Below are 134879 nucleotides of genomic sequence, written 5' to 3'. Positions count from 1 at the left end.
AATAATTAAATCTCGTTTCGATTGTCTTTTAAATGGAAAAACTCATTCATGCCCTTTGCGGGGTGTAGGTAAAAAGGAGGTGTGACAGCTCTGGCGACTCTGCTGGAGAACTCAACCCAGAATCTCTGGTTCAGGGTTCAGAATTCGAGCTTAGATAAATTGTTGTATTTAATTGTATCTGATTTTCCTACATGTTTTGTGCTGAATGTGCTAAATGTTACTACTTTGATATTATCTGAACTGTATATAAACTGTGCCGACACCTTTCTCTCTTCACCTCCGGGGATGTGCTTACTGGTTGAGACTCCCTATTCTGTTAGTGTCATACCTTGAAGAAAGAAAGAGGTCGGACAAGTTACGAAGCCGGATGGCCTTTTGGTTCCCGGTAAGTTGCCCCCTCCTCGACTCGAGTTGTCCGCTCGGGTACACAGTCTAGAACACTAACCCAGGTTTGGAACATAGAATAACGTGACTTCATGCCGGATCCCTAGTAGGAACGCTTATTTGCATCACGTTGCATTTGACTTAGGGGACTCAACACAGGGGTTGGGTCCGTCCAGGACTAGCAACCTGAAATGAAAAGACCATCCTGATGCATCCTACTTGCTCTGTATATATATTTGTTTCGAACCTGCATGTTGACCGGTTTCTGAATCTCGGGAATATTGGAAAATTGAGAAAAAAAAAGAGAAAAGAAGAAGAAAAAGAAATATCAGTTAGGGAGATAATTGATTATTTTAGAAATAAAAATCAATGACCAATTACTGGCGAAACTCTGTCGAAATTTTGAGGAAATAAAAAAAAAGAAAAATGTTTTATTTTGTTACTAAAAAAAACAAAGAAAAATAGAAAAAAAAGAGTCTTTTAATTTTGGAACGTTGGTTGTTGAAAAAGAAAAGGATAAAAAGAGTTTTTGTTTTAGTTTGAAAAACATAAGTTGTTTCATTATTTGTTGAAAAAGGAAAGGAAAAAGAGTCTTTTATTTTTAGTTTGGAAAAATAGGTTGTTTTATTGTCTGTGGAAAATGAAAAAGAAAAAAAAGAGTCTGTTATTTTTAGCTTGGAAAAATAGGCTGTTTTATTTGTTGAAAAGAAAAAGAAAAAAAGAGAGTCTTGTTTCTAAAAATAGTTTTTATTCGCTTATGAAATGCCAAAAATAAAAATGGAAAAGAGTCATGTTTTAAAATAGTTCGGTTAATTCACCCGAACTACGCATGGTTTGATTCTCACAGGGCGTGAGATACGTAGGCAACCCTCATCGGGTCCAACCTCCCCTTTGCAAAAATAACCAAAAAATATCAAAATTTTAATTTTTGTCATAAATAAACCAGGTGATGCCGTTTTTGTCAAAATAGCCAAATGTTCCCAAACGGGGCGCCGGAAGGCTGACTTTGCATAAACAGCCACCTTTGGTCGTATTTTGATTTTTGACCCTCACAGCCTTAAAATCTTCGCCCCGAGTCGCAGGAAGGCTGTATTTGCAATACCGGGTCATTTATTTTAATTTTAAAAAAAAAACAAGAAAAGAGTCAGTGGTCAAGTGAATACCGTTCGGATTTTTGGGTCAAAATTGGCATATAGGGGAAGGAATCTGTCATTTTGTTTTTGGTTTGTATTTCTTTTGATTAGAGTATATGGGTCGTTTGATTTTCGAGTCTGTATTGCATCGTTAAGTTGGTCAGTTTTGTCGTTATTATAAAAATGGAAAATTCCAAAAAACTATTTTTTATTGTCAATTACCTTTTATTTGCACGAACTACGCCTGGTCTGATTCGTGCGGGGTCACGATACGTAGGCAATCCACATAGGATTCGACCACAACCAAAAAAAAAAAGAATTGAATAAAAAAATGGAAATGATGTTGTTAATAATAAGGACCGACCCAATCCATTCTAACATGTTTTGTTTTGAATTGTGGAGAAAGTTGAGGTGGTCGGTTGTGGTAAGCTGGAAACACAAGATCCAAGGAAAATGATAACTGATATCGAAGCTGTTACGAGTGCTCAAGAGACTTAGGGTCAGAGGATTCAACAAGGGTCTACTGTGGTTGAGGAAAATAGAATACTGAAACAACAAATGACCAAAATGCGTCAAGCCTGGGCCAATGGCCAAGGACAGCCTTGTCACGAATCACGATTTGCTACACAGCAAGAACAGCACCACTCTCCCGAGTACCACTCGTACTCGTTTGAGCTTCCTGTAAACATCGAGAAGCCTGCACGAAAGAGAGTACAAGAAGAGATAACCCAAAGAGTGAAAAGATTAGAACAACGGTTGAAAAACACGCAAGCAATGGCAGGTCAAAAGAGCATTGCCTTCAGAGATCTATGCATGTTCCCCGATGTCCACTTGCCGCCTGGCTTCAAGATCCCCAAATTTGAAAAGTACAATGGACATGGAGACCCCACAGCCCACCTGAAAAGGTATTGCAACCAATTGAGAGGTGTGGGAAGAAATGAAGAATTGCTTATAGCTTATTTTGGGGAAAGCCTCACGGGTGTAGCATCTGAATGGTTTTTGGATCAAGACACATCTTGCTAGTACGTCTGGGATGACATGGCATGGTCCTTTGTCAAACAATTTCAATACAACATCGATATCGCCCCAGACCGCATTTCCCTTTCTAACCTAAAAAAGAAACCAACTGAAAGTTTCAGGGAATATGCCATCAAATGGAGAGAGCAGGCAGCTAGAGCTAAGCCACCCATGGATGACCACGAGTTAATCACTGTCTTTCTACGGGCTCAAGAGCCAGATTATTTTCAATACATGAGATCCGCAGTGGGTAAATCCTTCCCGGAAGCAATCAAAATGGGAGAAATGGTGGAGAACGGTCTTAAGACAGGCAGAATTATAAGTCAAACAGCTCTCAAAGCTGCAGCTCAAGCTTTCCAAATTGAATCTGGTAACACGAATGAGAGGGATGAAGAAATCATGGTGATATCAGGGTCGAGAAGAGGTCCTAGGAGAATATTTCGAAGGTATGTGCAGCCTCATCAGGTTTTCCATGACCCCCCTAAGCATTACTATCCACCTCCGAACCCTTCATACTCGCCACCAAATCACCCAAGAAAGCGAGCACGAGTATCACAAAATCTCCACCAGCCTCCTCAAAATTTTCAATTACCTTGTAACCCACATCCAAGCCAGGGGTATAGAAGGGAACAAAAGTTGAAAGATAGTTTTACACCAATAGGAGAGTCCTATGCAAGCTTATTTGAGAAGTTAAAACAACATGATATGATTGCACCCATTCCTCCAAATCAGGTGGACCGACGTGCGAGAAGCTTTGACTCATCTAAAAGGTGTGAATACCACTCCAATGCTCTGGGGCACAATGTGGAAAATTGTCGGAATTTGAAAAGAGAAATAGAAAGGATGATCCAGGAAAATTTGATTCAAGACAGTGGCACCCAGAATATCACACTGCATCCCTTACATGAGGAGGCACACTTGGTGGGGATGATGCCCGGTGACATGGGGTATGAGAATACTCTTGGGAACTTGTTGACTGAAGTTGAAGATACTGAAGCAGATAGTGGTCATGGCAATATGGATGTGAAGCTTAGTGGCTAAGATGTCGTGCTTCTAATTGGAAAGACGCTCCATTCCTAGGTCAGCTGGGTAGGAGCTTTGGTGGTCCATTTGGCTGTCATTTCTGTTGTCCGGATTATTTGCAGGGTTGTAATCCGGATATTGTCTTGTGTTCAAACCCTCCTATCCTTTCATTTTTGTCTAGCTTGTTTAGTCATAGTGGTTTGTCTAGGGCTGTCTAGGTTTGTTTCAGTTCATTCTAGGGTTGCAATCCAGTTTGTTTTGTTTTTGTTTTGTTATTCGAACTGTTTCATCGTTTGTCTAATGTAAATTCAGATCTGTTGTTACTCCAATCGTTTTCTTTGTTTAGTTCTTTTCTAACTTTTTGTTTTGCCTTTTGCTGGTTCTAGTGACATGACATGCACGCATAATTCTCAGTCTGATCTTCAAAAGTTGCGAAGCAATGAGACCATTTTGAAAACGATAAGGACACTTGAGGAAATGAGAACAGATTGGGACATTTTGAGATTGTTTGACGCCCGAATCATGTGAAACTGGGGCAAGTAAAACATAAAAATCCCCGTAAAAGCAAGTTGGCCAAATTGACAGGAGGCCAGTCGTGGTAATAAGAGTAAGAGTGTTGTCGAATGGCACATTATATCTAACAGATGTAGAAGGAAAATGTGTGGAAATGGCCGTCAATTCCGATGCGGTTAAGAGATGATGTGCATGGTTTTTTTATTCTGATTGTACTTGTTTTGTATTTGGCATATTTTGAAGTTTGAAATGACGAAGGTGTTTGTTTTGCTATCTAAACACTTTACCTTTTGTCAACCTCTTTGAGCCTTATTTGTTTTCTTTCATACCCCTCTTTCTGAATCAACGGCGCAATTAAAGAAATGCAAGTGCCGGAGATACGCAAATGGAAAAAGAAGGAAAAAGAAAAGGAAAGGAAAAAAAGGGAAAAGGAAAGAAAGGAAAAGGAGAAAGAAAGAAAGAAAGGAAGAAAGGAAAAGAAGAAGAAAAAAGAAAAGAAAAGGAAAGAAAAGGAAAGAAAAGAAAAGAAAGAAAGAGAAGAAAGAAAAAGAAAAATGAAGAAAAGAAAGGAAAAAGAAAAAAAAAGAAAAAAAAAAAGAAAAAGAAAGAGAGAGAAAGAAAATCGCAACAACGTAATTTCTATGTCGTGAACTACATATTGACTTGATCCCGAAAGGGTACGTAGGCAGCCTCTCTGAGGTTCAGTCATAACAAAACAAAAATCCAAGAGTCCCCAAGCAAGAAACCGGGGTAGAAATTGTGGTTGTTGTGAGAAGTTGGATTCCGAAAGTTGTAATTTTAACCCATTTCGAAATTGTTTTGAGCCTCTTATACCCTTTCTTTCTAACCCATCCAAAAGCCTACATTACGAACAAGTCAAAGTACTGCTACAACAGTAAATACACCGCAGCAGCAGTAGCCCCACTGCGACCGCAGTGCATTTGTTGCGGTCCGCGGTGGAAAATATCAGAGAGATGCAATTTTGGAAACTCAAGCACCGTGGTTCACGGCAGATTCTTCACCATCGTAGTAGCCTTATCGCGGCCACAATCCATTTTATGTGGTCCGCGGAGAGGGGATTCAGAGAGTTGGGAGTTTGGAAGTTGGAAGCCACTACGATCCGCGGTCCATTTTGTGCGGTCCACAGTGAAACTACCGCGGTGCATTTTGTGCGGTCCATGGTGGCCAGATTCATAGACTTATAAATGAATCCAAAAATCCTCACCGTGGCAGCAGTGCAATTTCTGCGGTCCGCGGTACCTCCGTCAGGGGTATTTTTGTCTAGAAAAGTCGTCCTTGTATAAATACTTCTTTTTCAGATTTTTAGGGTATCTTTATCTTAGCAGAGCATGTGAATGACGGTCTTAGTCTATTTTGAGTAATTTGTAGCTAGTTTAACACTAAATCTTCAATTATTAGTTTGTAATCATATTATATAGGTTATTCTTCATCTAATTATCTGATTTCTTCCACTATTATGAGTAGCTAGACCCATTAGCTAGGGTTGTGGCTCAACCCTAGTGTGAGTATTTGATGGATCTTTTATTTTAAGGCTTAGATATTTATGGGTAGTTGATATTTGGACTGCTTTGTATTTTCCATGTTGAATTAGTGGTTGCAAACACTAATTTATGCCTTTTTGACTTGGGCTCTTCTTGAGGAAGAGAGCTTGAGTCTAGGAAAATCAGTCCAACAAGGAATCGGGGTATATTCAAGGAATTAATAGTCCCAATTAAAGAGTTAAACCTAGAGATAGTAATACCCGACTTGAGCCTATATTTCTTGCACAATTTTGACACCCAATTGGTCTTAAGAAAGTCAATTACGGAAAAGTTACTCAAGCTACCGAGAGGTATAGAGTGAGTAGTTTCGTGCATTAGCTATATCACAACCCTCAACATAACAACTTTTCCTTAGGCTTTAGATCCCGTCAAGTATTCACCTAGGAGAAAGCCACTTCCCTAGTGCCTCTTTAACGATTTAGAAAACCTTACAAGCATTCATACTTAGTTTAGTTTCGCATCTCATTAGCATAAAATTAGAAGTAACAAACAAACAAATATGATTGAAAGTGTAACTAAGAGCACTACGCACTGGTAGTTTAGATAGGAATCCAAATCCAAAAAATTCTAGCTCCATGTGGATTCGATCCCGACCTTCTCGGGTAAAAGCTACATCGACCGCTCTTGCCACTTTGTAGTGGTGTAGGGTTGGACCTGATCACTTTTTGGCGTCGTTGCCGTGGAGCTAACGGTTTTTCTATCTATCTAAATAGTTTTGTGTATTGTTTTTCTTTCCTTCTATGTTACTAATTTGTGTGTGTCACCAACTCAGGTACAAAATGGCGGCAAACAACAACAACGCACCTCTTGGAGACCTTCCACCGGGGGAGGAGGTAGATGACAATATTGATGATGAGGTACCTATAGTGCCTCAAGCTCAAAGGAGAGGCCGCCAGGCCAATGATAATGTTCCAGAACCTCCTCGAGTGCTTCCAAACTAAGGATATGCTAGTGTAATTTTCCCACCCCGAATCCGGGCGAGCAATTTCCAAATTACAAATGTGATGCTGACTTTGTTGAAGCAGCGAGGGTATTTCACAGGTGCTCCCCATCAGAATACTTACAAACATCTTAAGGGTTTTGTGGATACCTGTTGGGGGAGCAAGCAAACAAATGTGTTAGAGGATGCACTTCGGTTGAGATTATTCCCTTTTTCACTTAGAGGGAAGGCCTTGGATTGGCTTGAAAGGCTTCCCAACCATTCCATCACTACTTGGGATAAGCTGGCGGATAAATTCATTGCAAAGTTTTTCTTGTTGGGCCACATGGCAACCTTGAGGGATGAAATCTTAGCTTTCAAGCAGAAGCCCAAGAACCACTGCATAAGATATGGGAGAGATACCGGACCATGGTAAAGGAATGCCCAAATAATGATATGACTGAGGCATTGATACAACAGACATTCTACCAAGGCATTAACACAACAAATCAGTGCATAGTGAACCAACTTGCTGGGGGCAATTTCATAAACACACAGTATGACAAGGCTAATGCAATATTGGATAAGATGGCTGACACGTCCTCCGTTTGGCAAAGTAGAGCCAATGTGCCACAGGGTGACCCCACGGTCATTCACTTGCACAAAGAGCTCCATGATCATGTGCAGGCAATAGCAGAACTGACAACCACAATGAACCAGCTAGCAAAGGCACAATTACAGCAGGTTCAAACTCCGCGATAAGTAAATGCTATGGAGGGTGTCAACATGTTAGTGAACAAAAGAAGATAAAGGGGTCAACAAAACCAAGGGAGTTCGGACCAATATGACTAAGATAGTGGTGGGTTCCAAGATGATGGGTATGATGAGCAGAATGAAGAAGTACAATATGTGAACAATTATCAGGGCCAAAGGGGCAATTCTTCCAACCAACAACAATGGAGACTACAAGGCAATTGGGAAAATCAACAACAACAAGGGAATAGTAATTGGGGGAATAACAATTAAAATTCAAATTGGGGCAACCAGAACAATAATCAGAACAATCAAGGTAACTGGAGTGGCAACAACAACTGGGGTAGAAACAACAATCAGGGTGGTTGGAACAATAGCAACCAAGGAAATCAGGGGAAAGGCGTTCAAAGGCCCTAATGTATCAACAACCGAACAATCCACCCTAAGTCCTAGTTCTTCCAACAATGAAATGGGGAGAATCGAAATGATTTTTGAACAGATGATGAAAAAGAATGCTGACTCTGATGCCCAGTTGGCATCCCATAATACTTCAATCAGAAACTTGGAGGTTCAATTAGGCCAAATCTCACAATCCTTGAATACTCGCCCTAAGGGGGCTCTACTAGTGATACAGTAGTTAACCCGAAGGGTGGGAATAATTCCAGGCATGTAATGGTAGTAACTACAAGAAGTGGATGAGGTAGTGATGTGAATGTCTCCAAACAAAAAGAAATTTAGAGTGATGAAGTTGAGTTGCAAGAGGATGAGATCCCTTTGATGGTTAAGAATGTGATTGATGAGAACGTGAATGAAGAAATGAGTATTGATATCCAAGATGTCGAGGTGGAAACTCAGAATGACGTGAACCCGTCTAGGGAACATGTAATAGACATGCCAGAAACGGTTGTGAATAAAGCCAAGTCCCCTTTGCCAAGGCCACCTCCACCTTATCCTTAAAGGCTTGCGAAGCAGAAAAATGAGAACCAGTTTAAGAAATTTATTGACATGATGAAGAGCTTATCAATTAATGTGCCTTTGGTGGAGGCTCTAGAACAAATATCGGGGTACGCCAAGTTCATGAAAGACTTGGTGACAAAGAAAAGATCCATGGATTGTGAGACCTTTAAGATGACCCACCAAGTTAGTGCAATAGTGCACTCGATGGCTCCGAAGCTAGAAAATCCAGGTGTTTTCACCATTCCTTGCACTATTGGGAGTGGAAACTTTGCAAAAACTCTATGTGATTTAGGGGCAAGTATCAACTTGATGTCTTACTCCATTTTCAAGACTTTGGGTATTGGGCAACCTAGGGCTACTTCAATGAGGTTGCAAATGGCGGATAGAACTATGAAAAGGCCGCTTGGTATTATAGATGATGTCCTTGTTCGGGTGGACAAGTTTATTTTGCCAGCTGATTTGTAATCTTGGATTGTGAGGTAGATTGTAAGGTTCCGATCATATTGGGAAGACCTTTCCTTGCAAATGGAAAGGCCTTAGTTGATGTGGAAGCAGTGGAACTTACCTTCCGGGTGGGTGATGAGAAAGTGATCTTTCATGTGTGCAGGTCAATGAAGCAGCCCAACAATTCTGAAGTATGCTCTTTTGTGGATCTTGTCACGGCAATGATAGTTGATGAAACTAGTGTAATGATCAATGTGGAGGACCCTCTAGAGGCGGTATTGTTGAATCTTGATGTAATTGAGGATGAAGGCCGGGTGGAGTATGTCAATGCTTTACATGGAATGAGCTCTTACTCTTATGAGCCTCGGAAACTCTCTTTGGATCTTGAGAATAGGAAGACTCTACCAACAAATCCCTCAATTGAAGAACCTCCTGTGTTGGACTTGAAGTCGTTGCCTCCACTCCTCAGGTATGAATTCTTAGGCCCTAGTTCGACTTTGCCAGTTATTCTTTCTTCTTGTTTTACTAACATGCAGGTAGATGTCATATTGGCAGTGCTCCAAAAATGGAAGAAGGCAATTGGATAGACTTTATTTGATATTCGGGGGATAAGCCCCGCCTTTTGTATGCACAAGATTATTATTGAAGATGATGCAAAGCCCTCCTTGGAACATCAAAGGAGGTTGAACGAGGCAATGCAAGAAGTTGTGAAAAAGGAGGTGATCAAGTGGTTGGATGTTAGGGTTGTGTACCCCATCTCTGATAGCTCTTGGACTTCGCCGGTGCAATGTGTACCGAAGAAGGGTGGTATGACTGTGGTTGCCAATACACAAAATGAGTTGATTCCTACTAGGACTGTCACCGGATAGAGGGTGTGCATGGATTACCGCAAGTTGAATAAAGTGACCCGCAAGGATCACTTTCTATTGCCTTTTCTTGATCAAATGCTAGACAGACTTGCTGGGCGTGCCTTATACTGTTTCTTGGATGGGTATTCTGGGTACAACCAAATTTTGATTGCTTCGGGAGATCAGGAAAATATCACCTTCACTTGTCCGTATGGTACATTTGCCTTTTCTAGGATACCATTTGGGTTCTGTAATACAGCGGCTACATTCTAGTGGTGTATGATGGCCATATTTACTGATATGGTGGAGGACATTTTGGAGGTGTTTATGGACGACTTCAGTGTTGTGGGTGACTCATTTGATGAATGTTTGAAAAATCTTGATAGTGTGTTAGCCCGTTGTGAAGAAACGAACCTTGTGCTTAATTGGGAGAAATGCCACTTCATGGTTGAGGAGAGCATAGTCCTTGGCCATAAAATTTCAAAGCACGGTATAGAGGCGGACAAAGCTAAAATTAAAGTGATTTTAAGGCTCCCTCCCCCTACTTCAGTCAAGGGAATTAGAAGTTTTCTTGGGCATGCGGGGTTCTACTGAAGATTTATCAGGGACTTTTCGAAGGTAGTGAGTCCCTTGTGCGTTATTGGAAAAAGATGCCAAGTTCATGTTCAATGAGGGATGTATGCAAGCCTTCGAACTTCTCAAGCACAAGTTGACCACAACTCCTATTATTACCGCACCCAATTGGAGCTTGCCTTTTGAGCTTATATGTGACGCGAGTGATGTTGCGGTTGGGGAGGTCTTGGATCAAAGAGTGAATAAAGGTATACTACGCGAGCAAGACATTGAATGATGCTCAAGTGAACTACACGGTAACTGAAAAAGAGCTTTTGGCTATTGTGTTTACAATGGAGAAATTTCGGTCGTATCTCATAGGTGCTAAGGTCATAGTTCATACCGATCATGTCGCACTCCGGTACTTGATAAAGAAGAAGGATTCCAAAGTTAGGCTGATGCGATGGGTCTTGTTACTTCAAGAGTTTGATTTGGAGATTGTGGAGCGGAAGGGTTGTGAAAACCAAGTGGCGGACCACTTGTCCCGCATGGAGGAAGAGGGGAGGCCTCGTGATGGACTAGAGATCAATGATTCATTTCCCAATGAGCAACTCCTTTCTGTGTCGGTGAATGGTATGCCATGGTTTGCGGACGTTGCTAATTTTCTTATGACTGGTATAATCCCGTGTGAGCTCTCTTCTAACCAAAAGAAGAAGCTTAAACGGGATAGTTTGGACTTCTATTGGGATGATCCGTACTTGTTTAAGATCTGCACTGACAGTGTGATCTGGAGGTGTGTCCTGGAGGAGGAGCAATTAAGTATCTTAGAGGCTTGTCATTCCTCTCCCTATGGTGGTCATCATGGCAGGGCGAGGACAGCTTCAAAGGTTCTTAGTTGTGGGTTTTACTGGCCAACTTTGTACAAAGATGCAAGTGAACTTGTGAAGAGATGCGACGAATGTCAAAGAGCGGGTAGAATTTTGAAGAACGATGAGATGCCTCTCAATACTATTCTCGAATTTGATATTTTTGATGTGTGGGGCATTGATTTCATGGGCCCATTTGTTAGTTCGTGTGGTAAAACATACATTCTAGTGGCAGTTGACTATGTTTCAAAGTGGGTTGAAGCCGTGGCTTTACCCAATAATGAGACCCGGAGTGTTATTGCGTTTCTCAAGAAGAGCATTTTTACTCGGTTTGGCACTCCTCGAGCAATCATAAGTGATGGGGAGTCTCATTTTTGCAATAGAGCTTTTGACACTTTGCTTGCAAAGTATGGTGTCAATCACAAAGTTTCTACCCTTTATCATCCTCAGGCGAGTGGCCAAGTTGAAGTCTCAAACAGGGAAATCAAGAGTATATTGTCAAAGACGGTCAATGCAAATAGGACCTATTGGTCAAAGAAATTGGATAATGCTCTATGGGCTTATAGGACTGCTTACAAGACTCCGATTGGTATGTCTCTGTACCGGTTGGTGTTTTGGAAAGCTTGCCATCTACCAGTTGAATTAGAGCACAAGACCATGTGGGCTTTGAGGAAGCTGAATCTTGAAAGGGATGTGGCAGTAAATCTTCATGTGGAGCAGCTTAATGAACTTGGTCAATTCTGATTTCATGTCTACTCCAGTTCGTCCTTGTATAAGGACAAGATGAAGTACCTTCATGACAAGTATGCTCGTGGCAAGGAGTTCAAAGTGGGTGATTTGGTTCTCTTGTTCAATTCTCGGTTACGTCTGTTTCCGAGAAAGCTTAAGTCAAAATGGAATGGACCTTTTGAAGTGGTGCTTGCGACTCTGTTTGGTGCACTTGACTTGAAAAACAAAAATGCGGAGGTTTTCAGAGTTAATGGGCACATAGTCAAGCACTACCTTGGCAAGATTGATGACAGCCACGTGGTGGCACTGATCCATCTAAAGTGATTTGATGGTAACCTGCGTCGTGCCGCGATGTTAAATCAGGCACTTCTTAGAAGGCAACCCATATGTCTTTCTTTTTGTTTTTCTTTGATTTTTCTTTTAGTGTAGGATTTGCTTTTGGACTAACTAGTTGTGAGATGTGTGTAGGGTTGTTTTGATGCAGTGCAGGACCAAATGGGAAAATTGTTGCACTCTCTGAAGTTTGGACCGCTGCTGCAATGCATTTTTCGCAGCCGCAATGGCCTTATTGTGGGGCAAAATTTCATTGTGGTCCGCAGTGTTGAATGGTAAAAATTGGGGGTTCTCTTAAGTTGTCACCGCGACCGCAATGCATTTTATGCGGTCCGCAGTCCTACCGTGGCCGCGGAGCATTTTGTGCGGTCCGCAGTGACGTCCTCCCCAGTTCTTCATGTGTTTAAGTACCGCGGTGTATTTTGTGCAGTCCGTGGTGGGTAGGTATCATGGGTCCCAGGTCTTTTTTCTATAAATAGGACCTCAAGCCCTCATTTACAGTTTTCGCTCATTTGCTCTCTAAATAGAAAAAAAGTGTTGTTCATCCCTACCCTAAGTGCATAAATTCAAACATTGTTTCTCGATCATCTGTGTTGCATCTCATTCCTGGTACTTCAAATTTTTCCCTAGTCTTTAATTTTGTTTTATTCTATTTTAATTTATTAGTTTGTACTTCTTTTTCTTCCCTTTTCTTTAAATTTTTAGCGTAGGGTTACATAATATTGTTTAGATTAGGGTTAATTAGTTAAAAATATGATTAACTACCTAGGGGGTTGATAATATGTGAATTTAGGTTAAAAATGAGAAAAATATTGAAACCCTAGGTTGGTGTTGCTGAGTTATGCTTACCGCGACCGCGGTGCCTCTCCGCGGCAGCAATGGTTTTTTCGTGGTCCGCGGTGGAAAACTTCAGAGGGGTTGTTTTTGAGGACCGCGGCCACAGTCGATTTTTCGCGGTCCGCGGTGCCTTACTGCAGCCGCATATCATTTCTTGCGGTCTGCGGTGCCCTGAATCAGAGAGTGGGTATTCTGAACCCCACTTCAATGCGGACCGCGGTGCCATTTTGTGCGGTCCGTGCTGGTTCCTTTGTGGCCGCACTGCTTTTTATGTGGTCCGCAATTAGCTGTTTACAATTATATTCTTCATTATTTCTCCTGGCACTGTGATGCTAACAAAGGTTAAATGAATTCTCTTTGCAGACAATGATTAAATCACGAGGCGGAGGTGAAAAACAAAAAGGCAAAGGAGAGTCCTCCCGGGGTAGGGGACGTGGTATGATCAAATTGACCCCCCTCCAAGTCCAGAAGGCAATTGGGGACACCAAAAAGTAAATAAAGGCTGAAGATAGAGTTGTTTCCCATTCAGATGGAAGTGAATATTTGCCCTCCCGGGAGGCATCTGAGTCTGATTCTGCGCCAGAGTATGTTCCTGACTGGCCGATGAGGCATATATTGAGAGATGTGCCTACACCTCCGGGCTCTCCTACTGCTCAAGCTTCAGTTCAAATTTATTCTAAGTCGTCTGAGGGCTCAGCAGAGAGCAGTGATAGTGCAGCATCAACTTCAACACCCGGGGAGGATCCCATTGCTGAAGAAGAAGGGGGAGAACCCCAAACTGGGGGAGTGGAGAGAACTAGAAACTCGGAGGCTTGGCAAGATAGATTTGTTAGTGATATAGCATACCACAAGTTCCGAGAGTGGTGGATCGAGAGGAAATTGATACTTGTGCGGAAATTCATTGAGAGGGACCTTCTGCCTCACAACCCTAATGTGAAGAGGCAATTCAGAGAGAGATCGGGCTGAGAATTTTTTACAAGTACAGTCGGAGGCAAATGAACACTTACTAAGGGAGTTCTACGCTAATGCTGCCCACATCAAAAAGGGCACTAAAGTGACTAAGGTGCGGAATTTGACAGTGAAGTTTGATAAAAAGACAATCAATGACGGCTTTACGGAGGAAGATGAATCATTGTACTTAGAAAAGGTAGCATCGGATGAGGCATCCCATCCGTGATTGGCAGAATACCTGGCACTCCCGGGTACCACCCCAACATGGTTGACATCAGGAATCCCAATTTTGAGGAGAACTTTAAACTTCGAGGCAAAGGGGTGGGAGACTTTCGTATGCAACAGGCTGGACCCCATTACTCATGAGAACTCTCTGCCTATCTCCCGGGCAATATTGGTGGCTTCTATCATGGCGGGGTACCCGATCAACATCGGGAATGTTATGTCTAGGGTGATCACAAGGGTGGTAAATGAAGGTGATAGATCCTATCCCTTCCCAAATTTCCTGACAATGTACTTTGAGGACCAGAATATGGAGAAAAGGAAGTTTGATGTGAAGGTGAAACCAAAGATGCCTTTCTCCTTATACAGCCTCAAAGGTAATGACAACCCCAAAGACAAAGATCCTAAAGGCAAAGCCACTACTTCTACTGGCCAGTATGAAGAGCCAGTAGTAGTAGTCGCTTCTTCTCAGCCTCCCTCAGCTACACCAGACATTGCCCCAGGACCCTCATCTACAACCTACCCTTTGACTACCCACCATTTGAGCCAAACCCTTGCCAGTATAAACAACTGGATACAGACAGCTACTTCAAGTTGTCTGTGCTTTCTAGCTCGGTGGCAGCCCAGTCCGTACCCCCGCAACCACAAGTTCCAGCCTCAGCGGAGGAGACTCTCAAGGAGCTTTTGGACAACCAGAAGAAGCTCCTGGAAAACCAGCAGTTGATATTGGAGGTTGTAAGTACTCATGGGAAAGCATTGAAGGAGCTTACAAAGGAAACAAAGAAGTTGAGAAAGACTCGAGCATCAAAAGATTCTGTGAAGGAGTTGAGAGTAGAAGTGGAGAAGATTAAGGTTGTTGACCATCTACCATTGGACCTACTGTTGCATGAGCAGCCTCTAGCAGCCTCTAGCAGCTCAGACTCAGCCAGAGTAGGAGCAGGAGATGGAGAAGGCACCATATAATGACCCGACCGGTCGTTTTGAGCTCTAGCGCGTTGTTCAGCAGTTGGAAGTCATGAACAGCTTCATTTCAGGTATATTGAATTATACGTATGGTCAGATTTGAATTTCGGGAAATTCGGAGTCAAATTGGAAAGAAACTTTTCATTACGACAACCTTAAGTTGAAGAAAATGTCTAAGATTGTGCTTTTGAGATTTTCTAGGGTCGATTTGAAGGGTCAAACGAGCTCCAATTTTTATGTTCTTTATATGTACGGAGTCGTGAGAGGACGAAGAACATTTTGGTATAAAAATTTCTGAGTTTTGAGACATGGGCCCGGGGCTCGGATTTTGTCAAATTCGTGAATTTTGATATTTTTCGATTGCTTTCGATTAGGTATTGTCCCTTTAGCATGATGCGACATATTCGTTGTGATTTTGGGCAGATTCGACGCACGTGGAGGCCAATTCGAGAGGCAAAGGCGTCGCGAGCTAAAGAAGTAGCCGGTTTAAAGTGAGTAATTGATGTAAATAATGTCTTGAGGGTTTGAAACCCCGGAATTTCACATCGTAACACTATATTGAGGTGACTTGCATGCCGGATAACGGGCATGAGGTAGAGCACCATTGGGGATTGTGACTTAGTCCGTCCCGAGAGATGTTTTTACCGTGTTTTCTACTTGAACTAAATTGAAAATCATCCTTACTTGGATTTAATTGTTACATTTGGGCTTCTTGCCAATTATTTGAATCCTTCAGGGATTGACATCACTGTTTTCGCATACATGCATATCATTTGATCTTAGTCCAAGGTTTTAAATACTGTTTTGCAAACTCAGCCATCTTTCTAAGATTTGAAAACTTAAATGATATTTCTAAATGATATTTTGGGCTGAGAACTACTGTTTTACAAATGCCCAAGGGGCTTATTATGATTTCTGGACTAAGCATGGATCGGGCTGCGTGCCGCAGCAGTGATTTGAAACAGTGGTAACAATGACATTGTATGATGTGACTTGAAACAGTGGTAACAATGACTAACCAGGACTTGATTGATGCCACGAGATGGCTTGTTATTGCGCTTGGGCTATAGGAGCCCCTCCGGAGTCTGTACACACCCCAGTGAGCGTCGTCGACGATAAATAAATATGGATGGCTCGGGCTGCATGTCATAGTGGGTACTAGAGGGTACCATCATATGTATTACATTGCACTCATGCATTTATTCCTCATCTGCATTATCCGCCATGATAATTATGTGCTCTTATTTCTTTGACTGGCTGCTTCATATTGTTCTGAGCCTGCGGGACTGATACTGTTCTGAGATACTGAGCCTGAGGGGCTGATACTGTTCTGAGATACTGAGCCCGAGGGCTGATTTCTACTTATTATTTTAATACTGAGCTCGAGAGGCAGATTTCTACTTATTATTTTGATATTGAGTCCGAGGGGCAGATTTTTACTTGTTGTTTTGATATTGAGCCCGAGAGGCAGATTTCTACTCGTCATTTTACTGCCAACTTATCTTCTTTTTTACTGGTTTAAAAGAAATTTCACATGATGTTTCACTGAATTATTATTTTAAATGATTTCACTACTTCTGTATAGAGTGTTGTGTGCCTTAACGTGTTTTCTTACCTTCAGTTATTATTTATATTTATTATTCACTGTGTCGGAGTACTCACATTACTCCCTGCACCATGTTTGTAGGTACAGGTATTCATGAGGCATAGAGCGAGTTTTCTACTGTTCAGTTTTCATTGGAGTTATCGATGTAGCTGCATGGCGTTCACAGACTCGTTTTCTCTCTTATCTTCTGTATTTATGATATCTTCAGATGTCGTTCCTAATTCCATACTTTGTAGAATTTCAGTAAACTCTATAGTAGCTCATGACTTGTGACACCCCGGTTAGGGCTGAGTTGGGTTGGATTTCCGTATTTTTATCTATACTTTCCGCTATTGGATATTATTAAACCATGTTTATACTATAATTGTGTTAATTAACTGTCTTAAAAGGATGAATTGGGTTGAATGGCTGGCCTTATCTTCATGAGAGGCGCCATCACGACCAGGTTCGGGAATTGGGTCGTGACAAGTTGGTATAAGAGCCTAGGTTACATAGGTCTCACGAGTCATGAGCAGGTTTAGTAGAGTCTCGCGGATCGGTATGGAGACGTTTGTATTTATCCTCGAGAGGCTGCAGAACCTTTAGGAAAACTTCACATTCTTGAATTCTTATCGTGCGTTCTTGATTCAGCTTGAAAAGTAACTCTTGAAATTCCTTCTACGCGTTCTCATGCGCGCATGAGCGCTCAGTATCAGATGTGCCTTGATGGCTTGTGATTCCCTGATTGAGGGGCGAGACGTGATCTCTATGAGTTGATGTTGGGCCAGTCTGAAGGACTTGAGGCCGGATCTTTTCCTACGGCTTAAGCACCGAGGTGCTGATTGTGTGAGCAAGTGTTTTGAACTTATATATCCGGTATTGCCCCTATTAGCGGGAATGACGGCTGGGTAGCAATGTGATGGGTATGTTAGTACTGTGAGATATTTCTATATGACTTGGAAGTGTCAAGGAAGATCTGCTAGATGATAGGTGAACTATTAAGTGTATGATTTCCATTGTGATTAGAGGTGTAGCTCTGAGTTATGGGCGTGAAGAATCTTTTCAAGTCTCCTGTTTGGAGTGAAGTAAATTTCATGTTACAGTATGAGTTTAGACCCAGGAAGACTAAGTGATTGTGTAATGTGTGTGACGGTGGAAGGTATACAAAAATGTTAATTGGAGTCAAAGTAGGTGGGTTATCTCATGCGGAATAATCTATGTAGGTGTGTTCCTTAGAATGTTGAGTAGAGAGTTTATTTTCTACTAACAGGGTGTATGTGTTGAGATTTGAATTTGACTCTAATTGAGAAATTTGAGTTGATTGTCACGATAATGAAGGTGATCTTAGTAGTGGAATTGAGGTATTTTATGGTCTGTGTTACCTAAGCTTGTGAAGAATTTTTGTTGAACTAGCTGTAGTAATATGGCAATATTTCTCAGTTTGATGACCTGCGTGGCCTGGTTGAATTGGAGGAATTTAGTTCTGATAGCTTGATTAGGAGAAAATGGATTTCCAAGTGTTCTTGATGGTTTCTACCATAGGTTAAAACAGATACTTTCTACAGGTATGGGGAACGTGTTGTGTATTGTGAGTTCCTGTATATTTCTTCATTATTGATGGGGTACGAAGGTTTTGGAGCGAGGTTCTGTTTAATGTGGGGTTTCCTACTGGTACTTGGTTGGTTTGAGTGGTTATGGTGATCGAGAATGGTGTTGCGAGTATACGAGTTGTGTAGTATGTTATGCGATTATATCTAGGGTTATTGTTATGGCTTGACACAGTTTGTTCGGACTTATACAGTATGTGTATGTGAGATTCGGGTCTTGAAAAGAATTTTGGATGTTAGAAATTGGGCTCCAAGGATTTGGGGTAAGGTTAAAGTAATGTTTATTATTCATTACAATGGGTTTAATGTGTTTCGGAATAATTGGTTCCAACTTTTTTTATGAATTATATGCCCTACCGGTATGAGGGTTCGTTATGTGCTATGAAAAAAAATGTTTACGAAATTTATTGAGAAGAAGAAAGAAAGGAAATTGAAAATTGTAGTTGGCACAATGTGAAATATTTAAACCGGGCTGCAAGCCGCGGTGAAGGTTATGTAAGGACAAGATCCTTGTGGTAAATAATTATGAGTTTAAAGTTTTCCTTTGTAAAGTTTAATTCGTACGATAATATTAAAGGGAGTCATGCCAGTTAGGTTGATTTGATAATTCTTGTATATTTTATGTTCATATTCAGCCATTTTCGTACTGTAAACATTGAGTTTTATCTTATGATATGAGTTCCCAGGTGGCGTTAAATGTGACTCATTAATCCGAATAAGTAATAATGAGGTCTTCATGCCTCACATTCTGTTGTCAGTATTGTGATAATTTGAAATGAGGTGGTGGTTAATATGAGATTTATTGATAATGATAGAATTATTTATGAACAACTATTAAGACCAGAAATGTGGTTATGATCATACAAATGATGCGTTTCATGTCAAAATATCATTGTGATAATGTCGGGCTTGTAATGCGGAGATTAGTGTTATTGATATACTTGTGGTGCTTGTTGGGTTGTGGACATGCTGTTAGGAGTTGTTTTGGTGTTACTCTGACAGGTGGATAGGCCCAATTACAAGGGAGACTCTGCCGAAATATTTGAAAAATCTAGGAGTTAGTAAAATTTTGGGGACTTAAGAAAGTTGAAATGTTGGAAGAATATCTAAGATCTATATGAAGTCGTTCGGTTCATTTGGTTGTGGATTGTGGGGTGTTGTCCCGGCTATGGTGGTAGTTCTTTCATGTTATGAGAAGAAATGACTTATTACGAGTCCAGGAAAGGCTATCAGCCTAGTTCAGTGCGAACAGAATCGATCTGAAATGGGTGAATGGATTTAAATAGGATTATGGGCTTCATGTGAGTCAGATGTGTTCATTTTAGTATAGTGCTCCTCAAGGAAGGGTGTTGGAATATCATATGTTGTTCCTTGTTTGTCAACTCATTTAATATTGTGATTGTGCCATGTGTGCTATGAAACGGCTTGATAAATTCCTATTCTCTGGGGAAAAGCCCATATTAGTTGTGTGAGTTGAGCAGTCCATTCCTGAATCATTTCCTTATGTATCTTGTTTGCATTATGGCCTATTGGCGCATTTTTGCATCATGTGAGACCATTGGTCATTGTCTGTGGTGATTGGTTGTCTGAGCAGCTCGTACTAGGTGAGGCGAGACTATTGGTAACGGGGACTATTGCAGTGGGATTATGTGAGGTATATTACAGGGCAGTTACCAGTATTTGGGTAGTAATGAGGTGATCATTTTAGTCAAAAAGGAGAGAATTAATGTTTGGTTAACTCTGCAATTGGTTAGAAATTTTTGCACATCTCCTCCGCTGTGGTTGTATCGTCAGCATTATAATAGAAGGTATAGGTATATCATCATATGCATTGGGAGCATCAAAGTCGTAGAATTTTGGCTATTAAGGTTCATGGAGTGTCATTGTGGTTAGATGGTGAATTATGCGATGCATTGTGCTAATTCAACAAAAGTACGCAGTCGTGTTCTGGTACCTCGTGTGGTAGTTGATATAGTGTTTATATACAGGGAACAGGTCTGGCAGAGAATTTCAGGTGTTGGAATTGGGTTCTGAGCTTATTGTATGGATAAAAGAGGATATCTGCAGATTTGATCAAACTAATGTGTCCATATGAGTTGTGGTAGCACGGGCAGGTGCACGAGGTGTTAAACAGTGATTTCAGATAACTTAAGAGCAGTTCTTGAAACGTTCGAGGACGAACATCTATTTAAGTGGGGGAGAATGTAACGACCCGACCGGTCGTTTTGAGCTCTAGCGCGTCGTTCAATAGTTGGAAGTTCAGGTATATTGACTTGTACGTATGGTCAGAGTTGAATTTCGGGAAATTCGGAGTCAAATTGGAAAGAAACTTTTCATTGCGGCAACCTTAAGTTGAAGAAAATGGCTAAGATTGTGCTTTTGAGATTTTCTAGGGTCGATTTGAAGGGTCAAACGAGCTCCGATTTTTGTGTTCTTTATATGTACGGATTCATGAGAGGACGAAGAACATTTTGGTATAAAAAATTCTGAGTTTTCGAGACATGGGCCCGGGGCTCGGGTTTTGTCAAATTCGTGAATTTTGATATTTTTCTATTGCTTTCGATTAGGTATTGTCCCTTTAGCATAATGCGACATATTCGTTGTGATTTTGGGCAGATTCGACGCACGTGGAGGCCAATTCGAGGGGCAAAGGTGTCGCGAGCTAAAGAAGTAGCCGGTTTGAGGTGAGTAATTGATGTAAATGATGTCATGAGGGTTTGAAACCCTGGAATTTCACATCATAACGTTATATTGAGGTGACTTGCACGCCGGATAACGGGCGTGGGGTAGAGCACAATTGGGGATTGTGACTTAGTTTGTCCCGAGAGATATTTTTACCGTGTTTTCTACTTGAACTAAATTGAAAATCATCCTTACTTGGATTTAATTGTTACATTTGGGCTTCTTGCCAATTATTTGAATCCTTCAAGGATTGACATCACTATTTTCGCATACATGCATATCATTTGATCTCAATCCAAGGTTTTAAATACTGTTTTGCAAACTCAGCCATCTTTCTAAAATTTGAAAACTTAAATGATATTTCGGGCTGAGAACTACTGTTTTACAAATGCCCAAGGGACTTATTATAATTTCTGGATTGAGCATGGATCGGGTTGCGCGCCACAGCAGTGATTTGAAATAGTGGTAACAATGACATTGTATGATGTGACTTGAAACAATGGTAACAATGGCACTGTGTGATATAAATTGCTTAGGTGACAATGACTAACCAGGACTTGATTGATGCCACGAGATGACTTGTTATTGCGCTTGGGCTGTAGGAGCCCCTCCGGAGTCTATACACACCCCCAGTGAGCGTCGTCGATGATAAATAAATATGGATGGCTCGGGCTGCATGCCGCAATGGGTACCAGAGGGTACCGTCATATGCATTACATTGCACTCATGCATTTATTCCTCATCTGCATTATCCGCCATAATAATTATGTGTTCTTATTTCATTGACTGGTTGCTTCATACTGTTCTGAGCCTGAGGGGCTGATACTGTTCTGAGATACTGAGCCCGAGGGGTTGATACTGTTCTGAGATACTGAGCCCGAGGGCAGATTTCTACTTACTATTTTGATACTGAGCCTGAAGGGAAGATTTCTACTTATTATTTTGATACTGAGCCCGAGGGGCAGATTTTTACTTGTTGTTTTGATATTGAGCCCGAGAGGCAGATTTCTACTCATCATTTTACTACCAAATTATCTTTTTTTTTACTGGTTTAAAAGAAATTTCACATGATGTTTCACTGAATTATTATTTTAAATGATTTCACTACTTCTGTATAGAGTGTTGTGTGTCTTAACGTGTTTTCTTACCTTCAGTTATTATTTATATTTATTATTCACTGGGTCGGAGTACTCATATTACTCCCTGCACCATGTGTGCAGGTACAGGTATTCCTGAGGCATAGAGCGAGTTTTCTGCTGTTCAGTTTTCATTGAAGTTATCGATGTAGCTGCATGGCATTCGCAGACCCGTTTTCTCTCTTATCTTCTGTATTTATGATATCTTCAGATGTAGTTCCTAATTCCATACTTTGTAGAATTTTAGTAAACTCTATAGTAGCTCATGACTTGTGACACCCCGGTTAGGGCTAAGTTGGGTTGGATTTCCGTATTTTTATCTATACTTTCTACTATTGGATATTATTAAACCATGTTTATAATATAATTGTGTTAATTAATTGTCTTAAAAGGATGAATTGGGTTGAATGGCTGACCTTGTCTTCATGAGAGGCGCCATCACGACCAGGTTCGGGAATTGGGTCGTGACACACCAAAGATGAGAAGAGTGATCCCACAGACTGATGATGCAGTGATAGAGTTAGAGGACCCGCAAGGAGGTTCCTCTAGCCAGCCTCAGGCCCCAGAGCAGCCTCAAATCCCAGTGCAGGCACAGGATACCGAGATCCAGTCACAAGTTCCCGAGCAGTCACAGGACCCAGGGACTCAGGCTCATGATCCCATGCAGACAGAGAGCCAATAGGGAGTTTCTCTTTACTCTCTATCTTATTCTTGAGCTATTTTTGGTTAGTTAGCATTGAGAACGATGCTAGCTTTCATTTGAGGGGGTAGCCCTATTTTGATGATTTTGGATTGTAAATATGATACTATTTTCGTTTTTATTATGCCTTTTCACTTTTGGTATATATATAATTTTACTAATTTATTTCACTTTTCATATTTTTCAACCTTGGTCTGTATATAAAGTTACTTTCTTATGTGTATATTCATTCCCTCTTATGTATATTCGTTTAAATCCCCTATTGTACATATTCAGTTTAATTTCTGCATTTTCTTTCATAGCTTCTTACTTCATTTTCGTAGCTTCTTATTTTGAGTTTTGCGTTCAATAAGCCTTTGATTTTCTTAATGTCACAGTTCTTTCCAAAGGTGGAATTTGTGTGAACCGGGTGGCTCTTCCCGATGATGGATGACATGACAACTTTCTTAAGGGTTTGAGGCTGTTTTATTTCTCGTTTTTGTGTAAATAGTAGCTAGTGAGTAATGGTGCCTCAAGCAAAGCTTCACTTGGGCCTAACACATTTGCCTTTGATCTTATGGTCAAAAATAAATTGGTGTGAATAGGATGATGAAAATTGTGACCTTGAGACTCTTATGTTGACCGACAATCATCAAGTGGTTTTTTGGGACCAGTTGTGTTTCTCAAATCTTAGCTAAGGTTGTTGTGGGCCCCCGACTCTGTATCTTTAGCAATCCTATAGCTTGTGTGGTGAGTTTTTGAATTGCAAGTTCAAGTCCCATGCCATTAGTCTAGAACTTGCCCTGAATGTTTGTCTAGGCGAAATCCTAAGTGTAGTTTGACTTGAGAGGTGATTATAGGCTCTTCTTGATCCGAATGTTATCTTGAAAACATCCATAGCCTACTAATGATAATATCCCTAGTCAACCCTTTTGAGCCATAGCCCTTTTTCTTTCAAAGACCGTGATACAAGCCTTTACCCATTCTAAAAAGACCCTCTCTTGGCACCCGATCTTTCCTTAGCACAAGGCAAAAACATAAGTTTGGGGGGAGAGACGAGGAATGCAACAAAGTGTTAAAAGGTACAAAATGAAGAAAAGGAAAGGCATAAAGAAAAAGAAAGAAAATCAAAAAGTCAAAAAGAATGAACAATGTAGAAGAAATGAAGGGATTCAATAAAAGTAAAGAGGTGAAAGGTGTGGAAAGTTTAGAATGAAGAAAAAGGGTTGAAATGAACAAGAAAGAGTGATAGTGTGTCTCTCTAACCCCTAAGAAAGAAGTAAATAACTCAAAAAGTCAAGAGAATATGTGCCAAAATGAAGCAAATGAAGTGCTTAAGGGAAGATGGAACCTACTTAGACCAAATATTTCCTACCCTGAACCAAAAGCCTTCACTATATATCCACAAAAGCCCTATATGATCTTGAGTTGAATGAAGCTTACATTAGTAGTGACTCACATAAGGGGCAAGCTTATGGTACTTAGAGTCGGACTTGTGACCTTTCTTTGAGAGAGATGAGTGTGTTTTCCACAATCCTCGTTCTGAGTGCTACAACCTAAAAGTGAGGTTTGCTTATAGAGAGTTGAGGAGTATGAGTTTGAGTTCCACAATGACCAAAGTAGTAGAAAGAGTTTCCTTGATGAGTTGAGTCAACTTTTGATGCTTTTGTGTCGCACTAAAACCATGGTGCTTAAAAGGTTGAATGTTGTTAATGATTCATTTGATTTGAGGGCAATTGTTAGTCTTAATTGATGCTAGATGAGGTCACTTTATGTCAGCTGAATTTTCTTGGTTTTATTCTTAAGGAGGTGGGAATTACTTTGTTTGCTTGAGGACAAGCAAAAGCTTAAGTTTGGGGGAGTTGATAACTAGGGATTCTAGTCTATTTTATACTCCTTTTTGCTTGAGTTTTGGACTAAAAATGTATTTAAGTAATCCCGAAAGCTTACATGTTGTGTTTGTTTGCAGTGTTTGGTCAAAAAGTGACAAGGAAGTCAAAACCAAATCAAAAAGGAGTGAAACTTGCTCAAGTACCAAGAACAAGTCAAAGCACTGCTACAACAGTAAATCCACTGCAGCAACAGTAGCCCCACTGCGATCGCAGTGCATTTGTTGTAGTCCGCGGTGGAAAAGATCAGAGAGATGCAATTTTGGAAAATCAAGCACTGTGGTCCGCGGTAGAATCTTCGCGGCCGCAGTAGCCTCATCGCGGCCGCAATCCATTTTATGTGGTCTACGGAGAGGGGATTTAAAGAGCTGGGAGTTTGGAAGTTGGAAGCCACTGCGGTTCGCGGTCCATTTTGTGCGGTCCGCAGTGAAGACACCGCGGTCGCGGTGCATTTTATGCGGTCTGCGGTGGCCAGATTTAGAGACTTATAAATTAAGCCAAAAAGCCTCACCGCGGTGCAATTTTTGCGGTCCACGGTACCTCCGTTAGGGGTATTTTTGTCCAAAAAATTTGGCCTTGTATAAAACTTTTTTCCCCACATTTTTAGGGTATCTTTATCTTAGCAGAGCACGTGAACGGAGGTTTTAGTCTATTTTGAGTAATTTGTAGCTAGTTTAACACTGAATCTTCAATTCTTAGTTTGTAATCATATTACATGGGTTATTCTTCATCTAAATATCTAATTTCTTCCACTATTATGAGTAACTAGACCCATTAGCTAGGGTTGTGGCTCAACCCTAGTATGGGTATTTGATGGGTCTTTTATTTTAAGGCTTAGATGTTTATGGGTCGTTGATATTTGAACTGATTTGTGTTTTCCATGTTGAATTAGTGGTTGCAAACACTAATTTGTGCCTTTTTGACTTGGGCTCTTCTTGAGGGAGAGAGCTTGAGTCTAGGAAAATCAGTCCAACAAGGAATTGGGGTATATTCAAGAAATTGATAGTCCCAATTAAAGGGTTAAACCTAGAGATAATAATACCCGACTTGAGCCTATATTGATTGCACAATTTTGACACCCAATTGGTCTTGAGAAAGTCAATTAGGGAAAAGTCACTCAAGCTACAGAGAGGTATAGGGTGAGTAGTTCCGTGCATTGGCTATATCACAACCCCCAACATAACAACTTTGCCTTAGGCTTTAGATCTCGTCAAGTATTCACCTAGGAGAAAGCCACTTCCCTAGTGCCTCTTTAATCATTTAGAAAACCTTACAAGCATTCATACTTAGTTTAAATTTCGCATATCATTAACATAAAAATTAGAAGTAGCAAACAACCAAATATGATTGGAAGTGTAATTAAGAGCACTACACACTGCTAGTTTAGATAGGAATCCAAATCCCAAACATTCTAGCTCCCTGTGGATTCGATCCCGACCTTCTCGGGTAAAAGCTACATCGACCGCTCTTGCCACTTTGTAGTGGTGTAGGGTTGGACCCTATTAGATACCAATTTGAAGGATTGAAAGAACTAGAAAAGGAATTTAGGCACAAGCAAAATATTCAGCAAAAGCTATATAGAAGAAATTTATTAAACTAGGGAGAGAACTTGGTAGATGGCTTTTTCACAACTCATAAACTCTTGAACCTCTATACATCGTAACTACATCTCCATAATATAAAATATATAATAGCACCCCTTTTTATAATACTACAAAATCAAAATGACTAGAATCTAGAAAATCTATTCCTGCATGATTTTGGTTGTGAATCCTAATTAGACATAAATTAAATAAACTAGTAAATACCAAATCCTAGACGACATAGGAATACTAATTAATCTTGGTTTAATTTCCAACAGATAGCCACTTGCAACACCTCTACTTAAAAGATATCTAATTTTAAAAATTATTTAAAATTTAATCAGTTTTGGCAAACTCCAAACTGAACATGCTTCTTCCAAATGTGCGCTCTACCAAAATTTAACATAATACTCGAGGGTCTAAAGTTTGAAAAGTCAAAGTAAATTCAAATCTTTGGGCATGAAGTTGGGCTCTATCAAAACTTAACTTTCAAATCTTAGGTTTAAACTTGAAATTTTTTCAAACTTCAGACCTCTAATTTAGATATAATTCAACTGCAGATCCGAAGGTGTAAATTTTAAAACCTCATACCTCGTATGTCTGAAGTTGATTTAAAAAGGCTATTTTAAGATGGTGGGGATGAGACATAATTAGAAGAAGATGATGTGTGGCAGATGATTTATATTTTAAATTTGCGAATGCAGTGTGTCTATCCATAAAGCTTGTTATGTAATTGAAGGAACACTAATGACCACAAAACACAATATGAAATTGATGCTCGCTAACCAAAAATAGTATACTTTAATTATCGTATCCAAGAGGATTGTATTTAAACAATGCTCAAGTAATTTATAGCTTAACGCTATTCAGGATGATTGACACTTTGGTTGGACGATTAATAACTAAAATTAACTTTGAAAATAAAATAATTAACAATTGATCACAGAAAGACAAGAGTTGAGCAACACTGAAATACCAATAAGAGAAATAAGGGTCATGGCAGGATATGTGCATGAAAACTACTTGGGATCTAACACTAGTTCAATTCACTCGAAAGTTCTAATGATTCTCACGAATTCACTCAATGATTAGTTCAAACGTATAGTCAAGACTTATATCTCGACTAAATCTTAACTCAACGAAGTGAACTAATATAAGCAATTTGAACATATGCAAGCATGTGTTAAAGGATTAGTCTTCAAAAAACGTCTCTCGAATATTCTCCTAACTTGATTTAATCAACAATTCAACTAGCTCTTTTAATAACTTAAAAGAATTAGTGAATTAAACCAAACAAAATAATGCAATGATAATCATCAAAATATTCCTCTTTCGATTAAATAAACTTGTGAATGAATTTGCAATCAATTTAAAGCTTTGTAAATGAATTCAAGCAAAGAACTAGAGTTGAAATCCACAAATATCAACCAAAATACCATATCCGTCAAACCCTAAGGAAACTACTCCATATTCATCGAGAAATTCATCACAAATAAAGTTGAATAATAAGAAAATATGAATTCAATCCAAACTCGGGTGTTTAGAGTTGAGGAAAGAATGATGAATCCTTATGCTCTGAGTCTCCAATGCTTTTCCAATCTTCCGTAGGTCAAAAGTCCCTTCAAAAATTGTTTCTAGTATATTCCTACCAAGTAAGAACGAACCTGAATAAACCTACTCTCTTTGAGCCGAAGTAGGAAAACCTACAAACTTCTTACACTTCATGTGTTTCACAGTGCTACACAGGGTGCGTCGCATTAGTGCAATTTGCTCGGAACTTAGCTTTGCTGACAAAATTTTGTACTAATGTGTCACACTATGCCACGCGCTATGTGTTGCACTAGTGTATATTTCTGTTAGACCCAACAATTAAGAGTCTCTGAACTTCTCAATTTTCTGAGTGACTTTTGTACTAATGCGTCGCTCCATGTCACGCCTTATGCGACACACTAGTACATTTTTCTCTAGCCTTTATGCTTTCTTCCAACTTTCGTATGCAATGCTGGTACACGAGCCCCGGATGCGATCCCTGTTTAATTTTTTGGGCTTTTACTCAGATTTCAAAGCTCCAAATTATTCAATTTAGCTCCAGAACATCTTCTGGAATCATCTCCTACAAGGCATAAAACACGTAATAAGTGCAAATTGCCACCATTTAAGCTCAAACACGCTCAAAGTGCAGTAACTAGAGCGCAAAATGCGGCTAAAACAAGTGTTCTTAACCTACCATCAATACCCCACACTTAAACCATTGCTCGTCCTCGAGCAATCAAACTACACTTCACATAGAAATGACCTTCTCATCAAACAACTTCCCTAACACATCATGCCAAGAATAATTAAAATTGACTAAGCCCCCTATCATAACATCCTAGCCTCAAGACTTGGCTCACACGCGCCACGTATTTCAAAAACCTACTTACTTACTCTAACTCAAAGGCCAAAGATATTACCTTGCCTTCACAAAATCATGTGCCCTCATACCAAAGATAGAGAGCATTTCCACACATAATAAAATTCAAGAACAAATAGGAACTCAAGATAAAAAGAATTCACTCACTCTCAGAATTAAAATTCATGTGCCACAGAAGACGTACCATATGTTTGGCCCGTTGTATCATACTCTAATAATTGAGCTCATTCAGTCAAAGATCAAGTAGGACTTTATTTGGTTGCAATGTAGGCTGCGGGACGGGTAGGATACATTTGGATATAGTGACTACACCTCCCTAAGCACTTTAATATATATATATATATATATATATATATATATATATATATATATATATATATATATATATATATATATATATATATAATTTAAACTCTACTGTGATGACCCGTTGTGTCATCATGCCACATAGGCACCATTTGGCATATATTAATGCTATGTGGAAGAATACAGAGGAGGAAGGTTAGCATTTGTGAGAATATGCTAGAGAAGTATGGACATTTCCTTAGGAAGATCCGAGATCCCTATAGATTTGCTAGGAAAGTCCTTGGAATCTTCTAGGTTTGGAGAGAGTTCTAGAGAAAGCCCTTATCTTGTAAAGAGTAAGGACTTATGTAACAATTAATTTATACACTAGCCCCTAGGAGACTAGTATATAAAGGGGGCCACTCATTTGTAATTCATCAAGCAAATAATTCAAGTTCTCGCTAATACAAAGCTTACTTTAACAATTCTCTTATGTTCTTTATTCCATTCTCTTAGCGATCTTGAGTGTAGTAAGGCTGACTTGACATAGCAAGAACGTGAGCAAGTTGTGCAAGATCGTGAGCGAGATGTCAAGTACCGCACGTGCACTTAGTTATAAACTAAGGACGTGACAACGTGGTATCAGAGTGAAGGTTTCAACTAAAGGAATGGCGAACGATGGAGAAATTAACGCTGTCAACACCCAAGCCAACATCATCCAGGATGTTGCTGGCAAGTGAGGCCCTTGTAAAAAGAGGAATTCCACCAACAAGAGCCAGGAGGTTCCACCCGAGGTTGTGTCAAACGAAAGGCTTACATCCCGAGAACCATCTTCCACTGAGGCAAGTGAGGATGAAGTGGAGGTCCTTCTAGAGGACGCCTTGCTCGGTAAAGAGTGGGTGATGAAGCTGAACGCGGGTATGGATGCCGTGGAGATCTTTGACTAATGATTGGGGAAGGAGGAAGGAACCTTTAGCGTTCTTGAGGGGCACACTCTTGAAGAGATTGAGAATATCCGAAATAACTTGGAGGTACGTACTCAGACTGAGATGGAACTAAGGCAAACCATCACTGCCTTAGAGTGCAGACTCATGGAGGCTTTGAGTACTATCGATGCTATGAAGGCAAAGATAGAGTCACTCGAGGAGCATGTCAAGGCTGGCGTGACCGAGGCAACCATCAATGTTGTGGTGACGAGGGAGGCCAAGATCGAGGCTCCCAAGCCCCCGGTGTTCAAAGGTGTTCGTGATGCACAAGAAATGGAAAACTTCCTTTGGCACTTGGAGAACTACTTCAGGCACGGCAAAGTGAGGGACAACGAGGCCAAGATCAACATTGTGGTATTGTACCTCTCAGAGACTGCCACGCTATAGTGGAGAAGGAAGATGGCCGACGTGGATAAAGGTCTATGTACTATTAGCACATGGGATCAGTTCAAAGCGGAGTTCAAGCGACAGTTCTTTCCAAACAATGTCTTGTATGAGGCAAGGTGCAAGCTTAGGGAATTAAAGCAAACAGGGAGCATACGTAACTATGTCAAGGAGTTCACTACCCTTATGCTTCAAATCCCCAACCTAACCAATGATGACTCGTTGTTCCACTTCATGGACGGGTTGCAAAATTGGGCTAAGCAGGAGTTGCAACACCGACAAGTCACCGATATAGACTAAGCCATAGTGGAGGCGGAATCATTGATGAATTTCAAGCATGACAAGCACGATAAAGGCAATGGCAAGGAGTCTAAGGTTAACAATGTCAAAGGTGGGGGAGACCGTGGCAAAGGCAAGGAGATACAACAACAATACTCCAAGACTCGAGATCCCAAAAGGTCGAGTGGTCATCAGGGCTACACCGAGAAGAAGGCACAGGCCGAGAAGAAGGGATGCTACATATGCAGAGGGTCGCACGGCTTCAGGAATTGTCCCGACCTCAAGAGCCTCAGTGCCATGGTCCGTGAACGGAAGGAGCAGCCACAAGGAGAGAGTTCGGGAACCACACAATTAGGTATGATCGAATTATGTGGTGCTATCACAAAGCAATCTATCCAACCTACCGAGAATGGCAATCAGTATGTGGATCTCACCATTGACAACAAGCCCGCTCGTGCAATGGTGGATACTGGAGCAACTCATAATTTTGTGACTGAGGTTGTCGCAAAGAGACTAGAATTGAAGCTTGTTCCAACCAACTCTCGCATCAAGACCGTGAATATTGAGGTACAAAATGCTCGTGGGGTAGCTAATAGATTTGGTGTCAAATTGGGAGCTTGGAAAGGTATGACAAACTTTACCATAACCATTATGGATATCTTTGACATCATACTCGGGCAAGAGTTCTTTAGACATTGCCATACTTTGATCGATCCCTAGCTCCAACGTCTCTTGGTTATGGAGATAGAATGGGCTTGCATGGTACCTACAGTGACTATGCCATACGGACAGATCCAAGCACAACTCTCAGCTATACAGGTTGTCAAGGGGATCAATAAAGGGGAGCCGACGTTCGTGGAAACCATTGCAAGTCTAGAGGAAGAAAAGAATTTTCAAGAGATAGTGCTGCCTTGCATAAAGAAGTTGCTTGAGGAAAACAAAGATGTCATGCCCGAGGAGTTGCCTAAGCACTTGCCGCCTAGGCGAGAGGTGGATCACAAGATTGAGTTAGAGCCAATGGTTAAGCCACCCGCATTTGCCCCATATCATATGGCACCGCCCGAGCTAGAGGAGCTCAAGAAACAATTGAAAGAGTTGCTGGATGCTGGTCTTATTTGCCCATTAAAGGAACCTTTTGGTGCACCAGTATTGTTCCAGAAGAAGAAGGATGGATCGTTGCGCTTGTGCATAGACTACCGAGCACTTAATAAGGTCATCGTGAAGAATAAGTACCCGATCCCGCTCATTGCTAACTTGTTCGATAGACTTGGGCTAGCCAAGTACTTTACCAAGGTAGATCTTCGAAAGGGCTACTACCAGATTCTCATTGCGGAAGAGGATGAGCAAATACAACATGTGTGATGAGATGTGGAGCCTTTGAGTGGTTGGTGATGCCCTTCGGCTTAACCAATGCACCGACCACATTTTGCACCGTTATGAACAAGATTTTCTATCCCTACCTTGGTCAGTTCGTGGTAGTCTACATAGAAGACATAGTCATCTACAACAACACCTTGGAGGAGCACATGGAGCACCTAAGGAAGATTTTCCAAGTCTTGCGGAAGAATGAGCTATACATCAAAAGGGAGAAATATGAGTTCGCACAATCAAAGGTGCACTTCTTTGTCCATGTCATTAGCAATGGCGAGCTACGCATGTACGAGAATAAGGTAAGTTATCCAAGAGTGGGAGGAACCTACAAAGGTAACACAGTTGAGATCCTTCCTTGGCCTTGTAAACTACTATCGTCGGTTCATCAGTGCATACTCAGCAAAGGTCGCACTATTGACTGAGTTGATAAAGAAGAACAAGCCACTATGGGTTTGGACAGAGCATTGTCAAAAGGCATTTGAATGCCTTAAGGCAAATGTAATAGAGGAGCCAGTCTTGGCGTTACTTGACTTTGCCAAGACATTTGAGGTGCACACAAATGCCTCAGACTTCGCCATTGGGGGTGTTCTGATGCAGGATAAGCATCTTATAACATTTGAGAGCCGCAAGTAAAATGAGACAGAGCGGCGTTACACGGTGCAAGAGAATGAAATGACTGCAATTGTGTATTGCCTTTGTACATGAAGATATTATCTGCTCGGGTCGAGGTTCTTGGTCAAGATTGATAATGTGGCTACTAGCTAATTTCAGACACAGAAGAAGCTCACACCAAAGCAGGCTAGGTGGCAGGATCTCTTGGCCGAGTTTGATTATGAGCTGGAGTATAAGTTGGGCAAAGGTAACGTTGTAGTCGATGCCTTGAGCCGGAAACCGAGCTTGCTGCAATCACTTCAGCGAGATGGGACATTCGGTAGGCTATAAAATAAGGCATGCAACATGATCCAGCAGCCAAAAAGCTTATCAAGTTAGCCAACAAAGGCAAGACAAGACAGTTTTGGATAGAAGACGGCCTACTACTTACCACAGGTCGGCGAATCTACGTGCCTAAGTTTGGAGACATTAGACGACGGATCATAAGGGAGAGTCATGACACAATATGGGCTGGTCATCCAGGTCAACGTCGCACTAGGGCATTGGTTGAGTCAGCCTACTATTGGCCACGCATGCGAGATGACATAGAGTGCTATGGGCAGACTTGTCTTGTCTATCAACAGGACAAGGTTTAACAACAACAACTCGAAGGACTTTTGGAGCCACTACCAGTTGCAGAGCGTCCATGGGAGAGCTTGACTATGGACTTTATCACTTGCCTACTGAAGTTCGACGGGTATGATACTATTATGGTGGTCGTGGATAGATTTTCCAAATATGCCACCTTGCCTGCCTCACCGGGTTGCACAGCTAAGGAAGCTGCCAAGCTATTCTTTAAGAAAGTGGTAAAGTATTGGGGCTTACCAAGGCATATCATCAGTGATCGAGACCCCCGCTTCACTAGGAACTTTTGGAGAGAGTTGTTCGACATACTTGGCACGGAACTGCACTTTTCTACTAGTTTCCACCCACAGACGGATGGACAAACGGAACGAGTCAATGCTTACTAGAATGTTACTTGAGGCATTGTCACACCTCCTTTTTGCACGCCTACCCCAAAGAATAAATGTGCGAGGGAGTTTTTCCAATTTAAGTGACAATATTCGAAATGGGATTATTTATTTAATTCAGAGTCGCCACTTGGGAAAGGTTTGGCTTTTGGTGTCCCAAGTCACCGATTTATCTTGAATCCCAAATCGAGGAAGATATTCGACTTTCCAAATGAAGTCTGCGAACTAGAAATTCTAAGTAAGGAATTCTGTTGACCCGAGGGAAGGTGTTAGGCACCCTCGAATCCCGTGGTTCTAGCACGGTCGCTTAAATTGTTATAATGGCTAAATATCTGTTTTAAATACATGTTATGACTTATGTGCTTTTATTAAGTTTAAACCGCTTTATTATTATTATTTTTTATAGAATTGCAACGTCGTGACAATGCATCTCGAACCGCGTCGCAATCAATGCACCCGTGGTTGTTAATACATTCCGACTCCGTTGAGATTTGAATTTGGGTCACATAAATGCGCACCCGAATTTAAGAAGGTATTTTAATTAAAATCGCGCCTAAAGAGTCTAACGCGTTATTATCTTTGGGGAAGGCAGTGAAATTCACTAAAGAGTCCATCCCAAATTCTAAGTATTTATTATGATCAATTATTGAGGGCTCCGCAATTTGCATTTTTATTTGGCAAGGCTCGTCTCATTATTTTTAAAAGGTCAATCCTAAAGCGACTATGATTCTCCTATTTATTTGTCTATAAAATGAAGAGAAAGGTCCTAGTTAGTCGTTGTTTAAGATATGTTATACTTAGGCCTATTGAATTCATACAAATCTGAATCTTAAACCAAATTGGGCCTCGAACGCAACGCTATTTAAAGAATCCTTGCCGGTCATAAACCAAAGGCCAACCCATCATGGGACTGGATCGCCTGTGAGAGACACTGAAGTCCAACAGCCCAAGGATGGACTGTTGCCAGTTCAAATACACATTAACATCTTAATTTCAAAACATTCCAGTAATTGCAATTAGTAACAAGGAAGAGCATTCCAATTTTAGGGCCTCAAATGAATGAACTAAGTTGAGTAATTTAACTAGATGATTTTATCCATAGCTTATTCGAACTATTTAACGGCTTAATTTCAAAATAGTGTATAAAATTTAGCAAGAAAAGCGTTATTAAACCATAATTCTCCAAACATCCGTGACTTTGAAATTAAAATTATTAAACCAAAAGGTTATCCAGCTAGACTTGAGCACATGTCCATACACTAATTAACAAGTCTGTTTCCAACTGTCATTAGACACATGAGGCGAACTCGATTCTGTTTCTAGCTACATTCTAACTCAAATTTTAAAAAAAAAAAAATTATGTCACTGCCCATCCAGATTAACAGTTTAACAGCTTGATGTCATGAACAATGTCAACTAATAGAGGGTATGGAGACAGATTTCACAACTTAACTAGTTTGAACTCAGTTTTCAGCCTACTACAGTCAACAAATTCACAGTCCAAAAATAAAAGTTCTAATTATTTTACAACACCTAAATGTCCCCCGCAAAAATAATGTAATTACAGCCCAAAAACAGCTGAGATCTTCTGAAATCACCCAAATCCAAAGCAATTGCAATTTTGATTGATATGGACATACAACGAGGCCAATATATTAAAACAACTTTTCACTTCATCTCATTCTCAAATTGGAAATCTACATCAAAGTCTTGAAGTGCACCTAGATTCGCAATAGAGGAGAAGTAAAGGATCAATTTGGCAGGAGCAACACAGCAACAACAATGATTTAGCACCCAGAAATGATTGACACCCAGACGGAAAACAACAAAACAAACAACCAACCACGTGAAATGCCTCCAAACAAATTCGACAGTGAACTTAAATTGCTTAATGAAACTTCTTGTAACAACACTTAACCAGAAACCAAACCAGGCAGATCCAAATATACTCAATCAAACTGCCAAATACTCCTAAATGTTGCTGAAATTAAAGGGAGATAGATTTTAGAGAGCTTTTGATGGCTGAAACTTCTGGAGTTTACAGGGGTGTCCTCTTCCTTTTTCAGCCCTTGATCTCTGTCCTCTTTATATGCTTATTAAAAGGAGAAGCCCCCCTCTCAAAGGCAGGCTGCCTGGGCTTAAAATAAACCCCCCATGGGTGTCATTTTCCACTTAGGATTGTCTAGGCATGGGGTTTTCTATATTTTTAATCTCTCAAAGTTCAAAATGTAGTGCATATCCTACTGTACATCATGTTCCACCACCATTTCCATGTGCATTTTCAGCCTTTTATTATTAAACTCATCTTACATCTGACCTCTCATCTGTAAAGATGTCAGCCAAGATGTATTTGCACTATAGATTATTCTAATGGTTCAATCCATACTCAAACTGGCAGTCCACTTAACTTAAACTCTGAAACTTTCATTAAAATTACAGGTATAACCAATCCTTAAGTGGTTCTTGACTCAAACTGAACAAACTACAAGCAGCTATACTCAATTCTTAATTGGATTCAAACGAAGCTTCAGCAGAAAACAAACAACACGAGTCAAATTACTACCATTCTAAACTAATTAACGACATATATCGAATCGACTACGCGAATTACAACCACACAATTAGTAGCAAATGGTTAGAACCCAACAGTATTAATCAGGTGATTCAAATTGTACTGCCCAAAACAAAAGTTGCCCTGGAAACTAATTGATCGACCAAATTCATTTCAATCGATTATATAGTTTAACACACATACACTCAATCAGTGAATAGAGAAAACTCGACCAAATAAAAGGTCCGGGCAAGGTGGACAGAATAGTCGACCAAAATAAAAACAAATCAACTAACATTTAAACACACGAACAAACATTAACAAAACAAACAACATGAACTAGCAAGGAAAAGAAAAATACCTTAAAGAATTGAAAATCAGACGACCATGTCTCGGATTTTGAATCGAACCTCTTTTGGGGTTGAACGGACTTTAATCGAAGTGTTCTCAATTGAGAACACTTCGATTAAGGTCTATTAGACCCCAACCTTCTCGTTTAATTGGACAAAACTTCAGATTCTGAATTTCTAGGGTTCTTGGGCTTGATTTGGGACTTGGGGTTTTCTGGTTAGATTCGGACCAAACCAAGCTTGGTTTGGTCGCGAGGGAGGTCAGGGGGGTACCTGGTAGGGATTTGGAGGGTTTGGCATAAGTTGGGGTCCGGCTTGAATCTTCAAACGAAGATTTGAGACGGTGGGGGAAGATTCGAGACCTATGGTTTGTAGATCCGTGTTTAGGGGGTCGAGGTGTACTAGGGGTGTTAGTCTGGTGGTCACCGGCATCGTTGCCGCCGGGTTTATGGTGAGGGAAAGGGGGGGCGGCGCTAGGGTTCTTGAGGGTGTCTGGGAAGGGGACGATGATGGGGGGTAGCTTAGGGCGCGGGGGTGAGAGGGGAAGGCTTATATACGGGACGGGGGTTGAATTATGGCCGTTGGATTATTGATGATCAACGGCCTTGATCTCTCAGCTTAAAGAGACGACGTCGTTTGGTTTGATGTTAGGGATGGGTCAATCCGGGTATCAGTGGGTCGGGTATCTGGGAAAATCTTGGGAGTCGTTGGATTGGGAGGGATGAACGACTCCGGTTGAAAACCCTTATGCGGCGTCGTTTGGTTAATAATGGGAGTTGAATTGGACCGTTAGATACGTTTGATCAACGGTCCAGATCTGGTATGTGTTAAACTACGTCGTTTGGTGAGGCCATGGAGATCAGGGGACCGTACTGGGTCATGAAATGAATTGGGCCTGATTCTTGGTCTCAATTTTAAACCCAAGTCCGAATTTCTTCAATTTTGAACTTTTTCCTTCTTTTAATTTCTAATCTAAACACAATTCCTAATTAAAATGTAAAAATCAAAATAAAACTACACAAATATTAATTAACACTTAACAACAATTATCACATACTTTAAACATTTAATTAAAATAAAATCACACAATCACAAACAAAAAAATGCATATTTTTTGTGATTTTTCCTTTTAAAACCAAATTATGGTTTGATTAATTCCTAACAGTAGAACGAAATCATAATTTTACACGTGACATATATTTTTGTATTTTTTAATTGGTAAAACTAAACAATCACAGATAAAAACTACAAATAACTATCAAAATGCCACGCAAATTCACAAAATTATACACAAACACAATTTATTTTTTTTATATTTTTTTTCTTTTTTGGAGTAATTGTTGCGTAAACAAAAATCACGTGCTCACAGCTGCCCCTCTTTGTTCGAAAACATGCGAGGTTTTCGTGCAAAGATAAAGTGAGCGGATATGAGCAATTTTTGCCTGTTGGACTACTCCGTGTGAAGCACATTTTTGAAAGATTCGACCGAATCTTTGCTTCAAAGATTTCCTACATATCCTGGGCTAAACAGGAATCAGGTCAATGTAGTTCGGGAAATTTTGGTAGATGGGACTACCATGGGATTGCAATGTTTGTTGTTACTGCTGTTGCTGTTGCCACTAACGCTTTACTGACCTCCTTATTACAACCAAAGGAAATTGAAACTGAACTAGCTACTTATGCCTGTCAACCGCTAGTTACAAGATTCCTATCTATAATTCTTTTGCAACTTGATCTTAGGTCTCAGCTGATTCTGCTTGTAGACTTCGATCCGAATCTTGATGCTCGCCAGTTGTAGGTGCTTGTTTATTTCTGCAGTATTGAGCGAAACGGGATTGGCGGAGCTCGGGAATTTGATCAAATTTTGAGCGACCTGCCCTTTGTTTGTTCCAATATTTGGGAACATCTTCTTTTGTTCTTTTCTTCTTTTCTTTATTCTGGATTGAGACTCAAACCGTAGGTCATCTCGATCCATGCGCCTCGAGGTCGGACCTGCTGAAACAACAAAACAAACGAATGAAATTTTCTGCCCCAGTTTCACTAGGAAAATTTCGTGAGTTAATTGCCATGAAACTTACAGAATTGGATTGGAAAACTCTAGTCTAACAAAACGCAACTCAGGGATTGGAGCCCTAATGTCACAAAAGGTAAAAATGCGCAACTCAGGGATTGGAGCCCTAATGCTGGCTTAAAGAAAAATTGTTCAACTCAGGGATTGGAGCCCTAATGCTGGCTGAAGGAAAGTCGCTCAACTCAGGGATTGGAGCCCTAATGCTGGCTTAAAGGGAAAAATGCTCAACTTAGGGATTGGAGCCCTAATGTTGGCTAAAGGAAAGTTGCTCAACTCCGGGATTGAGCCCTAATGCTGGCCAAAGGAAAGCGCTCAACTCAGGGATTGGAGCCCTAATGTCGGCTAAAAGAAAATCGCTCAACTCAGGGATTGGAGCCCTAAGGCCGGCTAAATGGGAATTGCTCATCTCAGGGATTGGAGCCCTAATGCTGGCTAAAGAAAACTTGCTCAACTCAGGGATTGGAGCCCTAATGTCGGCTAAAAGCAAATCGCTCAACTCAAGGATTGGAGCCCTAATGCTGGCTAAAGGAAAACGCTCAACTCAGGGATTGGAGCCCTAATGCTGGCTTACAAAAAATTGCTCAACTCAGGGATTGGAGCCCTAATGCTGGCTTAAGGAAAATTCGCTCACCTCAGGGATTGGAGCCCTAATGCTGGCTAAAAGAAAGTTGCTCAACTCAGGGATTGGAGCCATAATGCTGGCTTAAGGAAAAACGCTCAACTCAAGGATTGGAGCCCTAAGGTTGGCTAATAGGAAAAAATGCTCAACTCAAGGATTGGAGCCCTAATGCTGGCTAAAGGAAAGTTGCTCAACTCAGGGATTGGAGCCCTAATGCTGGCTTACAGAAAATTGCTCAACTCAGGGATTGGAGCCCTAATGCTGGCTTAAGGGAAATTCGCTCAACTCAGGGATTGGAGCCCTAATGCTGGCTAAAGGAAAAACGCTCAACTCAGGGATTGGAGCCCTAATGTGGCTAAAGGAAAAACGCTCAACTCAGGGATTGGAGCCCTAATGTCGGCTAACAGGAAAAACGCTCAACTCAGGGATTGGAGCCCTAATGTCGGCTAAAAGAAAAAATGCTCAACTCAGGGATTGGAGCCCTAATGATGGCTAAAGAAAAAACGCTCAACTCAGGGATTGGAGTCCTAAGGTTGGCTAATAGGAAAAAAAATGCTCAACTCAGGGATTGAGGCCCTAATGTTGGCTAAAGGAAAAACGCTCAATTTAGGGATTGGAGCCCTAATGTTGGCTAAAGGAAAAATTCGGGATTCTAAACCAACTCTCTTTTTTTTTTTGAATTTTCTCCTTTTCGTTTTTTTTGTTATTATTTATTTATTTTTTATTATTTTTTCATTCATTTCTTTTTAGTAAAATGCAGGAGAGAATGGGTTGATTCCTTATTGCAAAGTTGTTTCTTGCATTCACGTATTTCTTTTCCTTTTGGGCGGCACCTGCTTCTCGCACGGTTGCTTTGGCTCGCACCTGTCTCAATTTTCCAAACAAAGAACAATTGTCAGTTTGAAAAAGATGGTTGGTTCGGTGGCCTTGATTGTTCCAATTGCTCGGTCCCGTCCTTATTCCTGTTGAGAAACACTGTCGTTGATTGGTTTCACAAGCGATCCCCTTTAAAACTGATCAAACTTGCATTCCCGGATTTTGCGATGATTTGCCCGTGTAAGGCTTTGGTTCTTCCATCCCATTCTGCTTGGGGATTTTTACCGAGGCAGACTCAGTGGAGATTTTTATTGGGGCAGACTCAGTGGGGATATTTACAAGGCAGACTCGTTGGGGATTTTTATTGGGGCAGACTCAGTGGGAATTTTTAAAAGGGGAGACTCTGTGGGGATTTCCCGGTTTTTTTTTTCGAAAACAATCATCATCATGATCAGTCGGGATCGAACTGACGTACCGCTGAAGCGGGGTATTTTCTTCGCTTCTTATTAAATGGAACTCTGTGAAACCGGTCCTGCCACCTTTCTTTCCAGTATATTTGGAATTTGGGGTTAAAATGAAAGGGATTCAATGAAAGATAAAACAAAGAGCGGAGAAAACAAATTTAAAAAGAGAAGTGTCCCTTTCGGGACAAGAAAGACTTATCTGAGGAAACATGCTGACTTTAAATTGACAAGACATGCTTTTTGGACTGGATGCCCGACCTTCACGAACTTTCATTTCCTCATGAACCAAAACGGATCTATGTTTCCAAACCAGTGGAACCTTGCCAAGACTTTCTGAGGTGGAATCATCTTTTCGGCCGACAGCGCCCTTTGCGGGTTTTCGCTAGTCGAACTCTCTCATTTATCTCCTTGTTGTCGCTTGATAGCACTCTTTGCGAGTTTTTACTAAACAAGCTCTCTCATTTTCGATTTCTCTACTCCCGTCACCTCACGGTGCCTGAAGGTTTTCACCAACAAGACTCTCTCGTTTTATTTCTCTCAATTTGAATGTGCCGGCCTCCAATCATGATATCTCTTGGCTTCCCCTGCCTTTGGCAATTGATCTGAAGTACTTGTACTTGGTAAAAGAATTATGGATGAAATTACAACTTCTGAACCATTTGGTGTGCCCCAGTTTTAACTTCAGGGTAAATTGGATTTTATTTTTGGTGTGACTGAACCCCAGAGAGGCTGCCTGTGTATCCATTCGGAATCAAGTCAGACGTAGTTCAGGAACAATCAATGTTTGTTTGTTTTTTCTTTGATTTTTTTTCATTTTTTTTTTCATGTAAGGTAGCCAAAGAAATGTAACCGGCTCAAAGGGCTTGTGGAGAGAGTTGATAGTGTTTGGGGTAGTGGGAATAAAACCTTCATCATCTCAAATGTGCCAAGACCACTGAAGTAAAACTCAGACATAGTACCTTTTGACGGCATCCTCATTCACTGCTGTTTCAGGATCATTTCCTTCAATATCACCCAGATACAATGCTCCTCTCGGCAATATCTTCCTGACGATGTATGGGCCTTTCCAATTAGGAGCAAATTTTTCTTTCGCTTCCTGGTGATGTGGCAGAATGCGCCTCAATACCAGTTGACCCACTTCAAAATTCCTGGGTCGGACTTTCTTGTTGTAAGTACGGGCCATTCTTTGTTGGTACAACTGCCCGTGACAAACCGCAGCCATTCGTTTCTCGTCAATCAAAGTCAATTGCTCTAATCGAGTCTTAACCCACTCGCTATCTTCAATTTCTACTTCGACAATGGTGCGGAGCGAAGGAATTTCCACCTCTGCTGGTATCACAGCCTCGGTCCCATAAAGCAACAAGTAAGGGGTTGCCCCTACTGATGTGCGTACAGTAGTGCGATATCCCAATAATGCAAAGGGTAACTATTCATGGCATTGTCGGGAACTCTGGATCATCTTCCTCAAAATCTTCTTGATGTTCTTGTTTGCTGCTTCAACAGCGCCATTGGCCTTGGGCCGATAAGGAGTGGAGTTCCTATGCATTATTTTGAATTGTTCGCATACATCACCCATCAAGTGACTGTTCAGGTTTGCCGCGTTATCTGTGATGATAGTTGCAGGAATACCGAAACGACAGATAAGATTTGAATGTACAAAATCCACTACAGCCTTCTTAGTGACTGATTTGAGAGTGACAGCTTCTACCCATTTCGTGAAGTACTCGATAGCAACTAATATAAATCTGTGTCCATTTGAGGCCTTCGGCTCGATCGGACCAATGACGTCCATGCCCCAAGCAACAAATGGCCAAGGTGCAGATATGGGATGCAGTTCTGTGGGAGGTGCATGAATCAAATCACCGTGCACCTGACAGTGATGACAATTTCGAACGAAGCTAAAACAGTCCTTTTCCATGGTCATCCAGTAATAACCCGCTCGAAGGATTTTCTTTGCCAAAACATACCTGTTCATGTGGGCCCCGCATACTCCTACGTGTACTTCATGCATGATTCTTCCTGCCTCCTCGGCGTCAACACATCTTAACAAATTGAGGTCTGGGGTCCTTTTATACAATACCTCGCCGCTAAAAAAGAAACCACCTGCATGCCGCCTAATAGTCCTCTTTTGATCTCCAGTAGCATGTTCGGGGTATTCTTGTGTCTACAAAAACCTCTTGATATCATAGTACCATGACTGTGTATGTGATCCTGCCTCGATCACATTATAGTAACCATGTTTTTCCCTGATTTGGATTTCCAAGGGATCGACGCGGGCGTTTCCTGGGTAGGGTAACATTGAAGCTAAGGTAGCAAGTGCATCCGCTAGTTCATTGTGACACCACGGGATATACCTGAACTCTATTGATTTGAAACGCTTGCCGAGGTCCTCCACGTGCTGTCGGTAAGGAATAAGCTTGACATCCCGAGTTTCCTATTCACCTTGGGCTTGCCTGATAATCAGTTCAGAATCTCCCAATATCAATAAATCTTCAACGTCATGATCGATTGCCATATGCATGCCCATGATGCAGGCTTCATATTCAGTTGTATTGTTCGTGCAAAAGAAGCACAATCTAGCTGTAGCAGGATAGTGCTGACCAGAGGGTGAGATGAAGATTGCCCCAATTCCTACACCTTTGGCATTTACGTCCCCATCAAAGAACATCTTCCAAACATGAGCATTTTCCGAGACTACTTCTACGGTGTTTATTTCTTCATCCGAAAAATAAGTAATCAATGGTTGATATTCCTCATCAACCGGGTTTTCGGCCAAATGATCTGCTAACGCCTGAGCTTTCATTGTCGTGCGGGTGACATAGACTATGTCAAATTCAGTAAGCAAGATTTGCCACTTGGCCAGTCTTCCAGTAGGCATTGGTTTCTGAAATATGTACTTCAAAGGATCCAACCTAGTTATGAGGTAAGTAGTGTGAACTTGGAGATAATGTCTCAATTTTTGAGCAACCCACATCAAAGCACAACACGTTCTTTCTAGCAAAGTGTACTTGGCCTCGTAGCCGGTGAATTTCTTACTCAAGTAATAGATCGCCTGCTCCCTCTTTCCGGTTATGTCATGTTGCCCTAGGACGCAACCGAAAGAATTTTCCAAGACTGTCAGATACAAGAACAGGGGTCTCTCTGGCTTTGGCGGGACCAAAACTGGGGGATTTGAAAGATATTCTTTGATCTTGTCAAAAGCTTTTTGACACTCAGCCGTCCATTTGATCGTTGCATCCTTCCTAAATAGCTTGAATATGGGCTCACATGTGCTAGTCAGCTGGGCAATGAATCGACTGATATAGTTTAACCTGCCCAATAGACTCATTACGTCTTTCTTCGTTCTTGGAGGAGGTAGATCTCGGATAGATTTTATCTTTGTTGGATCTAACTCGATACCTCTCCTGCTTACTATGAAACCCAAAAGCTTGCCTGATGGGACTCCGAAGGCGCATTTAGCTGGGTTCAGCTTCAAGTCATACTTTCTCAGTCTCTCGAAGAATTTCCTCAAGTCCTGGATATGATCGTCCTGAGTCTTAGACTTGACTATCACGTCGTCCACATACACCTCTATTTCTTGATGCATCATGTCATGAAAAATGGCAGTCATGGCTCTCATGTAAGTTGCCCCAACATTCTTCAGACTGAATGGCATAACCCGATAACAGTAAGTACCCCAAGGTGTAGTGAATGCAGTTTTCTCGACGTCATCTTCATCCATCAACACCTGATGATATCCAGCGTAACAATCTACGAAGGACTGTATTTCATGTTTGGCACAATTATCAACAAGGATGTGGATGTTGGGCAATGGGAAGTTGTCTTTGGGACTTGCCCTGTTCAAATCTCGATAATCCACGCATACCCGAGTCTTCCCATCTTTTTCGGCACTGGAACCACATTTGCCAACCACGTGGTGTACTGGACTACCCGAATTACTCCTGTTTTCAACTGTTTGGTGATTTCTTCTTTAATCTTGTCACTGACATCCATTTTGAACTTTCTCTGCTTTTGTTGAACTGGAGGACAATCAGGGTGAATTGGCAATTTATGCACCACTAGATCAACACCTAATCCTGGCATGTCATCGTATGACCAAGCGAACACATCTTTAAATTCAAAAAGGAGTTGAATTATCGCGTCTCGCGTTTTCTCGTCCGTATGAATGCTTATTTTGGTCTCTCGAATTTCTTCAGGAGTTCCCAAATTAACCGGTTCAGTGTCATTCAGATTCGGCTTAGGTTTATTCTCAAAGTGTTCCAATTCTCGATTTATTTCCCTAAAAGTCTCTTCTTCGTCATATTCCGGTTCTTGGTTCATTATTTCACAATTAAACAGCTCTTTGTGATCTTGGCGTGAAGTCCGCAAGTATGTCATATTATTTAAAGTCGCTTTATTATAACTGAAAGGAGAAAATAAAGGAAAAATAGCAAAAATTAGAATAAAAGAAAAAGGAGGAAATACTAATTTTATTCCTTGGAATTGGTAGGATAACAAGGTTTATAATTCAGGAATTCAAAACAAGAACTAAGGAAAAACATCCGAGTTATATCCTAGGATAACTCGTGATGCAGGAAAGGTGGCAGGACAGGTCTACCCGGACTCCTGCCTAGTTGGGAACGGCGTGGCCTCCCAATTCTGAAGCTTGGCATTTGGCCCCACATATAGCATTTCAGCGGTGCTTGTGCCTTCTCCCGGTTGAACCATGTAAGCTTCGTAGAGCATTCCTCTCATTGCCCCACATATTTCCTCGATTTCTTCGGCCGTGAAAACCTCGTCGTCTTCTTCTCCAATGTATTTCGGTCCGACGAAAGTCTCGTATAAATTTGGTAATGGTCGAGGCAGCTTCCAACCCTCATTTTTCCTCTTCCTTGCCCACTTTTCATCTTTTGGAGTGGGTTGAAAACCTATCCCAAAAAGTTTCTTGGTGGAAGGCAAGTTGATGGGTTCCGTTATTCTTTGCAGCGTTCGTCCAAGCCCTTTCCCTGGGCATGTCGGATCATTTCTTTAGCTACCATGATTGAGGCGTTGGACAGGAAAGGTTGGGGGCAAGGTCTTCCTTCTTCATACTGCTCCGCTAGCACAACTTCGAAAGCCTGATAAACCGTGTGCTCGCTCCCTTCCCTTGATTCAAGATATGGGATGGATGGGTCCCGATAAATAGACTGTTCGTCTTCTCCGTGGACCATAATTTCCCAATCTTCGTATTCAAACTTCACCATTTGGTGAAGAGTGGAAGGTACAGCCCCTTCCGCATGAATCCAAGGTTTGTCGAGGAGAAAATTGTACGACGTATCCATATCAAGCACCTGGAAAGTTATTTCGAAGTCCGCCGGTCCTATAGTCAACATCAAGTCTATCTCCCCGAGGGTGTCCCTCTTGACGCCATCAAAAGCCCTTACGCAGACATTATTGGGGCGAATTCTTCCAGTCCCAATTTCCATTCTCTGCAGCGTGGAGAGCAGACAAATGTCAACACCTAAACCCCCATCCAACATTACTCGCTTGACATAGTAGTCTTCGCACTTAACTGTCAGATGTAAAGCTTTGTTGTGAGTCGCTCCCTCTGGAGGTAAGTCGTTCTTGCTGAAAGAAACCTGATTAACTGCAAAGAACCTTTCCATCATTCGTTCCAGTTGTTCAACTAAAGTCTCAGCCGGTATATATGCTTCGTTCAGGTTTTTGAGCAAGATCTTTTGATGTTCGGCCGACCTCATTAGCAGAGATAGCATAGATACTTGCTCGGGGCACTTGCGTAACTGATCCACTACCTCGTAGTCGGGCATTTTCATCTTTTGGAAGAAAGCTTCCACTTCTTCAATGCTTACAGGCTTCTTGGGTGGGAAGCGTTTCCGTGTGGCGTTGTTTAACTGTTGAGTGTTTGAATATCTTCCGATGAAAGTATTCTCTGGAAGTTCCCCTGTGACTTCTCTGCCTTTGTATGTAACCAATGTTCTTTGATAGTTCCATGGTACTACGGACGGGTCTGTCATCGGCTTCTGTGGCACGCGTCCGATAACCACTGGCTCATTCAGCTGAGGTGGTTGAATCGTCCCCCGGACCACATAGGCCCCCTTCGGTACGTAAATTGGTTTTGCCCTTTTGACTTCGAATCTCTGCGACTTCTCTGTTCGAACTCGTAGAACATAAAGAACTTCATTCCTCGCAGGCACCATTGTTACTGTCTTTGTCTCGACTTTCTCTTCGGGCTCAACCTTGATAGTACTAGTCTTATTTTCCCCTTTCTCTAGCTTCCGGGTGGTTTTAGGCTTTTTCTCTGCATCGACGATGGCGATTATAGCTTTTAAGGCAGGATCAAACTCTTTGTCCTCACAAATCATTCCAATCAACGGCCCATTATTGTGAGCGGGCAACGGGTTGTTAGTCACATTTGGGACCTCCTCGTCCCTCAGTACTATCTTCCCCTGCTCTATTAAGTTCTCAACCACCCTTCTCAAAGTCCAACAATCATTTGTATCGTGCCCTTCTGCTCCCGAATGATAAGCACACCTAACACCGGCTTTGTAAGCAGGTGATGCCGGATTGTGCCTTGTTTGAGGAACTGGCTGCAGGAAACCCATCTGGACTAGCTTTGGGAATAAGGTAGAATATGGTTCGCCGATGGGTGTGAAAGCTCGTCTTCTAGGTGGTTCCTGAGGGCGGAAGTTATTTTGAGGTGGCTGTGGATTATAGTGGTTCTGGTAAGGAGGTTGATTTCTAGGAGGTGGAGCTTGGCCTCGATTGGCTTGTTGTGGTGGATGGACATAGGGTTGGGTATTCATGACCATGTAGGGTTGAGGAGCATAGGTCACATTTTGGTGGGGGTAGTAATATTGTAGGGTTCTTTCTGGAAAACGGGGCCTGGGATTACGATATTCCCTCGCTTCTGATGCTGCCATGGACGTTTCTTCCTTTTTCTTTCCTCTTGCCATTCCTCCGGACCTACTTTGGACGGCTTGGGAGGTTGCCCTTATGGCTGCCTGACTTAAGATTCTACCCGTTTTCAAGCCATTCTCTACCATCTCCCCGATCTTGATTGCTTCCGCGAAAGGCTTTCCCATGGCTGACATCATATTCTGGAAATAGTCTGATTCTTGAGCCTGGAGGAAAGTAGTGACCATTTCTATCTCGTCCATGGGAGGTTTTACCCTTGATGCCTGCTCGCGCCATTTGATAGCATATTCTCTGAAACTTTCCGAGGGTTTCTTCTTCAAGTTTGACAGAGAATTTCTGTCCGATGTGATGTCAATATTATACTGAAATTGTCTCACAAAATCCCTGGCGAGATCATCTCATATATGCCATCGAGATATGTCTTGGTCCATATACCACTCTGAGGCTATTCCTACCAGCTTTCCCCAAAGTATGCCATTCTTTTTTGTCGTCGGCTCCCCGCAATTGGTTGCAATACTTCTTGAGATGAGCAATGGGGTCGCCGTGCCCGTCATACTTTTCAAACGTTGGTGTTTTTAAACCCACGGGTAGGTGCACATGAGGGAACATGCATAGGTCAGTATAGGAAACACTCTTCTGCCCGCTTAAACCTTGCATGTTTTTCAAACTCTGCTCGAGGCTCCTCATCCTTTTTGCTATCTCATCTTGTTCAGAAGCTTTGGGGTTTTGATCTTGCCCAGGTGCAAACTCGTATTGAGGTTGTTGAGGATGAGTGCTAGTGGTGAACCGAGTTGGTTCCAGTGAGAAGGATGGTGCTTGAAATGTGAATGAGGATGAGTCAAAATTCGGCCTGTGTGTAGCGGGTTGTGCCACGATTGGACAGGGTGGTGCAGTGAATACATTCATAGCTACATCTGTTGTTGACATCCGGGGATAAGAATCAGAGGGTGATCCAGCAGAGTGGGATGAAATGGTCGGGTACCCCGAATGGGGTAGTTGGATAGCTTATGGGGACGTTGGAAGTCCAACTTGTCCTAGAGAACAACTCAGGGAACCCAGGGACTACACTAGGTGGCTCTTTTCCATTATTCCAGTCATCCAACATTTCTAACATGCGGAGCCATAGGATCCTGTTTTCCTCAGTAGTCGCTGACTCGGGAGTTGGGACGGCCAAGATTGAACTCTCCTTGGAGACAGGAATTGTCGGTAAAGGAATTTCTGAAGACATTTCTATGCTTCCTTTTGATCTTGTGAAGTAAGTGTGGATACTCCTTCTCGACTTAACGACGGGCAGCTGAACACTTTCTTTCGACCTCGTGAAGTATGAATGTGAGGTCAGACCTCCACCAAACCAAACCACCTTTCTAAAAACCTGGAACTTAGTAGCAAGCAAACGGTTAGTTTGAAACAAATAACAGATAGGTAATCTCACATTGGGGCGTGATGCACCTATACAGTTAAGTGAATCTCTACATGTTTGCAACGAAGACATGCGTCATTCCAGCTTCTCTTTAGGCTTCCCTTTATTTATCATGTATTTTTTACTTATTATTATTATTATTATTTCTTATTATTATTATTTTTTCATTATTTGCAGTTAAAAATGTGACCGGATCCGATGAGGATTGCCTACGTATCACGATGCCGCGTGAATCAGATCATTACGTAGTTCAACACAGACAAGTGTAAAAGAAGCACACATTTTATTACTGAAACAATCTATGAAAAGGGGGAAATAACAAGCCTAAGTACAGACTCAACAAACTAATACACCCTGATGTGAAAAGACGGACAGAAGATGCTAAGATGGAAAATACAAACTCGACCTATGAATTCATTAAAGTTTCGAGAATTGGCGCCCGCGGGGCATCGTTCGGCCTCGCCACGGTCTTAGGTGTGAGGTCCCTTTCAAGTTGTTCCAGCTCATGCATGGTCTGCTTGACATAAATCATCGCTGCCGCGAGAACGGTAATGTTGGTCATGTTTTCACACCGTAGACATCTTCTGATGATGGCATGGGCAATGGTCTTAATCTTATCCCTGGTTTGCCTCTTTTCTTTGAGTAAGTGCTCTATTTTATCATTACGGGTTGTCATAACCTGAGAATCCTGGAGGCATTGATTTTTCCACTGCTGAATTTCTACTTCCATCTGGGTTAAAAGCTTGTGGCAATGTTTATTTTCAGATCCAAGGGTTCGGGTTTGCTCAACCGCTCTGTCCACCTTTTCCTTCAGATTGGCAATGGTTTGCTCGTGATCCCTTTCCAACTGCCGCAGGTGCCGGTTACGCTTTTCTGTCCTTCTTGCCCAGTGTGCTTCGAGTCCTGCTATGGTATTTTTAAGATTTTCTGACTCACTCCGACACTCCCCAATTTCCATCCTTAAACCTTTTATCAATCGTTCATCCGAACGGCTCCTTTGTTGGCTATCAGCGTCTATCCTCATCTGTTTGATCTGGGCCCTGAGCATCTCGTTTTCCTGAGTCAACCTGTTCTTTTCTCCCAGATCGGTAGCAACTTGCACGTTGTGCTCATATTTCAGACTTCAACTTGTTGTTTCAATTTGCTGATTTCGGCACGATAGCCTCTTTCTTTTGCTAACCAATCCCACTGCTTTTGCGACGACTCGGCAAAATTCAGGATGTGGGGTCTTTTAGCCGGCATTTCGTGTTCAAGTTCTCTTCTGTACCATGCAAGGTAACCTGGCGCCATTTCACTTTTGGCCTGATCCTGCACACAAGTATCCGCTTTCAAATATTGATATTCATTCCAGATCTGGCGGATTTTTGCTTCAGGAAATTGTCCGTCAGGGCTAATCTCAATTGTTTGAGCACTAAGATCTTCCTCGTGTGTCACTACCTGGCATCTTCCGAGTTGTCTCAAGACTCGGCAGGGCGCGTAAGGTTGAATGCTCTTAAGTCCCATAAGCAGAAAGTGAGTTCTAGTTACTGGCATATACATGACCTCATCAACAGGCAACCATCCCAGCGTCCATTGTATTTGGCTGGCAGTGAGAGTCTGAAAGAATGAAGTCCACGCCATAACTCCTTTGGGCAGACTGATCTTTTTGGTTCTCGTGTAAAACTCTTCTATGCAGGTTTTCTTCGAGGAACCATGGCTCAAAAGCTCGGAACGATGGCAGAGATGTTCAGTCATCCATATTTGTAGCAGCAAGTTACACCCTTCGAAGAAATTCCCCCCGGCTTTGCAGGCTGTGAGAGCTCGAAAGATATCAGATACCACCATAGGCGCGAGAGTACTATCATTCTGAGTGAGCAAAGTACTGACGACCCCGGATATTTTCAGATCAATATTTCCGTCTTTCCTCGGAAATACCAGAAGGCCCAAAAATATTATCATGAAAGCCACCCGTCTGTGCTCATCCCACTTCTGACGACTACCTTTGTTGCATAGCTTGTTAGTCGGATTATTGAATCCTCCGACATGACCATACCTGTCGTATATGAAGCATGGATTACAAAAACCGACAGCCAAATCTGGGTTATGGACCGTCCTGGATATTTTTAGTGAGTCTAGAAATTGATGCACTGTGACAGCTCTTGGTGCAACCAGGTATTTTTGCCTTAATGGAAGTTCAGCATTTCCGATGTACCCAGCCATTACCTCCAGAGTCGGGGTGAGTTCAAAATCGGAGAAGTGGAAAACATTGTGCGCTGGGTCCCAGTAGGTGACTAAAGCTCTTATGATATCTCCCCGAGGCTGGATTTCCAGTAAACCCGTGAGACCTTTCAGATATTTCTTGACCTCATCTTGCCCTTCAATACCAAGATCATTCCATCATAGCCGTAACTTGACAGGGATTTTAGTCATTATTGAAAAGTGTTCATTTTGCATTGTGCTCATCCTGCACATTTATTAAGGCGACTTTAAGCAAAAATGATTTGACTCAAAAAATATTTTGATTATATTTAAAAAAAAAAGATCCGATTTTCGAACACGGCCTTTCAGCACTTCGGGGATGAAGATTTTAAGGCTGTGAGGGTCAACCGATCAAAACTCTAAAAGATGACCGAAAGTGGCCATTTACGCAAAATCAGCCTTCCGCCGTCCCTCTCGGGAACATTTGGCTATTTTTGACAAAAACAATCACTTGATTTATTTATGACTTCTTTTTTTAGTAATGAACCAACATGGGGAACACGGCCTCACAGAGCTTCGGGGGCGAGGATCCTAAGGCCGTTGGGCAATTTGGTCAGAAAAAATAAAAATGACCAATAATGGCCGTTTGTGCAAAGTCAGCCTTCCGGCGTCCCTTTCGGGAACATTCGGCTATCCTTGACAAAACGGCATTACCCGACTCATTCATGACGAAATTAAAATTCTAACATTTTGGCTATTTTGAAAAAGGGAGGTTGGACCCGATGAGGGTTGCCTACGTATCTCGCACCCTGTGAGAATCAAACCGGCATAGTTCGGGCGATCAGGCGTAGGGGAAACAAACTAAGTCCCTTTTTTTTTAATAAAATCTTTTAAAGGAAAGGAGAAAATATTTTTGGATTTTTATATTTTATATTTTTTTATTATTATTTTTTGGAAAAGACTAAAGAAATATTTTTCTTTGAATTTAAGACCTTTTTTACTCTTTTTTGAAACTTCGAGAAATTTTTTAAGGGAGTATTTGGACTATTAGTATGCATTCATGAAAGAGATACTAGAAAAGAAAAATATTATATATTTTTTGAATATCTCTTTTTTTTTAAACAAATACCTTTTGGATTTTTAATAAATCAAACTAAAAGACAAATTTTGTTTTCATTTTTCTTTTTAGAAAATTCCGGCGAGGTTTTGACACTACTTGGACATTTGTTTTATTTTCCAAAAATAAGTAATTATCTCCCTACGCAGCTATTTTTTTTTTTCTTTTTTTTTTTAATTTTTATTTTTTTTAGAAACCGGTCAGCATGCAGAACTGAAGCAGATAAATGCGTCAAACAAACGGGATGCAGCAGGATGGTCTTTTCATTTCAGGTTGTCTGTCCTAGACAGACCCAACCCCTGTGTTGAGTCCCCTATGTCAAATGCAACATGATGCAAATAAGCGTTTCTATTAGGGATCTGGCATGAGGTTTTATTATACTAGGTTTATAACCTAGGTATATGTTCTAGACTATGTACTCGAGCGGACAACTCGAGTCGAGGAGGGGGTCACGTACCGGGGACCCGCGAGATCGTCCGGCTTTGTAACTTGTCCAGCCTCTTTCTTATTTCAGGTATTGACACTAACAGAATAGGGAGTCTCGACCAGCGAGCTTCTCCCCGGAGGTAAGAAGAGAAGGGTTTCGGCACAGTTTATATACAGTCCAGATAATATCAAAGCAGTAAAATACAACATTTAGCACGTTATGCCAAAACATGTAATAAAGATCAGATAATAAAGCCAAATATAACAATTATTCTAAGCTCGAATTCTTGAATCCTGAACCAAAGGTTCTGGGTTAAGTCCCCAGCAGAGTCGCCAGAGCTGTCACACCTCCTTTTTGCGCGCCTACCCCAAAGGATAAATGTGCGAGGGAGTTTTTCCAATTTAAGTGACAATATTCGAAATGGGATTATTTATTTAATTCAGAGTCGTCACTTGGGAAAGGTTTGGCTTTTGGTGTCCCAAGTCACCGGTTTATCTTGAATCCCAAATCGAGGAAGATATTCGACTTTCCAAATGAAGTCTGCGAACCAGATTCTAAGTAATGAATTCTGTTGACCCGAGGGAAGGTGTTAGGCACCCTCGAATCCCGTGGTTTTAGCACGGTCGCTTAAATTGTTATAATGGCAAAATATTTGTTTTAAATACATGTTATGACTTATGTGCTTTTATTAAGTTTAAACCGCTTTATTATTTTTCTTTTATAGAATTGCAATGTCGTGACAATGCATGTCGAACCATGTTGCAATCAATGCACCCGTGGTTGTTAATACATTCCGACTCCGTTGAGATTTGAATTTGGGTCACATAAATGCGCACCCGAATTTAAGAAGGTATTTTAATTAAAATCGCGCCTAAAGAGTCTAACGCATTATTATCTTTGGAGAAGGCAGTGAAATTCACTAAACAGTCCATCCCAAATTCTAAGTATTTATTATGATCAATTATTAAGGGCCCCGCAATTTGTATTTTTATTTGGCGAGACTCGTCTCATTATTTTTAAAAGGTCAATCCTAAAGCGACTATGATTCCCCTATTTATTTGTCTCTAAAAATGAAGAGAAAGGTCCTAGTTAGTCGTTGTTTAAGAAATGTTATACTTAGGCCTATTGAATTCATACAAATCTGAATCTTAAACCAAATTGGGCCTCGAACACAGCCCTATTTAAAGAATCCTTGCCGGTCATAAACCAAAGGCCAGCCCATCATGGGACTGGATCGCCTGTGAGAGACACCGAAGTCCAACAGCCCAAGGATGGACCGTTGCCAGTTCAAATACACATTAACATCTTAATTTCAAAACATTCCAGTAATTGCAATTAGTAACAAGGAAGAGCATTCCAATTTTAGGGCCTCAAATGAATGAACTAAGTTGAGTAATTTAACTAGATGATTTTATCCATAGCTTATTCGAACTATTTAACGGCTTAATTTCAAAATAGTGTATAAAATTTAGCAAGAAAAGCGTTATTAAACCATAATTCTCCAAACATCCGTGACTTTGAAATTAAAATTATTAAACCAAAAGGTTATCCATCTAGACTTGAGCACATGTCCATAAACTAATTAACAAGTCTGTTTCCAATTGTCATTAGACACATGAGGCGAACTTGATTCTGTTTCTAGATACATTCTAACTCAAATTTTTAAAAAAAAAAACAAATTATGTCACTGCCCATCTAGATTAACAGTTTAACAGCTTGATGTCATGAAGACATTCGACTACTAAGAATGAAGTGAACTAGACTGTATCAAAATCAATGTCAACTAATAGAGGGTATGGAGACAGATTTCACAACTTAACTAGTTTGAACTCAGTTTTCAGCCTACTACAGTCAACAAATTCACAGTCCAAAAATAAAAGTTCTAATTATTTTACAACACCTAAATGTCCCCCGCAAAAATAATGTAATTACAGCCCAATAACAGCTGAGATCTTCTGAAATCACCCAAATCCAAAGCAATTGCAATTTCGATTGATATGGACATACAACGAGGCCAGTATATTAAAACAACTTTTCACTTCATCTCATTCTCAAATTGGAAATCTACATCAAAGTCTTGAAGTGTACCTAGATTCGCAATAGAGGAGAAGTAAAGGATCAATTTGGCAGGAGCAACACAGCAACAACAATGATTTAGCACCCAGAAATGTTTGACACCCAGAAGGAAAACAACAAAACAAACAACCAACCACGTGAAATGCCTCCAAACAAATTCGACAGTGAACTTAAATTGCTTAATGAAACTTCTTGGAACAACACTTAACCAGAAACCAAACCAGGCAGATCCAAATATACTCAATCAAACTGCCAAATACTCCTAAATGTTGCTGAAATTAAAGGGAGATAGATTTTAGAGAGCTTTTGATGGCTGAAACTTCTGGAGTTTACAGGGGTGTCCTCTTCATTTTTCAACCCTTGATCTTTGTCCTATTTATATGCTTATTAAAAGGAGAAGCCCCCCACTCAAAGGCAGGCTGCCTAGGTTTAAAATAAACCCCTCATGGCTGTCATTTTCCACTTAGGATTGTCTAGGCATGGGGTTTTCTATATTTTTAATCTCTCAAAGTTCAAAATGTAGTGCATATCCTACTGTACATCAGGTTCCACCATCATTTCCATGTGCATTTTCAGCCTTTTATTATTAAACTCATCTTACATCTGACCTCTCATCTGTAAAGATGTCAGCCAAGGTGTATTTGCACTATAGATTATTCTAATGGTTCAATCCATACTCAAACTGGCAGTCCACTTAACTTAAACTCTGAAACTTTCATTAAAATTACAGGTATAACCAATCCTTAAGTGGTTCTTGACTCAAACTGAACAAACTACAAGCAGCTATACTCAATTCTTAATTGGATTCAAACGAAGTTTCAGCAGAAAACAAACAACACGAGTCAAATTACTACCATTCTAAACTAATTGACGACATATATCGAATCGACTACGCGAATTACAACCACACAATTAGTAGCAAATGGTTAGAATCCAATAGTATTAATCAGGTGATTCAAATTGTACTGCCCAAAACAAAAGTTGCCCTGGAAACTAATTGATCGACCAAATTCATTTCAATCGATTATATAGTTTAACACACATACACTCAATCAGTGAATAGAGAAAACTCGACCAAATAAAAGGTCCGGGCAAGGTGGACAGAATAGTCGACCAAAATAAAAACAAATCAACTAACATTTAAACACACGAACAAACATTAACAAAACAAACAACATGAACTAGCAAGAAAAAGAAAAATACCTTAAAGAATTGAAAATCAGACGACCATGTCTCGGATTTTGAATCGAACCTCTTTTGGGGTTGAACGGACTTTCATCGAAGTGTTCTCAACTGAGAACACTTCGATTAAGGTCTATTAGACCCCAACCTTCTCGTTTAATTGGACAAAACTTCAGATTCTAAATTTCTAAGGTTCTTGGGCTTGATTTGGGACTTGGGGCTTTCTGGTTAGATTCGGACCAAACCAAGCTTGGTTTGGTCACGAGGGAGGTTAGGGGGTACCTGGTAGGGATTTGGAGGGGTTTGGCATAAGTTGGGGTCCGGCTTGAATCTTCAAACAAAGATTTGAGATGGTGGGGGAAGATTCGAGACCTATGGTTTGTAGATCCGTGTTTAGGGGGTCGAGGTGTACTAGGGGTGTTAGTCTGGTGGTCACCGGCATCGTTGCCGCCGGGTTTATGGTGAGGGAAAGGGGGGGCGGCGCTAGGGTTCTTGAGGGTGTCTGGGAAGGGGACGATGATGGGGGGTAGCTTAGGGCGCGGGGGTGAGAGGGGAAGGCTTATATACGGGACGGGGGGTTGAATTGTGGCCGTTGGATTATTGATGATCAACGGCCTTGATCTCTCAGCTTAAAGAGACGATGTCGTTTGGTTTGATATTAGGGATGGGTCAATCCGGGTATCAGTGGATCGGGTATCTGGGGAAAGCTTGAGAGCCGTTGGATTGGGAGGGATGAACGGCTCCGGTTGAATACCCTTATACGGCGTTGTTTGGTTAACAAATGGGAGTTGAATTGGACCGTTAGATACGTTTGATCAACGGTCCAGATCCGGTAGGTGTTAAACGACGTCGTTTGGTGAGGCCATGGAGATCAGGGGACCAGACTGGGTCATGAAATGAATTGGGCCTGATTCTTGGTCTCAATTGTAAACCCAAGTCTGATTTTCTTCAATTTTGAACTTTTTTCTTCTTTTAATTTCTAATCTAAACACAATTCCTAATTAAAATGTAAAAATAAAAATAAAACTACACAAATATTAATTAACACTTAACAACAATTATCACACACTTTAAACATTTAATTAAAATAAAATCACACAATGACAAACAAAAAAATGCATATTTTTTGTGATTTTTCCTTTTAAAACCAAACTATGGTTTGATTAATTCCTAACAGTAGAACGAAATCCTAATTTTACACGCGACATATATTTTTGTATTTTTTAATTGGTAAAACTAAACAATCACAGATAAAAACTACAAATAACTATCAAAATGCCACGCAAATTCACAAAATTATACACAAACACAATTTATTTTTTTATATATTTTTTTCCTTTTTTGGAGTAATTGTTGCGTAAACAAAAATCACGTGCTCACAGGCATTATGTAAGCGCGCATCAGAAAGATTGGGCAAGGCTCCTAGACATCGCCCAATTGTCTTATAACTTGCAGCGGAGTGAGTTCACGGGGTGGACACCATTTGAGCTAGCCACAGGCCAACAACCACAAACTCTACATTCATTACCAGCCGCGTTCGAGGGAAAGAGTTTGGGGGCTTATCATATGGCCAAAGGATGGAGGAGGAGCTCGACACTGCTAAGTCCTACTTGGATAAAGCAGCTAGAAGATGAAGAAGTTTGCGGACCGAAAGCGGCGTCCCACAAACTATAGAGTTGGGGACATGGTCATGGTGAATTTTAACCCAAGACAGTTCAAGGCACTACGTGGCATGCATCCGAATCTGATTCGCAAGTACGGGGGGCCATATAAGATCATCGCCAAGGTAGGCAAGATCTCATACAAGCTTGACATGCCATCGTATCTTAAAATCTACCCTGTCTTCCATGCCAGCATGCTTAAGCCATATTATGAAGGTAAGGATGATCCGAGTAGGGGCCAATCAAGTCGAGCGCCAATGACTATCACCGCCTCGCATGATCGGGAGATTGAGGCTATCATAGATTACCAAGTCAGGCTAGAACAAGGGCAAAAGGCCACCGCTATGTTCCTCGTCCATTGGAAAGGGCAATCACCGGAGGAGGCCACGTGGGAACGATATAAAGACTTGTAGCAATTCAAAGATAAGATCCGAGAGTTTATGTAGCAGCATTGCGCCGCGGTCGTCTCAATATTGGGTGGGGGAGAGTGTGATGACACGCCATGTCATCATGCCACATAGGTTCTATTTGGCATATGTTAATGCTATGTGGAAGATTACATAGGAAGAAGGTTAGCATTTGTGAGAAGATTCTAGAGAAGTATGGACATTTCCTTAGGAAGATCCTAGATTTCTATAGATTTGCTAGGAAAGTCCTTGGAATCTTCTAGGTTTGGAGAGAGTTCTAGAGGAAGCCCTTATCTAGTAAATACTAAGAACTTGTGTAACAATTAATATTAACACACCAACCCCTAGGAGACTAGTATATAAAGGGGGTCACTCATTTGTAATTCATCAAACAAACAATTCAAGTTCTCTCTAATACAAAGCTTCCTTTAACAATTCTCTTGTGTTCTTTTCTTCCATTCTCTTAGCGATCTTGAGTGTAGTAAGGCTAACTTGGCATAGCAAGAACGTGAGCAAGTTGTACAAGATCGTAAGCGAGTTGTCAAGTGCCGCATGTGTACTTAGTTATCAACTAAGGACGTGACACTACGCTCGTGTTGAACCAAAACCCCAACCTTCACACATAACATCAAACTCCCAATTTCTTTAAGCACATACAAGATGAGAACTACCACTAGGCAGATGAGAACATTTTTTTTATAATAAGTCAAAAAATACTAAATATTCTCACATCAATTAACATTATTGATCAATTATTTTGACACTATTTACAAGCACCGCAGTTAGTGGGGTTTTACTGGGTATGTTATTGTTGTGGTTGTGGTTGTTATTGTTGTAGTATTTACAAGCACCACAGTGGTACACCTATAATTTCAAAATCCTGGATCTGCCTCTGTCTTGGAGGAAAACTGGGAAAGTACCGCCCCTGTATTAAGGGACTCCTGGTATGATTGAAAAACAGAAGAGAAGTTTTATTATATTCGTGTCTCACACGAAATAAAAATTTTGCCGTAACTAGAATGGAATTATACGCACATACACGCTGAAAACATGAGAAAATTGATGAGATGAATGTTTCTCTAACTTCAAGAAATGCACCTGGACAAAATGACATTCACACTAAAAAATTTAGTATGCACATAAATGTACGTATGGGTAACAGGTTGAACGAAAATAAATTCCATCAAACGTGAATTTTAAAAATAGATTATGACAAAGAGCTTTTATATTTTCTCCATGCCATGTTAAAAATTCTAGTTTTACTCGATACGCCTTTGATTGAAGAGTTAAAAATATGAGTTGTTAAATATCCTGGAATAAAGGAAAACCAAAGTCATTAATAATTAATAGAGCCTGCATGACTTATAGGACACTCATTAAGGAATAAGGAAGAATTAGGGGCCCGTTTGGCCGTAATTCTTTTTTCACTGTTTTACGATTTTTTATTTTTATTTTTTTACTTTTTTCCGTACTCAGTATTTGACAATAAATTTTATAATTTTCACTTGTAGATGAATTTCGAAATTTTTCAAAAATTTGAAAAACTCCAAAATTATTTTTTAAAATTTTCATTTCAAATCAATTACATAAATTAAAAAATAGCCCAAAATTATATTCATATCCAAACACAAACTCTAATTTTCAAATATTATTTTTCACTTAATTTTTTTTTTCATTTTTTTTTTGGAATTTTACATTTCTTATTTCCACACGCCCTCTAGATCTCTCAATGTGTCATTTACCTAGATAATATTTAATCATAGTTTTCGTCAAATTTGATAATAAACTTGTTATATATTAGCGGATATAACAATATTCACCTTTGAGATGAATGGATTAATTTGGTTTAAATATTAAATAAATTTACAAAGAATTCAAGTTTTGCGGGTTGAGAGTATAAAAAATATTTACAGAATCATGTTACTTTTCAGATAAATTACAAGTGAATTTCTTGATAAGCAGTAATGGGTAATTTGGTAAATAGAGTAACCAATCGGCTATAAAAAGTTTAAAAATAAAACAAAAAAGGAAAATCAAAGACTTAAGTCAGCACTTCCGAAAACGCCCCATTCTCGTTCTGTTCACAAATCACTTCCATCAGCTCAGTGGCATCCCAACCTTTTTTTGGCGGGAAAACCTTCATAGCTTGTTCATCAAAGAAATGTATACTTAGATTGAGTTTTGCAAATTGATCGTTGATCAGCTCAACAATGTCGAATATGAAAGTTTGCGCGCTATTCAGACCTCTGAATTCGAAGGAACTCTCTGAGTTTGGCGATGCTGTCTCTGTTCAAGGCATTACCTCTGAGTCCTTCATAATTAAGGTTTTCTAGCTCAAAACTCTATAATCTTACATCAATTTTGAACTTGTGTATGTATCGCAAAAAGTTGGAATTATAGTACTTAATTTTTACATTAGCAATTTAGAATGTGGTTTTTGTGATTTAGTTGATTTTGTTCAATCATTATAGGATGAAAAGGAACAGGAATTTGATTTTACGTTCGACAGAGTTTTCTATCAAGGATCTGAACAAGCTGATATATACGAATTTCTAGCTCTGCCTATAGTCCAAGGTACGAATTGAATTTTGTGAGTGTCGTTATTTAAAAAATGAACTAGTTTTAAATTCAATTACTCTTTTCACTTACAATATTCGTTGTTTGGATGAATTTGAAACTAGGTGCTGTAGATGCAATAAATGGTACGATTATCACTTATGGACAGGTACATGTTTGATTACAGCCTTTTATGTTAGCATGCTGCGGTTTTATATGTGAATTGGAGATTTTCAGTACAAATAGTGCATCTGATTTGTTAATGGACCAACTGTAGAAAGATGAGAACAGAGAGAACACTCAAATCCTAGTGCATAATTGTTAATTTGTTAGTGATTGACATAACTATGCCTCAGTCTCAAACAAGTAGGAGTCGGCTATTTGAATCTTCTACGGACCATGTTACTCCATTTAAACTCATCTCTTGCCAATATTATGAAAATACAAAATAAAAAGTATAGAAGTCATGTATATTTTCGAAATAATTGTTAGTGATTTATAGGAGGAGAAAATTCTTCTTTTCTTTTCCGTATTTTCATTTTTGACAATTCTTTGTTCTTTGTTCTTTTGTTTCTTTCTCAGACCGGAGCAGGAAAGACATATAGCATGGAGGTAAAATGATTTTACAACATTCATGATTCTGCGTTTTGTGAGAGTATTAGCATTATCAACTCTGTTGGTTTAGGGACCAAGCATTGTAGATTGTGAAAGCAAGAACAAAGGACTATTGCAGAGGGTAGTGGATGGACTTTTTGAGGCCATAATGACTTCAGAGAAACCAATCAAATACACAATCAAATTATCAATGGTGACAATCTATTAATTCTTGATGTTATTGTTATTGATTTCGATCTTTTATGTGGGGAGTGCAATGCTACTTTAAGCTCTTAGTCATCAAGGAATGAAAGCGATTTTAAGCAGATTTCTGACTCTCACAGGTAGAGATCTACATGGAGAAAGTAAGGTTTGTATCACGTATCAACACCTGTACCTGAGGAGATTTTCTTGATCCACATCTGTCGCTTTAACTCAATCTCTCTTTACTTGTAACTAAGCATGACTTTAAGTTGTCATTTTCTCTCAGGGATCTCCTCGATTTATCGAAGGACAATATACAGATAAAGGAGAGTAAAGTACATGGAATAATTCTAAGTGGAGCAACAGAAGTAAGATTTGTGCCCTTTCATTGTCTCACAATTTCCTCAAATTGTTATACTATCTTTGTTTTCAAGCATGTAATATGCTCAACTATAACCTGGTATTGTCAGTTTGGATTTTCCTTGGATTGCTTCGCTGGTCCTGTGCTTTTCCACTTGCATAATTTAAATACTTCATTAACTACCACCAAACAGCTGGCTGGCTTGATGTTGGACGCCTGCTTTGCCTAAGTGCTGAACTTTCTGACTTTCAGAAACAACATAGTTTATGGAAAAACTCAATATGCCCTCGATTCACAGCTCAAGTGCTGTATATCTCTTTCTAACTTTCTTTTATGTTTTCAGTGGAAGTTTCTAAAGCCTCCAGAATCTTAAATTGTTTTCCAGGTAGCTATATCCAACACTGCAGAAGCATTACAAAGCTTATCAGTAAGGAAAAAGGGACAATAAATTTCCATTTGTGGTGTTCTATATATTTTGGTTCTGAAATGGCTGTTGATGTTGCAGAGTGGGATAGCTAATAGAGCAGTTGGAGAAACACGTATCCTTGGCCTCTTTTTGTGCATCTTGTTGTTAAGAACATTTCTTCCTTTTAGGTCTCTATTCTGTTTATTCTCCGTTAAATTTTCTTAACTAGTCCAGAAATGAATATGTCAAGCAGCAGAAGCCATTGCCTTTACATTTTTACTGTCCACCAGGAGCTGACAAAGGATAAAAGGTATTATCCCTCAGTAGGTTTGATATACTTGAAAGATCTATCCTAAATATTTGAATTTCCAAGCAGGACCAAATTTGGAAAGCTGATACTCGTTGACTTGGCTGGGTCTGAAAAAGTTGATAAGACCGGAGCTGAAGGTAAAATTCTTGAAGAAGCAAAGACCATCAATCAGTCCCTCACAGCACTTGGGAAAGTGATAAATGCTATGACTAGCAGTGCTCCAGGAAAGCCAACTCATATTCCTTATCGTGATTCTAAGCTCACTCGGATCCTACAAGATTCTCTTGTTGGTTTCTCTTCCTAAGCTCCATTTTCACATACTTCCAAGTTCCAGCCTACATGGTGATCATCTACATTGTGTTTCGCAGGGGGGATACTCTCAGACTGCATTACTTTGCTGTTGCTCTCCGAGCCCTTACAATGCTTCAGAGAGCCTCTTCACCCTGCGATTCGGTGCTAGGTATGCAGAATTAGTTTTCTTTGAACTTGTTATCATAGCATCAAGAAGGGAATAATGAGGGACATAACGCACAAAAGGAGATAGGGGAAATTATGTAAAGACCTCTATTAGCTCTACACTTGAATGGAATTTAGGGATTTCATTTTAGTATTACTTTCACTAGAGTAACTTTGTTTATTTCCTTTATTGTGATCTCGTAAGCTAAAGACGCATGCTGCCATTGTAGTTTTAATCTTGTTTTCGTGTCCCTCCAATTTACATTCAAGAATATTGATTTTGCTCTTATTTTTCTTTCATCAATTTGTCCTCATGTTAGTTTACTTTGTATCCCAAGTAGAGGCAGTTTCAAGTACCTTGGGTCAGTTATCCAGGGGGGTAGGGGAGATCAACGAGGATGTCACACACCGCATTGGGGTGGGATGGATGAAGTGGAGGTTAGCATCTGGAGTCTTGTGTGACAAGAGAGTGCCACTGATACTCAAAGGTAAGTTTTATAGAGTGGTGGTTAGACCGGCTATGATGTATAGGTCTGAGTGTTAGCCAATTAAGAACTCACATATCTAGAAGATGAACGTAGCAGAAGTGAGGATGTTAAGGTGGATGTGCGGGCACACTAGGATGGATAAGATTATGAATGCTGATATTCGGGAGAAGGTGAGCGTAGCTCCCATTGATGACAAGATGCGAGAAGCGAAGCTCAGATAGTTTGGGCACGTACAGAGGAGAAGCTCAGATGCTTGGGTAAGAAAGTGTGAGCGGCTGGCTTTGGAAGGCACGAGAAAAGGTAGAGGGTGGCCTAAAAAGTATTAGGGAGCGGTAATCAGGCAGGACATGGCGTGACTTCAAATTTTCGAGGACATATTTAGATCAATGTCTAGCCCAGAATTAGCCAGAACTACTCCAGTGAGTCCTCCTATGGTGAACAAAAAGATGAACCCTACAACAAATAACATGACAAAGCGGGCACTACAGTAAGACGTGAAAACACCCGATCCCATTCCGACCTCGATATGTGGAATCGTCTTGCGCCATATGTACTGAGATTGTTCGGGAGATATGGTCCAAGCCCGGTGAAAAGAAAGCATAAGAAGAGTCTGATAATGGTCGGTCTTTAAAGGCCCTTAAGAAAGAGAAGCCTAAAGGCACAATCAAGGGAAGGCTCAGACAGCTGCCAAAGGGCTTCCCTTAGGGGACCTATTATACCGCTTCCCGGAATAGAAGACAAGAAGGAGGCTTGACATCACTCGTGACACAAGAAGGTCAGCTCACCAAAGGGGGAAGAAAGGTCAGCACTTGAGAGGCTCGCTTCGATCAAAGGTGGGAAGAAAGGTCAGCACTTGAGAGGCTTGCTTCGGTAGCCCTTGATAGAAAGTCGTGGAGGTCGAGTATTAGAGTTGTAGGTTAGGAGGTAGTTGAGTCTATTTCTACGTCGTACCTATGTGAAGCTAGTCTGATAGGATTTTTGTCTTAGACTGCTAGTGGTTAATATTGTATTCTCACTACTCTTTTGTTTTTCATATTGCCGGGTCTATTTATTGGCTATCGCTTTTGCTTTTCATCTATTTTTTGGTCTTTATGATACTGTTATTATTCCTATGGTTTCTGTTGGTGGTACTGATATTATCTCGTTTCATCTTCTTGAGCCGAGGATCTTTTAGAAACAGCCTCTCTACTCCCTCGGGGTAGGAGTAAGGTCTGCGTACACACTATCCTCCTCAGACCCCACTAGTGGAATTTTACTGGGTCCTTGTTGTTGTTGTTAGTTTACTTTGTATCAGCCAATCATGTCTAGCTAGCAATATTTCTGCATCTAGGACATTTTATTTGGCATTAACTGGATATGGCACTGTGAATGGTCAATGAGTCTAGGTAGTGCAGCATGGATCTGTTAATTATTAATGATGTTTGAACAAAGATTCCACTAAAAATTACAATAATAAATTCTACATATGGTTCTCTTTGTAGAATGCAGAGCTTCTTTACTTGTGTAAGGTGTACTTTCACAAAAGCTAGAAATAATCAGAAATATTCATATGAAAGTGATTATTCAAAACTGAAAATATGTATCATCTTTCACCAAAAACCCCAAATCTGCTCTCTCTCTCTCTCTCTCTCTGGGCTATCTCATTTGTGGCATGATCTAGTTTTATCTAAAAGTTATGCTCTTTGCTGCTCGCTGGTACTTGTAAAGTACCTGCTATTTCGCTGTGTTACATACCAGTATGGCTCTGAGTTCTACTTTCTGTCCTATCAAGCAGAGCAAAGCATATAAAGGCAACAGTACATGTTAGTTGCAAGGAAGATCTAGACAATAACAAGGAAGCAATCGTCTCAACCAATGTAGATGAGTCCAGGGAGAGGATATTGGAAAAGGTCTGAATTTCTTGATTCATGTAATTTAAGCTATCCTTGGTTACTCTACTATAAGCTAATCATCTTATTAACATAGATGAGAGAGAGAATAACTGCCGAAGATGTTAAATTGCTTGAGGAATTATTTGTACTGGAGGGGATTCTCTTTGATCCCAATTCAGTTGAGGAGATAGAAGTTGCGTATGAAGATATTACGTCAAGGACAATCTCATCATTATATAAAATCGTGGAAGAGCTGAGTACAGTTGCGGAGAAGGTAAAAGATGCATAATTTGGAAATTCACTGTGAAATAAATAGGGATCTATTCAGTTGGATTTCACTGATTTCCTTTTATTTGTTCTGTTATTTAACAAATAAGAAAAAAATCAAAAAATATATTAGGGGCAACTGAGCTTTGCCAGAAGTTCTTTTTGGCATTAAAAGCTCTTCTGCGTCGGCTTGTTATAAATGCTAGTGTGTTTGCTGGAAGTACTTTGGAAGGATTTTTCCAGAAAGATTTCGTACTCGGCAAAGGCTTCAATGAGTAGGTTAGGAAGGGGTTCTGCATATATTTTTTGACTTAAGACATTTTTTGGTACAAGATTCTGCGGGATTTTTGAAAAGAATGAACCAACTATACCTAAAGAAGGCTGAAATTGAGAACATTAGAGAACGATGTATGATTTCCGTAGAAGTAGTAAACTCCTCCACATTTTTTACCTTCCCTATTTTTTTTCCCTTCAAGTACGAGCAGAAGATTGATGTTAAATAAGTAATAGTTTATGGGTCACATACTGTTTTAGAGAACATTATCAATTGGACAAAACTATTGTATAGTAGAACCAGCAAGAAAAATATGTAGGGAAGTATTTTAGAAATTTATGATTAGAACTCTACCATTCAAAAGCTTTTCCCACTCAATCGCATAATTCTTTTACGAGGCGACTTTTCCTAATGACTATATATAGAGCTTCATTTTGATTGTGCGTGCCGTATAAATCATTTTGCAGTTAAAGAGGGAGAATGCCGCTCTTAAGGCCAGCTTGAAAGCTTCTGAAGAGTCTTATCTACATCAACTCGATAGAAGGCCGCTCTGCTTGATTCTCTGAATGTAATAATGGACCTTCATTTTTAAAGACGGCGTTTAAGACATGAATATCGAATAATCGATATTAGGTTGTTTGGCATCTGATGCTTTTGTTAATCCATCATAAAAGGTAGTAGGTCGTTTGTCTTTTTGTTGGCTTACTCACCAATCATATTATCATCTTCCATCAGGCATTGAACCATGCAAAGTGGTAAAACAGCTACAACTCATCCGCAGTTACAAGGTGAATTTCGTTTCAATAAGATTAACTGATTTAGGCATAAAACACTCTTTACCTCGTTGGCCCTAATCTTTTTACAATTTGCCCACTTTGTAAAGACTAAAAAGTGACCTATTTGCGTACGTGGTAAATGGTAATCTACTTTATGTTGAGTTCAAAATAGTCTCGTCAAAATAAATTCTGAAGGTAAATATAGAGTATTTCTTCCTAAAATGAATTATGAATTAAAGGGAGTCAGAAATTTGGGTGATAGCAAAGAGCTATTCAATCTTCGGTTTAGTTGGACTGATTTCCCCAGCCAAGAAAGACGTGTTTTTGATATTATTTTGCTGAATTGAGGTGGCGCTAGTAGTTTTCCGCTTTTATAGAAACCGAAAATCTGAAATGCTTTATTTTATTTTTGGCTTTTGGTTAAAAAATAACTTTTGCAAAAAAACTCGTCAAATTTTTGAAACAAACACCACCTTAGATTGGTGCACTTTCTTTTTATGGACATGTAACAGAAGCCTTAAAGGTTTGCTATTCGTAGAAGCAAGTTCCAATTTTGCTTGTAGAAAGGAATTGAAGCCTTTTGGTCCCATTTGCCTTAGCCTTATGAGATTTATAATTTTCACAGTACTCAAATTTGTTCTCAAGCAATATTTTGTAAAAAATGCCCTTATTCTTGCCAGGACTTTCGTTGATTGTGTAAAATATAAATGTAAACTAACTTGATAAAGAAGTATAGAATACCACTTATGGTTAGAGAAATATATTGTATGCATGGCAATCATTCAAACTAAGCTCAGATTAAATTAGTATAGATCACATGCGGAGAGTTGGCGACTTATTTAGTAGTTTACTAAAACATGTTTGACCCTCCACCTAATGTTCGTATTCTTCATTATTTTCTCTATTTGGATCCACCTATTAATTAATTAGTTAAATGTTTAAAAGTAGAAATATTACACTTGGGAAGTCAAGAAAAAAAGGAAACGACAATGCTAATCATAGAGATACGTTGAAGACAAGCAACTTTCAAATGTACACGCCTGACCAAGATTGAGTAAAACATGACATCTGAATTGAATGCACTGACTTTTTAAAATGTCTTTGTACAGAACTATATCGCCAGTTTTTTCAGCTGAGTAGTTTATAAGTGGTTAGAGAAAAGAACACAGAAAATGACAACTTTTACCTGATTGATTACAGGAAAAATGTCCTAATCAATCTGTTTTCTCGTTAATGGAAACACTTCTAATCATAGCATCCATTATCTTAGAAGGATATGTAAGTAATTGAACAACAACCCATTCACAATCTTTTAACCTTTCCCACATCTCAAAGATAACTTGAAAGTGAAACAAAAGCCCACCAGCTCTTATTTTAAGATGATGAAAAATCCAACCTTTCTGTCAAAGAGGCAACAAACATGGCTTCTTCAACCACTTGTTTCCTCCACATTCTTGCCCTCTTCTTCATCTGCTTGCCTCTGGCCAACACCATAGATTTCAATTATCCTGCAGTCTTCAACTTTGGTGATTCAAATTCTGATACAGGAGGCCTTGTTGCAGGTGTTGGAGATCGCCTGGAGCCACCTAATGGACAGACTTATTTCCAGAAACCATCTGGGAGGTTCTGTGATGGCCGGCTAATCATCGATTTCTTGAGTAAGCTTCCCAATTTAATGTGCCATTTTTCTTTTGGGGGGAAATGGTCTTCATTTCAAGTTTATATTGATATCTTGGTGTTTCTTTTGGTTGTGTATTTTTGTTGCAGTGGATGCAATGGACCTTCCATTCTTGAACTCCTATTTGGATTCCATTGGTGCACCAACTTTCAGAAAAGGAGTTAACTTTGCAGCTGCTGGTTCAACCATACTTCCTGCCACTGCATCATCTGTTAGCCCTTTTTCATTTGGGATTCAAGTTGCTCAGTTTTTCAGGTTCAAGAATCGGGTTCTCGAAATCCAAGCTAAGAGTAAGTTTGATCATCTTTTGATTATCAGAACTGTTTTTACATAACATCAGAATCCTATATCTTGTGAGATTTTATTGATTTTCTTTGCAGCCAGAAAATATGATAAGTATGTTCCGGCTCAAGATTTTTTCCAGAAAGGTCTTTACATGTTTGATATAGGCCAGAATGATCTTGCTGGTGGATTTTACTCCAAGACATTGGATCAAATTCTAGCTTCAATTCCAACAATTCTCGTAGAATTTGAAGATGGTGTCAAGGTCAATTCTAATAACAGAAAATTATGCAGAACTCCTGTAGTTATTATGAAATGAAGTGCTAAACTTATTTCTGCTTCCTTTTTGACATCACAGAGATTGTATGACCTAGGAGCCAGGAATTTCTGGGTTCATAACACCGGTCCTTTGGGGTGCTTAGGTCAGAATATAGCCAAATTTGGAACTGATTCATCAAAGTTGGATGAGCTAGGATGTGTTAGCTCACATAATCAAGCTGCAAAAATTTTGAACCTGCAGCTTTACGCCCTTTGCAAGAAGCTGCAGAGCCAGTATGCAGATGCAAATATCACTCATGTCGATATTTTCACCATCAAGTCTAATCTGATAGCAAATTATTCCCGATATGGTAATTTTCTTTACTCACAATGCCAAAAAGAAAACATTATAGTGTGCAATTTCTTTGGGATTTTAGAATTTTTGAGAACTAAATGAAGTTACGAAAATTGTTCCTTCATCAATGTCATATGAACTTTATTTAACATTTGATCTTTTGCTTTTATGTATCGCAGGATTTGAGCAGCCCTTAATGGCTTGTTGTGGATACGGAGGACCCCCACTCAACTATGACAGCAGGGTTGCCTGTGGTCTGACAAAGGTGATCGATGGAAACAATGTCACGGCCAAAGCATGCAATGACAGTAGTGAATATATCAATTGGGATGGAATTCACTACACAGAAACTGCAAATCAGTTTGTTGCCTCACAAATTCTCACAGGAAAATACTCTGATCCACCCTTTGCAGACAAGATGCCTTTCCTTCTTAAACTGAAGTTTTGAGCAATTAACATGCTTGTCGTTGTTTTATTCTCTGTATAGTACTTATATATTCTGATTTATTAATGAAATTCATAGCTTCCATGAATGCCTGAAAATATAGAACAGCTTATCGATCATGTGATGAAATGTACCACACTAAATTAGTAAATTCCCCTTTATATTATCAGCAATGCAACAGGGAAGTTTCTCTACTCTCATAAAAAGAAATGGTAATATCCCTTGTGTTAGGGGAGGTCCAAAATTTTCATTTTTATCCTTTTTAAAAATTTTCATGAATCAGTTATTTCAAAATAGACCATTTGTACAAGATGATATACATGCTTACTCAAGTCAAAATGAAATCTTCCAGAATCAGACAGTTCACTTCTTTGAAACATATGCATAGTATTGAGCCATGGGAACAACGAAAGCAATCACTAACAAGCCACCAACGACAAGTGTGAATTGTCCTCTTTTCTCGTCTGTTTCCTCTCTGGATTTGAAGTTGGACTCTCTTTTGTTATCCTTGAGCTGGGGACCACCAGGATCAGGAAGGCCATCAATGGCCGCAACAAGACGTTTGGCAGTGCTGTAAACGGCTTCATTGTACTTCTCTTCAGTAGCCAAGACTACAAACATTGAAACCAATAGCCCCACCATCAGAAACAAGAGCATTAGTGTACAAGTTTCATTATGAAACAAAAGATAATTGTTCTGGAGTCCTTAATTCTTCTATATAAACAACTGAAATAGAGAGATCTTCCACTTCTTTTAACTTCTAAGCAAGCTTGCCTCTTAAAGGTATACTCCAAGTTAATGAATACTCATAAGCCCCATGGACCAACTAAAGGGAAGTTAAAGAATGGAGCACTGAAGGCTCGCAAAGTAGATATCAGTAGCAAGCAACGACTTCTTAACCCCCATATCTTTCGCAGAACATACTGCAAGAGTACTAATTAACCCTACTGTTAATGACTAGCTAAAACAATAGGAGTGGACTGATCTCTTAGTCGATAAGCTGACAAGCATCCTTTTCCAGTGTGCATTTTTCAAACAAAAATGACAACTATAGGATAAAATTCACTCTTCAAAAAACTACTCGTCCCATAGTTTCCGCTTGTTGTGGAATCTAGCTACTGAGATTCTATTTCAAGCCACTAATTAGTCTTTTCACCTTTATTAGCAGCCCTGGTAATTTGTTGTTAATCTCGAAATACAACAATAACAATCAAAGTTGATACCTGACCTTTGTAGTTTTTGTTTCATTTGTCATGATATTCAAGATTATGAATGGGTATTCTCCAGCAATACTTCAAGTCTCAGACTTTCAACCTTCTTGGTACTTTAATTGGACCGCAAAAAGCCAAAAACTATCTTAATGCATACATATCTACCAGGTCCAAGCTATAGAAAGATTCCTTGAATGAAGGAAAATTTGCCACAATAATGAGATCTCGCGACAAAATAGCAGAGAAGCAAATCCTGCTACCTTAGAATATGCTCCTCAGTGAAGTTTAAAGGAAAAAAGAAAGACTAGGGAGAATAAATGGATATGTTTCCATTTGTTTCATGTTTACATGTCATTGCCATCCAACTAGAATCATTTTTGTTAAACAATTCTTATTGCATAAACTGAATAACTAACAAGAAAAAATCCTCATTCCTCCATTAGATTCTCTCAAGATCATTACGAATACATAAACAACTAGGCAACTCTTTTGGAGTTTGTGTTTCTAGGTACTGTTGGTAACTCCATAGACATGACAAGGTGTTATTTGTGGCTTGAATTATTTCCTTGTATTTTTTAGGAAACCCATAGTCCCTATAAGTTTAGGAAAATCCATTGTCCAAATAGAATTGGGAAAGGAAAACCTATAGTCCTTGTCAAATTGGGAAACCTTTCTCATGTATGTTTGGGACCTTTTGGGATCTACATATAGGGGTTGTAGTTGGTGATTCTATAGATTGTATTGTGTTTTTCTTCTCATTCATAGTAGAAAACTCTCTCTGCTTTTGCCCCGAGGATTAGGCTTGGCCGAACCTCGTTAAATCCTTGTGTTGATTTTTCTTCTCTATTTGCTTTGTGTGTGATTGTGTGCTAGTTAACCCACGATATTCCGCAACAATTGGTATCAGAGCAAGGTTCGGGTTTCTACACATAATTTAGGGTTAAGATGTCTTCATCATCTTCAACAAAGTACGAAGTAGAGAAATTTGACGGAGGTTCTAGTTTCAGTCTATGGAAGATTAGGATGAAATCGTCCCTGGTGTTACAAGGATTATGGAAAGCAATTGATGAGGATTTTCCTGAAGATATGAAAGAGACAAAGAAGGAAGACCTAAAGGAGAGGGCTTTGAGTGCGATCTTCATGAGCGTTACAGATAGCGTTCTTCGGGAAATTGCTGAAGAAACTTCTGCAGCAACGGCATGGAAGAAGCTGGAAGATCTGTATTCTAAGAAATCGCTGACAAACCGCCTCTACCTGAAAAAGAGGTTATACAATCTCCGTATGAACGAAGGTACACCTGTTAAAACTCACCTTGATGAGTTTAATTCAATTATAATGGACCTGAAGAATGTGGATATCAAAATTGAGAGTGAGGATCAGGCCTTGATTGTGTTATGTTCTTTACCACAGTCTTATGATACTTTTGCCGATACACTGCTATATGGGAAAGATAGCATTTCACTAGAAGATGTTAGTAATGCACTAAAATTCTAAAGAGTTGAAAAAGAGCTTTCCAGACAACAGAATTGAGGGCGAGGGTCTTGTGATTAGAGGAAGAACACAACAAAAGGACTTTAACAGGAAAAAGTCAACCGCAAGATCAAAGTCTAGAGCAAGGAAGCAAAACTGTTATGAGTGCGGGGAGCAAGGTCACTACAAGAGAGATTGTCCTAAGCTGAAGGAGAAAAGAGGGAAGCAGAAAATAGATAATTCGGCAAATATTGTTGACACTGGCAATAATTCTGATGATAGTGATTATGTAGGGGAAGTCTGTGCTGTGAGTTCTAGTCATGGGCAAAATTCTTGGGTTCTTGATTCTCGTGCTACTTTCCACATAAGTCCACACAAAAATTGGTTTGCAACTTACAAACAAATGAGTGGGACTGTCTATATGGGAGATGATAATCCATTACCAGTAGAGGGGGTTGGTAGCATCAAATTGAGAATGTTCGACGGAATCATCAGAAACATTGAGTGTTGGCATGTTCCTCGGATAAAGAGAAATTTGATTTCTCTTTCGACTTTGGATGATCAAGGGTATAAATTTCACTCCGAGAATGGAATACTTAAAGTGTGTAAAGGCTCCATGGTACTCATGAAGGGTAAACTACATTCTAAATTGTATCATCTTCAGGCCAGTGTAGTTGAAGGGGAAGCTGTTGTAGCTTCTGGGAAAAGTGATCTGAATCAGTCTCATTTGTGGCACTTGCGACTTGGCCATATGAGTGATAATAGATTGTCTTTGTTGAGTAAGCAGAATTTGTTGAATGGGTACAAAAATCAAGTTTTGAATTTTTGTGAGCATTGTGTGTTTGGTAAACAGACAAGGATAAAGTTCATCAAGAAGGCCGAGCACAAGACCAGAGACAAGTTAGATTATATACACTCTGACTTGTGGGATCCAAATAGAGTTCCCTCCAAGAGTGGTGCTAGGTATTTTATGACTTTGATTAATGATTACTCAAGGATGGTGTGGGTGTATTTTCTGAAAACAAAAGATGAGGCATTTTCGACATTTGTTAAATGGAAAACGATGGTTGAGAGGCAGACAGAAAGAAAAGTTAAGCGTCTTCGAACTGATAATGGGTTGGAATTTTGCAATTTTGAGTTCGACAATTTCTGCAACAGGGAGGGCATAGTGAGACACCGCACTTGTGTCGGAACACCACAACAAAATGGTGTTGCAGAACGTATGAATAGAACGCTTTGTGATAGGGCATGAAGCATGCTTTCACACTCATGTGTTAGCAATGATTTTTGGGGTGAAGCAATCAATACAGCTTGTTATTTGGTCAATAGATCTCCATCCACAGCTATTGAGTTCAAAACTCCTTTTGATGTATGGTCCGGTTCGCCTGCTGATTATTCAAATTTAAGGATATTTGGTTGTCCTGCTTATGCTCATGTGAGGGATGGAAAACTTGAGCCGAGGGCAAAGAAGTGCATATTTCTAGGGTATGCAACTGGAGTGAAAGGTTATAAGTTGTGGTGCACGGATCAAAAGACTCCAGGGCTAATTATCAGTAGGGATGTAACATTCAATGAATCTGCCTCACTAGACAGTCAGAGGGAGAAGGCAATAGCAGAAACAGATCGTGGTGTCAGTGACCGCATAGAGCTAGAAATTGAATCTCCACTAGCTCAGCCCAGTAGTTCTAAAGTAGAGGAAGTGGATGAGGTGCAAAATATTGATCAAGACGATAATGTTGATGCACCTGCGCAACAACAACCATATAGCATTGCAACAGGCAGAGAGAAGAGAGTGATCAACCGACCGCAAAGGTTTGCAAACGTAGTTGATGGGAATCTTCTTGGATATACGAATCCAGTGGGATTTGCTTTGGCAGTTGCAGAGACCGTTGATGCGTTTGAGTGTTATAGCTATCTAGAAGCTATTCCGAGTATAGAACCAAATCAACGGATTAGTGCTATGAGTAAAGAGATTGAGTCTCTTAACAAGTTTAGGTGTTTCCTAGACTTGGTTGATGCGTGCGAAAATGGATAGAGCCCTTGCGAGGGCTGAGGGCAAGGTAGAGAGACGTTGTTCCTGTTGATGAAGAGAATTCAAGCCAAGGGGAAGATTTGTTATTTGTAGCTTGAATTATTTCCTTGTATTTTTTAGGAAACCCATAGTCCCTATAGGTTTAGGAAAACTCATTGTCCTAATAGAATTGGGAAAGGAAAACCTATAGTCCTTGTCAAATTGGGAAACCTTTCTCATATATGTTTGGGACCTTTTGGGATCTATATATAGGGGTTGTAGTTGGGGATTCTATAGATTGTATTGTGTTTTTCTTCTCATTCATAGTGGAAAACTCTCTCTGCTTTTGCCCCGAGGATTAGGCTTGGCCGAACCTCGTTAAATCCTTGTGTTGATTTTTCTTCTCTATTTGCTTTGTGTGTGATTGTGTGCTAGTTAACCCACGATATTCCGCAACACAAGGAAACAGCTTTTCTAGAAGCTAAGACCTAAGACTAGAAAATCAAGCATTTATCAAACTCACTAAATTGTTTAAATGCCATTGTTAATGTTGACGAAGAGCAATAGAACTTTTCAAACCTAGTAGCATCTATGCAAAGTAATATTCTCTCATATTCTAGTTCTCTGTACTATACTTAATGTCCTACCAAGATTGTTATTCTTACTTCTTGCGAATAATCCATTCAGTTGGAAATCAATTTCCATGACAAATTCAATTAACCAACACGCTCAAAACAATAAGGAATAGAAAGGAAGTGTTGCCTACCTGGAAGGTTCTCTGAGACGGCAGCATCAAGAACAGTGTCTCCAACAGCCTTTACAAATTCAGGACCACCAGTTATCGCGCCTTCCTTTTGACTTGTAACGAGCACAACTATACCCTTGTCATTTCCTTGTTCAACACTCGGGTACCATTTCTCCAAAACAGTGTCAGCGTACTCAAAAGCATCAGCTTTGCTCTACAACCCAAAAAGTTAACTTTTTGATTATTTTCCTCCCTCATTATATGACAGGTTCATTTTTTTCTTCTCCTACTGATCTTGTTATCGGAAAAAGAGAAAATGGGTGGGGGGGTGGGGGTGTAATTTACAGGTTTAGGGTTACCAGCACTTAAGTTTCACAAAGGATTTATGAAAAAACTTAAGTTTAACAGCAAATCAAGCAGACAAACACCATAAAGATTGAATTTTTTTTCTTCTTATCATGGTCTATTAACAATTGATCATTCATGTTGTGGCTTCTCATGACAAAGATAAAGAAGAGAAGGAAAATTACAGTGAGTTTGCGGACAGTGATGAAATTAATGTGGAAGCCTTTTCTCTTCTCCACATCAGACAACAATGCCTTCAAATCAGACTTTGTCACTCTACTAAGTACACCAGCATCATCAACCACATAGGAGTCCTTTGGAGGACCTTCATTTAACACATCAAATTCAGATGCTAATGCAGAACCAGATGACACAACTGGACAAAAATTGAGGGCTAAAGAAATAGCTACAGTAGCTAATCCTTGCTGAACACTGGAAAGCCAACTTTTGGGTATTGAAAAGGAGGAGTCTTTGCCAATCTTTGAAGCCTGTTTTTTAAGGCTGCAGCATATTGGCTTAGCTGAACTGATTGAACTTGATCTTGGTAAGTGAAAAAGGGGAAGAAAAGGCTTTGAAAGAGAAGCTGTTTTGGTGTTGAAGAGAGGATAACGAGAAGGAGGGGAGAGAATGGTTTCCATTAGTAAGAGATCAGAAATGGTGAGATAAGAGAGAGGATTCTGTACATGAGGAAGTTCTTGTTTCTGTTTCTTTTTGTCATTCGGGTGGTTTGTGTTGTCTCCTTCATTGGTTGTGGCTGAATATTAATCCCTATGGATAACGTTTTTCTCCACCTGTCCGCTGTGGAGAAACATGAGGGCCTTTTGGTCTTATTCATTTTTAGAGGGAAAGGTATTAGAAAAAATAATCCAATCATTAACTCTATGTATTATTAATATTGTATTTGGTATATTTTTTTAATTTGTGTATAATTAATGCTTGTGTTAGTTATACATCATACTTGATATTATCCTATGTATAAGTAATGCATAGAAAAACATGGCATTAGTAATACCAAGATTATTAATGCGTGCATTAGTATGGTTAAAGACAAAATTATCCTTAAAATCCCTTAAAAGCTAGAGAATATGGAGGGCATTTTTGTAAATAATTATTTTTCTTAAATTATGTAATGCATTATAATTTTAATACACCACACCAAACAGTAGATAAGAAATAATATCTGCATAACTAATGTTTGCATTACTAACCATGCATTATTAATACACCTTATTCCGTACTATTTTTATACACCCTACCAAATGACCCTAAAAAATAATCCCAACATAAAAATTTGTATAAGCTAATGCTACTACTACAATATTTTGATTGGTTGTACAAGAAAAAATAATTGTGGGTTGTCTTTTTATGCTTTGTATTGTTAATATCTCATAAGTTATGTGAGAATATGGGTATTATTCATGCGTCAAATAATATAAATAAGAATATATTTATTAGCAATACGCGAGTAAAAGTACTTAGATATAAAAAATGTAAGATAATCAATCTAATTATTATAACAATCCCCATGTTAGTATTATTGTTGTACCAAATAAAAATATCATTCAACGCATAAACAATTCTTTCACTATAATCTTTTATATTAAATTCCAATGTAAGATTTCATAAACCCAAAAACTCCTAATTTCTTTCCTTTAATTTTCTTCATTTTCTTCTAATCCCCTAATTTCTTTCTTTTTTGTTTTCTTTCAATATAATTTTCATATTGCATTCCAGTGTGATCATTACATAAAACAAACAACTCCTAATTTCTTTCCTTTATTTTTCTTCATTTTCTTCCAATCCCTTGATTTCTTTTCCTTTTTTTGTTTTTTTGTTTTTGTTTTCTCTGTGCTATATAAGTTGAACATCTAATGTTTTGATTAATGTCAAAAAATACATTGTAATTTTGATATACCATGCACCATGGTCGAACATGGCAATAAATTTCACTTACCTATTATTTTTTACTATAAGACATTGATGTTGGAACTGGGTCACATAGAGCTTAGACATGTCTACCAAGAAGCTAATATTATAGCAGATGTCTTGGCTAAGCATGTGATGAACCTCACTCCCACGAATGGACGACATCCCTTATACTACTTATGTCCCCACTCCCTTTGCTTTATCAGCTTTCAAAAAGGACAGTTAAGAACACTTATACGTTTGAACAGTCTTGGCTTGTAATACAACTCTTACGTTACTTAATTTCTAGGGCTGTTCAAAATCAAACCGAAAACGTTTATCGAACTGAACCGATGGTTTATTGGCTTATTGGTATCGGATCATCGGGGTAATGAATGGTGAACGGATTTAGATTTTATAACTAACGTCTTTGTAGCAACCCCCTTTGGGAGGGTACTACTTAGGAAACAAATCTAATTTTCTACTTACAAAATATTAAAAGAGATATTAATAAAAATATACGAATAATTTTAGTGGCGGAAGTAGGCCCATGCGAAAAGGTTCAAAGTGCAATATATTATTTTTTTTAAATACGCCATAATTTTATTTTAAATAAAATACAATGTCAAAATATTAACATACGGTGATATAACCCTTCTTGATTAATCAACATATTAAAGCAGCTTTCTAACAGATTTATACAATCATTCAAAATCACTGCAAGTTTGTATTGTACATAAATTTCAAACTATCGGGTATAAAAAGGAAACTAGTTTTCTCCTTTTCTACATATTTACAAGAGTAAGTGTAAACTCAGCATATTACAAGACTTGAGTTATTAAAACACCCTAATACAATAAAATAGGTTACAAATTTAAGTTACAAGATTTTGGTCTTTAAAATCCAACAAGCCTCCAAATAACATAAGTGTGACATATATATATATCCTGGATATCTTGTATATCATGTACATGTCCCAAAACTATGCAAACCAAGGTGCATATGCAAATATGATCTCCATAAATTCTCCCAAAAAGACTACTTCACCCTGACCATCTTCAAATTTCATCCCGAACATTTCCTATGATAGAAAACAATTATCGCTAAGCATAAAGCTTAGTGGCGTATAAACTTTAGGCTTGGAGTCATTAAATTCTCCAATTCCCCTTTTCATTCATAGTTAGCTCAATTTAACATAATTTAAAACAAGAGAACAAATATATCAAACATATCAATATCAAACTTAGAAGTGTTTTCAAATATCAATAACAATGTTCAAGAGTCTAGAAAGTGTATACTATCAATTTAAAAGAGTATACCAAATATCCATTTTTCGCCCAATATGTACGTCATGCCATCACACTAAGCATAATCAGATATCAAGATGGATTGAAGCCCCAAATCAAGTAGGGTCAAAACCCAATAGACAAGAGAATCAAGAACCATATTAAAAATGGCTTCCTAGTTCGTACTTAACACGGACAAGTTTCATAATTCAAGACGAACTACAAATTCAAAGTCAAGATGGCAAAAGATCCGAATCAAGAGGCATGCCAAGATGAGTGACAAAGTCACTGCCACAAGAAGGACAAAGTCCCAACAAGAATGCAAAATGATCAAACAATCCGTACGAATGGGCAATTTAGCAAATATCTTACAATACTTGATATAATATGAATATAACAATATAAATCGAAGACAAAAAAAATAAAGTATCAAGTTATTTCAACATATTCCATCAAGCAAAAAGAGTACAAGTTTATACACAAACTTTGGTGTTTTACCACAAAACAGTTCAATCACAACTTGGGGACGTTCGAATCTACGCCGTAAACAAACCAAATCTGTCCACTTCCTCAAACACTTCCCCTTTGATTTTTTCCAAGGGTTTATATACCTTAAATACATAATCAAATATCTAAATAAGTTCAGTGATTTAGCAAGTCAAACTAAACATGATATTGGTGAAAATTACCCAAAAACATTTGAAGGCTAGACCAAAATCTAAATGTAAACCTCGGATCTCTATCAGACACAATAGAAACAGGGATTCCATGCAGCTTCACAATCTCATTAATGTACAATTCTGCTAAACGTTCAAGTGAATAGTCCATTCTGATTGCCAAGAAATGAGCACTCTTAGTTAGTCTATCTACAATGACCCAAATTGCATCATGATTTCTTTGAGTGCGTGGAATTCCAGAAACAAAGTCCATCGTTATCCTTTCCCATTTCCATTCAGGTATTGACAAAGGTTGCAGGAGACCAGCTGGGACTTGATGTTCAGCCTTTATTTGTTGACATACCAAGCATTTAGAAATGAATTCTGCAATGTCTTTCTTCATACCACTCCACCATTAGTGCTCCTTAATGGTCTGATACATTTTAGTACCTCCAAGATGCATTGCATAAGGTGAACTATGTGATTCAATCAAGATCTGCTTTCTCAATTCATCATCATTAGGAACACACAACCTATTTTTATAAAATAAGGTACCATATTTCCTTAATGAAAAATCTGATTCTCTTCCATTTTGGACTTCTTCAACCCGTTTCACAAGCTTCTCATCTAACTTCTGTGCTTCTTGGACTTGCTCAAGTAAGACTGGCTTGACTTGCAAATTAGCAATGATAGAACCATTAGAATTAAATGAAAGGCAAACATTCATGGCTCTTAATTCAAGAAGCAAAAGACTTAGAGTTAAACTTGCAAGGGAATTGCGACTCAACACACCTACAACCACATTGGCTTTACCAGGATGATAATCAATCGTGCAATCATAATCTTTGATGAGTTCAAGCCATCTACGTTGTCGCAAGTTTAACTCTTTTTGTGCACCCAAGTACTTCAAACTCTTGTGATCAGTAAATATGTGACACTTCTCTCCGTATAAGTTATGCCTCCAAATTTTTAAGGCAAAAACAATGGCAGCAAGTTCAAGATCGTGAGTGGGATAATTCAACTCATGCGATTTCAACTTTCGAGAGGCATAAGCAATTACTTTCCCTTCTTGCATCAAAACACAACCCAAGCCACGAGGAGATGCATCACTGTATACCACATAATCTTTTCCTTCAGCTGGCAAAGAAAGTATTGGAGCTTGTGTCAACAAGGATTTGAGCTTTTCAAAGCTCTCTTGACAATTGTCATCCCATACAAATTTGGCGTCTTTCCCTAAAAGTTTGGTCAAGGGAGAAACTATAATAGAGAAGCCCTTCACAAACCTTCTATAGTATCCTGCTAAACCCAAGAAACTTCTTATCTCAGTTGGAGTTTTAGGGAGGTTCCAATAAACAATAGCTTGAATCTTACTAGGATCAATCTTCACACCTTCAGATGATACAATGTGCCCTAAAAAAGCCACTTCATTCAGCCAGAATTCACATTTGGAAAGCTTCGCGTAGAGTTGTCTCTCTTTCAGAATTTGCATGACAATTCGGATATGTTTATCATGATCTTCTCTATTCTTGGAATAGACTAAAATGTCATCAATAAACACCACCACAAATTGATCGAGATAAGGCTTGAATACACGGTTCATTAGATCCATAAATGCAGCGGGAGCATTTGTCAAACCAAATGGCATTACCAAAAATTCATAATGGCCATACCTGGTCCTAAAAGCAGTTTTAGGAACATCTTGCTCCCTCACATGTAACTGATAATATCCAGACCTCAAGTCAATTTTTGAGAATAAGCTGGCACCCTTCAGTTGGTCAAACAAGTCATTGATTCTAGGCAGTGGGTATTTGTTCTTGATTGTTACCTTGTTCAGCTGTCGGTAATCAATACAAAGCCTAAGAGTGCCATCTTTCTTTTTCACAAATAAAACAGGAGCTCCCCAAGGTGATATACTGGGACGGATAAAACCTTTCTCAAGAAGTTCTTGCAATTGAGCCTTCAACTCTTTTATTCAGCTGGAGCCATTCTATAGGGAGCGATAGAAATATGAGTAGTTCCAGGGACAAGATCTATAGGAAATTCAATCTTCCTTTCTGGAGGCAACCCAGGAAGATCATCAGGAAAGTCGCACACAGTTGGTATGTCCTTAAGACTTGGACTCCCCAATCGTGTATCGGCTATATGAGCAAGATAGGAATCACAACATTGACAAATCATCTTCCTTGCCAAGACCGCAGAAATAATATTAGATGTCAATGATCTTTCTCCTTGAACTACCATGTGTGAATATGCAGGAGTTCTAAATGTCACTTGCTTCAACCTACAATCAACCAATGCATGGTGCCTATGGAGCCAATCCATGCCAACAATAACATCATAGTCTTGGAAGGGCATTTCAAGCAAGTCGACAGGGAAGACCAGATTTTGAATCATGAATGGACAATCTCGGTAAATCATGTTAATAACAGCCTGATGACCTAATGGACTCGTGACCAGCACATCAAAGTCAAGTCTCATAGATTTAACAGTATCAGGAAATGCAAGTGATTTGCAAACATAAGAGTGCGAAGATCCAGGATCAAATAATGTAACAACGTATATGTCAAATAAGTGAAACTTACCAGCAACCACGTCCGGACCATCCTAGTCATTCTTCTGTCTCATAGCATAAACTCGTGCAGCAGCTCTCGATCCACAAGCCTGATTAGCTACACTCGAACCCACTGCTTGCATAATTCGAGGTCTAGCACTACTATTAGCTTGAGAATGAGTAGTGACAGGCTTTTGAACTGATCCTTCTGTATGTGTATAAGAAAGAGGATTAAGATTAGGACAATCCTTCACTTTATGATCCATACTTCCACAATTAAAACAAGCAGCAGAAGCCTGTCTACATGCACCATAATGATTCTTTCCGCACTGTGCACAAGTAGGTGTATGAGTTTTGCCTTGGCCATAACTTGGAGTACTGGCAGTAGAAATATTTGACTTATTTTTCTTATGATGTAATGATTTATGTGTACTCTCGGTCTTGGAATAGTCAAACTTTTCCTTTTTGGATGGACCGCCATAATCTGAATTATCCTTCCTAAACCCGTTTTCTCTCCTACTAGCTTCTTCTTTGTCAATTATTTTCCAAGTAAGTGCAGCTGAAATCAGCTTGGAAAAATCCTCAAGTTGTAAGATTGCCACTGATTTTCGAATGTAACCATTCAAACCTTCTTCAAATCTTCTGTACTTGTCTCTTTCACCATCAATAATACCTTTAGCATAACGAGAAAGCCTGAGAAAGTTTTGTTGATACTCTGCAATAGACATACTCCCTTGTCTTAAATTCAGAAACTCTTTCTTTTTAGCATCACAATAGACAGGGGGAACATATTTTGCACGAAATGATTTCACAAAGTCATCCCAAGTCAGCACTGGAGGTTTTGCTTTTGCATTTGGCACACTTACTCACCAATCATAGGCATCTTTTTTTGTAAAAGGGAGATAACATACTTAAATTTGGAAACATTAGTACACTCCAGTTGTTCAAAGACCCTCTCCATGCGCTCGAGCCATTGTTCAGCTACCGTGGGATTTGTAGTGCCTTCAAATTCAACTCCGCCCATTTTTCTCATCTTCTCAAAATTCATTTCACTAGGTTCTGACATTGTCCCAACTAAGTGACGAAAGAATTCAGCCATCTGCTGGAATGGAGGAGTCATAAATGGAGTATTATGACTCATTGCTCTTGGATTATTGCCCACTTTATTTCCACTAACACGAGGAGGATTTAAGTCAGGCAAGGGTTCCTCAATTCCTCCCTGAAGGTGAGACATGGAATTATACTGGGCCTGACTTTCATCAACGAATTCAAAAGCTCTATTCGAAGAAGAGGCCATATTAAAATTCCTATAAAAGATAAGATCACACTGCATTAGGGACATGTACATGATGCATATGCACACAGAATACAATAAATTAAATTAAACAAGTATGAAAAAATTTATAAACTCTAAGTCATTTTCAAGAAAGGAAATAACAACAAATACTAGGTACTATCACAACAAAACAAATCCTAGAATCACAAATCGTGGCTCTGATACCAAAACTTGTAGCAACCCTCTTTGGGAGGGTACTAATTAGGAAACAAATCTAATTTTCTACTTACAAAATATTAAAAGAGATATTAATAAAAATATTCAGAATAATTTTAGTAGCGGAAGTAGGCCCATGCGAAAAGGTTCAAAGTGCAATATATTATTTTTGAAAATACACCATAATTTTATTTTAAATGAAATACAATGTCAAAATATTAACATATGGTGATATAACCCTTCTTGATTAATCAATAGATTAAAGCAACTTCCTAACAGATTTATACAATCATTCAAAATCACTGCAAGTTTGTATTGTACATAAATTTCAAACTATCGGGTATAAAAAGGAAACTAGTTTTCTCCTTTTCTACATATTTACAAGACAAAGTGTAAATTCAACATATTACAAGACTTGAGTTATTAAAAGACCCTAATACAATAAAATAGGTTACAAATTTAAGTTACAAGATTTTGGTCATTAAAATCCAACAAGCCTCCAAATAACATAAGTGTGACATATATATATATATATATATATATATATATATATATATCCTGTATATCATGTATATCATGTACATGTCCCAAAACTATGCAAACCAAGGTGCATATGCAACTATGATCTCCATAAATTCTCCCAAAAAGACTACTTCACCCTGGCCATCTTCAGATTTCATCCCGAATATTTTCTACGATAGAAAACAACTATCGCTAAGCATAAAGCTTAGTGACGTATAAACTTTAGGCTTGGAGTCATTAAATTCTCCAATTCCCCTTTTCAGTCATAGTTAGCTCAATTTAATATAATTTAAAACAAGTGAACAAATATATCAAACATATCAATATCAAACTTAGAAGTGTTTCCAAATATCAATAACAATGTTCAAGAGTCTAGAAAGTGTATACTATCAATTTAAGAGAGTATACCAAATATCCATTTTTCGCCCAATATGTACGTCATGCCATCACACTAAGCATAATCAGATATCAAGATGGACCGAAGCCCCAAATCAAGTAGCGTCAAAACCCAATAGACAAGAGAATCAAGAACCATATTAAAAATGGCTTCCTAGTTCGTACTTAACACGGACAAGTTCCATAATTCAAGACGAACTATAAATCCAAAGTCAAGATGGCAAAAGATCCGAATCAAGAGGCATGCCAAGATGAGTGACAAAGTCACCGCCACAAGAAGGACAAAGTCCCAACAAAAATGCAAAATGATCAAACAATCCGTACGAATGGGCAATTTAGCAAATATCTTACAATACTTGATATAATATGAATATAACAATATATATCGAAGACAAGAAAAATAAAATATCAAGTTATTTCAACATATTCCATAAAGCAAAAAGAGTACAGGTTTATACACAAACCTTGGTATTTTACCACAAAACAGTTCAATCACAACTTGGGGACGTTTGAATCGTCTACGCCGTAAACAAACCAAATCTGTCCACTTCCTCAAACACTTCCCCTTTGATTTTTTTCAAGGGTTTATATACCTTAAATACATAATCAAATATCTAAATAAGTTCAGTGATTTAACAAGTCAAACTAAACATGATATTGGTGAAAATACCCAAAAACGTTTGAAACAGAAATTCTGGACAGTATCATTATTCCGAGTTGTGACTCAGTTTTGAAGATCTACACGGACAAACTAGACTTTTTGGTATTCACAAAAGTTGTATATCTATGTCTTAAAGTTTGAGAACATCTTAAATCACCTCCATATCAATTTTGAACAAAAAGGTATGCTAAAATTACTAACAGCAGTACATGGAGTATTTCTAAAATTGGAAATCTGGACAGCACTTGCCCTGTACTTTCTGATCCCTTTTCAGGTAAATACCGACAAAAATAGATTTTGGTTCCTTCATAAGAGTTATAGATTTATAAAATACCTTTCCAGTAAGTCCTAGATCACTTAAATCGGAGCTCTGTATAAAAAGATATGTATAAAATACTAGTAGGTATCTAGTATAACAACGAGTTTAGAAACTTACCAAGAGGAGCAACTTGATCTTCACCAAAAACGAAATTTGCTTGTTGATTTAGTAGAAATCCATGATTTTTTTTCATGAAACTTCAGATTCTAGTTTCTACGGAGGAGAGAGAGAGAGAGAAAGAGAGATAGATAGAAAGAGAGAGATGGATAGCTATTCTTCTTTGTCTTGAAGAGTAGAAAAAATGGGGAGTTTATGGATAGATATGAAATAAAATGGTTACCCAACTACTAAATATTCTTAGATAAATACAAAAGTTTGGAAACCCAAAAACTTAATTATATATTATATTTAATAATAATTAGTCAAAATAATATTAAGTGTTACATATAGCAACATCATGGAACTTCATTGTCAATATTAACACAACCTAAAGTAAGAAATTTTCATATATTGACCATTTCACATTTAGGAAGTGCAAAGTAAAATATTTTCTCGTTATAAAAATGCTCAATCAAGAATGCAAATATTATAAAAAATTTGGGGTGTTACAGTCTTAACGGTTTGGGGGCATATTACTCAATTTTCTTATCGGGTAAGCCGTTAACCCGTTAAGAATTTTTATATTACACTAGTCTTTTTCATGTTTAGGATGCTCATCTGGATTTTGTATAGTGCAATGTACTGGAAGCACTTGACTGATCATATTGTAATCCAGAACTGGAAGTAATTTGTTGAATTGTCTGCTAGTTTTATTCGTAATAGTTAGATTGTCTGGCTTTATGTCCTTTTTTTGCACGCATCTAATAGGCTTGTCATGTTGTATGGGACCGAGTGTTGGCCGGTTAAGAACTCACACATCCAGAAGATGAAAGTAGCAGAGATGAGGATGTGCGGGATGGATAAGATTATGAATGAAGAAATTCGAGAGAAGGTGGGCGTAGCTCCCATGGAGGACAAAATGCGGGAAGCAAGACTCAGATGGTTCGGGCACATTCAGAGGAGGAGCACTGATGCACCAGTGAGGAGGTATGAACGACTAGCTGTGGTGGGCACGAGGAGAGGTAGAGGAAGACCTAAGAAGTATTGGGGAGAGGTGATTAGGCAGGACATGACGCGCCTTAGGATTACTAAGGACATGGCCCTTGACATGGAATTGTGGAGGTCGAACATTAAAGTTGTAGTTTAGGGAAAGTTGTGAAAATTTCTACAGAGCACTAAAGTGAGACTAGCCAGTTAGGAGTTAGTCTTAGGATTTTAGTCTTAGGATGCTATTGGTCAGTTACTGATGCAGGGCTTTATATGCTGGATAGTATTATATCTTCCATCATGTTCGTATTTCCTATATTTCTTATATTGCTGTTATTTTGTTATTTTATGTTATTTTATGATTATGTATATTATGTTATTTTATTATGGGTCTATTGATATTACTAATATATCGTCTCTCTTGTTGCTTTCTTGAGCCGAGGGTCTCCTAGAAACAACCTCTCTGCCCCTCGGGGTAGGGGTAAGGTCTGCGTACATATTACCCTCCCCAGACCCCACTTGTGGGATTATACTGGGCCGTTGCTGTAATTTTACAATCTGAATTTCTTGTGAAGAACGAATGTTACTGAAAGTTTGATTTATTCATACGTGTATGAGTAGTCTTGAATATGAACTAGATAGGAACTTGGAAAAAGACTCTTCAATTCAAAATATTGTTAGATCTTAGATGGTATTAAAAATTTGGTATCGATTTGAAACTTTTTTGTATTGATTGAATGATTGTTCAAAACCGTTTTAGCCAATAAACCGCCCGATAATCACCCGATAATCGTTAATTCGATACAATTCCACCCGTTGTCTTTATTGGGCGGTTAACGTATTACTACATTTATAATTCTATAACCGATAAGCCGAACCGTTAAGCGTAATTATCCGCCTGATAAACACCCCTATAATAATTTCTAATATTATAAGTCTCCTTATTAGTACCAAAAATAAATTTTAATGAAACTTTGATGTCTTCTCTACGAATTTAGAAGTTTTGTCATTTAAATACTGTTTGATTTGCTAGTACTATTATTAACTTTTAATAATTATTTTTTAAAAAAATATTCGACCAACCAAGCACAATAAAAAAAATCATTTCAAAAATTTTCGTCACACCAAAGGGTAAAACCTGGTGCAAAAAAGATATTAGTGTAAAACCAGAAAATGGAAAATTTTAAAAAAAATGGTGACAGGTGGAAGTCATTAAGTGGTAAGAACTACCAGCTAAGTTATGCTGCGAAGGAGCAAACAAATCCTCCTTAAACCCTCTTCTCCAAATTCCAAAAACCTTCCTTTTCCGTTCTGTCTCCGCTCTCCTTGATCGTAGATGGCTTTAGGGCGATATCACACGCTTCGAAACATCTATCAAACACTTGAAATTCGAGACTTTTCTACCTTGTAAGTAGCTTAATTATAATTTCAGGCATTTTTTATTCTGTATTCTCAAATTCGAGTAATGCGTATATAGTTTTTTCTCCAAAGACTGGTAATTTATCTGCATACGATATCGAGTTTATCAGCAATAAGACAGCTATCCTTTTTTCCATTATCTTGTTTGATGCTTTTTTTTTTACAACTTTTTTTAAGATTAATAGCGTGTTTGGCCAAGCTTTTAGAATCAGCTTAGAAGTGCTTTTCTTAAAATTATTTTTCAAAAAAGTGCTTTTGGTGAGAAGAGTACTTTTGAGCATTAATTAGTGTTTGGCCAAACTTTTGAAAACTGCTTCTAAAGCACAAGCATTTTTTGAGAAGTCAAGCACTTTTTTCTGTTTCTCAAAAACTGCGTCTGCTTGCACTTTTTTTTCATCTAAAAGCTTGGCCAAACACCTCAAATTTTGGCCAAAAGTGAAGCACTTTTGGACCCAAAAAAAACTTGGCCAAACAGGCTATAATTGTGTCTCTTTGTTTCAAGTCTTGACTCTTTTTCTGATAATGCAGGCTAACCAGCTCAAGAAGCTATTCAAAATCTATTGCAGATGGTATGTATATGCATATAACGCTAATGCGTGCTGATGTTCTATTTCTCAAATGGGGTTGTTGAAATTTACTTCATTTTGGTTGTGTCTAGAAGCTGATGGAATGATATAAGTGGAATAGGCGAATGAATTGTACCTTATATTGTTTTTAGGGCAACGATCCAAATTTGCCCCTGTGCTGTCCAAAATTGCTCAATCCTCTGTTACACCTTTGGTCATTTCATAACCTTGCCATTAGCAAATCTTCTCATATTTGCCCTTGCCATTACCGGAACTTCAGCATGAAATAGGTGGACTCCAGGTGTCCATAAACCTCCAGAAAAAGGGTCCATTTTTACCCTCAATGGTTGACTATGGTTTAAACTAACCGTCAGGTTGGAGCTCCATTAGTGGTCAAGAGCAAAAAGCGAGACTTTTTCATGACAGTGAGCGTATAGTAGACCAAAAAATTAACGGAGGGTAACATTGCTGTAATTTGGATAATACAGGAGTAAATTTGATCATTTCCCCTTGTATTAAGAGTGTCGTGTTCACTTAATGGGATTGGTTACACTGTGATATGCTCTATTAAACTGGTGTACGTATAGCTTAATTGCATTCATGTTGGAATAAATATGTTGTTTTCTGACTATCCCAATTACAATTTCTGCTGTCCTTTTTGCCTTTCAATCATTTAGTATTAGGGATAACTCTATCTGTAATGGAATGAATCGTCTTTCCCTGTAATCAGATACAAAGTGCTGGAGCAATTCCTCTTGCTTATATAAATGGCCGGACTTCCATCAATGGAATAATAGATCTACGGCAAAGACCTGTTCACTTGGTGAAAGACTACTCACTCTAAATCCACTAATTTCTTTCTTCATTTTCTTTCCTTTTTTCTTTTTGTTGACCTTTCTCCCTTTTAAAATTTGAATTCTGAGCTATTATTGGAAAGAGGACCTTTCTTACTTAAACTGTCTACTCCTGTGGTCAGTTCCACATCTCACATTGAGGAACATATCATCCTGCGTACATAAGGACCACGGAGGTATTCCCCGGACATTTGGAGATAAACCAATGCTCCATTCCACTACGGTAAGTTATATTTAAAACAAATATCAAAATTGTGTCAGGAGCCCATTTTTTTTTTCTTTTTCTTTTTGTAAATCTTATTTTGTGAGCATTTTATCTAAGTTTTAACTTGCTGAGTAACTATCAGCTGTCTCAAGTCGTTTCAGCACCTTGTGTTTGATAGAACGTATTGAAAGTCAAGAGAATCATTAGGAATATTTTGTTGAATGATAGCTTTGATTACTCCCATCACCTTCACTTTCCATGTAGATGCAGGAGCCAATAAGCTATGGTTACATGCGATCAGTTACAACGCAAGCAAAAGCTCCAGCCCAAGCACGACAAATGGTAACAAAACCTTTTAATGGAGACACTGCTAATGATGGATGAATATGCATCGTTTCATTTTGGTTGTCACTTGTTAGTATATAACACATTAATCTGTTACAGCTTTTAGAATTAAGTTGGATAAGCGTTTAAGTTTTTTATTTTTTCCATCTATAGGGAGCAGTCAAAGTGTCTATGGTGAGTCCTGGAATCATATATGATCCTTATGCCCCTCGTGAAAGAATCCCATTCTGGAAGAGGTATGAAGACTTTTTGTAAAATTGGCTATAACTGCTCTCTCTTCTGATTAACATCTAAATATAAGAGAATACTCTCTGGAATCTGTTTTTGTGTATATCTAACAGAGAGAAAAATATTATGGTATTTAGGTAACTTTTGGTGTGGCAATCTGGGACCGCCCAATTCTTTTTATTATTTTTTTGATAAATGGGAACCGTCAAATTCTTGTTCTAGTTAATGGCATTGATTAGGACAGGATGGAACTTATATGCTCACAAGAGAAGATGTCATAAGTAAAAAAGTATAATGTGGAGGAAAAGTGGGGTAAGCTAAATATGGACAACAAGCATCATGGTGCACAGAAGAGGTAGTAAGTTCTTATGGGGTTGGTGTATCAAAACATATAAGAAAACCAATGGACTATTTTATTAGCAATATTCTAGTTCAAAATAGAAATAAATACTTCGTGTTGTAAAATATAGAAGTGTTCAAAATTTGTACTTTTGGATGAAAGTAAATTTTGTTTTTAATATGTATGACATGCTGGACTTGTTAGAATCTTTGAACCTGTAATGTAAACAAGTCCTGCTTTTTGTACTTGCTGCAGTACTGTCTTGGTCTGTTATCACTTATCAATAAATACCTTATCAAAAAAGAAAAATGTTTAGTTCAAAGTGGGGAATGGCAGAAGAGTTCACCTTGGCTTCATCTGTTCATCAGTTCCTTACAGGCATATATCTAGGCCTGTGTAACCCAACTTATGTACTCCCTGCACTTAGTGCTGATTGTACTATTAATAAATTCTTGCATTCAATCATCCAATTAATCAACTGAACCTCTAATCCCAAATTAGTTGGGGTTGGCTATACAACTCCTCTATATCCATTTTGCTCTATGCGGACAAAATTCTAACATTACTTACCAAAGAAAGAAAAGGATCATTATTCTTTTAGTTGTGCTTAGTTCAGTTTTCATAGACCACTATCCTTAATTCATCATGAAGGGATGACGACAACACCATCTTTCTAGACCAAACTAATTATACATAAAATTAAAAGTGATTAGTGTGATCGTGCAAAACTATCTTTGTTCAACTTTTGTAATGTTGATGTCAGGTATTTCACTAGAAGTGGTTGGAAAAGGACAAAGGAGGAACTTAGTTCAGAGGTAATTATTTGTGTATCTGACCATTATCTATGTACACCCTTTTGTGTATCTGCTGCTTCACCAAAAGAAATTGTTTCAAGATCTGCTATTCTAAAATTTCTTTCCCTTGTAGCATATTCCTTTACCTAGACTCTTGAGTGGTTAAAAACTTGTATTGAGATTATATAAGGGTGAGTACGCACAAAGTTCTGATTGCATGTCCTTTATCCTTATTGTGATTAGTTTTTTACGCATCAATTTTCTCTTTTCAGCTCAAAAGTGCATATGCCATTGCTAAATTACGAAAAGGTGGATATTCAAAACAAAAGTTCTATGCTGAAGCAGTTGGCATATACAAAGAGGTGTGCTTTTTTCATAATTGTAGACTTTTGAGTGATCATCAATCTCTGGTTTCTGTGTATTTGTTACATATTTTATGTTCAGCATTTGACTCGTGTGTATTTCTGCCTTTTCCCTTTTAGATAAATACGCAAATGGCAAACGGAGGAAAGACACCTTTGAGAAAATTAGTCACAGAGCATATGTACTCTGTAGGTTCTTTTACCTGGTATTTTTATTCTGAATTCTTACAGAGCCTTCAATCTTACTGCTTAACCTGTTCATTTGGATGAAATGTCGAGATTATGCTATTGACATGGGGTTAGGAACTGTTTGTGTGAGTGGATCTTGGACCACTTTGATTTTTATACATAGTTGGCGGTCGAGGTGGCGCAGTGTTATCTATGTCTGTCATGGGCCATTAGTTAATTCCTTCTTTCTGACTAAAAATAAAAACTAGTTTGTTTGACATATTTCTTCCTTTGATCTTACAAGACAGGCACTCAAGAATGAGATCAAGCAACGAGAATCAGTGTGGCCTACTGTCTACTGGGAACTAATTGAACCAATTGTAAAAGTGCGAACTCTGCGAGCTCGATTGGCAAGTACCAAACCTTTACCATGCTTAAGCTTGTAACTGCCTTTATTTGCATGTGTAGGGAACCTTATATAACTACCAGGACACTAGGTGGAGTTCAAGATGATTCCTTTTTCATGCGATAGATATGAATTATGATCTACATTTTTGGTCTCTTCTTATTTGGTTTGTCAGGAGCAAAGCCTTTTCTGCTGGCCCTTTATAAATTCTTGTCCTTGGGTTCTGATGGCCACTTCTATCATGTGATAGATATGATCTACTTTTTTTGGCCTCTCTGATTTGGTTTTTCAGGAGCAAGCCTTTTTTGCTGACCCTTCATAAGTTCTCTTGCTGGGTTGGTTTTGGTAATCGTCTTTCTTGGAGAAACCATATTCAATGGGGTTGATAACAAAACCCATCAGGGTTTAAATTTTAAAATAAGTGTACTACAGCTTTTGATAATGTTATTAGCTTTTGTGCCTGTGATATTGCCTATGTCTTAACTTAAGATGAGGTTACCATGTGATTGATTGGGATAGAGTTCTAGTTTAACTGGGATGATAAAGATTAATGCCTTAGAGGGTATTTGGATATTGGAAGTTTTTGAGTTGCTTTTCTACTCAGTTTTCGATATCATATATTTGTCTTGGATTTCTTCTTACCCTTTTTAGACAAAGCCAAACTGTAGAGAGCTCACAAAAGATTATGTGAACTGAAAGCTCTTTACTTTCTGCTGTTAAATTGTTTACCCTTCTCCTCCGCTCAAATCTTTTTCCCAAAAAATTGAGAAATATAACATCAAATGGAACCTCTATTATGTAACAAGGAAAAAAAGAGAAAAATTCATTGTCCTTTAGATTTTCTCTCTGCCAAGTGATTATTCATGTGAAAGTCTGGTCCTTGAACTTTTACCCCCTCTCAGTTTTGCAATGATAGAACTCTGTAGCCGCTTCTTTTGCAGATTGGTGTTGATAAAAATGATCTGAATAAGGCGTTCATACAGCTTACACTTGAGTTTCTGTCTAAGCAGGTAAACTAGCCAGTAAATCGAATTTTTTGGACTGTTCTGAGGTCATTTGGTGCTGATGCCTGCTCCCGTCGATGGTGTTGTAGTTGTTTCAACTTTTCTGCATCTCATGATTGTAATGCTTGATTCGGTTGTAACACTTTACATCCAAACCTGTTGATATGACCCGGCGGGCAATGTTTGTTCATTGCTAATTACTAATCAACATGGCAATCAAAGACATCCATTTTATAGAGAATTACTCGGAACAGAAAAAAAGACAATCAAAAGATAATGTCACCATTCTGATCGTAACTTGAGAAAAGAATGAAGGGAATAGGTGCTGTCTGGTGTTCTCCTATCCCTAGTACCTAAAACAGGTCCCGTGTACACAATCTTAAACTTGAACCATGTCATGGCAGTAGGCAGTGAGTTGACCTAATTGCTTTTTTGTTTTGATAGACTACTTTAGCTCATGAAAATTTCCTGCTTGCAAGGAAAGAAAGAAGAGTATTGAAAGATCAGTTTCTAGTTTCAAGCTGCTTATTCATGAACCAGGTGGCCTCTATACCCAAAAGAGATGCACTAACTGGACTGTGCTTGCAAATGACAATGACTTTGAGTTAATGACAAACTTGCTTCTTTGTCTGTAAAAGGACTTAAATTAATTGATTTTTGCAGATTTATTCACTAGTGTTTTGAAAATTATGTTTATGCTTTGGTCACGTTGCGTAATAAAGAAAAGTTAGGATAAATTAATTTTGTGGTTGTTAAATAAGCCTCAAAAAGAGAGAGTTCTGTAGGCATCATATCAGCATTATTTTGCTACCTTGAAACTAAGAGATCCTGCTGCAACTTATGGATAAGAAAAGGAATAAAACCTTATCTTGCTACCTTTAAACTAATAGATCCTGCTTCCACTTATGGATAAGAAAAGGAATAAACTTTGAGGGTCTGAGGAAGAGATTTTGTTGTCCTTGTCAGGAGTTGAAAAATAATAGCAGTGAAGAGGCCATGTTGAAAACAATGAAGACAAGAATAGTAACAACAACAAAATAACAGGGCAATAAGAAAACCGACATAAGGGAAACAACTGGTAGTAATAAAAATTGAAGGCTAAGATAATACGAGAATGATAATAATCATACACATGATATGAGAAAGACGGAACATATATGGTAATTCTAAACTCGACTACCTACTAACTTTCTACCATAATCCTCGACCTCCACATTCTCCTATCTAAGATCATGTCCTCGGTAAGATGGAAATGTGCCATATCCTGTCTAATTACTTCTCCCTAATACTTTTTCGGCCTACCTCTGTCTCTCTTTAGACCCACTCTTTAGACCCAGAATAACCAACCTCTTACCCCATCTCCACATCACATGCCCGAACCGTCTCAACCTCGCTTCCCTCATCTTGTCAACCATGGAGGTCACTCCTACATGGTCCCAAATAACTCCGTTCCTAATCTTATCTCTCCTAGTATGTCCACACATCCATCTCAGCATCCTCATTTCCGCTACTCTCATATTCTGAGCGTGAGAGTTCTTGACTAACCAACACTCCGCGCTATACAACATAGCTGGTCTAAAAACAACTCTATAGAACTTACTTTTAAGTCTTGATGACACCTTCTTGTCACACACAACACCAGATGCGAGCTTCCATTTCATACACCCCACTCCAATACGATGTGTGACATCGTCGTTAATCTCCCCGTTTCCTTGGATTATTGACCCCAGAAACTTGAAACTTCCTCGCTTGGGGATGACTTGTGTACCAATCCCCACTTCCTGATCCGCCTCATGAGATTCGTCACTGAACTTGCACTCGAAGTACTCCGTCTTGGTCCTGCTCAACCTGAAACCTTTAGACTCTAAGATCTGTCTCCAAATTGTTCTAAGGTCCTTTAGAAAATTTAAGGACCTTTATCAAAATTTATATATTAACTTTTCAATGAATATGATAGGACTCTCTGTGTGAATCAAGTAACTAGATTATATCTGTGCTTTTGGTGGAGTAAGCTGGCTAAGCGCTGATGTCCTTGATTTTAAACATCATATCACCTGAGAAAAATCAGTCTGTAGAAAATGAAATAATTGCAGAAATAATTGGAGAATAGCCTCTCTCATGTTTTAACATTTAGTTTCCAAGAGTGCATCAGGTTTTACTTTTCATATTGAAAATTTAAAAGACCAACACGTCTATTGTTTTTATGCAGTCTAGGGTATTAGAAATGACTGTCCTGGGTTGATATTAAGCTATTATTGCAGAAGTTTGAGGCATATGACGGGAAAGGAGCTGTTGTCTCTGGAGATAGAAATAAGGAGGTATGTGATAGAGAGTCTGTATAATGCATTCTCGCAAATGCCAATTTCATTGACTGAATTAGCATCCTACATCACTGTGAAGAAAGTCACTTTTCTACACTCCAAAATTGGTGAATGCTGAATAGTGGTTATCTAGACTAGAACCCTAGATAATGGCTTCCTATCTTACAAATATCTATCTGGGATATTAAGATATGGATTGTGGGATGCCAGAAGCATTACCTTTCAAGCCTCTTAAAACTTTAAATTTTTTTTAAAAAAGAAGCATTCCTGGTTGCATCTGGTAAAGGGCTGCTAAGTTAACCGCAGATATTAGTGACAATGAGACCTACAAGGTCTAAATAATTTGATATTTTCCTGCTGAAATTACAGTTTTCCACCATCATAGTATGTTAGTGAAGCATTTTGTTAGCAAGTACAACTATCTGACTGCCTACTTAATAGCAGTAGGAAGCACTATTTTCTCATATTATGTTTTTTTCGGATCCAGGTCTTGGTACGTGATATATGGGTTTTTGAGAAGTCTCTCTTCCACCCTGGAGCATACTGGCGTCTATGTGGACGAATCAAAGTTTAGATAGACTGTTGTGAAGAGGAAATGGTTTTCTTCAACTTTGTAAGATGCTAGAATTTGTAACTTATTAAACCCTTAGACATACATGTCTTTGGTTTCTCTCGAGCTAATTATTTGGGGACTTCCACTTGGGTTGAAGAGTACTTTTATGTCTCTTTATTCTGTAGTCCATTCAGAAAATTTTCCTTTAGACTTGTGTAGCTACCATTTTATGACTCAATAAGCAGGTGCAAGTCCTGCATAATTGTTCTTAAAGGAACACCTATAAAGATGTATTTTGGTTTTCTGGAATTGTTTTAAAGAGTTGTCAGTGTGATTTAAGGGAAAGTCTTTCCTTTGACTTGGTGAAAATTGTGCAAGGAGAAGCATATTCACTTGCTTTCATCGCTTGGTAAATGGTAATCCATCTTGTTTGGTTTCGTTCTCTTCATGTGCTCCTCTGATCAATTAGTATTTCGTGTTCCAAAGTAAGTGCTTAGTTGAAGCTGCACAACTACTTTAATCCTATTTATTAGTTTACCTTGTTCAATTGGCTTCATGTTCTCAAGCTGAAATTGACAATCAGAGCCCCTTCTTTGGTAATCATTTGTAAGAAACTCAAGTTGAGAAAGAGGGAAGGAATAAAACCTTGATGCCCTATAAGCATTAGCTTTATGGAGGGGAAATATAAGATGCTATCTGGCTTTGCCTTTGTTTTTGCTCCCAAGAAAAGAAAAGGAACATTGCTTGCAACTGTTGCTTGTCTTTGGCAGAAAGAATCTAATGGCTACAGCAGTCTAAAAGCCTACATTATTTTTTCAATTTCCTTTCTTAAAACAGACCAAGAAATGGACAAAAGAGAAAACAAGATCCAGCTCCTTGGCATTTTCAATGAATTCTTGTGTTATATCATGTCTTTTGGATGCCCTGTGTGCTACAGTTTATCCATCTGTAGATGGCTATTCAACTTGTTCAAAGATACTACTGCAGGTCATGTTAACATGATCACGAGTTTGGACTATTCTTGGCGCAATGGCTTCCTTATTATCAATAGGCTCTTCGAATTTGTTGTGCAGAGCCTTGCTGCTGAAGCTATCAAACCTGTGACTTTGGGTGACTCCATGAATTACAGTTTGGTCAAAACGAGCCAATCTCGAGCTAATCCAGGTAACAGGAATAGCTCAAGCAATGAACAGATTCTGCATTCTGAAGATTCGACTTCTGATGTACTTCCCAAGTTGGAAGAAACTGCAGTTGAAGATGATTCAGTCCTAAAAAATGGAGAAAATGATCTTTCTCAGCTAACCAATGAAGAGAATGAAGGTGACGAGATTGTTGAGGAAGAAGCCCCTAGACCATCAATGGAAACTCAAAATAAAGCTCCAAAGAAAATGGTTAGCATAAATGATAATGTGGAGGAGATTTATTTTAGTAAGAAGAAGAAGATGAAGAAAAAGAAATCAACAGAGAACGTGCCTTCCATCAAAGAACAAGAAAAAGAAGAGCCAAAACCATTGAAATCAATTCTCAAGGTGGGCTCGAATAATTGGGATCAGAATAAGTAAATCATAGGTGAAACAAATATTATTAAATGAAAAGAGAAAGATTTCCTATTGTTTTTAGGAAGATTGTTTCGTCTTTTAAGATAAAATCCTCCGATAGAGGAACCCTGTTGTAGGGAAGGTATCAACGATGCCCCATTTAGATAGATCGATTCAGACTACTTAGATGGTTACAAAAGTTAAAACTTAATAACTACAGTATGTATGTTGAATATTGTCCATTGATCACAATTAAGATTTCTAATTCATTGTTGTTGGTATATAATCACTAAACATACAAATTTGAAATGACGTCCTTGACAATTAAATGTATGAAATGTAGCATTTGTTAGAACATATATGAATGTCACAAAAAAAAAAAAAAGAGAAGAAAAAATTCATTGGCATCCAAATATATCCACTTGTAGCATTTTCGTTAGAAAGATAACTTTTCACATTTGATATTTTACACCTAATGAAATTTGACTAATCTTTTTTAGAAAGGGATCTCACAGTTAGTTAAACTTAGATAATCGTCAAAGAAATATTAGACACTCATTCTAAGATCCTTTTTACAAACACAATCTCAAATGAGCCATAAACATCGGTTAGTAATTTCAGAAAAAGAATTATTGACCTCATATTTTACAATAGCTAACTTTTTTATTTATATAGGCGTGAGGAGAAAACAAACCTCCATATGAAGGGGATATAAGGACGGAATTAAGTTATTTACTTTGGCAATTAAATGGAGGACAAGATGCAGGAAGCACGACTCAGATGGTTTTGGTCATGTGAGGAGGATGAACACAGACGCACCAGTGAGAAGGTGTGAGAGGTTGACATTGGAGGGCCTACAGAGAGGTAGAGGTAGGCCAAAGAAGAGGTGGGGTGAGGTGATTAGGCAAGACATGACGTAGCTTCAGCTAACCGAGGACAAGACCCTTTGATAAGAAGATATGAATGTCGAGGATTAGGGTAGTAGAGTAGGTAGTCTAGAGTGTTCATAATAGTAGTATTGACACGCAGTCTCACTTTCTGTTGGTAGTAGGTTTTTATGACTAACAGTTGTTTTCTTCATTGATGATCACCTTATTGTCTTGTTATTTTTATTCTGCTTTTATATGACTTTTTGGTACTGTCTCTTCTTGTCTATATTTTCATTAATATAGTGCTTATGCTTTCTTGAGCAGAGGGTCTATTGGAAACAACCTCTCTATCCTCACAAGGTACGGGTAAGGTCTGCGTACAAACTACCCTCCCGAGACCCCATAGTGTGGGATATTACTGGGTATGTTGTTGTTGTTGTTAATTAAATGGACTTTTACGTCATTAGATCAATTTAGCCAGTTATAGTATGTTACTCTTCCATTTTATTGTAAGTGAAATAACCAGATGTAATGATGGTGATTAGGGATGGCAAAATGGTTAAAGAAAACAGTTAATTACCTATATTATCCATTAAAAAATGGTTGGATAATGAACTTTTTAAAAACGGGTCAAATATGGATAAGAACCATATTATCCATTTAGAAAATGGATAACCAATTGATAGTAATGTGTTTAACTTTTATATTTGTAAAACCTCAAATTGGGGTCTCCTCAAGTTTGGGAGACTAGTAATTCTCCCAAAAGTGATCATATTCATGAAGCCATGCATAATATGGTTACCCATATTATCCGTCGGTTAACCCATTTTTTATCCGTATAAAATATGGATCGAATCGGATAATTTATCCGTTTTTCATTATTTGTTTTCGACCCGTTTCATATCCGACCCGCCTTTTTTGCCGCCCCTAATGGTGATATATGGTTTACAATCATTTGTGTTGCACAATACTTTGGAAGAACCCACAAGAAAAATTTTCCTACTCCTTCAATACTCCAGTTTGTCATAAATATAGATAGTTTTTAACTAACTTGCCAGTTTCTTGATGTAAGCAGTGACATCTTCCCATTGTTCAATCAAAGAGTGGGTTCATTGGAGATTATACTTTACTAATATATATGGGATGAATTGATAATTTATACTAGCATCTTCTTTTTTCGATTGGTCCCATAATTAAATAAGAAAGAAAACACAGATTCTCTCACTTTAGACATAACGGGGCACAGGGCACTTTGGACGATAATAAGGTAACACAAAAGAGGGGTCCAAACAATGTCAAAATGGGCAGCGGCTATTCCTCTTCATCTTTCTCACAAAGCAGCAGCACTTTAGCGCAGTGTTGTGCTACCGTTCCTTTACAACTCCAAGAATCACACTCAAACTCTTTAAATTTCTGCTCCGCTACTAGATTCTTGGAACCCCATCTTATTAAATCTTCCAAAATTCTAATACCCAAATCCCCATTTTCAGCAATTTTGCCATTGAAGTGTGCTAAAAAAATGCAGACCCAAGTGGAAGATTCTGTGAAACCCATTGTTGATCCTCATGATATTGACCCGAAATTGCTGCAGAAACTTTCTTATGATGCACTTGTCTTTTGCTCTCTTCGTGGTCTTGTTGTTGGTGACAGAAATTCAGAGGTCAGTCTATATGTCAATATAAACCTTATTTATTTCCTCTTGTTGTTTTTTGTTTAATCACAGAGAAAGGTTGTATATATTACTGAATTATGTATGAAAATTTTGGATCTTTTTTAACTTCTTGTATTATTTTGATTAAAGTTTGGTGCTTTATTTTATCTTTTGTTATTTGTTGATCAAGAAGGTTGTAAGGTGTTATTTCTCTCCTGTGATAATTGTGTTTTCTTGAAATTTGAAGAGGTCAGGAACTGTTCCTGGTGTTGGTATGGTTCATGCTCCAGTTGCTCTTTTACCAATGTCATTCCCTGAAAGTCAATGGAATCAAGCTTGTGAAGTTGCTCCTATTTTCAATGAGCTCGTCGATCGTGTGAGTCAGGATGGAGAATTTTTGCAGCAATCACTCTCTAGGTTGGTAATTTTCTCATTTGCACATAATTGCTACTGACCTACTGTGCTTATTATGCCCTTAAAATGTATTGAAACAGAATGCACAAGTGTCTAGTATATATGCATGTGTACTTGTAATAATTTGTCCTGGCTGACATATAACATAGTTCAGGTCTTTTGGAATTGAAAGAGATAATGGTACTTCTTTCAGAGTTTTGTGAAACTTAAATGCCATTTTCTGTGGGAGCTCTTGTGCGCAATGGAGATAACCTGTTTCTGACACTTTTAACCAGTCCACGTAACCTTAATCTCGTTTGACTCAACTAATATCATCCTTGGCCCACAAAATCAGTGATACTTGAGTGCTTCCTTCATTTCCTACTGCTTGAAATGTCAAAGATGCAACCTTTTTTGGTCCTCCTGTAGTTATGCTTAATTGTTATTCAAGTTTCTTTCTTAAACCAGCATGGTGTAACAGAAAGTCCTTTACTTTGTACAGTTCGTCTTAATATAAAATTACTGTCTCTTCAACAAAATATGTCTGCCAGTCTTTATTGGCATATACAGTTAGGCCTTGGTGCCAATCTGATGTTGGAAACAGGATTATAAACATTGAGATGCCTACGTAATATGCCGTTGACATGACATCTATGAAAATAAAGGTTCTATTGACATAATGACATCACAACTTTCGGTAATTTTAGTGATAGAAGGTTGCTTTTGGAAGTCCATGGTCCAAGGACTAAGTTCCCATGAAAATTGGAATTCACTGGATGACCAAAATTAAGTTTAAAAACATGTAGAACTTTACGAGTATTGATCAAATACCGTAAAAATAGCCTCTACTTAATGATTTTCTGAAGATTGCAGTTTCAAATAGGAAAGCCATTCTGTTTTGTTTTTTTCCTCTCCTTTTTTTGGGTGAAATCGATCCGAACTAAGCATCTAATGTTTTTGAGATCTCTTCCTCCAAGGATTACATACAATATTCTTTGTGAATGCGAGTATCTTTTGGATCAGGAGATTTGGACAGATCAGATTTGACCTTTATCTGCTTTATATTATAGGACGAAAAAAGTTGATCCGTTCACCTCCAGACTACTAGAAATCCACTCCAAGATGCTACAAATCAATAAGAAAGAGGTACATTTTGATCATGCATGCATATGCAATTTCATATAGCGTGTACTGCATTCGTAAGCTCTTTATATATTGACATTTCTTTTCAACTTCTTTAGTTTTTTCAGTTGAATGTAAAGCATAAACTGACGAAGTCAAGTTTCCTAGTTCTATGGGGTTGTTACGTGATTTTGATATTCCTAATACTAGATATCAATCACCATAATTTTGTTTGGGTCCTTTATCATTGAGCTTGTGTTCTCTGATTGTGCTTTAGTAAAAAAATGCTCCTTGCTGCTTCAGATGTTGATTCTCTCATATTTGACCATCAGGAGAGGAAAGGTTGTCTTGTATTTTCTTCGTCTTTATAAGAAGGGGAATGTTTTGTAATTATGTGCCTAAATCTACTTTTCTTAGTTGTAGTCAGGCTGTCAGAGTATTTTGTTATTTCTTTGGTTTTAGGGGATGATTTACCATTTGATATAACATTAATGTAGGAAATACGCTTGGGGTTGCATCGCTCAGACTATATGCTGGATGAGCAAACTAAATTACTTCTGCAAATAGAGCTTAACACTATTTCATCATCATTTTCGGGGCTAAGTTGTCTTGTCAGTGAGCTTCACAGGTAAAATTAGTTTATGTTAACTTTCATGGTAAACCTTTCATTTTTGAAATTATGAAATGCTATCTTAATATTCTAATCCAGAAATTTTATTGTAATTTTATCAAGTTATTTGCTGTTTTCATTTTTTTAGAGGATGAAATTGCTGTTGTATTCATGTGTGAATGCTCAAAAAGATACTTCAGAATTTCAGATCATATTGCTAACACTTTCTCCTCTGAAGCTCATACGGAACTGGATCTCAATTGTCATTTGCAGGAGCTTGCTTCATCAATACAGTGAATGCATTGCATTAGATCCTAACAAAATTCCCACAAACAATTCCGTAAATCAATTTACGGATGCACTGGCTAAAGCTTGGAATGAATATGGTGATCCAAGGTGTTTGATTCGAGAGATGTTTAGTTTCTTATGCTACAATGAAATATCTTTGAAGTTACACTAACTTAAATACGTAATGCAGGGCTGTGGTTATGTTTGTGATTCTAGCTGAAGAGCGCAACATGTATGATCAGCATTGGCTTTCGGCTTCACTGGGAGAAAAATATCCTACTTTACGTGATGGATTTGTATTTGATGTGCATATCATAATAAGAGGAAATGGCCATACTTAAGACAATTAAAATTATATTGGTTTGAAATATAACAAAATATGGATTGGTAGTACATCTGTCATGGTTTTTGCTTGTAAATTCTCCTGGAAATATTTCCTTAGCTTTTAACACACATCAAGTTACAACTATCAGAAAGACGCTAGCGGAAATTGATGCACAAGGCGAGCTTCTAGAAGATGGTACCCTCATTGTGTATGTCACTTTTTAGTAAAGTACATTTCAATGTTAAATCTGTTGAATTTGCAGTTTCTATATGTGAAGCTTAAAATCTTAGGATTGCAGAGATGGTGAAGCAGTGGCGGTCATTTATTTTAGAGCTGGCTATGCACCAAGTGACTATCACTCGGAATCTGTAAGTCAACTTTTGTTCTGCTTGGCATTGTCTTTTACTTTATGCAGCTGCTGTCGTTCTTTTGAATACCCATGCTCCACCAAGCAATCTTAAACACCTTTTGCTGTATCGTACCTGCAAAACTTTCACTCTTTGCTGACTGTTATTATCTATGCAGATACAATTTTGTGCGCATGGCTCGATTTGTTTATTGAGTCCCTAATTACCTTAAACCAAAAAGGGGAAGAAAAATAGTTCCAAGGGGAAATCTGTAGTGAAATTAGTGAGCATGGTGTCCCGGGTGACGGTGGATCAGGTTGGCTACCTCAAATAAGTTTGAAGTAACAAAAAACTTTCCGTAGATGTGCTGTTGTCCGTACTTTATGCTTATGCACGTTTTCACTTATTGTTTGATTATATACACTGTAATATGCGCGAATAATTTCTGAACTTTCCTATTGAAAATCAGCTTACAGTGTTTGGAGGATCAAACTTTATGACAGGCTGTCTATCCATTTTACAAGGCATATTTTGAATCAGGAAAAACACTGATTGATCCGATAAAGCAAAGCAACCTGGCCCACAGCTCTGTGTTGGGGCTTGATTCCCAGCCGAGATAACCATTTCATACCTCCCCTGATCCTTGAAATTGCCAGTTGCCAAGGTTAAATAAGGAGGGTGAGGGAAAAATGAGAAGACCTGGGTGGGTGGGGGGGGGGGGGATGAATGAGCACATGGTGGAGTGTGTTGAGTGGAAGGGTGGAAAGGCTGGTTATGAAGATTGAGAGTAGAAGGAAGTCAGTAGACTTCTGTCCTTTAGTTGAGGATGGAGAGAGTTCTAGTTGTTTGACATTGAAGTGGCAAGAGGTTAAATGCATTTTAAACAAATCTAACGGAAGCATTACTACTGAGGCATTCTCCTGATAATTGAAACAGAAGCATTGGAATGTTCAACTCAGGGTTAGATAACTATAAAAATATGTTCATCAAGGAACAGTTAAAGAGGCAGTCTGGTTCTTTTAGTGAAGGTGTTATGCATATCTACTTTCTGCATAATCTTCTGAGACATCTCTAATTTGACTGTGTCTGTGTGTGTGCATGAGCACAATTTTAATATTTGATTTTTAATTTTTAAAGTTTTGGAGGTTGGGCTGGGTTTGGTTCATAATTACTTTTCAATTTTGGGACTGTGGAAGTGATCACAAATAGAGAGAGAGTCCATTTTACTATTGCATCTCAATGTGATTCAACTTATGCATGCACTTAACAATAACCTACGGTCTTTCTTGATATGTTTTATGCAACTCGTTTATTTTAGGCGTGGAAAGCTAGGCTTCTGATGGAGCAGTCACGTGCAGTCAAGTGCCCTTCAATTTCCTATCATTTAGCTGGGACCAAGAAGATTCAGCAAGAGCTTGCAAAACCCAATGTACTAGAAAGGTAAAATATAATTCAGGTTGCGTCTCTTGTGATTTTTTGATAAGCTTAATAGCTGTCTATAGGTAGTCTTTCAAGTTGAGACTGGATTGTTTTTGGTGTATTCCCTCTTCCTCTCCTTTATGGGTCCTGGAAACTGGAAAGGCAAAACTCAATGCATTTAGTGATTCATAAATTGATAAAGATGAGTATTGACATTCCGTGCACCCTTTGTCTGTGGAGTAAAGGGAAAGCAAAAATGAACATAGGAAGGGAAAAATTTATAAAATTCCAGATAGGGTATTAGAAAGAAAATGAAGTAGTAACTCTATGTATACTTTGTAAGTTGAGAGCATTAATTAATGTGATTATGCAATCATTTGTTGAGAAATTAACTGCTTGGAACATCCATATGTATAATCTGTTAAACTTTCGTCCTTGTTTTATGAGCAGGTTTCTTGAAAACAAAGATGACATTGCCAAACTACGAAAATGCTTTGCAGGGTTGTGGAGTTTGGATGAATCCGACACAGTCAAGGATGCAATTGAGAGACCTGGCTTGTACGTAATGAAACCACAACGAGAAGGAGGAGGTCTTGCTCATGAAATTGTTTCTATGTATACTGTAATTGTAATTTTTATCAAAATCTCTGACATTAGATCATCTCATCTCAGGAAACAATATCTATGGGGAAGATGTGAAGGAAGCTCTTCTGAAACTGCAGAAGGAAGGCACTGGAAGTGATGCGTTTATACTAATGCAGAGGATTTTTCCAACCGTTTCTCACTCGATACTAATGCGAGAAGGCATCCCTCATAAAGAGCAAACCATATCTGAACTTGGGATATATGGAACTTATTTAAGGTAAGTACTAAATATCTCATATTTCTCAACCCCCTCAAACAGAAGAATCAAGAAAGAAAATTAACTCCCAGAAGGTGAGAAACACTGAAATGACCCTTATCTGTGAGCCACTGTCCAGTCCCATTTTCAGCTTATGTTTGATTCATAATGTTAAATAGGATACATTTTCTTTGAGAAACAAATTGGGCCAAGAATAATGGATATCTTTTAACGTTAATTTTAAATTAATCACTGCCATCTAGTGCCTTGTATTGATATGTACTTCATATGCAGGAACGAAAAAGAAGTTCTGATCAATCAACAGTCGGGTTACTTGATGCGGACAAAGGTCTCTTCATCAAATGAGGGTGGGGTTGCTGCTGGTTTTGCAGTGTTGGACAGTATATACTTGGTTTGATGAGATTGGCTCTTGCATTGTTACTGGGGTTGAATGCGGAGGCTGCATCAGTCTTTCCTACATTACATTGGAATGACATGGTTTTAGCTTGTTCAACCTTGTTTTCTTAATAAATAGAGTTCCATATGTTTTCTGAAAGAAGTGGACACAAGATAGACAGTAGATCCAAAGTTCTTATTTGTAAACACAATTCAGTGCTCTCTCTTTGTTTACGCAAGGGCTTTACTTATCTGCTACAAGCTGATCACTGAATTTGAACGTATCTGCGCATTACTCATGTTATTTACATTTGCTTGTAATACCATGCTTAAGCGATAAATTTATATGAGAATCTGTATTGATTAAATATGGTTTAGTTACAAGTGTATTTAAGAAACTTTTACCGTATGTAATTGTTAAGTTGGTGTATGACACAGAAATTTCTCAAATATTATTCTATTACTGGACTCCCAAAAGTGCAATATGTACTCACATGGCAGCGACAACAACAACAACCTAGTGTATTCCCACAAATGGTATCTGAGGAGGGTGAGATATACACAACCTTACCCCTACACGGGTGGCAGCAAGATGACCAAAATAGGCAGGTATCATATCAAATCAAATGTTGTCCCCAAGTCAAGACCAAAATAGGCAGGTAACATATCAAATCAAATGTTGTCCCCAAGTCAAGAAAATTCGTGCCACAAGTATGCTGCTCCAAATTGGAACCACACATGTTCACTAAGATATGAATTGTAATAACACCACTTAACTTTTAATAAACCAATTAACTGAAATCAACATAATCTGAAGTACAAAGAATGAAAACCTAAGACCAAAAGCATAAACCATATTCACAAAAAGGGTGTACACAGAAAGAGGCATACAAGGGCATGTCTATTCTCTACCGGACAACAAAATTTGAGTAGTTATTTTCCTTTGAATAAATTCTTTACTAGTCCTTCCAGCCAAACTCAATGGCTCGTGCCTCCCATAATGCAGAGAGCTTGCGCTCTTCTATCAAAGCAGCTTCAGCCTTCTCCCTACCTCCCTCACATGTATCTATCCCTATGTTGCACTTCTCTGATTCTTTTTGGTAGTGTGAAGATGCTCTTTTCGCGCTCATAATTAGAGCCTTGGTGCGATCCAAAACGTCATTAGTAACATTCTTCTGCAAGTTAATCTCCTCTGACAGTAAAGTTGCAATATCCTTCTTCATCTCTTCATTCATTTGAGGATCATCTTTACCACAGTCTGCATCCACAAAAAACAAAGTAATGCTAGGATTTGAAGAAGCAGCTTAAACCAAGTTAAACCACTCAACTTTTTCAGGGATTAAATGAAGCAGTGAACTAACCTGCCAATGAGCTGTTTAAGATGTCTGCAAAACAACACATAATAGGAGATGAGAATCATCAGGAAAGAGGGGAAAATACAATAAAAAGAACATCAAGGATGTCAATTCTGTGTTGTTGGATAAAAGTATTTCCAACAGTTATGCTGTTTTTCCAACATCAAACTGCAAGAGAAAACAGGAACCACTGAATAAAGATACACCTTAAGGGGATTTTGAAGGCATCCAGTAGTTCCTGTTATAATAACTTATACGTAACCAATCCTCCTCCTCTTCAAAAGTAGAGTACATCTACTCTTAGTTGATTTTGAAGGCATTCAGTCGCTCCAATCAGGCTAAGGGGATAAATCATTTCAGTGAACTCTTGGAAAAACTCTTTCTTGAACCTTCTCTTGTACTGCTTTTTGCTGATGTAATTTTATCAAAAAGCTCTTATTTTTAAAGAAGCTTGACTGACATAAAGAATTTCTCCCCTGTACCAGTAACATGTAATAGTTCCTCTTTCAGTACACTAATTCTCATATGAACCTTGAATTAGAAATTTCACTTATAGGGCATTTCGCTAACATTTTGTTTTAAACTTGAAACCAGTACCTGTTCTCAACAAATTCCACTAACTTCTTGTCAATTTCCCGGAAGACCTAACTTAAGATCAACTGCCTGAACTCCTCGTTACGAATTTGGAAGTATAACTATACACAACATTTGTTTTTTTTTTGTTTCAATAACCGTGGTGTACCAACCAACTTGCTCTCAATCCACTTGGTAGGGGTGGACTTTCGGTACTTCGGTATGATATTTAAGAATTTTGGTACGGTACTTCAATATACGGTTTATCAATCATGCATACCAAATACCGTACCAAAATAGTTCGGTACGGTTCGGTATTTTCTTGTTTAGTTCGGTATGGTTTTCGTACGGTTTTGGTATCGTACTAAGTCTTTGTAAATGAAAAAGTGGTAAATTTTAATTCAAGATTTCACATAAGAATATAAGATCAGTTTTTCTAATGCGTTTTGTTCTGGATTTCCAGAGGTAAAGATCTGTTTTTGTAATGCATTTTCCAAGGAAAGAACTAGAGGTAAAGCAGAAACGGCAACCACACTACACTAATTCAGAGAGGAATGGCAATTTGAAGCACAAAAAACTAGGCTACATCACTATGTTCCACAAACCTTGGGATAATAGTCCAAAAAGGGGATGTCTGTAAGCATGGATTTATCTTATTTGGACAATTTATAGTTTTAATGTGCTATGGAGGCATCACATAGTACATAACCAACGCGCATAGGTATCTGAAGACAAAAAGAAAGTTCTCCAACGGTAGGATAAAAAATTAGTACACTGTCATAAAATTGAAGAAACCTTCCTCAAATGATGACCTGGTTATATCTCTAACAAGAATGTTTGCATTTTTAGAGTAAGAAATATCCTTTTTATAAGGTTTCGGAAACAACAGAAACCTCTATTTGTTTAAAGATCAACTTCCTCCTTTTTCAAAAGTTTGGTACTTCGGTATTTCGGTTTACCGAAGTATCGAAAGTTCAATACCGAGAATCGTACCGAAGTACCGAACTTTTGAAAAAATTACACCGAATAACTGATGAACCGATACCAAAATACCGAACTAATTCAATCCAGTCCGTTTTTTCGGATTTTATGCCCACCCCTAATCCACCAAGGCATAGACGGGAAGAAATAAGTTAGTCTTTACCAAGACGATAGTTTTTACCAGCATTTGGTTTTGTACCAGGACGATATAGTCTTTAAATATATAACACAATTCACTCCTTCGAGTTACTTCTGTCATGATTATTCTCTTGCCACACTCAAACAGGAACATATGGTACCTCCAAAGTTTCATTCACATCTAGTTTTAGTTTATTCTCCACCTTATACAAATGGTAACAACTAACAAGCAAGGTCATATAAATTTGAGGATTCCACCAGTTTTTTCAAATCGTTAATAGAAAAACAAATCAATAATTCACAAATTTTGATGACAAGCCAACCCCATGAAGGCATCTACATTACCTTATCAAAAAGAAAGAAAATATTCCCATGAAGGTTATAAAGTTTTCTGTTTAAAGAATCAATTCATGTCCCCAGAGAAAATTCCACATATACATCACATATCTGAATAAAACGAGTGCAGACCTAGATTAAAGACATGAAAAGTCACTTTATGTAATGACGGATTTGGTGTGGTGGCGTAGGGTAGAGGTAAGGTCCGCGTACATTCTACCTTTCCCGGACCCCACTAGTGGAATTCTAGTGGGTGGTTGTTGTTGTTATACTTTTTTTTATATAATAAGTCTACTATCTATCCTATTTTTTCTTAGTAATGTTGCAAGAATTATTCTTCATATTGTTGGTGCGTGATATCCTGAAACGACGGCAAAAGATACAATCTATTCAAACATTGTATTCATCTAACAATACAGTACAATACGACACATTATAAAACGACATATAACAACCATCCAAACAAGCTGTTAAGCAGCATTTCAACTTTAAATGAACCGATGAATGCAACATGCTTCAATATGTAATCAGGCATTATGTTTAGTCACTAGGATCAAATTAGGCAACATAAGTACACATCCTATACATTTTTGGTCCATCAACAGGCATTTGGTAGATAAGCAAGACTTAGCATACAAAGAAAGATGAACTGACCTAAAGGCAAGGAGAGCATGGATTCTTCCTCACAATCACAGAAACAAGGAGGACATGAATCCAAAGCCTTAGAAGAGTGGCGCAATCTTGGTGGTCTGACTATGTAAACAACCAGAAACAAACCCAACAGAACCATAACAAATCTCACTGTCCCCCTACTAGAGGACCTCTGGTCTGATGGGTAAGCCATAAAAAGTTCTCCTAAAACAACAGCAGAAATTCCAAAAACCCAACTGTCAGTGTAATAGAAACAAACAAATAGGACAAACCAAATCTTTTTATTTTCAAAATGAAATTACAAGAAGACAACAAAAGAACAAATCTGAAAACCCCAATTTCACATTTCATCCAAAAAACTATCATTTTTCATACCTGGGTCAAAAGAGATCAAAACTTTATTACATAATCTTTAACTCAAACTCAATCATTTGAGCAAGTCTGAATAAAACCCACTTTAATAAAATGGGTGTATATCTGTCTAAATGCCTTATGAACCACCAAATGAAAAAGACTTTAAAAAGCAGAAAGTGATTGTAGTGAGCAGTAAGCTCAATATTCTAAGAGACAGAGAGGCTAATCAAAAACCAAATGTTGGCTGAAGTGTTTTGAGTTATTATTAGGGAAAGTAAAAGTGACTCAGATCCCAAAAAGGAGAGAAACGAAAATTATGGGGTTCTTTACAGATGCAACATTACTAGAACAGTTGTGAAGAGAGAAAATCGGAGACATTATATGTAGTGAAGAAGAAGTCTCTGCTTTTTAATGAAAGTAGTAAAGGTAGTGTTTGATCATGATTCAAACACTAGAATAGGTGATTTAGACGTAATCACATTTGAATTAAAGTTAATCAAAACCGGGAAATGTGGTTGTGGGGAAGCTAGAGTAGTTATATTATTTAATGGACCAATCTGGTACAGGCATGTCATTTATTGTTCCTGATTTTGCTACATTGGCCCATATTTTAGAGAAAGAATTAACTTAAATAGTCGTCCACCAAACTGCTTAAATTAAATATAATTGTTGGATGTATCATTCATATATATAATTTATGTATAATCGTGTATAATTAATAAATAATCTATGTATATCGATTAGGAAAAGTAAAAACGAATTTGATCAGCTATTTGTGTAAAGATCCTTATTTTTAAATCATACCATTATTCACTCATCCTAAACTCCTCCCCCACCCCCTTCCCTAGCTCCATAGTTGGACTAGTCACTGGCTAGAGGTCGACCAACCCACCGGCAACGAAAAATGTTATATAAAAAGGACTAAAAGGATCCTATTCTAAAGAGAAGGACGGAGGAGTAGCCCTCCCCTCCTGGCCCCCGCCCCAAACCCTAAAAAAATTTATGATATAACACTACGAATTATTGAATTTGAAAAGGCAAATTAGACCTCAACAAGCGGCATTTCCTCCTATTGAAAATGGGCCAAGCCGACCTGGAACAATTGACTACAAGTGATTATGTGATGCCCCGTTATTTTACTATTTATCCTCTACATGCATTTAATGCTTATATTGTGCTAAAGTATGACTATAACTTGTAAAAGATTTCACGAGTATGTTGGAGGTGTGAGATGTTGGATGGGTGCTTGAGGCTGAATTTAGTATGGCTGGGATAGCATGGGTGTTTGATGCAAGGTAGTAAGGTAGCGCCCAGAAAATATAGAAGCTATTTAAAATTATGTATCGAAAAAAGAGAAAAGTAAAAATATAAAAAGCAATAAATAAATAAACAGGCGTTCCTAAAAGATTGTTTGTATTGTTCCTGAAGGAGACCAACCATTTAATGTGAATGTAATCATAAATAACTCTTTCACATGATATATTACCCACATACAAATTTAACTAATCCAACCAAACAAGTCTATATATTATTAAAAGGAGAGGAAAAAGCCTTCTCCTTAAGTCAAGTGGCAGCCTAGAAAAAAGACACTTGACATAATTAATTATTTAGTTAATATTTAGTTATTGGTTATTTTTTTGAATTTAAATAACTATAAAAAAATGAAAATAAGAAAAAAAATTAACAATTTAAATTGGGGAGTAGTTTCTTCCTAATATATATATATTAATTCACTCATAGATTTTCTTCTAAATTACCTAGAAATATGGAGGTAAAAAATTAATTAAAAAACTATAATTGGGAAAAATAAAAATATATAAAAACGTAAATTGAGATAACCTATGACTATTTATACTTTGAAGTAAGTTAAAATATAAAATAAAACTAAAATTTACTTATGCTATTAAAGATTTATTGACTTCAAAAATTAAAATATTCAAGCAGTAAAATAAGATCTTACATAAAGTATATAATTATTTATAAGATAAGAAAAAACTTAAATATTTGTATCTTCTATATATATTATATTAAAAGGAAGGTAGTGAGGCATGACATTAAGCCAAGGGGCATATTCAGAAAATGTCACTTAACATTTTTAAGATATAATGTAAATAGATTTTTAGACAAATTTAATAAGGATTAAAACAAATTAGATTTGATCAAATTTAATTTATGGTAGAAATCAATTAAAATTGACTCACATTCTTATAGTAAATAAATTTTGATAGCTTTCCAAATATAATAATTCACTAACCACTTGATCTGTTTTCTTTTCTTTCATTTCATAATTTTATTATTTTTAGAAATAGTACATAGAGAAATAAAATGATAATGAAAACATTATCATCAGATATAATGTGTTCAAACAAATAAGAAATTAACTTTTATGATTAATACTAAAATAAGAGTGGTAGAAATAGATACTAAATTAAACAAGCTAATGAAAGCCACATAACAATGTAATAATATTATTTGTTTAAGAATAGAATAGCAAAAATAAGGAATAAATAGAGAGAAATTAATCAAATCTTTCATCATAAAGAAAATGATAAAACTTATTTAAATTTGAGAAGAGAAAATTGTTATTTATCTATTATGATAAGAAATATCATATTGTGGATAATACCACGCAACTTATGTCTAACAGATAAAATAAGAATTTAAAAATATTTAAAATAAATTAGAAATAACGTGAGAATATTTATGCTAAGAATTGGTTTAGAAAATAAAATAAAGTGAAATAAAATAATTAAAAATACTATTGATAAATTTAAATAACTTAAGAATTCAAGAAATATTTTAAAAATAAAATAGATATTTATTTTAATATTAAAAAATTTCTGAATTATCTATATTATATTAAAGGATAGTAATGGATAATAATACTAAATAAAGTGGCACCAGAAATTAAAGTCTTGCTAGATATAGAATTAAAATTTAAAAATATAAAATAAATATCTAATATAAGTAATTTTATTAACTAAAATTAAAAGTCAAATTTTGTATGTTGAAACTAAAAGAGAATTTTTTTTATTGTATGTAATACAAAAAATAAATATAAGAAAACTTAATAGATTTGGAATATAATAATCAAAGAACTTATATATTAATATTTTATACTAATCAAAGTTACAACTTAAAGTCAAATATGATATTATTTTGATTACGGGTAAAATACTAATTAAAAATTTCTTAATAGGGAAGAGACTGTATAAAGAAAAAAATAGATACAATGTGAGAATATTTATACTTTAAATTAATTTAAAATAAAATAAAGTAAATAATTGAATTATTTTCAAAAATATTATTGATAGATTTAAATAGTAAAATAGATTTGAGTAAGAGGATAAAAGCATAAAATATATTAAATTTCAAGAATAGAAAATATATTATAATTATTAAAAGGATAATAAGCAAAATATAAAGTCAATTAGTAAGCCGAAAAAATCACATGAAAGTATAATAATATTAAATAATAAATAATACAATAATTATAAGCAAAGAACAAAAAAAATTGTGTAAAATTTAAAAGAATAAGACTTATTAAAACTTGAGATAAAAAATAAACTAATACTGAAAATTTTATTAAAATAATATAATTTAATATGTTCAAACGAGACAAATCACCACATGACATAGTTAGTAATTTTTAATATTGATAACGAAACGAAATTCAAGTACTAAAATTAACCTATTGGATTATATAAATATAGAAAAAGAAAACAGGTTATCCACTATGAGATTTGCGAAATAGTTTCATGTCTTGCTTCTTAATTAATATATAATGATTATCAATAAATTTTATCTGGAAGGTTTATATTTTAAAGTTATTTATACATAATTCAAATAATCAAAATCACAACCCGACATGATTTGTGTCCGCGCATCGCGCGAGTACTAATACTAGTTTATATTTAAAAAGAAAGAATAAAAGAAAATAACCTCTCGGCCTCATAATCCTTATTAGGATTGCTTCTTTTTGTAAAGCAAGTGTGAAAGACAAGCTTGTATTTTGCACCCAAAGGTGTGATCCCATGGCTAATAAAATGGGTGAGAACCATAAGGTCTCAGGTTCAAATTTCAACGGAGGCAAAAACTAGGTGATTCCTTCCAATTTGTCTAAACCTTGATGGACAAAGTTATTTGGTATCTTATGTTGGTGAGAGGTGACAGATATCTCATAAAATTAATCGAGCCCAAGGTGTCATGTGTTTGTTAGGAATGAGGATGAGTATTTAACAATAACTCAGTGGAATCAAAGGGCAATGAAACAAATTAAACAGTCAAGAAAAAAAAACAGAGAAGAAAATCAGTAAATGTGATATCAGAAGATTGCTACACTGTGAAGCTTCCTCAAGGGTTATATGGACTGAGACGACACGGTATTTAAAACATAAATTAAAGTGCCATGCATCATCTTGTCTACTGATGTCTGTTTCCTCCACCCTATAGCAAATAGATAAATGATTAATCATCGTACTGCTAGCAAAAGGATAAGAAAGAAGGCCTAATATCAAGAAAAGCATCACGTTGCTTATTTCACGGGGATGATCCCACATGCCTTAGATAAATTTATTGCTATTAAAAGCTTCAACTTTCCTTTCTGGTCATAGTTCCACACGGTTTCACAACGCTTTTCAAATATAAATTAACTGCCATGCATCATCTTCTTCTACTTAAAATACGCAAATTATCAATCGTTTAGCTGCCAAAACATAATATAATAAAAGCTAACATCGACAAATAAATCCACATTGTTTATTCCCACGAGGATGACCCCACATCATCATGCAAGTTTATTCCTATTTTAGACGTTGCAGATCAGCAGAAGCCTCAATTTTCCCTTTCTGCTCACAGTCCAAATGAGAAGTCAAATGTTTTCCCAGCTCTTCTTCATCCTACTACTCTCTATCTGCAATAAAATGAATGATGCAATGGCAGCTAATTCCAGCAAATGTCTTGAGGATCAGAAGATGTTGCTGCTGCAGCTCAGAAATAATCTTACTTATAATTCTGAAGTATCCACCAAGCTGGTTAAGTGGGATCAGAGGATTGACTGCTGTCAATGGCAGGGCATCACCTGCAATGATGCAGGGCAAGTTATTGGTCTTGACCTTAGCTATGAATCGTTCTCGGGCAGTATCAACCCATTAGCAAATCTTAAGTTTCTCTCCGTTATCCGTCTTGATGTGAACAATTTATCTGCTCCAATTCCAGAGTTCTTTTTGGACTTTTCCAATCTAACTGTCTTGAGTCTAAGTTCCTGCAACTTGATAGGAGAAGTGCCTCAGAGGATATTCCAGGTACCAACTCTACAGACTATTGACTTATCACAAAATGAAATGCTTGGAGGTTCTTTACCTGAATTTCCTTCAAATGGATCTCTACACACTCTGGATCTAAGCTATACAGGACTCTCAGGAAGTATACCCACGTCCATTGAGAACCTTAGCATGTTGTCGCATGTTGACCTTAAGTTATGTAATTTTACAGGTCCAATTCCATCTTCTATGGAAAATCTTACCCAGCTTTCTTATCTGGATTTCACCTGGAATAGCTTCACTGGTTCTTTCCCAACTTTTAAACTGTCCAAGAACCTCACTTCTATAGCCTCTGCTGGAAATAATTTGACAGGAATATCATCTGACTGGGAAGGCCATGAGAATCTTAAATATCTTGACTTGGGTAACAATTCACTTTCGGGGCTCATTCCAGCGTCATTGTTTTACCTACCCTCACTTGTGGGTTTAAATCTGGCCAACAACAAATTTTCTGGCAAAATAACTGAATTACAAAATGTTACTTCTCCACTAGTAATTCTTGACTTGAGTGCCAACAAATTGGAAGGGCCAATACCTGAGTTTTTCTTTGAGCTACACGAGCTCGGAACTCTTACACTTTCATCCAACAACTTCAATGGAACTGTGCACTTAAAGAAGTATACAAAGCTCAATAACCTTGGAAGCCTTGATCTATCCCACAACAGCTTATCAATTGACACAAATATAAGTGAATCAGACCTTGCTTTGCTCCCCCAGCTTAGTGGTTTATTCTTGGTGTCGTGCCACCTGCAGAATATCTCCTTTCTCAAGAACCAATCCAGCTTGCAGATGCTAGATCTCTCAAGCAGCCAACTTACTGGTGAAATACCAAACTGGTTGTGGGAAATCAATGATGGAAATCTCCGTTTTCTGAATCTTTCTGGCAATCGATTCACGCATTTTCAAGAGCCTTATAGATTTGGCATTCTAGATTTCCTTGATCTGCATTCAAATCTGCTCACTGGAAATATTCCACTACCACCAATAGCAGCTAAATACGTGGACTTCTCCAACAATAACTTTGCTACGTTGATGCCGCCTGACATTGGCAATTATCTTGAAATTGCTTGGTTCTTCTCAATTGCAAACAACCAAGTTATTGGCAATATCCCTTCTTCAATCTGCAAGGACAGATATCTTGAAGTACTTGATTTGTCTAACAATAGATTGAATGGCACAATACCACCATGTTTGGCAGAATTGAGCAGCACACTGAAAGTATTGAACCTGGGGAAAAACAAACTTGCAGGAAATATACCTCGAAATATTTCTCATAATTGTCAGTTACAAAGCCTTGATCTCAGTCAGAATCTCTTATCAGGTCAGCTTCCCCGTTCTTTGTCCAACTGCACAAATCTAAAGCTAATGAATCTGGGAAACAACAAGATCAGGGATACCTTCCCCTGTTGGTTGAGGAACTTATCCAATTTGCGCATACTTGCATTGCGCTTCAATCGTTTCCATGGGAACATTGATTGCTCTGGAATGAGTTCCAACTGGACAGCTCTTCAAATCATCGACCTAGCATCCAATAATTTAGGGGGCATTCTGTCCCGAAATTCATTCTTGGAGCTAAATGCAATGACTGTTGATCCAGCTATAGCGCATTCACACTTTGATCACTTGCATTTTGAGTCTGTATCTGTTAGTCCAATTTACTATCAGGATACAGTCGGTCTTTTTCTTAAAGGACAAAATGTTACATTGGCAAAGATCCCCGTCTTCTTCACCTCCATCGATTTTTCAAGTAACAATTTTGTGGGGGACATACCGGAGACAGTTGGAGATCTCAAATCACTTTATCTGCTGAATATTTCACACAACAATCTCACAGGTCAAATCCCTCCAGCATTTGGAAATCTGAAGCAATTGGGATCACTGGACCTGTCATTCAACAATTTAGATGGAAATATCCCAGAAAAGCTTGCTAGCCTCACATTTCTTTCCGTCTTAAATTTATCATATAATGAACTGGTTGGAGTGATACCACGAAGTACCCAATTTGATACCTTTGCGGAAAGTTTCAGAGGAAACAAGGGGCTATGCGGGTTCCAGCTGAATAGAACTTGCAAAAATATTTCAGCAGTAGCACCTTCAGAGCCAGAATTTGAGGAGGAGAATTTATTTTCAAGGACAGAGATTTATTTAAGCGTTATGTTAGGATTTGCTGTTGGCATTGGGATCATCTTTCTACCACTTTTGTTCTCTAAAAGATGGAACCAGTCGTACAACAAACTAGTTGACAGATGGATTTTAAGGATATTTGAGCAACGAGATCAAGATGGGAGAAAGAGTAAGAGCATTAGCGAACCATCTTGGAAGAAGACAACGGGGAAATCAACAGGCAGTCATTAGGTTCACGAAATGATTGTAGAGAAAGGTTTATGTTTCTTATTCTATTGGCCTAGATAACAGTTTTGAGCTGAAATCCTTCCTATTTTTTTGAAGCAATTGCAGTACATTCCTCCATCTTGTCATACTTCAGTATATAATTGTTTCCACTGTGAGTTATCAGTGTTTCGCTGTTGCTGGTCCATTCATTTTGATTGCTACTTATTAGATAGCAAAGTAGTTTGTCAACCTATAAGATAAAAAATTTAAATTTAAAAAGACGCAATCTTGCTTTCTACTTTGTAATTGTAGTGAACATCAGTGCATATTCATAACGAACCTGATAACTACTATACTGACTTAGTCAAAGTAAAACCGGCAACAAGCACGTTCTTCCCCTGAAAGTGAATGATTTGTAGAAAAATCCATCTAAATAAGCAGTTTAAAACTTTTATTGCAGCAAGTAGAGAAAGAATGTCCTAATGGATATTCATGTAAGGCTCTCAAAAAGTAAACCAAAGCATAGCATTGTCAGAAGCTAAAAAGGAAAATAGTATTACCTCAGTTCAACTTCGAAGAAGCATTTCAACAAGCACCTGTTCGGCTGCTCGGCACTAGGCAGGTGAGAGTTGTATTCATGCTACAAGAGTTAGAATTGAGCTTTTAGAATGTGGTCTCTTTATTAGTACTATTTTTCTCTCTACTTAATATCCAGGTCAAGTCAAACTGGGTTGGAATTGCTGGATCTATCGAACAACCAAATCAGAGGTGAAATACCAAGCTGGATATGGAAACTTTTCACACAGAGAGCCATTCACTGATCTATCTCATAATCAATTCACACATTTACAAGCACCTTTTAGAGTTGGCTTTCTAAATTCCTTTGATATTCAAGCAAACCTGCTTCCCGGTGAAGTTCCATTACCACCATCTACAGCAGTATATGTGGACTTGTCTAGAAATAAATTTGATGGTTTTATCTCACCTGATTTCAGCAATCACCTCTCAAATGCCTGTTCTTCTCATTGCAAATAACAAACTCAGTGGTGCTATCCCTTCTTCAATATGCAGTGCGACCAATCTTGAAGTACTTGACTTGTCCAGCAATAGTTTGAATGGAAGTATACCATCATGCTTAGCTAAACAAAGCCTGACAGTACTGAACCTTGGAGGAAACCATATCAGAGGTAATATGTCTGGCAACTTTTCAGAGGAGTGTCGCTTGGAGACAATAGATCTAAGACATAATCACTTGGAATGGAAGATTTCTCGGTCTTTATCCAATTGCAGCAATCTAAAGGTATTAAACGTGGGGAGCAACAAGATAGGTGATACCTTTCCTTGTTGGTTGAGAAGGTTGTCCTATCTCCATGTACTTGTGTTACGCTTCAATAATTTCAATGGCAACATTGATTGCTCTGGGGTCAATTACACATGGCCTTCTCTCCAAATCATTGACCTAGCTTCCAATAATTTTAGGGGCATTCTGCCTAGAAATTTATTCTTGAAGCTGGAAGGTATGAAGGTTGACTCAGCATGATAGCGATATCACGCGTTGATCACCTGTATGCTGCCAACAGAGTTTCTTTTGGAGATGATTCAAGCGCACAAGTATCAGGATACAGTCACTCTTACTCTTAAGGGACAAGAAATGTCCGTGCCAAATATTTGGTTTACCTTCAACTTAATTGACTTTTCGAACAACAGTTTCGTTGGAGGAATCCCTGAGACAGTCGAAGAACTCAAATCTTTTATCTTCTAAACTAATCGCACAATGCTCTCACTGGCCAAATCCCACCTGCAATTGGAAATTTGAAGCAATTGGGATCACTAGACCTTTCATTCAATAAGTTAAACGGGCATGTCCCAGAGAAGCTCTCAGGCATCCCACATCTTTTCTTTCTTAAATTTATCATACAATGAACTTGTTGGAATGACCCCTCGAGGCGACCAAAATTCAAACCTTTTATGACAAATCATTCATGGGAAACAAGGGATTGCGCGGCTTCCCAATGAACAAAGCTTGCAATAAGGACAGAGAAGAAGCACCTGTGCAGCCAGCATCTGAAGACGAGCAAATGTTTAGCAAGGCTGACATTTATGTACCCTCTGCATTAGGCTTTGCAGTGGGTATGAGAATCATATTTCTCTCACTCTTGATTTCCAAAGGATGGAAAGGTTACAACAAGCTGGTTGACGGACTAACTTTCCGGGTATTTAGCAGGTTGATGTAAAGAAAAGACGTGGTACTAGCATTAGCGAACTATATTGGAAGAAGAAAGCAGGGAAATCCACAGCCAAGTTCCAAGTTTACGCAGATGATTAATGGCTTTCAGGTCTTTTATATCATAACATATCTCATTACATGTAGCTGAATAGACGCATTTCCATTGGCTGCAATGCCTGAACATTTCATTCCCAATTAGATTAATTGCAAATGAATATTGCTTCCCCCTTATTTATATATCTTTAGTTTGTTGCTGGCTAGATCAATAAACTCTTGATCAAATACGATAGTATAAAAAACCTATAAAGCAGCCTTTTAGGAAAGTGCAATGCGCTAATTGAAATGCATCATAGTTACAGCAAAGCATGCCCTTATATTAAGCCGGCATGTGTATTCTTTCGTTACCAGAAAGCTGTCTGAGGCATGACAGGCGTCTGGTGACCATAGGAAACATAAGTGAAGTCATGATCCAAAAAAGTCCTTTATACTAATAGATCACAATTCACAAAGAATTAGATTGTGGGATGAAGAATCCAACACAAAATGTTACTCCATCTTCCTTATTGGAATAAGGAGTAGAGATGTGGTACCATCAGTGCTTTAAAAGGCAATTTCAGGGCGAGCCCCAACGTGAGTCGCACCAAAAATGCCCCGAGGCGATGGTGTGAGGCGAAAGTCCCAAGAGGCGTACGCCCATCAATTTGGGGCGTAGGCCCGGGCATTCAAGATGTAAGTGTGGGCATTTGAGGAGCGTTTTTGTAGTGAGGCGTAAGTTCTGAGGACTTTTTAAAATTAAATTAAAATTTGTTGAATAAATACTTCATATAATACCCAAATTCTCAAAAGTCAAGCTTGTAATTCTCAAAAGTTTTAAAAGGAACTGAAATGTATTAAATTTAAAAGTCAAAACCTTTTTTATTGCTTGAAACCCTAATTTACGATCTTTCCCAATTCTTTATCTTGTCCGCTAGTCTGTTAATATCTTCCAAAAGCAACGAATATTTAATTTTTGTACAAATATAAAGAGAACTTCATTCTCCTTCATAACAATAAGTTCAAAGTTCAAATTGCAGGTTAATTGTCCTTTTTATTCCTCCATGTAGAAAACTTTATTCTTTTCGACTCAAGTTACTTGTGCTTGTAACTTACGTCCATGTTTTTAAAACGCATTGCCTTAAAACATAAGGCGTCTGATGCGTTTTAAATACACATGGGGCTTACGCCTTGCTAAGACATATGTAAAACGCATCGCCTTACGTCCATGCTTTTTAAAACACTGGGTACAATAAGTGAAAAAGGTGCGTTATGAAGTATTCTATTATATTAATGAAACTAAGTGAATTTAAGATATTTAACATTTTGCATAATAAATTGAAACCTAAACCTACATTTATGTCGTGCAACTTAGGGGAAAAAATATTTACATGCAAAACACACCGACTTTATTTTTTTCACTTTATTTACTTTGTGATAAACTTAGTTGTTTACCTCGAAAAATGGGTAGCAATTAAATGTAATTTGTGATTTTAAAGATATGTGATTCATTCTAATACTAGTGAATATTCAAGTAGTATCAAGTTTAAGCAAGAAAAATTGATAAACCAAACCATAGTTTCTGTAACAACAAGGACCTCGAGCTCGACTTTCTTGGGGGCCTCGAGGTCAGTTAAGAGTAATGAAATATGAATAATAAAGTAAAAATAATAAAGTTGAAGAACACTTGTTGAGCACGTTAAGCAAGAAAAATAGAGAAGAATATTCTATTGCTGTGAATAATCTAAGGTGGATCTTACAAAATGATTGGGGTCCCCTTTATATAGGAGGAGAAAACCCCAATATAGTACATTCCTAATTGTAGTAAGGAATTCTATTGGTACAGGTGTACAATAGCCTAGTACGGACCTGTACCATTTCGTACAAATCTTATCCTTTAATTTATTCTCTAACCCACGTGTCCTTGAGAAATTCCTGCTCTTTCTTGATTGCCCCCGAGAATGTACTGCCCTCAATGTGCCAGGTCTTCGATCTGCTTCTCTGAGGTACGTGTCCTCCGACTAGGTCCGACCTCTTCCTCGAGTCACCAGGACTTGGACTCATAGCCCAATTTAAGACTTCGAAATCGGGCTCCTTGATTTTGACCATATACAGATAGTACCCGCGTTTCTTAGAATAAAATGATATGAAACGATTTGAACCTTGATTTTCCCGAGCCTCTCGCATTGATGTCATGCTCGTGACGTAGGCGTTTGAAGTGATCGAAATGTCCCGTCGGTCCATTTCTCCAAAAGCATTGAATGTACCGCCGGTCCCTTTCCCCAAAAGCATTGAATGTGCCGCCGGTTCCATTGTCGGCTTTCTATAAATAAGGGGTTACTTGGCTGAACAAAAACCACACTCATTCCTTCTTCATCAACTTTTAGCCCTTTCCCTTTTCTATATCTTCTTCTAATCACCTATTTTTATGGTTCAAATCTGTGACCATAAGGTCTCATGGCAACAACTTTACCAATTACGCCAAGGCTTCCTTTTTTAAATCTTTACCCCCACTAAGTGGGATTATACTAGGTTGTTGTTGTTGTTGGCTTGAGACAAAGAGAGAAGGGCACCGAATTCTTCCCGTACCAGAAGATATGCGAACTTTACACTGTTGCTCATCTCTCTTAACTTCAACCTGGTGTGGCGCTCCATTCCTTTTGCTTTCCATGGAGTGAGGTGGCACTATCATCTACTAACTTTTGCATCCCGCACCAGTACAATGTATCAAGAAGCGGTTTCAAAACAGTTGCGCTGATAAGACCCAAACTCGCCAAGTTTTTCACCAGGATGCAATTTTCTCTGAAGATCAAGATGGAGTCCCCGATGAGGAGGTTCTCGAAGATGCCGCTCTCGAGGATACGCCCCCAAAAGTAGATTAGTTTCTCTTTTTCTTTTCTATGCAAGGGCCCCTTGCGGGCGTTATAATATATTTTGTAAATTTCCTTAATGAATCATAAAGTATCTTTTGCTCTCTCCTCGATTTGTGTTGACTTTTATTTTGTCCCTGTTTATGAAAGATTCCGATGATTCAAATACTAAGCTCGAGTATCAGTCTAGGTTCGTAGCAAACCCTTAGGTTTTTCTTGCTCAAGATCATACCCCTGGGTTTTAGATGATCCTCGATTTAAGCTTAAAATTACTTCGAAGCGAAATCGGAATGATAGGGCCTTTGGGTTCGAGATAAATGAGAACAGAGTCTCGGGCTCCCATAAGCTTTTGGCCCTATATCATTTTTAAGCTGGCCCTTAGGCTCTTGTATATCGGCTCTTAAGCTCTTTTATATCGTCCCTTAGGCTTGTATATATCGGCCCTTAGGCTCTTTAAGTTAGGCCGTTTCACCCTTTAAAATGGCTATGATTTTTCCCTCTTTCCGGCTAAAATACTTAGTAAAAAAATTTGTATGGCTTTGCATGTATTTTTTGTACCTGTTTGGGTTTTTCGAAGGTTTGACGTATCAAAACCTTATTAGTAATTTGTTTGTGTAAACATCATCAAATTAGTCTTGATGTCTTTTCGAAGGCTTATGTTATCGAAGCCTTTCGAGAGCTGAATTTATCGAAGCCCTTAGATTTTTCGAGGGCTGAATTTATCGAAGCCCCTTATATTCTGCTTTTGTCGAGGGTAGCCTGATTTAACCGATTTTTCAATGTTTGAAGGCCTTTTAATTTATGGCGGAAGTCGGACGTCTCCTAGCCGCATTATTTTGGCCGTAACCTTTATATGATCGTAGTCTCTAATATGGTCGTAGCCTTCGGGTGCGTCACTTGGACTTGTTTCCTGACAACTTTTTGAACTTGTCAGAAAAGTTAGTCCCCGAGTGTATCGGCCTTGGCCTTTGTTTTGAGGGGGTGCCTCTTTGAGGTCTTATGAGTCCGAGTTTTTGGTGACTCGAATGTACTGACTATCGATGGCAGTCCCCGAGTATTCGGGGGTGCTTTTATGTTTTGGCTCTTGAGTCGTTTCGCGTAGGATTATAAGTGTAGAGCTCGTATAATAGTAGACTTTTTTGAGATACAAAGTGTTTTTGATATTAACATAATGCTTCTTCAAATAATTGATACATGCATACAAGATTTGCCGTTGGGAATCGACTATTATATACGGACACGGTTCATCTGACCGTTTGGCCCATTACAAAGTTTTTCTATCGAGGCCCTCTTAGGCGTGGAATATCTTTATCAAAAAATATATCCTCCGAGGGTGATGCCCCCAATATTCGAGGTTGATCGAAAAGAAGCCTTGAATACTTTATTGAATGTTCCTTAGATAGCATATAGGTGTTGCTTCGTTAAAAACCTTCTCGGAAAAACCCATTTGGGATAAAACCCGATCTAAGGGAAAAAGAGTGCAACACATGCTTTAAAACCCAAGGTCTTTGAGCCGGAAGATGCCTCGATATCTTCAATCGAACATATGCAAGAAGTTAGTTTTAAATACAAATGAAAAAGAGGAGAAGGTCATACTTCAGCAGTAATATCGCTTAAGCATCGATACGTTCCAATTGTTTGGTAGTTGCTCGCCTTCTATTGTGCTAAGTTTGTAGGATCCTTTCCTACAATTTCGTGGACACAGTACATTCCTTCCCAATTGGGACCTAGCTTCCCTTCATTTGGGTCTCGAGTGACTTTCCTTAGAACCAAGTCCCCGACTCTGAAATATCGAAGGTTCGTCCTTTTGTTGTAATACCTTTCGATCCTTTATTTTTGTGCGGCCATTCGAATCAATGCAGCCTCCCATTTTTCATCAAGTAATTCAAGAGAAGTGTTCATAGCTTCGTGATTTAAGTCCTCGGTGGCATGATGAAACCTGACGGTAGCTTTCCCGACTTCGATTGGGATCAGTGCTTCGGATCTGTATACAAAAGAAAACGGGGTCTCCCCTGTGCTCGACTTTGAAGTTGTTCGATACACCCAGAGCACCTCGGGCAGGACTTCTCTCCATTTCCCTTAAGCATCATTTAACCTTTTCTTTAAGTTTCGAATGATGGCTTTATTTGTGGACTTATCCTGGCCATTTGAACTCGGGTGGTAAGGCGCTGATTGAATCATTTTGATTTTATGGTCCTCGAGGAATTTTGTTACTTTGCTGCCGATGAACTGCTTTCCGTTGTCACATGCTATTTCAGTGGGTATTCCGAACCGACATATGATGTGATCCCATATGAAGTCTATGACTTTTTTCCCCTTATTTTCTCGAAGGCGTGCGCTTCTACCCATTTTGAGAAGTAGTCAGTCATAAACAAAATGAATCTAGCTTTACCTGGCACCATTGGTTGGGGGCCGACGATGTCAATCCCCCATTTCATGAATGGCCATGTGGATAGGACCAAATGGAGTTGTTCACCGGATTGAAGGATCATCGGTGCAACTTTTTGGCATTTGTCACACTTTCGAATGAACTCCTAGATATCTTTTTCCTTGGTATCCCAATAGTACCCTGCTCTGATCACCTTGCGAACCAGAGAGTCTGCACCAGAATAGTTCCCACAAGTACCCTCGTGGATTTTCCATAATACGTAATCAGTATCCCCGGGTCCCAAGCACACTGCTAATGGTCCATCGAAGGTTCTTCTGTACAACGTTCCATCTTCATCGAGTGATAATTGAGCTGCTTTGGTTCGAAGCGTTCTCGACTCCTTTGGGTCCGCGGGGAGCTTCCCATGTTTTAGGTAGTCGATGTACTTATTCCTCTAATCCCACGTTAAACTTGTTGAATTAATCTCTGCATGGCCTATTTCGACCGACTTCGATAGTTGGACAACAGTCCACGGGAGGATATCATCTTCTTCAACCGATGACCCCAAGTTTGCAAGTGCATCGGCCTCACTATTCTACTCTCGAGGAACATGATCCATCGTCCACTCCTTGAAGCGGTGCAATGTCACTTGAAACTTGTCCAAGTACCTATGCATTCAGTCGTCTCGAACCTCGAAGCTCCCGTTTACTTGATTTACTACCAAAAAAGAGTCACATTTTGCCTCGATCAATTCTCCTTGAATCCCTCTTCAATTCCTCTCAAAGAGCTCCCAAAATACTCAGCTATGGTGGAAAAATGACTCAAAATCGCAGATGAAACAACTTAAAACATTCTGCCCAGGGGTTCTTTTCGCATCTGCGGACAAAAATCCCGCTCCTGTGGCACCGCTTCTGCGGGCACTCGTCCGCATCTGCGGAACTTCACCTAAGGTTCGAAATCCGTATCTGCGGTCAAATGGTCGCATCTGCGACTCCGCAGATACGGTTCCTATACAGCACCTGCGGTTGATCGCTGCCGACTCGACACTACACTATGGTAGGAAGAGCGGATCGCAATAGCTTTTACCCGAATAGGTCCGGGATCGAATTTCCACAGGGAGCTAGTAGTGGAGTTGTATTTTCTGTCTAGCCTAGAGTTGCGGTTGTGCTTCTAATGTCACTTCAAGCATCTTTTGAGTTTTTGTATTTATAACTACTATTATAAAACTACGGATTAAAGCTAGATTATGCTAGGAGAATATTGCTAAGTTGTAATTAATAGGAAGGAAGAGCACCGACGCTCAATCGAGTGAACCCAACTGAGCAAGCCTTATTAACCACTATCAACCCAACTCAATAAGAATAAGGAAGTCGTGCTTACCTTTATTTAAACTAGGATAGGTAGTACATTCAACATCTTAGTTCATTTCATATCACAACATTAAAGCGTGGTTGACTTCCAAGGTTCCATACAAGTTATATTGTAGAAGAAAGCAAGGGTACAAGGTTACAACATGGTCCATTGACCTATCCAATACCCATAAATAACCCACACAAACATCTACGGAGCCTGTAAGAATACGAAAGACATGACATCAATGCCGGCAACAAGGCCCCGGCTATACCTCAAAAGTAAAAGTCCAAAATAAGAAGGTGTGAAATATAGCCCCTCGAAGTAGAAGGGGTCTCACCAAGATCTTTAGAAGAAGGATGCTCCGCTACACACGATCGGCACTATCCGCTATGGAGCCACCTACATTCGTAAAACAAATGTAGCGCCCCTGGCAAAAGGGACGTTAGTACCATGGAATAGTACTAGTATGTATAACTAAATACCATTTTACTAGAAATAACTATCAAGCAAGTACGAGTAAGTCACGTGAGTAAATCAAATATGCAATGCATGCAATCCTTCATATAATTTCCTAAACTCAGTTTGGGCCATCTCTTTCATATGTTCATCACTGTTCTCAATGCCACCGCTATCTTAAGCGGAGTCCGATCACGACCCGACCGGCTAGGTCACCTCATTGGAGGCATATATCTCAATCAATATTTCATTTCCCTTATCTGGAATTCAATATCAACACATAACCACTATGTGTGCGGCATGGTGTCCGATCTCGACCCGATCGGCTAGGTCGCCTTATCTAGGCATTATCCCTTTCTCATTAGTCATCACGTCAGAATCTTTATTTCACATATATCATATTAATCCCGAGGAACTCAGGGCCACCATTATCACCTCGTTTTCCATTTTCAATATTCATCTTACAATTTGTGATCATAGACATATACATAAATTCAAGTTGCAATCACAGGTAAGTGAGCACATAACTAGCATTAATAATTCTCCGTTTCGATCTTGGCTTGCAGCCTAAGCATTTCAACACATAATTGTATTCTTCATACTTCTCTAATTATCAAGAATGGTACATTACTCACATTGAGGCACAACCTTCACGTATATATGTAGATAATTGCAAATCAATGAATGCGTAATAACAATCAATATACTAACCAATTCAGCTCTTACCACACTTTCGTAAATGCCAACAAAGCTCAATTTCTAATAAAAGGAGGTTTTAGCCATACATACCTCAAAGAGCTTTTCCTTAAGTTACTACAACATTCCGGAAATTCTAGCCATGCCCATCTACTTCGAGACATAACAAAATTGAACACAAATTAGGAAGATATTCATAATTCTAGCTCATTTGAGCATTTTATCAAATACTAATTGAGCATCTTGATTTCTAATCTCCTTTACAAGATTTCCTTCACTCCCTAACCCAATCTTTACTTATTTATGTTCAATAATCTTCCCATAAACCTAAGTTGTACATGCATGTATACATAAAACTAATACACCCAAGAATCATACCTCAATAACCCATCTTATACTCTAAACTCGAAATTAAAGTCTAGGGTATAGAACCTTGCCTCTTAGATGAAGAACTTATGATTGGGTTCTTTAGTTCTTGAGGATTGATGCAAGATTTGGATGATTTAAATGTTGGGTTCCTTCTTCTCTCTCTAAAATGCTCTCACCTCTCTCTAAAATCAGTAGAGAATGACCCCAAATGAATCCCCAAAGGCTATATATTAAAATGGGGTCGGGTTATAAATATTAGAAAATTAACCCTCCGATGTCAAGTATGCGATCGCAGAATCTACCGCAGAATGAGTATGCGGCCCGCAGATTCGTCGCAGAACTGGGTTGTTCTGCTTCATTCTGCGATCGCAGAATGGTTTTGCGGTGCGCAGAGTTAAATCTGCGATCGCAGATTTCACCGCAGGATCGCATTTTTCCAGCTTTTGGTAATTTGATCATAACGTTGTGTAGGAATGTCCAAATGATGAACAGTTTGAAGCGTTGGAAACTAGACTCAAATAACTTTTATTTGATAGGCTGTGAATCACACAAATCCTTATATAACTGTAGATATAATTGTCCAAAGTGAGGTCTTGTGCGCACTCATTTGCAACTTTCGTCTATTATGAAATTTTCCAACTTGGCTTAGACTTAGGCCTCTCCTTAGACCCCAATTCACTTCTAATATGACTTATACACTTATTAATATATCCAATTGATATCCATAATATCCTTAATCTTCATTTGTACGCAAGATAAAATATTTAGCCTACCTTGGCACCACGAAATCTTAAATTACTAAGCAAAATTTTCTGGGGCTTTACATTCTCCCCCGCTTAAGATTATTCGTCCTCGAATGAGGATCAAGTTTCATTCATTAGTTATCCTTATGTAACTTCTGCTTTTCACATTATGAAATATATCATCAGCCCCGAATTTGGCTAACTCCTTAAATTTCCGAAAATTTCGCCAGAGTTTCCTTTGTAACTAGGACTATCCACCTGGCAGAGGGCCCCAGATACATATCCTAACAACATATACATGTTCCATAGACATAACATAACTTGTTCAACACCAACCATGGCCGCATAGGCAACATACATAATCAAAATGGAATAGTTTAACATAGATCAAATCAAAAGATAAGAGTTTATAGGAACCAAATGCATGAAAGCTATTATATAACTATTCAAACAAATGTGGGTACTTCTTTCTCATTTCTTCCTAGGCTTCCCAAGTGGCTTCCTCAACTTGCTGGTTCCGTCATAATACTTTCACGGATACAATTTCCTTATTTCTCAGTTTTCGAACTTGCCTATCAAGAATGGCAACTGGGAATTCTTCATATGATAGCTCTTCATTCACCTCAATAGTCTCGACTGGCACGATGGTGGACGGATCCCCTACTACCTTCCTTAACATAGACACATGAAAGATCGGGTGTACCAATGACATCTCGGGTGGCAACTCGAGTTTGTATGCCACCTGACCAATTCTCTGAATGATTTTGTATGGTCCGACATACCTCAGACTTAATTTTCCCTTCCTTCCAAATCGCATGATACCCTTCATAGGGGAAACTTTCAAGAATACCCAATCGTCTTCTTTGAACTCCAAATCTCTGCGACGCACGTCCAAATAGGATTTTAGCGACTTTGAGCAGTTTTCAACCTTTCTTTAATAAGCTTGACATTCTCCATGGCTTGATACACGAGGTCCGGCCCTATCAATTCCGCTTCTCCAACCTCGAACCATCCGATGGGAGACCTACATCTCCTACCATACAATGCTTCGAATGGTGCCATTTGGATACTAGCATGAAAGCTGTTGTTGTAAGCAAATTCTATGAGCGGCAAATGGTCATCCCAAATATCCTTGAAATCAATAGTACAAGCACATAACATGTCTTCAAGCGTCTGAATAGTCCGCTCTACTTGCCCATAGGTTTGTGGATGAAAAGCTATGCTAAGGTTTACCTATGTACCCAAACCTTGCTGAAACTTCTTCCAAAAGTGGGCTGTAAACTGAGCCCCACGATCTGAAATGATTGAGACTGGCGTGCCATGCAACCTGACTATTTCTTTGATATACAGCTGAGCATACTGTTCCATTGTGTCGGTATATTTAACTGGCAAGAAATGCACTAATTTCGTGAGTCGATCCACGATCACCCAAATTGAGTTGAATTTGCGCGGAGTGCGCGACAACCCTACCACAAAATCCATGTTAATCATCTCCTATTTCCACGTTGGAATTTCTATGCATTGAGCCAATCCACCGGGCCTTTAATGTTCGACCTTCACTTGTTGACAATTCGGACATTTCGCCACAAAATCCGCCACATCCCTCTTTATGTTGTTCCACCAATAAATTTCCTTGAGATCATGATACATTTTTTGTAAAACCTGGGTGCACGGAATACCTGGAAGTGTGAGCCTCTTCCATGATCCTTTCCCAAAGACCGTCGATATCAGGAACATACAGGCGGTCTTGGTACCGTAGGGTACCATCATTCATGCCAACGGAAAAAGCTGTGGTCTTATGTTTATGAATCCCCTCCTTCAGTTGTGCTAACAATGGATCGTTAAATTGCTTCTCTTTCATCTCTACCACGAGCGATGATTCAGCCCCATTCTGTACAATTACTCCTCCTTCATTAGAGTCTGCAAGGCGAACTCCCAAACTAGCCAATTGGTGAACCTCCCTGGCTAACGGTCTCTGATATGCCTACAAATGAGTCAAACTTCCCATGGATTTTCGACTAAGAGTGTCTGCCACAACATTAGCCTTCCCCGGGTGATAGAGAATATCAATGTCATAGTCTTTGAGTAATTCTAGCCATCTTCATTGCCTTAGATTCAACTTTTTCTGCTTTAAAATATATTGAAGGCTCTTGTGGTCCATGAATACATCCACATGGACCCCGTATAGATAATGTCGCCAAATCTTTAGTGCGAACACCACCGCTGCAAGCTCTAAGTCATGAGTTGGATAGTTCTTTTCATGATTCTTAAGTTGCCTAGAAACGTAGGCTATAACCTTTCCATGTTGCATCAGCACACACCCGAGCTCGACTCTCGAAGAATCGCAATACACCACAAATCCCTTTGTACCCTCTGGCAGGGATGATACCGGTGCTGTTGTCAACCTTGATTTCAATTCTTGAAAACTCTTTTCACAAGCATCAGACCATTGGAATTTAACTGCTTTCTGCGTCAATTTGGTCAATGGAGAGGCAAGAGTAGAAAACCCTTCCACAAACCTCTTGTAGTACCCAGCTAAACCCAAGAAGCTGCGGATTTCGGTTGGAGTGGTAGGTCTAGGCCAATTCTTCATTGCTGCAACCTTCTGAGAATCAACCATAATTCCTTCCCTGGAAACGACATGACCCAAGAACGCGACAGATTCAAGCCAAAATTCACATTTTGAAAATTTCGCATACAATTGATGTTGCTGAAGAGTCTGCAAAACTGCCCTGAGATGGTCAGCATTGTCCTCCCGACTTCGGAAATATACCAGAATGTCGTCAATGAACACTATCACAAAGGAGTCTAGAAAGGGCTTCAAGACCCTATTCATAAGGTCTATGAAAGCTGCGGGGGCATTTGTTAGCCTAAAAGACATCACCATAAATTCAAAGTGCCCATACCGGGTTTTGAAAGCTATTTTTGGAATGTCTTGTTCCCTTATCTTTAATTGATGATACCCGGACCGCAAGTCAATCTTTGAGAAACACATAGCACCTTGCAATTGATCAAACAAGTCATCTATCCTTGGCAGAGGATATTTGTTCCTGATTGTGACCTTGTTGAGTTGCCGGTAGTCAATACACATATGCATCGATCCATCTTTCTTCCTTACAAACAAGACCGATGCACCCCATGGTGACACACTCAGCCGGATGAAACCCTTCTCTAACAAATCCTTCAATTGTTCCTTTAGCTCTTTCAATTCTGCTGGTGCCATTCTGTAGGGTGGAATTGATATAGGTTGCGTTCTGATCCGATGATCTCGAGATAAATCGGCCTAGGGAAACTATCCTCCCAGTCAACCATTTTAGGGCTTTCACATTGTTCACCACGGTGATTTCCTCAATGGCTTTGATTTTCTCGGGGTTGATCTATATCCCCCTGTTTGATACCATGAAGCCCAAGAACCGACTTCAAAAGTGCATTTCTCGGGATTGAGCTTAATGTTTTACTTTCTTAGGATGTCGAATTTTACCTGAAAACGGGTCAAGTGGTCCTCTGTGTGCAGGGACTTAACTAGCATGTCATCAATATAAACTTCCATTGTTTTGCCTATTTGATGTTCGAACATCTTATTAACTAGGCGTTGGTATGTGGCCCCTACATTTTTTCAGCCTGAAGGGCATTACATTATAGCAATATGTACCATACTTCATGATGAACGAAGTCTTTTCCCGGTCCTCCGGGTTCATTTGAATCTGATTGACCCGGAGTAGGCGTCGAGAAAGGTAAGGATCTCGTGGCCAGCCGTATCATCGATCAATTAATCGATGTTGGGAAATGGGATAGAATCTTTAGTGCATGCTTTGTTCAAATCCTTGTAGTCTACACACATTCTTAGTTTATTCCCCCTTCATGGGGACTACCACTACGTTAGCTAGCCATTCGGGATATTTTACTTCCCTAATGGATCCTATTTTGAGAAGTTTGGATACATCTTCCTTGATGAATGCATGCTTTACCTCGGAGTGAGGTCTCCTCTTCTGCTTCACCGGTTTAAATCTGGGATCGACACTTAGTCGATGGGTAGTTATCTCCAGTGGGATTCGTGTCATGTCTAAGTGGGACCAGGCAAAACAATCAATGTTATCGATAAGAAATTGAATGAGTTTTTTCCTGAGTTCGGGGGTTAACCTCGTTCCTAGGTATACTTTTTGTTCTGGAAGAAGCTCGATCAATACGTCTTGTTCGAGTTCCTCGACTGTGGACTTCGTCGCATCCGATTCTTTGGGAGCGATGAAGGCTTGTGGGGTGAGAAAATCTTCTTCTTCGTCCTCAGCAACCTGTTCGTCGGACACATGTCCCTCGGGCTCAACTTAGGGCACGGGCTGTGTTTGCTATTTGGTCACCTGCTCGTCCTTCGACTTTTTCGATATGGATGGTGCCGATACTGATGCCAATTTGTGCACTGCAAACATCTCCTTAGCTGTATGTTGCTCTCCATATACTGCTCTGACTCCATCCTTTGTTGGGAACTTCATCATCTGATGGAGGGTCGATGACACTGCCCTCATGCTATGGATCCACGGCCTTCCAAGCAAAGCATTATACATCATGTCACCTTCGATGACATGAAATTTGTTGTCTTGTATGGTTCCAGCCATGTTGACTGGGAGGATGATTTCTCCCTTTGTTGTTTCACTTGCCATGTTAAAGTCGTTCAAGACTTGAGATACCGATATGATTTGATCAAGTAGCCCGAAATGCTCCACGACCCTTGACTGGATTATATTTGCCGAACTACCTGGATCCACGAGAACACGTTTAACTTGGACTTTATTTAAAAGGATAGAAATTACCAGTGCATCGTTGTGAGGCTGAGATAAGACCTCGACGTCTTCCTTGCTGAATGTGAGGGTGTCCTCAGGCATGTAATCCTGAGTCCGTTTCTCCCTTGTGATGGATACTTTGGTACGCTTGAATATAAGCCCCTATGGTACGTCAACTCCACCGATGATCATGCGAATGACATGTTGAGGTTCTTCAGGTTCATTCTTCCTGCCTGCATCTCTCTCCCTGAAATGATTCTTAGCCCGATCACTTAGGAATTCTCGAAGGTGGCCCTCATTGAATAACCTAGCCACTTCTTCCCTTAACTGCCTGCAATCTTTGGTCCTGTGCCCATGAGTATCATGATATTTGCACTTTAAGTTGGGGTTTCTCTGAGAAGGATCGGTTTGTATATGCTTGGGCCATCTAGTATCTCTAATTTTGCCAATGGCTGAGACGATCCCTGAGGCATTGACGTTGAAGTTGTACTCCGATAATCTGGGCGCCTCTGCCGGTCCCAAGTGCCTATCAAACCTGGTTTTGCTCATGAGTCCCCAGGAACTTTAACCTCGATATGCTCTTCGATAATTCCGAGGATGTTATGCTTAGACATATTCCTTCGATCCTCGATGTATGGCTGATATCTTTCCTTATTCGATCTTGTCCCCTTGTCTGCACTTCCTGACTCCCTTGCTAGTAATGTGTTAGGATAAATTGAGCCCCAAAGGGCTCTCAGCTGGTCATCCTCGACCCTAATCTTTGATTGGTACCTGTTATGCACATCCGCCCAAGTCACGGCGGGATACTCGACCAAGTTCTTCTTCAGCTGCTTCGAAGCTATTGAACTTCATTCATTCAGTCCCTGAGTGAAAGCTTGTATGGCCCAGTCACCGGAGACTGGCGTTAACTCCATTCGTTCTAATTGGAAACGAGATACAAACTCCCTCAGCATCTCGTTCTCCCTTTGCTTTATCTTGAATACGTCGGATTTCCTTGTTGTAACTTTTATGGAACCAACATGTGCCTTCACAAACGAGTCTACCAGCATGGCAAACGAATCGATAGAGTTCGGGGGTAGGTTATGGTACCAAATCATGGAACCTTTAGACAAAGTTTTCCCAAACTTTTTTAGCAAAGCTGATTCGATCTCATCGACTTCCAAATCATTCCTTTTTATGCCACAAGTGTATGTGGTAATATGCTCGTTGGGATCAGTGGTTCCATTGTATTTCGGGATATCAGGCATCCGAAACTTCTTCGGGATGGGATTTGTAGCCGTACTCTGGGGGAATGGTTTTTGCACGAACTTCTTTGAGTCCAGTCCTTTTAAAATCGGAGGTGCTCCCGATATTTGGTCGACCCTTGAGTTGTATGTTTCCACTTTTTTGTCATTTTCTTCAATCTTCTTTTCTCCAGTCTCTATCCTTTTGGCGATCTACTCGAGCATTTTCATAATAGCTGGGTCAGTCCCCGAGCCATTTCATCGGGCCTTGTTGATTCTACACGTCGAGTGTTCACTGGTTTGGCTGTGTTAGGAGTTCTGTTCTGACTTTGAAGCTGAGCGATGGCGACTTGCTAAGCTTGCAGCATCTCGAATATCACTTGGA

The 134879-nt window shown here is 38.7% G+C and overlaps 7 protein-coding genes and 1 long non-coding RNA gene across 10 annotated transcripts; 5 read left to right on the top strand and 3 right to left on the bottom strand.

Annotated features, from left to right (window-relative positions):
- Positions 1-59808: 59808 nt before the first annotated feature.
- LOC107809641 (kinesin-like protein KIN-1) lies at positions 59809-66171 on the top strand. Its single transcript, XM_016634299.2, has 15 exons — positions 59809-60064; positions 60212-60314; positions 60422-60465; positions 60879-60908; positions 60982-61104; positions 61235-61260; positions 61381-61462; positions 61841-61882; positions 61961-61994; positions 62096-62171; positions 62238-62457; positions 62540-62631; positions 64890-65004; positions 65081-65260; positions 65995-66171. Exons 1-15 carry the CDS (start codon positions 59951-59953, stop codon positions 66091-66093), a joined length of 1380 nt encoding a protein of 459 aa, XP_016489785.2. The 5' UTR covers positions 59809-59950; the 3' UTR covers positions 66094-66171.
- Positions 66172-67634: 1463 nt separating this feature from the next.
- On the top strand, positions 67635-69409 carry LOC107809642 (GDSL esterase/lipase At1g54790). Its single transcript, XM_016634300.2, has 5 exons — positions 67635-67961; positions 68071-68271; positions 68362-68528; positions 68622-68892; positions 69056-69409. Exons 1-5 carry the CDS (start codon positions 67724-67726, stop codon positions 69322-69324), a joined length of 1146 nt encoding a protein of 381 aa, XP_016489786.1. The 5' UTR covers positions 67635-67723; the 3' UTR covers positions 69325-69409.
- Positions 69410-69551: 142 nt separating this feature from the next.
- On the bottom strand, positions 69552-75903 carry LOC142161854 (UPF0603 protein At1g54780, chloroplastic-like). Its single transcript, XM_075217680.1, has 3 exons — positions 75289-75903; positions 74780-74972; positions 69552-69932 (listed from the first exon to the last, which is right to left on the bottom strand). Exons 1-3 carry the CDS (start codon positions 75739-75741, stop codon positions 69685-69687), a joined length of 894 nt encoding a protein of 297 aa, XP_075073781.1. The 5' UTR covers positions 75742-75903; the 3' UTR covers positions 69552-69684.
- Positions 75904-78047: 2144 nt separating this feature from the next.
- Positions 78048-85058, bottom strand: LOC142182577 (uncharacterized). Its single transcript, XR_012711392.1, has 3 exons — positions 85009-85058; positions 84376-84504; positions 78048-78089 (listed from the first exon to the last, which is right to left on the bottom strand). It is a non-coding gene; the product is annotated as an uncharacterized LOC142182577 (long non-coding RNA).
- Positions 85059-87226: 2168 nt separating this feature from the next.
- LOC107832747 (uncharacterized) lies at positions 87227-95846 on the top strand. 2 transcript variants are annotated; one of them, XR_012693551.1, is made up of 13 exons: positions 87227-87384; positions 87925-87965; positions 88693-88785; positions 88939-89039; positions 89286-89363; positions 89520-89602; positions 90698-90749; positions 91001-91090; positions 91211-91279; positions 91567-91668; positions 92606-92674; positions 94878-94986; positions 95477-95492. XR_012693551.1 is itself a non-coding variant. In XM_016660618.2 (13 exons), exons 1-13 carry the CDS (start codon positions 87314-87316, stop codon positions 95561-95563), a joined length of 993 nt encoding a protein of 330 aa, XP_016516104.1. In that variant the 5' UTR covers positions 87228-87313; the 3' UTR covers positions 95564-95846. The 2 variants fall into 2 exon arrangements, 1 of the variants encoding a protein (XP_016516104.1); XM_016660618.2 differs by having other exon boundaries at positions 87228-87384; positions 94930-94986; positions 95477-95846.
- Positions 95847-99138: 3292 nt separating this feature from the next.
- On the top strand, positions 99139-105363 carry LOC107832748 (glutathione synthetase, chloroplastic). 2 transcript variants are annotated; one of them, NM_001326285.1, is given in 12 exon segments: positions 99250-99609; positions 99848-100017; positions 101064-101139; positions 101613-101743; positions 101999-102121; positions 102204-102284; positions 102466-102546; positions 102637-102706; positions 104004-104125; positions 104555-104694; positions 104777-104966; positions 105240-105363. In NM_001326285.1, coding segments are annotated over 12 exon segments (1668 nt in total).
- Positions 105364-106080: 717 nt separating this feature from the next.
- LOC107832749 (uncharacterized) lies at positions 106081-110227 on the bottom strand. The gene is made up of 4 exons (XM_016660622.2): positions 109751-110227; positions 109379-109579; positions 106703-106726; positions 106081-106599 (listed from the first exon to the last, which is right to left on the bottom strand). Exons 2-4 carry the CDS (start codon positions 109566-109568, stop codon positions 106301-106303), a joined length of 513 nt encoding a protein of 170 aa, XP_016516108.1. The 5' UTR covers positions 109569-109579; positions 109751-110227; the 3' UTR covers positions 106081-106300.
- A 4077-nt stretch (positions 110228-114304) lies between these two features.
- Positions 114305-117549, top strand: LOC107802817 (receptor like protein 27-like). The gene has a single exon (XM_016626397.2). The coding sequence runs from the start codon at positions 114592-114594 to the stop codon at positions 117403-117405; it is 2814 nt and encodes a 937-aa protein (XP_016481883.2). The 5' UTR covers positions 114305-114591; the 3' UTR covers positions 117406-117549.
- The last annotated feature ends 17330 nt before the right edge of the window (positions 117550-134879 follow it).

This window comes from Nicotiana tabacum, chromosome 7 (genome assembly GCF_000715075.1).
Source record: "Nicotiana tabacum cultivar K326 chromosome 7, ASM71507v2, whole genome shotgun sequence".
Taxonomy (NCBI): Eukaryota; Viridiplantae; Streptophyta; class Magnoliopsida; order Solanales; family Solanaceae; genus Nicotiana; species Nicotiana tabacum.
This window is presented reverse-complemented; position numbering and strand designations above follow the sequence as displayed.

Excerpts from the sequence above, each read along its gene's own strand:
- LOC107809641 (XM_016634299.2), top strand. The coding sequence starts at position 59,951 with ATGTCGAATATGAAAGTTTGCGCGCTATTCAGACCTCTGAATTCGAAG. Across the intron at positions 61,261-61,380 it reads ATCTACATGGAGAAAGTAAG|GGATCTCCTCGATTTATCGA; the intron begins GTTTGTATCACG and ends ATTTTCTCTCAG. Across the intron at positions 65,261-65,994 it reads TGAGTACAGTTGCGGAGAAG|TTAAAGAGGGAGAATGCCGC; the intron begins GTAAAAGATGCA and ends ATCATTTTGCAG.
- LOC107809642 (XM_016634300.2), top strand. The coding sequence starts at position 67,724 with ATGGCTTCTTCAACCACTTGTTTCCTCCACATTCTTGCCCTCTTCTTC. Across the intron at positions 67,962-68,070 it reads GCTAATCATCGATTTCTTGA|TGGATGCAATGGACCTTCCA; the intron begins GTAAGCTTCCCA and ends TTTTTGTTGCAG. Across the intron at positions 68,893-69,055 it reads AGCAAATTATTCCCGATATG|GATTTGAGCAGCCCTTAATG; the intron begins GTAATTTTCTTT and ends TATGTATCGCAG.
- LOC142161854 (XM_075217680.1), bottom strand. The coding sequence starts at position 75,741 with ATGGAAACCATTCTCTCCCCTCCTTCTCGTTATCCTCTCTTCAACACC. Across the intron at positions 74,973-75,288 it reads TCACTGTCCGCAAACTCACT|AGCAAAGCTGATGCTTTTGA; the intron begins GTAATTTTCCTT and ends TTTGGGTTGTAG. Across the intron at positions 69,933-74,779 it reads CGTCTCAGAGAACCTTCCAG|TCTTGGCTACTGAAGAGAAG; the intron begins GTAGGCAACACT and ends CAATGTTTGTAG.
- LOC107832747 (XM_016660618.2), top strand. The coding sequence starts at position 87,314 with ATGGCTTTAGGGCGATATCACACGCTTCGAAACATCTATCAAACACTT. Across the intron at positions 90,750-91,000 it reads AGGAGGAACTTAGTTCAGAG|CTCAAAAGTGCATATGCCAT; the intron begins GTAATTATTTGT and ends TTCTCTTTTCAG. Across the intron at positions 91,091-91,210 it reads CAGTTGGCATATACAAAGAG|ATAAATACGCAAATGGCAAA; the intron begins GTGTGCTTTTTT and ends TTTCCCTTTTAG.
- LOC107832748 (XM_075256748.1), top strand. The coding sequence starts at position 99,250 with ATGGGCAGCGGCTATTCCTCTTCATCTTTCTCACAAAGCAGCAGCACT. Across the intron at positions 100,018-101,063 it reads TTGCAGCAATCACTCTCTAG|GACGAAAAAAGTTGATCCGT; the intron begins GTTGGTAATTTT and ends TTTATATTATAG. Across the intron at positions 102,286-102,466 it reads CGGCTTCACTGGGAGAAAAA|CATCAAGTTACAACTATCAG; the intron begins TATCCTACTTTA and ends GCTTTTAACACA.
- LOC107832749 (XM_016660622.2), bottom strand. The coding sequence starts at position 109,568 with ATGGCTTACCCATCAGACCAGAGGTCCTCTAGTAGGGGGACAGTGAGA. Across the intron at positions 106,727-109,378 it reads CATGCTCTCCTTGCCTTTAG|ACATCTTAAACAGCTCATTG; the intron begins GTCAGTTCATCT and ends GTTGTTTTGCAG. Across the intron at positions 106,600-106,702 it reads CTTAAACAGCTCATTGGCAG|ACTGTGGTAAAGATGATCCT; the intron begins GTTAGTTCACTG and ends TTGTGGATGCAG.
- LOC107802817 (XM_016626397.2), top strand. The coding sequence starts at position 114,592 with ATGAGAAGTCAAATGTTTTCCCAGCTCTTCTTCATCCTACTACTCTCT.